General features: G+C 35.5%; 2 protein-coding genes across 3 annotated transcripts; one reads left to right on the top strand and one right to left on the bottom strand.

Moving 5' to 3' along the window:
* Positions 1–14,788: 14,788 nt before the first annotated feature.
* LOC149133699 (uncharacterized) lies at positions 14,789–15,376 on the bottom strand. The gene has a single exon (XM_089358227.1). The coding sequence runs from the start codon at positions 15,374–15,376 to the stop codon at positions 14,789–14,791; it is 588 nt and encodes a 195-aa protein (XP_089214353.1).
* A 1,915-nt stretch (positions 15,377–17,291) lies between these two features.
* LOC106871114 (uncharacterized) lies at positions 17,292–111,433 on the top strand. 2 transcript variants are annotated; one of them, XM_089358599.1, is made up of 9 exons: positions 18,444–19,229; positions 48,744–48,899; positions 61,521–61,675; positions 63,988–64,100; positions 80,513–80,671; positions 87,178–87,286; positions 88,159–88,707; positions 95,420–95,509; positions 111,165–111,433. In XM_089358599.1, exons 1-8 carry the CDS (start codon positions 19,225–19,227, stop codon positions 95,497–95,499), a joined length of 1,326 nt encoding a protein of 441 aa, XP_089214725.1. In that variant the 5' UTR covers positions 18,444–19,224; the 3' UTR covers positions 95,500–95,509; positions 111,165–111,433. The 2 variants fall into 2 exon arrangements, with proteins under 2 accessions (XP_014772910.1, XP_089214725.1); XM_014917424.3 differs by lacking the exons at positions 95,420–95,509; positions 111,165–111,433 and having other exon boundaries at positions 17,292–19,229; positions 88,159–93,522.
* The last annotated feature ends 21,049 nt before the right edge of the window (positions 111,434–132,482 follow it).

The raw sequence follows: 132,482 nt of genomic DNA on the forward strand, positions 1-132,482 counted from the left end.
CTACTAAGGTCATGGTTGTCTAGGTAGTTACAGTCATAGCTTGGTTTAAGGAGGAGGTCCAGCTCCTTCGTGTTGACTTCACGAAGCTCTACTTCACTCTCACAGATAATCTCAATGCATTTTTCCACAGCAAAATCTACGTCTATAGATCGGTAGAACGAAACTACATCCATGCTAACCACTACACAACCTGTGAGGTCGTTGGAGTGGTTGCATCTACTGATTCTACTGAGGAAATCCTCCGTGATCACACTGACATCTGGGGACATTTCAACGAGTGGGCGTAACACTTGTGAGAGGAAGTGGGATAGCCTATAATTGCTGAAGATATTCGCTCCGCAAACTGGCCGGTTAGGGGACCTCATAACAGGGTTTACGTAGGGTTTATGGTCCTTACGTAACCAGTATAGCGTAGGAACATTGTTGTTGAATGCTTTGAAATTTTGTGCAATCCGTTTCTTTGGTTGGAGCATGTTGCACCACATTCCCATATGTGCATTGAGGAGTTCTCCCACTCTTTCATATTCCTGTTATGCAACTTCTTTCATGCTACTGATGTGTCGTTGCATGATCTGGACATAGTTCTGTGGGCTGTCTTTCGACAATCTGCCAGACATGTCCGTAGGGAAGGGTTTGTTCAAGGTAAAGTGACACAATTTCTTCGAAGAGATCCGGCAAATTCATGTATACGATATCGAAGAATAACTGAACGCCTCAAAAAATTGGTCATTGAATGTAGGCCAACAAGAAGAACTGATCTTTTGAAGAGTGTGGCATATAATTTGCATCAATTTTAAGTGATCGTAATAAATCATCAGTTATATTTTATTACTATTTTAAAATGACTATTTTTTAGATACATTTTTCCACAGTATTTTACTTGAATCCTATCAATAAAATTCTCAATGATTATTTGATTTTGATGTTCATCTTGTTTTCTAAAGAGTTTAAACTGGACAAAAAGTTGTTGGACAAAAAAAATCATCGAACAAAAAGACGTCGGACCAAAAGACGTGGACGAAGTAATGTTAGACAAAGTGATGTTGGACAAAGTGACATCGAACGAAAAGTCAGGTCACGGTATATGTATATATATATATATATATATATATATATATATATATGTATATATATATGTTTATGTATATATATATATGTATATATATACATATATATATATATATACACACACACATATACATATATATATACACACACACATAAGCATATATATATATATATATATATATATATATATATATATATCATATCATGTGTATGTGTAAATGTATGTATCTATGTGTGTATGTACATATCTGTATATATTTGTCTATGCATACACACACATATATATGCAGATACGCACATATTCACACAGACGCACACGCACACAGGCAAACACGCATACACAAACACACACGTTCACGCATACAAATAGATATATGCGTATAATATATATGGATATGTATGTAAGAATGTTTCGATACGTATACGCGCGCGCACACGCACGCACACAAATACATATCTATATACACACACACGTGCATATATATATATATAATCTGAGATAAGTATTAATCTGAGATAAACATTAATCCAGTAAAGAATCCAACAAGGATGGTATTAACATACATTTAACTAGTTCAGGAAACAAGAAATAAACTGATTAAAGCAAGCTACAAACTATGTGACTCGAGTAATAATTACACTAACCTTCACTAATGAGTTATTATAAGAGCGAATCATGTCATAATTTTCAGCTTAATGCCCAAAGTGTGAGCTTTCTTTTCACTAGATTTAAATTTTGACTACATTTTAAAACAATGAAATTTGAAGGTTATCTTGTCTGTCACTCTAAGACAGAAGTGGACATTTATAAAATGATCAACGCTAATCACAATAGCCGCAATATTAATTACTGTGATTCTTGAGTTACTGTATGGAGCGCGTTAGTACCTCCTTTATTACGCATATACGTTTGTGTCTACATGTATATCTATCTATCTATCTATCTATCTATCTATCTATCTATCTCTCTCTCTCTCTCTCTCTCTCTCTCTATATATATATATATATATATATATATATATATATATATATATATATATATATATATATATATATATATATATATATATATATATACATATATATATATATATATATATATATATATATATATATATACATATATATATATATAGAAAAGAAGATATAAGATTGCCAGGTTTTTGTCTCTCTCACCAAGGTCAGCAGCTATCGGGCGCCGACGAAGGGAAATAACCCTGAAATCCGGATACGTTCGTGCTGCAGATCGAGGTGAGAGGGATAACTTCCCTTGGCAAACAGGACACAGTCGTGTGTCGATAAGCCAGCTGGAGGAGATGTCCTCCTGGGGCTAAAAGCAACAGTAACATCCACCCCTAGGGGTCAGCCACACTTAAGTGGCAATATACTACACTTTATCGTGCAGTTACTGTTAATACTTCATTTAGAGAATTAACATTGCTTATATATATATATATATATATATATATATATATATATATATATATATATATATATATATATATATATACCAGGTCATTAGTATGCATGTGTGTATGTAGGTATGAAGATGTGAAAATATGGGGATGGGAATTGGTCAGTGCTAGTGTGCGCGTGGTGGTGTGTTGTGAAGTGATGTGTTGTGTGATATGGTGTAGCGTGGTGTAATGTGAGGGTGTTGGGAGGTGGGGAGGTGAGAGTAGAGAAAGCATGGGTGGAGTGTGGGTTAGGCTGAGGGTGGGGGTAGAGGGAGGGTTGACGATGAAGGGAGAAGGGGAAGGTGGATATAAGAGAAGGGGAAGGTGGGTATGGGAGGAGGGAGAAAGAGAGGAGAGAGAAACAGAGTAAGAGAGAGAAATAGAGTAAGAGAGAGAGAGTACCAGGTCATTACCTCTCCAAAACCACCCTCCTCACCGGCACCCATCATCGACCTATCGCATCACCGGCTCCTTCACCTGCACTTCTACCGACATCATCTATTGCATCTCCTGCTCTCTCTGCCATTCTCTGTACATCGGACAAACGGGGCGCCGCCTGGCCGACCGATTCGCGGAACACCTCCGAGACATCAACGTTTGCAATGACACCCCGGTGTCACGCCATTTCCGCTCTACCGGTCACTCCTTGCAGCAACACCTGTCCGTGTTTGGGTTGTCCTTGCACAGGGGCCAACCGGACTCTCGTTTGCGCCGTGAACAGGGATTAATCTTCTCTCTTCGCGCCATATGGGCTCAACTCCCCTCCCCTTGTCATCTAACCCACTCCCCTTGCCTCTCTCCCCCTCCGCCTTCCCTCCTACATCCTGCCACCCACCTCTCCTCTCCTGCTCCGACTCCTACTTCTCTTTACTTCTCTTCACCCCTACTCTTTCTCTCCTCTCTCTTACTCTCTCTCTCTCTCTCTTACTCTGTTTCTCTCTCTTATTCTGTTTCTCTCTCCTCTCTTTCTCCCTCCTCCCATACCCACCTTCCCCTTCTGTTATATCCACCTTCCCCTACTCCCTTCATCGTCAACCCTCCCTCATAAGCCCATCCCACCCCTACACACTCCTAGCCCACCTTCCCATCCCTTACACCCACCTCCAACCTCTGCCTACCCACATAATCCTACCTCTACCCCCCCACCCTCAGCCTAACCCACACTCCACCCATGCTTTCTCTACTCTCACCTCCCCCACCTCCCAACACCCTCACATCACACCACGCTACACCATATCACACAACACATCACTTCACAACACACCACCACGCGCACACTAGCACTGACCAATTCCCATCCCCATATTTTCACACCTTCACACCTACATACACACATGCATATGTTAAGATCACCAGCATTCTCTCACATACACTCAGTTGAAGAGCGTAGGCTCGAAACGTTAAAGACTTTCTCTATTCCCGAGCGTTATACTAACACATCCATTTGTTGTTTACACCACCTGTCTTCGTCTGTTGATTTTTTCGTAAATTCTCCTATGTATATATATATATATCACTTCAGCATAGTGATACTAATGACTTGGTGTCAGAACTCTATATACATATGTTTCAGAGAAAGTGTTAGTCGAGTACAGAGCGAAATAACAGATAATAGAAATGTCAAGAGAACAAAGGAATAAGAGACATGACAAGTCGTAAGCTAATGCAGTTAATTTCATAATAATTTCTTGCTCCTTTGTTATTTATATTAATGTGTGTATATCATATGTATGTGTGAGTGTGTGTGTGTATGTGTGTGTGTGGTTGTGTGTGTGTGTGTGTGTGTGTGTGTGTGTGTGTGTGTGTGTGTGTGTGTGTGTGTATACTGACATCTTGACATCTTGAAAGGTCACCATCTCTGTGAGAAAATGTGTTTATTTACAAATATGTTGATAGGTATACAATTGGAAAGAAAAGAAATTAGAAAAGAAGAAAAAAGAAAGAAAAGAAAAATGCTTTGTAATGAAATTTCACTGGCTTGACCACATCAAATTGAAAAGAAGTTTATCTCTCTCTCCTTTCTCTCTCTCTCTCTCCCTCTCTCTTACTCTTTCTCTCTTCTCTCTCTCTCACTCTCACTCTCTCTCCCTCTCTTTCTTCTCTCTCTTTCTCTACATCTATCTATCTATCCTTTCCTTATTATTTTTCCTCTTTCTACTGAAACCTCCCTCTTTGTCTATTTCCCCCCACCCTCTGCTTTTCTTTCGCTTTTTCCCATTTTCACCATAAACAAAAATATTTTTCTCCACTTCTAAACAAAGCAAAAAAAAATCCGATTCATATAAATGAACAATGAAACGTTCTGCTTTTACCAATTTTATTTTGTTGATAAACGAACGAAATCGCAAATAAAGAATTATCCGAAATTCTGACTGCCTCTTTTTCTCAATATACAGTATCTGTACACCATTTCGAATACTCTATACGTACATGCATACATACATACATACATACATACATGCATACATACATACATACATACATATATATATATATATATATATATATATATATATATATATATATATATATATATATATATATATATATATATATATATATATATATATACATATATATATATATATATATATATACACACACAGTTCTCACTAAAGTGACAAGACAGACAGGCTCCCTCCCTACGACTAGCGAGATGGAGTCATACAAGCGCTGATTTCAGATTTAACCAATCTTCATAAGTGACTCATTACTCCGTCGCCAAGTGTTAGAGAACCTAAGTCACCCTGCCACCCTTAGAGAGAACACCATAGGAAACATCGGCTGATTTCAAAAAGTGAAGTGAGAATTATAAATTATTTGCAATTTAGAACCGATAAGCAACAATTACAGTTGTCAGTATTACTGCCAAGGACTAAAAGTACTCGCGTCATCATTTGAATGTAGCGGCAAATTCAAAATGATCTAAGTGAATAAAATTTTTAAAATATATAAAGATATTAATAGTAAAAAATGATAGTATAAGTGGCTAACAAACATAAAATAACCATAAAGGTAAAATTATCAATTTATAGTCAGGGTACAAGATAGCATTACTAGAAATAAGAGTCGAACCGGCTCAAAAACCACAATTATCACTAATACACACTGGTGAATTAATATTCTTTTATTCTTTTATTTGTTTCAGTCATTTGACTGCGACCATGCTTGAGTACCATCTTCAGTCGAACAAATCGACCCCAGGACTTATTCTTTGTAAGCCTAGTACTTATCCTATCGGTCTTTTTGCCGAATCGCTAAGTTACGGAAATGTGAACACACCAAATCGGTTTTCAAGCGATGGTGGGGGAACAAGCACAGACACACAAATACATTCATGCATACATACATGCATACATACATAAAAACATATATATATATATATATATATATATATATATATACACACACAACAGACTGTTTTAATATAAAGTTTATATATATATATATATATATATTAATATAAAGTTTTTATATATATATATATATATATATATATATATATATATACTAAAACTTTTATTCACTTCGATCATTTTGAATTTGTAGCTGCATTCAAGTGTTCAATACATACATGGTGACGCGAGTATTTTTAGCCTTCGGCAGTAATACTCACTGATAAAGACTAAGTATTTACCACAGGGTCCGAAATCACGTGATATGGGTACGTCTGCATATTCATTGCGATTTTTAATCACTATGTAGTAAGTTGGTTTTATATTTACTAGTTTCCCCGAATTCACCAGTATGTATTAGAGATAACTGGTTTTTGAGCCGTATTGACTCTTATTTCTAGCAATGCTGTGTACTATCTTTTAATCTGATAATAAGTTAATAATTTTACCTTTATGGTTATTTTACGCTTGCTAGCCACATATTATTTTTTATTAATAATGATATATTTATATATTTTTAAAATTTCATATATATGTGTGTATATATATATACATATATTATTTTATTTAAAAGAGTTCCAACTCCGTCTGTTTTTTATGTTTTTTTTATTTATATTCTTGTAAAATTAATGTGGGATATAGAATATGGAATATATAAGATATAATATAAATAAAGATGGATGGTACAATGAAATGAAGTATTGAATGTCTTATTGAATATATGGAATATGTCTTATTGAATATATGAAATATTGAGTGTTCAATATAAAGGATTAAATATATAAATATATAAAGGCGAATACGTATTTTCTATACCTTGTGGTATTTCATCATGGCCGAGTCTGTCATACCGGCCATGATGAAATACCACAAGGTAAAGAAAATACGTATTCGCCTTTATATATTTATATATTTAATCCTTTATATTGAACACTCAGTATTTCATATATTCAATAAGACATATTCCATATATTCAATAAGACATTCAATATTTCATTTCATTGTACCATCCATCTTTTTTTATATTATATATTATATATTCCATATTCTATATCCCACATTAATTTTACAAGAATATAAATAAAAAAAACATAAAAAACAGACAGAGTTGGAACTCTTTTAAATAAAATAATATATTCCTCTATACACGATCATACAAAACCCTTTTTTTGTATTTATTTTTACTCACATATATATATACATATATATATACTTCAAATTAATAATAAAAGGGTAAAATTAATAACAGTCACCATAACGAAACGTTTGGTGAGCTGACCACTCACTGGTCAGCTCGAAAATGGTTCAAAAGATTTCGCAGTGGAGACCTGAAGTTCGTGAGCGTAGCGGACGCCCATCTGTCATCGATGACGGTCAATTAAAGACCATCATTGAGAAAGATCCACATAAAACCACTCGAGAACTGGCAAAAGAACTTCAAGTTAGCCAGAAAACTGCCTGCAACCATCTGCATGCGATCGGAAAATCAAAAATACTCGGTAAATGGGTACTACATGATTTGAATGAAAATCAGAAAATGCCCAGATATGAAATTTGCTCGTCGCTTCTCCATAACCAGACCAATCCATTCCTCGATCGTATTGTAACTTTCGAGGAAAAGTGGATTCTGTACAATAATAAATGTTCTTCACAGTGATTGGACCAAAATAAAACACCGAAAACCTTCCCAAAACCCGAGCTCTTCACAAAGAAGGTTATGGTAACTGTTTTGGTGGTGTACTGCTGGACTCATCCACTATAACTTCTTAAAACCCGGAAAAACCATTACTGCAGAAACATTGCCTTGAAATTGCCAAAATGAACGACAAACTGCTACTCCTCCGTCCCAGACTGGTCAATAGAAGAGAGCCAATCATTCTTCATGACAATGCTCGACCACACGTTTCACTAATGACGCTCCAGGAGTTGAGAGAACTTGGCTACGAAGTTGTCCCCCACCCAGCTTATTCCCCAGACCTTTCTCCTACCGACTACCACTTTTTTAAGCACCTTGATAGTTTCCTGCGAGAGAAGGGGTTAAAAAATCAAACTGATGCTGAAAGTGCGTTATAAACAAACTTGTAACTCGTTGGTAAAAATGTGCTGATTGTAATGATACTTCGATGAATAAAATATCCGCGTTGTTGAAATATATAGTGATGAATTTCATGTTTCAAAACGTTGCTTACTTTTTACTTAGCCTGATATCAACCTGCACGTGGTGCTGTTTACAAACTCCTCTGAAATTTTCGTTAAGAGTAAGTTACCTGAGGTTGTTGACTCTTTCATCTACCTCGGAAACTCTGTACAAAATGATGGAAATCTGGACGCAGAACTACATCTGCAAATTGAAAGGGTAACACAAGCTTTTGTTGGTTTGGAGCCACATGTTTGGCGCCAGCGACATATAAATAGCAACACAAAATTGGCGCTTTACAAATCGTTTGTCTTACTATCCCTGTTGTATTCTTCTGAAACATGGACGTATTATGAAGGACATTTCAAATTGTTAGAATGATTCCACCAAAATTGCCTTCGCCGCATTTTGAACATTAAATGAAGCTTTTTTACTCCAAACATAGACGTCTTTGCGTCTGCAGGCATCACTTCAATCAAATGAATGATTCTGAAAAATCAAATGAGATAGTCTGGCCATATTGATCGAATGGCGGATATACGTACACCCAAACAGCTGTTTTATGGCGAGCTTGTAGAGGAGAAACGCAATCGCTGTAAACCTAAAAAGAGGTTTAAGGACGGCGTAAGGACTACCATGAAGTCACTTGGAATGGATCCAAAGGCCATAGAAACCCTCGATTTAGATCGAGCTGGATGGCGAACAAAAGTGTGGAGTGGAATGAAAGCGTTTGAGGAGGCTAGAATAAAACATGCATGACTCAAGAGAGATTTAAAGAAGAACTAGACTTACTACCCAGTTTGTAGAATGGGAATTCACGGTACTTATGCATGTATATATATTTAACCTAACTTCTGGACTAATTTAATTGGGACTATCCAAACAATAGTAATCAATTTACATCAGTAGAACCTTTTTTCTAACAAATTTTATCCTCAAAATCACCTGTTACGTTTGTTTTTAAGTGAAAGAGAGGAGAAAGTGAAAGATGTATGAACGTGTATATAAATAGACGTGTGTGAGTGTGTGTGTGTGTGTGTGTGTGTGTGTGTGTGTGTGTGTGTGTGTGTGTGTGTGTGTGTGTGCGTGTGTGTGTGTGTGTATGAGAGAGTGTGTGTGTGTGCCACTTACACATACATGAGAACACACACGTTCGCTCACTCACACTCTCTCTCTCTCTCTCTCTCTCACACACACACACACACACACACTCACACACACACACACGCATGTACACGTACATACAAAAAAGATGTACGCATATGTACTGATGTATATACGTATACATGACAACACACCCTTTCACTCACTCTCTCTCTCTCTCTTCCTCTCTCCCCTCACTCTTCTCTCTCTTTCTTCTCTCTCTCTCTCTCTCTTTCCTCTCTCTCTCTCTCTCTCTCTCTTTCACACACACAAGTCCATTTGATTTACACGTACATACATCTTTTACTTTCTCCTCTCTTTCATTTTCAAACAAAAGTAAATAAATAAAAAAGTTTTACAGAAATTAACGAAGTCCAGATGATGAAATCACATTCAGTTAAAAATATTTCTAAATGATTAAAATATTGTGTACGTCAAAAAGTCAATTATATTCATAAAAATGTATAGAACTATATTATCACCCTCAAATTTGAGAAACAACACTCATAACTTTTTTTTTTTAAAGTTAATTGGATGAGATTGATACCATGAAATTTCTCGAATTAAGCTCTATCATTAAAACTTAATCAATTGAGCTCTATCATTAAAGCTTAATTAAAAATTAATTATACTTAAATCCAATTTTTGGGCCTTATATTTTTTTCATGATATTTTACCTCACAGCATTTCTTATACACATTTTTGTTGCAAGGGAACAAAACAATGGAATTCTTCATGGTTTCTTCTGTCATTGAAGCTAAGAAATATATACTTTGCTTTTAAAATAAAAAGTTATTTAGATCTAAACTTGATTGGTGGCGTTATTTACTCTCCTATAATCTTGCTACAAATTTTGACGAAAACTTTTTTCTACTGAATCAAATCTCAATTTTGCATGCCAACCTGTAGCTAAGGGCCATTCCTCTTCAAAAATGTTAATAGTTTTCAATATGGTTAAGAACTAAATTAGCGACAAGCTCTGAAAGATGTTGCTTGTGAGTAAATTGAGGCCTTAAGGAATATTATTCAACTACTAGCGTAGTTGAATTATGTATGTATATATATATATAAATATCTTTTGTAGAAAACGTAAATCTGAAAGAAGAAGCACACTCTAAGATGTAGAGCAGAATATATTAAAAATGGGTAAGGATGGTTTATGGGATTACCTAAGGTTTCCCGTCCATAAAGGATTTAGCTTATCGTCAGACGGGAAACCTAAAGTATATCCCATAAACCGGCCTTCCCCATTATATATATATGTGTGTGTGTGTGTGTGTGTGTGTGTGTGTGTGTGTGTGTGTGTGTGTGTGTGTGAGGTTGTGTACGTTTGTGTGTGTAAACCCGCATAACTTCTGAAGATCACAACTGATTTTCTCCAAACTGGGAACATACATTATTTATGTTCCAGAGATGGTTTTAGACTCTTCACAGTTTTCACATAACGAGTAACGGGCCTTCTGGGAGCAGAAAACACCCTTTCCTGGGTTACGTGGGAAAGGAAGTAACTCTTTGCGAAGTAACTTTCAGAAATTGATTGCCTCCCTTACATCTAGCGCGATTAATGCGCTGAACGTTTTTCTTCATCTTTTTAAAATATTGATATCAATTAATGTTTTTGACAATAAATATAACAGTGTCATCTCAGTCCCCTGTAGGTATTTCTTGACATTTGCTAAGATATTGATATTATTTGCCTTTTTTATTGACATTTCATTATTAACGTACAATTGTCATCTTATTTTATTACATAATATTTATTGACATAATGTTTCCAAAGAGGAGATCCTCCATTACTCGAAAAATTATTACAATCTCAATTGGCTGTATGAAAGAGGAATATTGGCTCCAAAAGACAGCACTGTAAGTAAAATTAATGTGCAGCTGCTGCAGTACCTTCCTGGAAGTCCTCACATTTCTAAGACAGTTGATACAATCCCAGATCCAGAAGAGGTGGTAAATTATCCAACAAAATTTCTCAATTCATTGGAGCCTCCAGGACTACCTCCCCATAGACTGGAACTTAAAGTGGGAACTCCAATAATGCTATTGAGGAATTTGGATCTACCAACACTCTGCAATGGGACACACCTGGTGGTAAAAAAGATGATGCCACGTGTTATTGAAGCCACCATTCTCTCTGGATGTGGAAAAGGAGAAGATTTTTTCATACCCAGGATTCCTCTCGTTCCATTGGGAGCAGAAATTCCTTTTCCATTCAGAAGAGTGCAATTTCCTATACGTAGCAGCTTCGCAATGTCTATCAATAAATCCCAGTGTTAAACACTGTCTGTGGTAGAACTTCACTCGGGAGAGTCATGCTTCTTACATGTACAATTACATGTTAGCTGCTCTAGAGTTGGAAGCATAAAAAAATCTATTTGCATTTTTTCCACAAGGGAAAGCAAAGAATATTGTTTACCAAGAGGTTTTGCAGGAATTACTACATCCTACGATACGCTCCATTGACCACAGTTCTTTGTGAATGGTGAAGATGGATACCATTTTGGCATAATACCAACAAACCCGAAGACTACACCAACAGTTTCCTGCATGGACTTCAGTATCAAAGCATATTTTCAATTGCTCCCACCAAACACGCGGTAAGCAATTATGCCATATATTTTCAACTAATTCATTACTACATATTCTCATGTGACTACAAAGGCTCGGTTTATGTTTTTTATTCTACAGCCACACCAGCAATCCAATGTCAACCCTTCGCCTTCTGCAACATTTCAACAGTTCACTTCCTTGTTGCCGTCTCCCATTGCAGCCCTTTTCCGGAACGTACCCATTTCCGTACAATATCTCCATTACACCTACATTCATTCGACTGTCAACTATACAATGGGTCGTATTAGACACAACGCTGACCGCTGCAAAAGGGAGTATATTCACAGTTTTCAGTGCATTCAAAAATCACATACCCCACCACCACCAATTTTTCATGATAGGTTAGGGCCTGAAATACTCCAAACGGACGTATTACATGTTACTTAGTTGAATTAGCCGATCATGTACGCCACAAATATTTTGTCGTAAATGCTACACCTTCCCGTATCACATGTCTGAACATAACAGTATTATATCTACAAACTATGCCATTTTAATCCCGAGCAATGCCGGGTATTTCTGCTAGTATACATATACATATATATATATATATATATATATATATATATATATATATATATATATATATATATATATATATATATATATATATATATATATATATAATATTTATATAATACTAGTAGTGGCACTCGGCATCACCCGGGAATGAAATTGTTCCTTATATTTTGGAAGGAAAAGGGAAAATATGTTGTATAGAAATTTGTTATTCTAAATTCAGTTTATTCTTCTATTGGGATACAATTTATCTTTCAGTTGCGAAATCAATTCTGAATTCATAATGCAAAAATGATAGCAATAATTAATTCTTTTATTGGCTACAAGGGCTAATATTGAGATACATTAAAGAACATGACAGGACGATACAAAGCCAGAGCAAGAGCCCTTTTCCTTTAATTTCCTTTTTTTACATTGTATGCTCAGAATTGTTTCTTTCACACTGGCCATTCTTTCGACACTCACCACCTTTCAGCAAAATTGCTAGAAGACAACACTTCCCTTCCACCCTCACTTTCCTTTTCATGTGATACTTGAAACAGTCATGCGGGTTTGGCCAAAGAGGAATGTGTCTGACTTTAGCCCTTTCAGTCGAGTCCACCATACTACCCCTTTTACTACAGCCACCAGACAAATGAAAATTGCCTTCCCCTCACGGTTAAAGGAGGCTGGTGGGGCAATCTTCACTATGGATTCAGCTGATAGCCGGATCTGTCCTACACGCGACGGCAGTTGTTTGACGTAAACCCACAGGTCAGCAATGCTCGGGCACTGGACGAGTGCGTGCAGAACGGTTTCGTCGCTCTGAGCGCACCTCGGGCAGGTCCGGTTGACGGCACTTCCGTGCCTGTAAAATTTATCTCGAACAGGCAGCGCTCCTCGGTAGCACTGCCTGGCGAGGGATTTCTGGAAGTTATCCATAGGCTCCGGCCCGAAAGTTCTGCGAATCAGACCAGTAAGTTGATCCTCGTCGACACCTAGAGTTTCCCCAAGAACGTCGTGGCACTTTTCCTCTACTAACCTTCTACAGAACGCTAGAGTGGAACTACTACCGATCGTATTGCCCGCCTGGCGGAGGGCTGTGAGTGCTTGACGGCACTCGATGTACCAAGCGCCCTTCCTCGGTCTGTGCTTTATCCAGGATTGCAGCTCAGTCAAAGAGACGAGCTGTGGAAGAGCGAGTCCGACAAACGGCGACCACACCTGCTCACCTTCTAGGAAACACTGGAGATGTTGTTGTCTGAGTGCATGTCTGCGCATCAGCAACCACGGCATGCCCAGCCCTCCATTCAGCGGTTTTTGACAGCAGATGCAGCGCCTAACCAGTGGAACGCGCCCCTTCCACAGAAAGCGGAAGAGTAAGCGCACATGCTTGGTCAACCAGCAAATGAGATTGGCCACCCTGCTCGTTACCTCGTCCCAGTTTTTCTCCACTTGGAGGTCCGAACCGAACCAGACCCCGAGAAATTTAACCAGACCGTGTGTCCAATGCCCCACGACATTATTGGACGGCGTGGACTTTCCTCTCTAGGTGCCGAGTTGCAAGCCACTGACTTTTTTCCGCGTTAATTTTTGGTCCTGTCACCGTTTTATATTCTTGTAGTGTGTCGCCAATCAGGTCTACATGCCTTTGGCTCGACACTATCACGGTGACATCATCGGTGTAAGCAGACACGCTTCTCCGACACCCTAGATCACGATGGACAATCCATAAAGCCTCCAACTTCCGCAGCAGTGGCTCAAGAGTCAATACATACAGAACGGAGCAGAGAGGGCACCCTTGCCGAACTGAATGGTTCTGAAAGGTGACCATTCACTCGAGCAACCTAGAAGATGCCGTTGTACAAAACAGCGATCCAACTACGGAAGACTGGACCGAAACCGACTGCCCTGAGAACAGCTGCCAAGTATCGATAATAATGATAAAAAACGAAAACGTTTATCGTATGCACAGCGTTGTTCTGGAAGAAGTTTAATTCATATTCATTTACAAATGCAGCCAAGTCTGTGATGTCATAATTTTGTCTCTCTTGCTATGTCTCTTGAAGTTAAATCAATAATTTGACGGTTTGCTTTTGGCAATCCAGAGCCAGACTCTTGCAAATTCTTGCCTTCCATGGCCAAAACCTGATCCTCAATTTCAGTCAGTGCTTGGTTAAAATTTGTTTCAGAGAATTGAATATTGATATCTGGATTTTCCTGTTGAACTGCATACTTTAAGTTTTCAGTCATGGCCTCACGATATTTCATTCAAAGCTGTAGGGGGACTGTCAAGTTGACGCATATTCAGTATAATTGCAAAAAGGTTACGGAGTTTCCTTGGAGAATCTGATACTGATGATTCAGTCAATGCAAGGTCCTAATGCTCATCATTTTCTAAAAAAAAACCTTGCTGATAGCATACTTCCCTATAAGTTTCACACGAATTTTGGAATGATTTGAGACCACATACTTCATGCAAAAGGAGCCGTAAGTAGTCGCATCCTGCTTGACTTGGGAGGCAGGTGACACTGTAAACTCTTGTGCCATTTATTGTTTCTCAAGGTGTAATACTTGGGTAATTGTGGATAAGGGAGTTTTCTTGCATCTTCATTTACTTGACACAACTTTAAAAAGGCAATAAGGGTAGTTTCTTTTGGAGAACGTGCTTGTTGCAAGGTTGTTTGTTTTGCAAAGATAACCCTAAGGCCATTCTCTAGATGGACAATCAAATGAATGGTGGCTGGGTGTCTCTCGTGAATGGGAAAATTGAAGATGCGCCAAAGAGCCTCATTGGTACTGATGTATCTTCCTCTGTCATACTGTACATCGTCGTCATTTTTATTTATCTGTTGGCTGTCATTCTGCATAAGAGTGCATGTTGCAACATCCAAAACTTTGTTTATACATTTGCAAACATACTTAATAGAGTTAACAGAGTTGCAGGATTCAACATTGACTCTGGCTACCTGTACTCGTCTTTGCTTCACTGTAGAATACTGATCATCTACAGCTACCCCGACTCCTTTTGTAGAGAGTGAGAATATTGTTCTCGGAAACATTTTCGAAAATTAAAATGGGGATTAAATGCAAAAATGAGTTACGTGAATATCTTCACAAGAGTGATTGAAATATATGGCGATTGTGGAATGCCCCACGTACACACACACGCACGCACACACACATATACATACAGTATCTAACATCAGATGAAATGGACGTGTATGAGAGAGAATGGGTCTATTGTCATGTATACTTACATACATAAATAAATATGCATACATCTTTTTCTGTATGTATGTGTGCGTGTGTGTGTGTGTGTGAGAGAGAGTGTGTGTGTGCTACTTAGACATCACTCTCTCGGTCGGTCGGTCTCTCTCTCTCTCTCTCTCTCTCTCTCTCTCTTATACACACACACACATGCACACATACATACAAAAAAGATGTATGCATATGTATTTATGTATGTACGTATACATGACAACACACCCCTTGACTGACTCATTCTCTCTCTCTCTCTCTCACACACACACACACACAAACACACACACACAAACAAACCCCCATACATACATAAATGTATACAAACGTACATACAAAAACAACATGGGTGCGTGTGCGACTGAATTATGTGTGTGTGTGAGAGAGAGAGAGAGAGAGAGAGAGAGTGGGAGAGAGATCATTGCAAACAATGAAAGAAATAAACATGAAATGAAAAAATCGTATGAATAAAAGCTCTTGTACCGAATATTTTAATTTGTGAACTTTGTAAATATTTCTTTCAGTAATTTATTGTAGTTGTTTGCAAATAGCGAATTAAAGCTTCAAATGAAAACATTAAAATAGAGAATGAGAGGTTTTGCAAATGAAAACGGAAAATTTCGCCGTTGCTACGTCAATAGCGGAAGTTGACATTGAGAAACCTTTTTAAAGAAGTGAGAAATGAATCATATATATAAAGCAATATTATCTATTTTTAATAAAAAAGAGAAAAGAAAGAAACTGAAAACACTATTATGTATCCGAGGTCAAATTATTCATGCATCCCAAGTCTGGAAGCAATTCGCGCAGCCGTTTTCGCGTGAAAAGCGAATACACACACAGAGGTCTATTTTATATAAGAATATATATATATATATATATATATATATATATATATATATATATATATATATATATATATATATATATATGTATGTATGTATATATATACATATATAATAGAAACATGTTGAAAAAACAAAATAGAAACTACCCGTGGAAATGTAAGGGGAAATATATATATATATATATATATATATATATATATATATATATATATATATATATATATAATACGCGCGCGTGTGTGTATTTGTTTGGCAATATTCTTGTTGTGAAATCGTGTGCTGAACAGATATTGTTATATTTGGGGACGGTCATTTTGTTAATAAATACGCGCACTATTTATTTGATTTTTCACTTTAGCTTTAAACTAATAATAATAATACTAAAGTGAAGATCAAATATATAGTGCGTGTGTTAATTGGCAAAATGACCATTCCGAGATATATATATATATATATATATATATATATATATATATATATATATATATATATTGTCTTTAGTGATCCCACTGATATTGAAGTAAGGGATGTGAACGAAGTCGATTCCCAACATATAATCTCGGACATAACCTTTACTGCTTCAGTCATTACAGCAGCAATAAATGAGATCAAACACTATTATGCTGTAGGCCCTAATAGATTCCCCGCTAGTCTCCTGAAAGAATGTAGACACCAGTTCTTTAGACTCGAGTTATATACTGAAACAGCTCTTGTTGTAGTCTGTTATCCTGGTTTTCAAACAGGGAAACAGTTCCCTCGCAGTCAACTATCGCCTAATCTCACTCACCTGCCATATCATTAAAGTGTTTGAAAAGGTGGTGAGATCAAGGATAGCCGGCTTCCTGGAGAGCCACAATCTCCTAAATTCAAATCAGCATGGCTTTCGCTGCGGCAGGGACTGTTTAACACAGCTCTTACACCACATCGATGATATCTTTACAGCCTTGGAATCAGGTTCGAACTCTGTCAACAGAGTCGACCACAATATCCTACTGTCAAAATTGTCAAATGTTGGAATCCGTGGAAAACTACTGTACTGGATTGAGCATTTCCTGGAGAACAGAGTACAATATGCTGTGATCGGTGGAATCCACTCAAGCCCTGCAAAAGTCACTAGTGGTGTCCCTCAGGGGACTGTCTCGGGCCCGCTTCTCTATATAGTCTATATAAACGATCTTTCCAGCGTCATAAAACACAGCAAAATTAAAATATTCGCTGATGACGCTAAGCTCCAGAAAACTATCAATGAAGAAGAAGAAGACCAAACTGAACTCCAATCTGATCTACATGCTGTGAGTCAATGGGCAGACAAAAACAAAATACAACTAAACAAGGGAAATTTTGAGCTGATGCATTTTGGAAGAAAGACTATGCTAAAACAACCATACTCTCTTCCTTTAGGAGAACCACTCAAAGTATCTAATAATATTAGAGACCTATGAGTAATTGTTGACAACAATTTCAACTGGAGTGCCCACATCAACAATAAGATCGGTATAGCTCGTAGGATGAGCCCCTGGATCCTAAGAACCTTCCGGTCCAGAGAACAATGTGTCATCATTCCTCTTTTCTCCTCCTTTGTACGACCACACCTCGAATACTACTGCCCCTTGTGACCTCCCCATACAAAAGAAAACATTTCTTTAAAAAAAAACGTCATCTTTCTACAACATGCAAGTAAATCAGTAATTACATCAATTTATTTTCCATTTTATTCTACTTGTTTTCCCCCTCTATATTAATAATTTCAATAATCCTAAATATATACAAATGACTTTACCATTATATGATACGGGTTGAACCTTTGAATACCTTGGATTATACAATACCTAATGAGGACTTAACTTCCTCGAACTATAGATATATTTAAATGGTTTTACTATGCACTGTCCGTGAATACTTAAAACCATATATTGTGTTAAGCATGTATTGACTGAGCTCTATTAATCGTTCTTAGCATACATACATACATACATACATACATACATACATGCACACACACACACGCACGCACACATACATACATACATACATACATACATACATACATACATACATACATATATGGGTTCTTTGGGAAAGAACGCAACTCCTTAATTCACACACTACAAATTATCACGATATCTAGGACTATAAAAATTTGCAAGACCTTCCTAAAATTTAAAGAAATGAAGAAAGCAAGATGATTTCCTTCATGACCATGCTACCAAGCGGGTGACCGTTCAAAATTCACTCTTTAAATTAAAAAGTGGAAGAGATCGTATATACATATGTACGTACATGCAAGCATAAGTAGCTGTGCACACGCAACTCGACAGCAAATAAATAATTGTGCTGTTTCACCTTTGTCCCGAAAACTTTTAATTCAGAAGCCTTGGTGTTTCTCTACGGCATATGATAATTAATGTCATTTGTTGCATGTCAGGTTTACTAACGTGTCCCAGTCTGCTTCAAAGACCGAACGAAAATATCAGAAAACAATGGCTATTTTGTTTGAAAAAGCATAGATTGATATATGTATTATAGAATGTTTAATTTCAAAGCAACGATTGTCTACTGCGTCGAGAATATATATATCCGGGTGTTGTCCGTTCTAATTACAGGTGACACCTACTTCCCATTCACCGGAACCCATGCTAAAAGAATTTATTAATACAGGTGGGATGGTAGCCTGACTTTATTTATTTACATATCTTTTCTATTTCATGTTTCTTTCTAAACATTACTTGGCTACCTGAGGTGTTTTTTTCGTCTCCCTAACACTCTGTCCATATTTTAACGCTTCGGACATTATTTTCAATATGAGGTAAGTGTAATTTTTAAGTATTTGTACAATTTGCAGTACCTTAAGAAGTGAGAAAAGAAAAGTGAGAGAGTGTATGTTATGTTTATGTTTTCTTCCTTTCTTTTCTTTAGCTTTTTATAACTAGGTCACCGTGTGAATTTGTATTTGCTATGGCGGACTCTTCTGTGAATTGCTATTGTGGACGACACCTGACTTTTCGGCCGAATATTAAACAGTGTTTTCACACCTTAACTTTTGTTAATCAGCTTATATTTAGTTCTTTAGTTTCTTTAAAACTACAGCTGTGAGTCCGTGCTCTATACAGTTTCATTGTAACAAAGTTTCACAGAATATCTGACAAAATACGGCATACACACGTACCATACTAAAAACGCCTTATTATTGCTACTAATTTACAGTTTGCTTTTTCTTAATGTAAATAACACGTATTTTTATTTCGTTATTTTTTAAATCATATACTAAGTGATTTCCTCGTTACCATCTATAAATATCTTCAGTTTACAACAGGTATTTCCTTGTTTAAAACTCTTGGGTGTGGTTTGAGGGAAATTTGGCTGCTTTCTGCTAGCAAGTCGAGTAACCGCTTTGGATATAAGATTGCTGAGTTGGCTCCTCAGAAATGACCCAACTGTTGATGTGACTCAGTTGCACCTTTGACCAGTCCCTTTTCTAATCATCATTATTTTTATTTTATACACACACTCATTATATATATATATATATATATATATATAGACATGCATATAGCTGTTGTTTAATCCGAAGTCAGCCCCGATTGTGCTACCCTTATCACCAAACCCATTCCTCCCAGTCTTTTGCTATGGCAATGTGCACGCCGGACCACATTCAATAATATAGTCCTGCATGCAATATAGGAGTAATACGAGACAGATTTGACTGTTGTTTCTAACAGGTGGAGCCTCGCTCCTTCGCTATAACACATACACACACACATACGCGCGTGTGTGTGTGTGTGTATGATGTTGTGCACCTGGAAGTGAGGTATATAAAACATATTAAAATGAATAGTACATATAAATGTATGGGAAATTTAGGCAACTGTATCGGATGTATACAAGTTTCGATTAATTTTTTTTATTTTATATATATAAATATTCACGGTATACAGTAATGAAATAGTGTAATAAAGAACTCAATACGAAATGCGAAGTCAAATATATTTCGTATCATAAATGACGGTTGTTATTATCACCAACTATTATGTGTGTTTGTGTGTGTATCTGATGAACGGTAATAGAGTGGTCCGTTAGCTTTTGTGAAATTAGAACAAATGTAAATAAATTAATTGCTTTGTTTTCTCATACCCCAAGTGCGAGTTTGAATACACACACACACACACACACATATATCATATATATATATATATATATATATATATATATATATATATATATATATATATCGAGCCTTGAACTAGGTGCGCAATGATAGTCTTACGATCAAAGGTATTCAAGTCATAATCGTCATTTCATTTCACATTCAGAGTACTCTGGCCTACATTGTCTAATGCCTATGTCTTTTTAAACCAGCAGAATGTGATTTGAGTGTGGAATTTAGTCGAGGCTTTCTCTTCACTGTGGCTTTTGTTGTTCTGATACGGAAACAAGTGCCTAATGTTATTTACTAAAGGATCTGCTTTCCTATCTTAAACACCTGTGAAAGAAATTACTGGAACATTGGTGTGGCTTAATTTCAGTTTCGTCCCGACACTGAATTAGGTATACTGCTTCGCTTACGTTACTATTTTCCTAAGGAAAATGTTATGAATCTCACAACTCCCTCCTCTTTTTTTTATTTATTTTTTTTTTAACTTCAAACTTGTTCTACGTAAGGAATAAATCTTATCTATCCAACATCATAGACTTCTGAGCTTGCTGTTCTTTTGCTCGTCTAAAGTTCTTGGATGTTTGTCACATTATCTGCACAGAGTGCCATCAGCATACTACTAAGAAACCACACCTCTGCAGTACTAATTAGCACTAGTTTGTTGATATTCCTGTAAGGATGGGTTCTATGTATGCCCCTAAGACTCTTTTCCTCACTTTTATAGATAGCCATTTGTGACACTATTTACACTATATGTTTTATTAATAAGGCTTTTGGTTAAGACATACCACATCACTTTTAGAACATATTTATCAAATGTTTTTGTTGCAGTGGAACTGTGTTTGTAGCCAGGTCATAGTCTTATGATGGAAATTTTGACACTTCAAAAAATAAATTTCACTTACTAGGCACTGGTCAGCCCAGGGCTTTTTGTAGAAGACATTTGTCCAAAGTACTATACAATGAAACTGAACCCAAAACCATATAGTTTCAAAGCAAGCTTCTTAACCACACAGTTATGCCTTGTTGATAAAATCTTTTATGATACCATACCATATAATCCCAGTACATGTTTTACTGATAAAGTCTTTTTGTGGATGTTATTAATTTTCCCAAAGCTTTCATTGTCTATCTTTCTGCATTTCTGTATTTCATTCAATATAGTCTTTCACCAAGTTTAACACCACCATCTGATCCATCTGCTTTTAGTGGAGCCCTCTTTATTGTAAGCATTCTCACCAGGTCTAGGTCTCTGCAGAACTTCCTGTTTTCTTCTTACCAGTCTCAGAGGCCCTGAAAAGAGTATACTTGTAATTCTTATTTGTGAATGATGCTAGCATATACCATGCTATCATTAATTTCTTAAGTACCTATGTAGTCACAATCAGACACAAATACTCTTACAAGCCTCCTAACCTTTGACCTGCCAATTCATCAAGATTGTAACTGCTAGAGGGAAACTGCTGCATCAGCACTCAGTTAGTTGGTACTCATTTTCAGTTGAATAAACGAGAGCAACATGAAGTAATCAAACCATGAGTCCACTACCCAGACACCAGGCCACATACCTTCAAGAACTCACACACACATGCTGATACTATATTTCTGTGACATTCATCTTACTGCTCATAAGAATGTATGATGAATTGTTTACTAAATTTCTTTTTATACCTAACTTGTAACAATCAATATTTTATTTCTTTGGATGTTCTTTTGAAGAATTGGAAACAGCTTATTTGCACAAGTGCATTCAGTCAAAAATTCCTCATACCAGATACCAGTAGGTTTCAGGGGTCATCAGAATAGAATATTCACCATTTGGGGGCCTTCCTTTCAACAACTTTATAATGCACTGGGCCCCTGACTCTTGTGAGACCCCATCTACTGGATTGACTGATTAGTATCAATCTCAAGTTCTTCATCAGCACCATTCAAACTGTGGAGTTGTGCAGATCTAACTTATCATGTAGGCAAACAGTTACATGCCTCACACCCACACATCACCTCTCCAGCCAGGTTTCATCATCCTTTTTCAGTTTAACCTTTTTAATACAAACACACATTAGGCCACTCCCACTTCTTGTGATTCTTGTGACAAACTTCCTATTTTAAAGTGATTTAAATCACAGCTTCCATCAAAATTCCGTCTTAATTTATGTTCCAAACACCAGCTTAATAATGACAAAGTTGATTTACAAAATTCTTTTGTTATATTCAAAATTAATTGAAACAAGAAAATGGTTAAAGTATGAAATGATAGATCCCAAGTTGCTGTTATATAGACAGCTTTTCAACTGATTCAGGAATTTTCTATAGAGTTGCTCTAACAGCTAGAAATAACAGCAAAATCTCTTTTAATCACACTTTGCTGCTTTAATAAAGGACATATTGGATAATGTAGTCATTATAAATAGAAAATAGGAAAAAATATCATTGTAACTAGAAAAAGGAAAATAGAAAAATCATGTTATGGCTTGAATGCTTTAGATCTACTTAGTCAGGGCAAACTTGGAGTTAAACAACAACTTCAGTTTTTCTGATTAATCATTCACAGGTCAATGCTTTTTATATCACAGTTGAATTAATCTATTCTGTTAGAGGATTTCCCATGAAGTGGTTTATTTCCTCATTGGTATTTCTTAATATTCCTTTCTACAATATATTTTTTCCTACTATTTTCTTCATTATAGAGTGACCTTTCTATAACTTCTTTATCTTCAGCTTCACTTCACCTCTTTTAACCTTGTTCTTGAAAAATTAATATATACTTGTATTTTGTGTCTTCAAGATTGCACATAATTCACACAAACTTCTGTTTGTCTTCTCTCTCTCTCTCTCATATATATATATATATATATATATATATATATACACACACACACACAGGCATAGCTGTGTAGTAAGAAGCTTGCTTGCCAACTACATGGTTCCAGGTTCAGTCCCACTGCATGGCACCTTGGGTAAGTGTCTTCTACTGTAGCCTTGGGCCAACCAAATCCCTGTGAGTGAATTTGATAGATGGAAACTGAAAGAAACCCGTCGTATATATATGCATATATATATGTATATATCTGTGTGTGTGTCTTTGTGCCTGTGCTTGTCTTCCCATCATGCTTGATAACCAGTGTTGATGTGTTTACATCCCTGTAACTTAGTAGTTCAGCAAAAGAGACTGATAGAATAAGTACTGGGCTTAAAAAAATAAGGTGATGCTCCAGCATGGCCACAGTCATATGACTGAAACAGGTAAAAGAATATATGTATGTATAAAAGTTCAAATAAAGGTTACAAACCTCATTAAGAGATTATAAAATCCAATGAAAATACTGGTTAGTTACCTATTTAAAAAGTGTTGAATATTACAATTGATAATCAACTGTAAGGAAACTAGATAAACTGTGGTTTATATATATATTTTAAGAAGATCAGAAAATAGAGAGATTCTATACTGCTACTGTTTACTTCTTGCTCAGAGATTTAATATTGCTTATTTCTCCTTTTTTGAAATCAGCAACAGTTTGTCACTGGAAAAAGCATATGGTACTTTGCATGTGAAATGAGTTTTCATCACTAGCTCATGATTATCACATACTGATGACCGGTTACTACCCAGAAACCTGGGTCTGTGCATATCACATAAGGCTAGAGATGGAAACAATGAGTTTCCCCTCGCGAATACTAATTGGACACAGATGGTGTGTCATTAACCAGCTGGACAAAATGTCCTCTTGGGGCTAAAAACAATAGCATAGTCTTCAATGGGACCACCACATTTAGTTGGCAATTATATTTTACAATGATAATTAATTTATTAATTAAGAAATTAAACATCATCTCTGACAGCTGTTTCGATTCCAGACCTTTAGAAATTAATTACCATAAAACCATTTAAAAGTTGAATCTCATCAGAGTTGACTAAAGATATACAATTAGGTGTTCATATTCCTGCTTGTTGAATATATGGTTCCAAACCATTAACTGTTAAAATTTATATATAAAGAACATGGCATAAACTTTACAAAGGGGAGGAAGGTAGTATATTTATTGGAGTTATAATAAAAGTAAGAATAGAACAATATATCCTTCTAGGATATTAAATAAAAGAAAATGTGAAAGTAGGTATATAAGTATAATTGCAATATATTACAATGTATTATGCACCAATACTAATGCTATAGATAAGCAGTGTGTAAATTAATATTAGTAATTTACACACTGCTTATAACAATAAAAATGAAATGAAACTTAGATATAATTCTCATCTGTCAAGCTTCAGGAATAGAAATAAAGCTAACTCTACAGGGTTAAGCAGTTACATCTGGGAATTTAAGGATAATAACATTAATCATAGATTAGAATGGCACATCCTAGCCAAAACATCTTCATACAACCTTAAATATAAATGCTGCAATTTATGCATCAATGAAAAATACTTCATTTTAATGGCCAAATCAGAATTGTTTAATAAATGAGACGAGAAAAAGATAGCATGCTTACATAAAGATAAATATATATATATATATATATATATATATATATATACACACATATATGTATATATATACATATGTATATCATCATCATCATCGTTTAACGTCCGCTTTCCATGCTAGCATGGGTTGGACGATTTGACTGAGGATGTGAAACCAGATGGCTACACCAGGCTCCAATCTGATTTGGCAGAGTTTCTACAACTGGATGCCCTTCCTAACGCCAACCACTCAGAGAGTGTAGTGGGTGTTTTTACGTGCCACCAGCACGAAGGCCGGTCAGGCGGTACTGGCAACGGCCATGCTCAAAATGGTGTATTTTATGTGCCACCCGCACAAGAGCCAGTCCAGGGGCACTGGCAACGATCTCGCTCGAAAATCCTTACACATGTCACGGGCACAAGTGCCAGAAAGGCGATGCTGGGCACAGGTGCCATCCCGATTTCACTTTCACTTGCCCCAATAAGTCTTCGTAAGCTGAGTTTTGTGTCCAATGAAGGAGACGACGTTGGCATGGGTGCCAGTCTTTGAATTTAGTTCGATTTCACTTGCCTCAACAAGTCTTCGCAAGCTGAGTTTAGTGTCCAATGAAGGAAAGGTACATATAAGTGGGCTGGCTACACCCCTGGCAGAGGCCTTGGATTTAGGTCTTACTTGGCTTGCCGGGTTTTCTCACGCACAGCATATTTCCAAAGGTCTCAGTCAGAAGTCATCGCCTAGGTGAGGCCCAATGTTCGAAGGTCTTCCCTCACCACCTCAGCCCAGGTCTTCCTAGGCCTACCTCTTCCATGGGTTCCCTCAACTGTTAGGGTGTGGCACTTTTACACGCAGCTATCCTCGTCCATTCTCGCCACATGTCCATACCAGCGCAATCGTCTCTCTTGCACACCACAACTGATGCTTCTTATGTTCACCTTTTCTCTCAAGATACACTCTGTCGGGTATGCACACTGACATTACTCATCCATCAGAGCATACTAGCTTCATTCCTTGTGAGCTTACGCATGTCCTCAACAGTCACGACCCATGTTTCACTGCCATGTAGCATGGCTGTTCGTACACATGTGTCATACAGTCTGCCTTTTACTCTGAGTGAGAGTCCCTTTGTCGCCAGCAGAGGTAAGAGCTCTCTGAACTTTGCCCAGGCTATTCTTATTCTATCAGCTACACTTTCAGCGCATGCACCCCCACTATTAACTTGGTCACCCAGATAGCGGAAGCTATCCACTACCTCTAGTTTTTCTCCCTGGAATGAGACAGAAGTTGTTTCCTGTTTGTTTACAGTGTTTATTGCACCTGAACATCTACCACATACAAAAACTAACTTCCTAGTTAACCTGCCTTTGATATTGCTGCACCTCTTATGTGTCCCTAGCTTGCACTGGGTACATCTTATAGAGTTACTACCTACACCTTTTCTACATATTGAGCAGGGCCATCTACCTGAAGGGGTTTATGTTTTATCTACCTTCCTACTTATTAGGACTTTGGTTTTAGCTAGGTTGACTCTAAGGCCTTTCGACTCTAGTCCCTGCTTCCACACCTGAAACTTCTCTTCTAGTTCTGATAGTGACTCAGCAATTAGTGCAAGGACATCAGCATAGAGGAGCTCCCAGGGGCATCCTGACTTGAATTCCTCTGTGATCGCCTGGAGGACTATGATAAATAGGAGGGGGCTGAGGACAGAACCTTGGTGGACCCCTACCTCTACCCGGAATTCTTTACTGTACTCATTTCCAACCCTCACCTTACTGACAGCATCTCTGTACATGGCTCGCACAGCTCTCACTAACCATTCTTCTATCCCAAGTTTCGTCATTGACCACCAGATAAGGGATCGGGGGACCCTGTCAAAGGCTTTCTCCATGTCAACGAAAGCCAGGTACAGAGGTTTATCCTTGGCTAGGTATTTCTCCTGCAGCTGTCTTACCAGAAATATGTCATCAGTGGTGCTTTTACCTGGCACGAACCCAAACTGCATCTCATCTAAATTGATTCGCCCCCTAATTAGTTGGGCTATGACTCTCTCCGTGACTTTCATTACCTGATCTAACAGCGTGTGCATGTATATATATACATATGTATATATGTGTATGTATATATATACGTATGTATATATGTGTATATATATATATATATATATATATATATATATATATATATATATATATATATATATATATATGTACATATATATATATATATATATATATATATTTATTTATATATGTAGGTATGGAGGCGTATGGTTTAGTGGTTAGGGTCTCAGCATCATTATCGTAAAATTGTGGTTTCGACTCCTGGACCGGGCGACGCATTGTGTTCTTGAGCAAAACACTTCATTTCACGTTGCTCCAGTCCACTCAGCTGGCAAAAATGAGTAACACTGTGATGGACCGGCGTCCCGTGCAGCTGGGGAACACATACGCCATTGAAACTGGGAAATCAGGCCCATGAGCCTGGCTAGGCTTTAAAAGGGCACATTTATTTATTTTATTTATATACGTAGGTATATATGTATGTATGTATGTATATATACACAGAGGTATATTTGTATGCATATATCTGTATATATATATATATATATATATATATATAGATATGTATGTATATATGTGTGTGTATATATATATATATATATATATATATATATATATATATATACATACACACACACATATATATATATAAATATTTTTTATGCACCCTTTTAAAGCCTAGCCAGGCTCATGGGCCCAGTTTCCCGGTTTCTATGGTGTATGTGTTCCCCCCGCCCCCAGCTGGACAGGATGCCAATCCATCGCAGCTTTACTCAAGAAACAGGAAGAAAGAGTGAGAGGAAGTTGGGGTGAAACAGTACAACTGCGTTTTCCACAACCCCGTGCCAGAGCCTCGTGGAGCTTAATTTGTTTTCGCTCAATAAACACGCACAACACCTGGTCTGGGAATCAACGTGATCCTCCGACTGCAAGTCCGCTGCCCTAACCACAGGGCCATTGCGCCTCCACATATAAATAATTTGAGAAAACAAATTTCCAAATCAATCAGGTGTAATTCTACAGCATTATATGCATCTACATATCGTACTTTGGGGTCTTATTTATCGTGTATTTATATATTTATCTATAAATATACAAAGTATCAGATAAAAGTCAATACTCAATTTTTGGGATTAATCGATATGCGGGTATTCTATTTCAGATAATACAAAAATAACCTAACGAGTATATCTGACAGTAAATTCATAGTATCAGTTTGCACATCACAAAATAATACTTAAAGGATATAACCAAAATTACCAGCTGGGTATATAATATACTTCATTAATTATATCATACTTTAGTTAATATATTTATTAAATAAAAAGGAACTACATGTTTTTCAGTATTGGTAGATTACAATATACATATACACACCTATATACCTGCATATACACATATATAAATACATACATGCAATCATCAGATTTACAATTATTCCAACACATCTTCAGGTTCTATTTCAAAATATTGTATATCTAATTTTACATCCTTTTAAAAATAAGCAATACAATTAAGCATTAAAGATTAAAACTTACGAATTAAGAATTAAGAATAAAATTATACTTTGTAATATTAAGAATTAAAATTTATAAATTATACATTATAAATATGTATTAGTATATATATCAATCATGTAAAATCAAGTACATGTCAAATAAAGAATGTGAGATATAAGATTAAACATCAGAATAAAAATGTCTGTGTTTAAATGTGATATATAACAAGAAAAATTCAAATACATATTTTTAATTGTTAATTCGTAATTTTTAATCTTTAATGCTTAATTGTATTGCTTATTTTTAAAGGGATGTAAAATTAGCTATATAATATTTTGACATAGAAGTTGAAGAGATGTTGGAATAATTGTAAATCTGATGATTGCATGTATGTATTTATATATGTGTATATGTAGGTATATTGTTGTGTATATGTATATATATTGTAATCTTCGAATACTGAAAGACGTGTAGTTCCTTCTTATTTAATAAATATAAGTATTAACTAAAGTATGATATAATTAATGAAGTATATTATATACCCAGATGTATGCATATATCTGTATGTATATATATATATATATATATATATATATATATATATATTGTTATGTCTCAACACTACTGCTATCTAGCACCTTCGGATGATCTCTACTCAACCGCTACACAACTGCTACTCAACTGCTACTCAACACACCTACCACGCCCAGACTACCTCTATTTATATGTCTTGGGAGACCTACTTCTTCACCTGGCGGTGTCGACACAACATATATATATATATATATATATAATTGTATATAAATATATATATATATATATATATATATATATATATATACATATGTACATATGTATGCATATATATGTATATATATATATGTATGTATGTATATATGTATATATCTATAATGTAAATCACGTTTTGTGTGTGTGTGTGTAAAAGAATCTAATAGCCGTATTTTTCAACTGATTTTCTCCACACTGGGAACATACATTCCTTATGTTCCAGAGATGGTTTTAGACTCTTAAAACGTCACACATAAGTACTAGGCCCTCTGGGGCCAGAAAATCCCCATTCCTTTGTTATGTGTATTTGCTCTTCACGCCTATCTCTCTATATATACATCTCTTTATCCATATCTATCTGTATCTATCTGTCTATATCTTCTCTATCGATCCAATTTGTCTAACTAGCTCTCTCTCTCTCTCTCTCTCTCTCTCCCTCTCTCTCTCTCTCTCTCTCTCTCTCTCTCTCTCTCTCCCTCTCTCTCTCTCTCACTTTATGGCTTTCACTGTAAGTTTTCAATTGCTATTTACAAACAACAACAAATTACTGACAGAAGTTCACAATTACTGATGAAATTAATTTCATACATAACTTACTGACATATGTAACTTCATAAATTTCACTTCAATTTGTACACTTTGTTAAATTTGCCTACAAATTTTTTATTTACTTTTGCAACGTTTTGTGTTTTTTTGTTTTTTTTTTGTTGATGGAATTAATGATAAATGTAAGTTCATAATTTACTGACAGAAGTAACTTTAAAAATTTCACTTAAATCCATACACTTAGTTAATTTCCCTAGAAATTTCTTATTTACTTTTGCAACGGTTTTGCGTTTTTCTGTTGTTAGCGGCTTTTTTTTCTTGTTCCTTTGATATTGGCTCTCTTTGGTTCACTAAGTGACAAATTTCTCATGAACCCATACAGTTTTTTATTTTCCATAAAAATTTCTTATTTACTTTCTGCTCGTCATATTAAGAAATATAATTTCTGTTACCCAGTTATTTAAATTTTTTACCATCTTCTGCACCCATGTATTCCTGTATACGTATATACCTATGCCTAGAAGGAAAGTGTCAAATTTGGCTACAATGTCAAGGTCAACCAAAAGAATTTCTCTATCCAGGGAAAGAGAGACAGCTGCAGAAAGGAAATCATACCAAGAAACGAACAGACTGTGCATTACAAAAGCCAGAACATCTCAAAGTGATGAACAGAGGTATGCACAGCTGACAAGGAATAGGATTTCTACTGCAGAACAAAGCAATTGCAACAGCTCAGGGAAGCAACTTCTATGAGGTTGCTTTCAATTATGATCCAGCAGTTCATTATACAGACGACACTAGAGTTTCTATTGGTGAAATGACAACTGAGTACATACATTGTAAAGCAAGGAAGTGGCCTGGAGAGACACCTGCACTGTATTGCATTGGTGGAAAGGTTAAACTCCCTGCAATCCCCCAACCTCCAGAACCATTGAAGAAACTGTTGTCAGCAACTGACCAAGATTTCAAGCACTTCCAAAACAAAATTAGGCAATGCAATGCTGCACTACAGATGACATCATTTCGAGCCACATGAGATTTAACTGAGTCAGGATTCATGCAAACTTTCAAGATCTGAGGTCAGATTTATCATTGGATTGGCTCTTTACTACCTCTGTCAAATGAGTCACCAAAATCGGCCTTTCATTATATATAATCTATACCTGTTTTTTTGGTTATGAAATAAGCTACACAAAACGTGTTTTTGAATTACGTGTATTTACTTCATATGAGTTGAAAACTTTCTTTTAACATTTCACTTAATGTCTGTTCCAAGCTGTCATGGGTTGGAGAGTTGTTAATGTAGAAAGTTGGTATCTCAGCTACTAACAGTTGAGACCTCCATAATCTAGACAGTGTTTTGAAATTTCATTATTCTCTTTAACCTGGGCAATGCTGGGTATATCTGCTAGTGTATATGTATGTATATGTATAAGTGTATATGTATATATATCTATGTGTGTGTGTCTTTTTGTTTGTCTCCCACCAATACTTGACAATGAATGTTGTGTTTACATCCCTGTAACTTAGCAGTTCAGTTGAAGAGACTAGTAATATAAGTATCAGGCTTTAAAAACATATGTCACAGGGTTGATTTGTTGATCTAAAACATAATCCCTCAAGGCAATGCCCCAGCATGGCTGCAGTCAAATGACTGAAACAAATAAAAGATAATAGATATACTCGACAAGCATGAAAATGCCACCCACTAGGACTCTTTGAGATTAATCAAACAATACTGCATGCATTCCTGCATTGTTTGCACATTGTTTAGTTCTAGAGAATGTCACTGTTGTTGCATTTTGGACAAATCCAGTTACCAGCAGTCCTTCATGAAGATTACTCCTCTACTCTCCCTCTAATAATGTTGGGCAGCCAGGTTTTCTGTTTTGTGTCTATAGCAAAAGAGGTGTGATGGACAATACTAACAGATTTGAAAACAAGCACTTTGTCTTTGGTCCAGCCTTTATTGACTTTCTTATTTTTACTTGGAAGGGAAAGTTGCTTTCCTTGCCAAGCAGATCTTGAGAAATGCTCTCCTCCTGTAAATTGTTAAAAGCTGGGTGCCTGGAAAAAATGATTAGGGTGAATTCTAAGCATGCACCTGTATATTGGAAAACATTTGGGTGAGGGCCTGGAATTTTTGTGATCAAGATGGTCATGGAACTGTGCGGTTCCTTGATTGTTTCTAGTTGAAAGCTCTCCTGTATCTGGAGGACTGTATCATCCATATATATATATATATATATATATATATATATATACATACACACACACATATATATATACACACATATTTAATACACTATTTATACTTTTCATCTCACTTCTCTGCCTTTTTTCCTCACCCAGTTTTTGATAAATCCCATGCAAATTGTAATGTGTCTTTATATCCCTCTCATGTGATGCCCTTGTGGCAAATTATTTTTATTACAAGTTTCATATACTGGAAGTATAAGTCATAACCATAACATGGTTTTCAGTTTCGGTCTGCTCTGTTGCATTTATAACAGTTATGACCTTGAGAAATACATGCTCATCATGATTTACAATTCAAAATCATTCTTGGCTTCGTATATACATAAAAAAATCATCAGCATCATTATTGTTTTTGTTTTTTTTTTCCAAACACATCGTTCACACTTAGTAAAAACAATATTCGGCTTCCTTAAACCGGTTTATTTTGTAGGCTGTTACAATGCTTAATTGTAAGTAAATATTGCCAATCCTAGCTGACTTTGAATTTTCTTCTCTCACCTCAATGTGTGCTAAGCCAATCAGTAAGTGTGGACCATTCAGTTCTTCTTGTGTTAAGACTATTTGAGTGTTCTTTAACCATTCTTAAATATGATTAAGCAGATCTGTAGGTTTTTGTCCTGGATTTATCCATTACCAAACAATATATTCATTAAGAATGTTTTACTGTGAACTGATAACAAATTGCTCTACAGTAAAGTAATTGATATCACAATTGTATGTTTAATGAAGGCGTTGGGAAGACGGTGAGCTTCTGGTATGACAAGTTTGTGACCTGATTTCAGTTATGAACTACTTTTATTTCTGTCTTCATTGCCATTGCTAATGTCCTTTTGTAAAATATCAATACGACTATGCTTGTTTTTCTCTTGTTTAAACATTTTTGTTTTCATATCTACATAGAAGTAGTAATACAGAAACTTGTAGGTTATTCTGCCTGAGACATCATGACACCTGCTATGTTAAGAAATGAAAGTAGTTTATAAGTATGAATGTATAGTATATATAGGTATAGATGAGAAGTTCAAAACTACTCGATGCCAAGAGGCAAAAGTTATTTATGATTATTACAACTGACATTTCACATCTAGTTATTTGAATTCCACATTGCCTCTCATCATCATCATCATCATTTTGACATCCACTTTTTCATGGATCAGATGATAACTTTATTGAGGCAGGTTTTTCTATAATCAGGTTATTTTTTTGTCACCAACTTCCCCTTGTTTCGAAACAAGGTAATATTTCCCCTAGTCTAGTGATGAGCCCACCCATGCTTTAATGGAATATTGGTTTAAAAATTACATTGTTTGCAGTCAGCATGAATATGTCAAGACAAGGGGAATATATACCCACACATCCATGAAAAAAATAAAACACTTTCAGAAACATCTGAAGAAAAAGAAAGCTCAATTGAATTAACCATTTCTCCAAATAGAAGAATTCAACAACTTCATAATTAACATAGACACTGCAGTTCATGCATTCATTAAATATTTAGAGGCACATTTAAAAAAAAACATAACCTACAAAACAGCATCTGATAAAAGCTAGAGATAACCTCAAGCACTACATATCAAGACCTTGTATGCAACAGAAATAAAACACAGCATCAAGAAACAAAGAAAATGTAGAAAAACAGAAAACTGGCAAACATTTGTATCCAACATAAACCAAACAGTCAAACATCCATATAAGGTAATTAGCACCATCAACACTTCTAACAATAATTATGTTGTTCTATATTTAAGAGATGAGGAGTTATATACATTATTTACATTTTTTACAATTGACGGACATTTGTCCTCATTTTGTTTGTTGTTAACACAACGTTTCAGCTGATATACCCTCCAGCCTTCATCAGGTGTCTTGGGGAAATTTCGAACCTGGGTTCTCATTCCTAAGGTATTTTTCGATGTTATTATTATTATTATTATTATTATTCAGGTCACTGCCTGGAATCTAACTCAGATTCTTGGGGTTAGTAGCCCGCATTCTTAACCACTACGCCATATACCCACGGGCATATGGCATAGTGGTTAAGAGCACTGGCTGCTAACCCCAATATTCTGAATTCGATTCTAGGTAGTGACCTGAATAATAATAATAACATCAAAAAATACCTTAGGAATGAGAACCCAGGTTCGTAATTTCCCCAAGACACCTGATGAAGGCTGGAAGGTATATCAGCCAAAACGTTGTGTTAACAACAAACAAGATGGCAAATATTTGTCAATTGTAAATAATGTAAATAATTATGCTGTATCACACAGTACAATAACAACCTCATCAAAAGTTTATCAAAAAATTAACCATAAAAATACTCACAAAAAATGCATTTTCTACTCAGAGGAGTGGTTTTGAAATGTTGTGTAAGGGTGTAGAGATGTTCCATGGGTTTTTAAAAATAATAATTTAAAGCTTTAAAAAATTCATTCTAATGCTTCAACATCTTGGAAAATATGTTATTCATAATTTTATTATCTACAAGTATAATTAATAATCAAAACATAGCAAGCCATAGTTTTCTAAATTCTTGATTTGAAAATTTAATCAACACTTGGTGCCTGACAGAATGAAGTTGTCAGAAATCTAGGATTAGGTCAACAGTTCTCAATAATTTTTGATTTCACAACACACAAGAGATTGAATAAAATATTTCTGGTGCACTTTGGATGAGAAATTTTTTTTTAAATAGTTGGGTTTTTTTTGCTATACTTTCTGTACAAAAGTGGTAAATTGGTAGAGTAGATAGAGCATTTGATTGAATAAATACTTTGTGGTATTCAGTCTGATTTTATTTGTTCTATGTTCAAATACCACTGGAATCTACTTTGCCTTTCATGCTTTTGTGGGTAGATGAAAAAAAAGCACCAGTCTGGGGCTGTAGATTGGCAAAACTATAAGAAAATGGGGTTGGCTGCTTTGTGGTATTTGTTCTTGTTCTTTGCATTGTGAGTTCAAATCCTGCTCTGGCCTACATATGTGGGAGACTTAATCTATCACTTAGTTTAGCACTACTACCTTGCATCTTAGGTGCCTTTAGTGGACTCATCTCTTGCAAACATTCAAACCAGGTTTATTGTTTGAGGTTAACTTCCCTCCTCCACCAGTCTTTGAAGCCATATAAAGCTTTATGGGCAATCTTTCCTCTTGTCTAAAGCATAAAATATAAATGTACCAGTATTTTTTTTTTTTACCTGATCTCTCATATGACACATAAAAATTGAAAACCACTGACTTAGACCATTATTTTGAACCCCCTATTCTGTCTAACACCAAAAACACAGGACAGGGAATCAAAAATATGCATCTAAAATATCTACTGCCTAAAGGAATCAATTAATGCAACAGCATCTACAACCACTTGTACCAACTCTACCAAAATCCACAGAGTCTGTAATAGGAATAAATTCATTATAGTTTTAATGCCCAACTGATGTAGTATCACATAGACTTATGTCCCTGAAGCTGTTGTTGTGGAATGTATCTGATTCTAAAACTTGGTTTGCATACCTTTGAACATTTTACAAAGACCCTTTCTTGACATCACTAATTCACATATTCCCATCTCTTAATTTCTACATTCACACCACTACACTCAACTGTCATGCATAATGGTTTCAATAATAAAAGCCCATATTCTTATTGTAATTATCATTCACGTCAGTAAAGCTTTTCTCTCCATCTTCTGCAAAGTAATTATCACTTCCTTGCAAAACAATATGAAATGTTGACAAGTAAACTACTTCTCAATCTGACAAGTTTATACAGCATGTATCAGCATCTGTTTGCAATTTCCCAAATGAAATAACCATGTAGTGGTTCTGTCCTTTCATTTGCTCTTAATTTAACCTGCCCCAACATGACCTTTCACACCTCAAAATATATGCACTGCTTCATATGTAGTTGACATCTCAATCACATCTTTCCACCTCCCAAAAGCATAGCTGCACAACTTTCCTAACCCTATATTAAACCTAACAACCTAGTTGCAAAATAACAGACTTAATATAACACCTTCCAAACCCAACCTCTCCCTTCTTATCAACAATACATGAGAACATTAATTATAACCAATCATCACACTCAACAACATAAACATTGAATCAACAAGGGAAGCTCAGCACGATAACTTGACTATCTAGAAATAGCAACCAACTCTCTTTCACATCACATCTTTTTATCCTAAGAAAGTACATGACTTCAATATCTATGCTGACACTGCACAATGTAATCCTAAATATACAAATATATGGGATGACTTCAGCCATAAGTCTGCTTAATTAGAGTTGATCTAGAGCTAAGCAACTATATAAACATGTATGAAAGATAAAATACTAGGAAATACAACACTGCCACAGTACTCACATTACATTGACAATAATGTAAAGAAAACAAGAGCACTCAGAGAGTGAAAACATCCACCAAGGCAACACCAACGTCCTCTCAACAATTACCCAGAGATGATTTTTAAAATGAGGATATCTGAAATAAACTTGACTTCTCTCACAAACAAGAATACTAAAAATTAACCCAACCACTCTCAAAAATTAAGTAAAAGAAAACGGGTAAATAATCCAGAATCCTTGTCCGGTACCGGATCGATCCCAAAATCTAATCAGTTCATGCTAGTCATGAGGCCAAACGTCCCTGAAAGTTTCATCTGAATCCATCCAGCAGTTCTTGAGATATCTTGTCCATGGATAAACAAACAAACAACCAAACACAACTGAAAACAAGACCTCCACCTTAGCGAAGGTGGAGGTAATAAAATGATATACACAAACGTACTTAGAACAATCACAGGTTCCACATTTGATCAGCACAAAGGAACAACTCCTGTTTACATAAAATTAAATTTGTCACTGATGCTACCAGTTTTGCCTGTCCTGAATCTCTCCATAACAGATCATAACAAACTATAAATAACACCAAACTGCAGACTATGTATTATCACATGCTGCATATGGACCATACCCATCGACCACCTGAATATGTGAAGGATACAGTTTGTTGTTCCAGTAATTAAATTTCAGCTTTCACAGTTTCTGGGTACTCCATGCATAATCCATAGATTACAGTATATTTTCAAACTGCAACACATGCAATTAATCATTGCATGTCAGACTGTGGAAATGTTGTGCAACAAAACAAAGGCATGGCATATACAGGGGCATAGATATTGTGAATCACACCTAACCATTCAGCAAACTACTTGCCTACTGGAGGTCAACTCAATGAGAATTGATCTGACTGTACTTGATGATGAGTTTTTCACAGTTAAATAAACTATAGCTAGTAACCACGCATCTATGACCAATAAATCACCTCTATTAGCATAATACACACAACTTTATATATCTGTAATATACATAGTTTTCTCACTGTTAAATAAAGCTAGCAATCACTTATCTATTGCCATAGTTAACATCATCTTTATATACCATATGATATACAAAGGTGAAGGCATGTGGCCTAGCAATTATGCTATTACACTTTATATCATAAGGTCATGAGTTCAATTCTTGGTTTGGATAGAGTGGTGTGTCCTTGGGCAAGGCACTTCATTTCATGTTTGCGCCAGTCAATCGATTGAAAACAAGTTGCATCTACTGCAGAGTAGCAGCTCACCAATTATAAGCTTCAGCACTTGGAAATGTAATATAACAACAGTTTTTGGTGGCTTCAGCACAGCAGAGGGTGATGAATATACAAGAGTTTGTTCATTGTTGACTAAACTAAAGTTAGTAAGCCCCTCATCTATCACTAATGAATCAACTCATTTACCATAACCAATGCACACACCATTTTTATACATCTGTAATGTACTGTGGTGCTGCAACTTTGTTTCTCAGTTGTTGATGAAGAAAAATCTTGCTTCTTCGTTAACATCTCAATATGAAATCAGGTTTCTGAACTTGAAGGATGGAGACTAATGAGCCACACCACTTTGTGCTAGCAGGCTGGCTTAGGTTTTATTATTGCTTCTGTTTTATATTTTGAAATACTCTTCTCTTTGTATTCCAAGAATATATCCTGGTGAGATTAGTAAATATTATTGCACATTCAGTTTGTTCTGTTGTTTGTGTGTATGTATTAGTTTGTATATGAATGTATAATGTGCCTGTGGGTATTAGAAGGTATGAGTGTGTTTAGTTCACTGTGTCTGTAGAAGAATGTGAGTGATGCAGCTTTTAGCTGTATATGTATCTGAATGTGTGCATTTGTATATAGATATACAAGGGTTAGACAAAATAATGGAAACACCTTAAAAATTCAAACAAATCTATTTTAATATGGGGTAGGACCGCCTTTGGCAGTAATTACAGCTTGAATTCTATGAAGTATAGACTTGTACAAAGTTTGAATTGTTTCCAAAGGAATTTTTGTCTGTTCTTCAGCTAAGACAGTCTCCAGTTCTTGTAGTGATGATGGTGGAGGATATTGACTCCTTACTTGTTTTTCTAAAATGCACCATAAATGTTCAATAATATTGAGATCTGGTAACTGTGGTGACCAGATAAGATGTTCAACTTCACTAGAATATTCCTCATGTTATTCAGTAACAACTTTAGCTGCGTGAATTGGTGCACTATCATCCTGAAAGATTGCATTTCCTTCCGGAAACAGTTCCACAACCATAGGATGATTTTGATCAGATAAAAGGCTTAAATAGTCTTGACTATTATTTGAAGGGAAACTACTGAGCCGGTGAATTTCCAAGATATACCCCCCTCTACTCACCCAGATCATCCTCCATGTTTAACAGTTGGAAGAAGGCAGTCTGGGTCAAATGCTTCTTTTGGCTGTCTCCACACATATACTCGGCCGGTGGTCGGAAATAAGGTAAAGGATGACTCGTCCGAGAAAATAACATTCTTCCACTGCTCTAGGGACCAATTCTGTAGGTTTTTACTCCACTCTAAATGCTTTGCAACGTTTATTTTTGAAAGTAGCAATTTCCTGATTGCAGCCCTCTCATGAAATCCGGCTTTGTGCAACTCCCAGCAAACAGTTTTTGTGGAAACTGGGTTCTCGAGGTGATCATTAAGCTCTGCAGTAATTTTGGGAGCTGTACTTTTGTGATCCTTTCTAACAATTCGCATAAGAGTCCAGTGGTCACTATCTGAAAATTTGGGTTTTCTTCCAGAGTTTTGTTTCAACGGGAAAGTTTTTCCCTTTTATCAAAGGCTGTCATTACTTTTGAGACAGTACTTCTTGATACACCAAACATTTCAGCTGTTTTCATTATGTTAGCACCTGCCATACAAGCACCAACAATTTGACCTTTTTGAAAGTCTGATAGATCTGTCATTTTAATGAATTTTAATTACCTTTTTCTGATGATATCTGAAAAGAAACAGCAATTTTAGAAAAACATATTAAGCAACACTAATAATAAATCAAAAAATATAAAAATAAACAAGCTTTTGACGGTTTTATAGATATTTCAAATGTATGATGCTATGATGCTAGGTATTTCCATTATTTTTTCCAACCCCTGTATATATTTCAGTGTGTTCTGCACACACAAATACACCCCCACCCTTGTGTACATGAATGCTAAGCAAACTATATTATGCCAAATATTTGCTACTTCTTTGGTGGAGCAATAAAGTGTAATTTGTGTAAATTTACATTGGGAACAATATCTGTGTGTGTGGTTTATGAATAGTACGACATGTATAAATGATCACTGTATTTGTTAAAGGTGAAACAATATTTTCTATCAGTAAATGTGTGTGTGCTGTATCTTGTATGTGCATATGTATGTTCATGCCTGTATGGATATGTGTGTATGTGTGATAAACACCACGTGTGTGTCTACAAATATATAGATGTGTGTGTGTGTGTGCATGTGCACATTGTTGTTTAGCTCTAGATCAAGCAAATTCATGATCAAAGGCATCTGGGACTAGATTGTCTAGTATGCTAATACTATTTTAAGACTGTAGGGTGTGATTTTAGGGTATTTGCCTGTCATTTCTAGCCATTTCTAGCAACTGAAGTTCTCTTGTATCCTTGTTGCTTATCTCTAGGTCAACTCTGACTGAAGAAATTTACAATCAAGAGTATTCCAGGCATGTCCATCTTGTCTTTTTACTTTCTGCAATGAACCTGGGTCCACAGTATCCAACATGTACTTCTGGAAGGATTTAAGGAAGATACATTTCGCTGCTATTTTTAGTGGTTCAAGTAATCATATGACTCTCTCTTATGACTGTGTATGCATATATGCATGTGTGTAGATGCATAAGTGTGTCTGATAGTATAGCTTAGCTGTTACTTGCAAATGTATATAAACTAGTGGCATATACCATACTTTCGCTAAATGCTTTAGATGCTTATGTAATCACAAGCAGACATAGGTACAGACTTGACCCTCCTATTCTTGACCCAGTGGAACATCAAAGATACGACAGCTGTAGGGAAAAAGGGCTGCACCAGCAGTTGGCTGGTGGTCACATGTAGCTGAGTAGTCTGAAGTACTGTGATATGATGTTCTTTGCTCACGGACACAAGGGCTTGGAATTGAATTGCCAACCTTATGATTGCAAGCCCAAAACCTTAAACACTAGGTGATAGTGGTTTGTGTCATCGTCATCATCATCATCATCATTTAACTTGTGTGTATGTATATATTTGTGTATGTGCATGCATTTATATGAGATCCTTGCATGGCCACAGTCCAGTGACTAGTAAAGGAGAAAAGATTGGCTTGCTTGATCACCTGACCTGGGGTTAAATACCACTAACACCACCACCACCAACAACAATCTACCAACCCACTATCCATCCAGTCTTTATCATTGTGAGTCCACTTGTTTTAATTGCCTACTGACCATTGTTATCTGACACAGTGTGCTGGTCACTGTCACCTAGTCTTCATTACTAATTACTATATTATACTCCTCCTCGCCCGCTAAGTAATTACTACTAATTGCTTACCTGCCAGTCTAGTTTCAGTCCCCCTGCACACTTTGCCCTCTACTCCCTCATACAGTCAATATACATGTAAACACAGTCTGATATTCAGTTTGTCCTTCCTACAGTCAACATAATGAGTAAACAACCAAAGCATTAGCTAATTGCAATGGACAGTAAATGATGTTATTGTCACACACCAAACACCACCACCACAATAACAACAACAACAGTTTCTATGTAGTTGCCTGGACTGCTAGAAATAGCAACAGAATATTCCATAACTCACAGTTCACTTTATCTTTAAAAAAAAAAATAATGAGGCACGTTTGTTTTGGAATGTTTTTTTGTTGTTTTTTGTTTTCTTTGGCTTTTGGTGGGGTAGGGTTAGGGTTTTGAAAAAGATGAATGTGCCCATAGCTTTTGCAGGCCATCCAAGACCAATGAAATCAACATAGTTAAAGTTCATTTTCAGTAATTGCAGGTTAACAGCTGCAGGTAAAACATGCAGAGAGGAAATTTCAGAAGGAGAGTTTGAGAAAGAACTAGGTGTAGCAGTTAGTGCAAGGTGTGCATAAACACAGTATGGGTGAATAAAAAAGGCGAGATGAGTGAGGTGAGAGTATGTTTGTGAAGGTGGTGCAAGGCCAGCTAGCCAACCAACTCCAAAGAGCGGAGGCTGCTGTAGAAGCAGTAGAAAAAGAAGAAAGAGAGGATATGTTATATCTGGAAAAAAAAGTAACGAGGTGCAGGCATACGCATGGCTGTGTGATTGAGAAGCTTGCTTCCCAAACATGTGGCTCCAGACTTAGCACCATAACACAGCATCTTGGACAAATGTCTTCTACTATAGCCCTGGGTCTTATGAGTGAAATTGGCAGCTGGAAACTGAATGAAACCCATCATATATGGATGTATATGTGTGTTCATGTCTTAGCACAACATGATGGTTGTAAATGAGTGTTGCTATCATTGCGACAAGCAATGTTGTTTGTTTCCAGTCTTCCATAGACTGGCCTTGGTAAATATTACCTCTTTGGAAACAGGTGAAGGTTAATTAGAGGAAGATAACTTTGCCATAGAAAATTTGCCTCAACAAATTTGGTAGACAGAAACTGAAAGGATCCCGTCATATATGTGTGTATGTCTTCTTGCCTTGGCATCACATGATGTTTGTAAATGAATGTCAGCACCATGCAAGCAGTCTCTTTCATTCCTAGTCTTCCATGAAAACATGTTAGGTCATGAGGAAATATTCCCTTACTTGGAAACAGGTGATGATTGGCAACAGGAAGGGCATCTGGCCATAGAGAGACATGTTTTAACAAACTTTTATCCAATCCATGCCAACATGGAAAAGTGGATGTAAAATCAATAATGATAATGAATGTTGTTTCATTGTATGTCACTCCTAATTGAATAAAACTTTGGGCATAGGCTTTCTAACCATGACCAACTCAACTTTTTTTCAGGCATGATGTATCTCTAGGGCCTCTGTCAGTCTGGTTTAATTATGCTTTTGCTTCTGGAAAGGATTTTATATTTTTATATAAGACCAGTAGTTACCATGCAACAAGTTTACTCTCTCCTCACCAGTGATATCATCCAATCCAGCTTCATGTCACTGTCCTTGCAGGCAAACTCACAACATAACAGGGCCAGGACAAATACCACAAGGCATTTAGTCCTGTACTCTAACAATTCTTTCAGTCCTCAGCCTTAAACTGGTACTTATTCTATTAACCCCAAAAGAATGGAAAAGAGAATTAGGCTTGGTGAGATTTAAACTCCAAATGTAAAGGGCCTGAACAACTATTGCAAGACATTTTGTCATATGCTCTTGCATTTCTGCCAATCTACTATCCTGGAATGGTAATATATTTCATCAACTCCAAAAGGATGAAAGGCAAGGTTCACTTAAGTAAGATTTGAACAAATGCCACAGAGTATTTTGTCAGACACATAACAGTTCTGCCATACAACACCTTCATGGATCTAGAACTAATTTATCTAATGTCTCTTTTTTTATGACAATGTGGCATGATTTGTGGAATATTAAAATATAAGCATTTCGTATTTCATAAAGGAACTACATTTCCTGATATAAAATTACTCCCTGAACAAACATATTAAAACTACATTTCCTGTCATAAATTATTTCTTCAGTCAAACATGCTAAAACTGGTCTTAAGCTGCAAAGATTTTCCCCACCTTTTATTAAGAAAATCCCAATAATGTAATATAAGTTTATTAATTTTTTTAGATTATGATTATAATTTGAAATTAATATTATGATTATTGCTGGAAAAAGCATAGATAAAGGTGAGGCAAATGCTCACAGCCCTCTGCCTGTTAAGCAATGCATTCAGTGGATGTTCCATTGTGATGTTCTACAGAAGATTAGTTGTAGATAAGAGTGATGACATTGTCAGGGAAGCCTTAGACGTCAATGGAAATCAACTGGCTGGTCCCTTCCAGAAGACATTTGGGTCAGGACCCAGGGAAAACTTCTAGAAATCCCTGGCTTAGCAGTACTATTGAGGGGGCATTGCTGGTTCGAGATAAGCTCTTCTGGCATGGAAGTGCCATCTAACACACCTGCCTGAGATGCATGCAGAGCTACAAAACCATTCTGCATGCACTCATGCAGTGCTTCGATATTGCTGACTTGTGGAGTTATGCCAAACACCTGCTGCTGCATGTAGGATGTATCCAGCTATCAACTGATTCTATTATGAAGCTCAACTTGCTGCCTTACTTTGGCCAGGGAGGGCAGGCAACTTTTCTCTGCCTGGTGACTACAGTGAAAGAGTTTGTGTGATGGACACATCTGAAAGAACTGAAGACATACAGTTTCCTCTTCTTCCAAGTCCTTATCAAATTTTTCAGTTTCTACTTGGAAAGGAAAGTGAGGGTGGAGAGGAAGGTGCTGTCTCCCAGTAAATTTGTTGAAAGGTGGGTGAGTGTAGCAAGAATGGATCAAGTAAATGGGCCTAAACTAAGCATGTGCCTGTAGCCCAGAATTTACAGAGGAGAGAGGAGCACTTACCATGGTGCACCTGATAAGCAGGGTAACTCAGAATCTGTGGGGTTCTTTAGTCATCCAGGGGTGGCATTATTTAGGATTTTCATGGTTTATAATGTAGTTGTTAATTGTTAGTGTTGATTGTTTGCATCTTTTATAATAAACCCTTGTTTTGTGTGTGGCCCTTGTAACCCGTAAAAAATATTATTATTGAGTGAGAGAGCAGCACCTGCCATCAAAGTGTCACTGGGATATAAATATACAAAGCCCAGTATACTCATCATGACTATCCATTTGATAAGGGTACACCAGATACATGCATCATAACCATATGTGCATGACATGCTGATCTCAAATCAAGATAAATACCACATGACCCTATAGGTGGGGCTCAGTTAGAATTTTCTTCAGGTTGAGTAGCCTATCCCACCCAAAAGGTCCCTGAATAAGGCTTATTTAAGGATGTTGAACAAAACACACATTTCCAAAGATGAATTATTCAAACCCCAAAGAATTCCTCTCACCACATGGATATGCTGCTCCCCCACTACTTTTGCTTATGATCAGAGATGCATATATTGATTGTTTGCCACTGAGAGACATGCTCAACTGATTAAGGTCAAACAAATGACAAGCAAATTTGTGGTATTGAGCAGAATATTTGCTGTATGTGATATTAAGCAGAATGTTATTATTATTATTAAGGTGGCAGAATCATTAGCATGCTGGACAAAATACTTAGTGGTATTTCGCCCATTGCTACATTCTGAGTTCAAATTCTGCTGAGGCCGACTTTGCTTTCATCCCTTCGAGGGTCAATAAATCGAGTACCAGTTGAACATTGGGGGCTATGTAATTGACTCATCCTCTCCTCCAAAATGTCTGCCCTTGTGGCAAAATTTGAAACCATTATTGGCATCTAGAATGTCATCAGGCACTCACAGCCCTCTACCAGTTGGGCTGTGGGATCGATGGATGTTCAGCTTTAGAAATTTATGGAGGATTAGTGGTGGAGAAGTGCAATGATGTTCTCAGGGAGACTCTGAGTGCCAACGAGAATGAACTGGTTAGTCTGTTCCAGAGGACTTTCCAGTCACGAACTATCGTAGGTAATTTCCAGATGTCCTTGGCCTGGCAGTTCTAATGGTGGTGAGGGTGCACTACCAGTTCAAGAAAAACACTACAGGCATATATGTGCTGTCAGATGGGCTTGTCCAATGTGTGCGCAGAGTGACAAAGCCATTCTGCACGCCCTCGTTCAGTGTCTGGGCATTACTGGCTTGTGGGGTTATGTAGAACAGCTGCTGTCACATGTTTGACAGATCCGTCTGTCAGCCAAGTCTACAATGATGATCGCCCTGCCACCCTCCTTCAATCAGGCAGGCAAAGCAGCTTTCCTTTGCCTGGTGGCTGTGGCAAAAGAGGTTGTTTGGTGGACAAGGCTGAAAGGTATGAAGACAGAGCTCTTTGGTAGAGCTCTCATGGACTTCTTTAAGTTTCGCTTGAAAATTGAGAGTGGAGAACAAAGTGCTGTCCTTGAGTGAGTTTATTGAAAGGTGGGTGAAAGTTGCAAGAATGGCAAGAGTGGATGGTACCTCTCTAAGTATAGATCTGTGAGTCAGAGAGAAGGAATTGGAGAGGGTACTTGCTCTTGGGGATTTCAGGAAATCTCAGAGAGTGGGGTTACTTGATTATCACTAGAAGCCTTCCTGTATCAGGAGGGCCTCATCTCTATCATTCTCTCTTTTTTATTTAACCTTTATATGCTATGCATACATCCTTTCTTTTTCAGTGTATACCGTGTAAACTTTCTTTTTTTTTTATCATTTCATTATATGTAAACCTCCATGCTTTATGTCTGCTTTTGTATTGTCCCCCTCTTCCTTTGCCCTTGTGGCAAACAAATCAAATCATCATTATTGTCATTATTATTATTACTAGGCACGTGGCCTAGTGGTTTGGGTGTTGCACTCATGGTCCCTAGATCATGGGTTCAATTCCCGCACAGAGTGGCACATTATGTTCTTGAACAAAGCCGTTCATTTCACACTGCTCTGCAATCATTTTGACACCTGTCATTTGGCACACTTGTGCACCAGTACAGGCAATGTCAATTTGATAGAGGGAGCTAGCTAATGTATGGCACATACATTTGATCACTATAAAGAAAGTATTTGTGCAGGTCATTCAGCAAACACTGAACACTCATACATCATCTTTGACAGGAGAGGCTGCTGCTGCTGTTGTTGTCGTTGTCGTCGTCGTCGTCGTCATCATCATTATTAAGGCAGTGAGCTGCCAGAATTGTTAGTCCACCAGACACAATGCCTAACAGCGTTTCATTCAGCTTTACATTCGGTGTTTAAATTCTGTTGAGGCAAACTTTACCTTTTGTCCTTTCAGGGTCATGAAATAATTACCAGGCCTTGTGCCTATAATAGAAAGTATTATCCTCATTATTATTGTCATCATCATCCTTCTTATTGATAAAAGCTGGTTGGCAGAACTGTTAGAGCTTCAGAAAAAAATTACTATCATAATTCAAATTCTGCCAAAGTCATCTTTACCTTTCATCAATGCAGAGGTTAAAAAAATAGTTTTAACCAAGTTCTGGGGTCACCATAACTGACTAACCCCATCCCCTCAAAATTGATGGTTTTGTGCCATCAATCAATATACTATAATGTTATAATATTATATTATATATTAGGCATGGCTGTGTGATAAGAAGCTTGCTTCCCAACCACATGGTTCCAGGTTCAGTCACATTACATGGTACCTTGGGCAAGTGTCTTCTATTATAGCTTCAGGCCAACCAAAGCCTTGTGAGTGGATTTGGTAGAAAGAAACCAAAAGAAGCCTGTCATATTTATATGATCTGCAACACTAACTTCAGGAAGCCAGCCAATCACTTAATAACCTATAAATCCAGTGGCCATGCAAGCCAAATTGACTACATTCTCATTAGAAAGCAGCTCTCATGGTTGCTCATAAATGCAAAGGCCTTTCTTGGAAAAGAATGTACCCCACAGAATAGGTTACTCATTGGATACTTCAAGCTACTGGCTCATAAAATTCCAAGAAGCAATCTAGTTTGGAAAAGAAGAGTACGGAAGCTTAAGGATCCTTTGATTAGTCAGAGATTTAGAGACATCTAAAATGAAGCATATGATGAGGAGGAGTTACAGACTTGTAGCATACAGAATGAGTGGAAGTTCCTATAGGACAACTTGCTGAGTGCCGCAAACCTAATTTGTGGTTGGTGCAAAGTCCCAGCCAAAATGGGACCTATGAATCATAAGGGTCACTGTTGGTGCCATGTAAATGACACTCACCTGTGAATCATAGTTGTGGTCATTGCCAGTGTCATGTAAATGGCACCCATGCTGCTGGCATGTGAAAGCACCCACTACAGTCCTAGAGTGATTGGCATTAGGAAGGGCATCAGACTAGAAACCATGCCAGATCAAACTGGAACCTGGTGTAGCTCTCCGACTCATCAGCTCCAGTCAAACCGTCTAAACCATGCCAGCATGGAGAGTGGACGTTAAATGATGATGTTGATGATATTTGTGCATGTGTCTGTGTTTGTCCCCCACCACCATCACTTGACAACTGATGTTGATGTATTCATGTTCCCATAGCTTAGTGGATTGGCAAAAGAGACTGATAGAATATGTACTAGGCTTACAATAAGTCCTGGGGTCAATTTCTTCAACTAAAAAAAACTCTTTAAGGTGGTGGCATGGCCACAGTCAAATGACTGAAACAAGTAAAAGAAATATATATATGTGTGCGTGTGTATAGATTATTATTATTATTATTATTATTATTATCAAGGCGGTGAGCTGACAGAAACGTTAGCATGCCAGGCGAAATGCCTAGCGGTATTTTGTCTACCACTCTGAGTTCAAATTCTGCCAAGGTTGACTTTACCTTTCACCGTTTCAGGTTTGATAAATTAAGTACCAGTGTAACACTGGAGTCGATGTGATCGACTAGTCCCCTCCCAACAAATTTCAGGCCTTATGCCTTTGATAGAAAAGATAATTATTATTATATCATAAATATATTAATATATTTTACATAAAATGAAATACTGGTTTCAACTTATGGCACAAGGCCAGCAATTTCGGGGGAGGGGATAAGTCCATTACATTGACTCCAGTGCACAACTGGTAGTCATTTTCTCAACCCCAAAAGGATGAAAAGTAAAGTTGGCTGTGGCGGAATTTGAACTTTTGACATAAAGATGAATGACATACCACTAAGCATTTTGCTCACAATTCTGCCATCTTACTACCTTAAATATAAAATGAAATATTAAAAACTAATATATTGGATTATAGTAGATTAACTACTCTTATAACAGCAGTGAAAAGTGCAAGTTATTATAGGATTTTAAGACAATTTTGGTCCCAAAATCAAGATGTGTGTGCTATATATGATTGGATATTATATATGGGCTTTTATGGAGATATATATATTTTTTTTTTTTTATTAATCATTACATTAATTATGGTTGCAACAATTTAAAAATGTTTAAACAAGCCCACTAATACCTGTAACATTTTGATTTTTTGTTTCCTTGCCAGTTACCACAGTGGCAGCTCTATAGGCTTTGTAGTGGCTAAAGTGGCTGAACTTCAGAGGAATCAGAACATTCTCTATAATTTGGTGAAACCCAAGAAAGATGAACCAGACTTAGTAGAATCAAACCTCAAGCTGGCTAATGTATTGCCAAAGAAACGGTAAGTAGTATTTCAGTTGTTGTTGTATAGCCCCAGACCAATCACTGATTAAGCAGATCTGTAATCAAAGATATTATAGTTATGGCTATCATCATCATTTTCATCATTATTGCTGTCTTCATTTTTACTTTCACTTTTTCCATACTGGTATATATATTGGACATGATTTATTGAGGTAATATTCTACAACTAGTTGCTCTTGTGGTCACCAACCCTTAACTGTTTTTCACATCATCATTATCATCATTTAACATCCATATTCCATCCATGCATGGGTTAGATGGTTGACAGGAGCCGGCCATGTAGAAAAACTACCCTAGGCTACTGTGTCTGTTTTAGCAGATATGGTATATTTTTTTTATTTTCCACTGGTCCTCTCATCTTGAAAATAATGAAATCACTGAGTTAGAAGATATGTTGTTTACAGTAGATATAAACAAATGTTACCAGAAAAATTAGACTTTTGAGACTCAGGAGAGACTGGGATAGGTTTCAGCAGTCCTTCTGTAAATGCCCAAGTATTTCAGTTTAACATTTCTCTGCCAGTCAACTTCTGGCAGGAGAGATTGTGAAGGGACTTCAAAACTTCAAATCTTGTGCACTCAAGATATATTATAATGGAGAAAGCTACTTATTAACTATGTAACAGTTACTAAAAATACTAAAAGAAAGCAATTATTTAAGGGCTTGACTGGAAATCTTTTTATAAATTCATGTTCTGATAAATTTCCTATAATTTTGATTTCTGAACTTTGGGGAATTTTTGAACACCAATTTTTCACAAATTTAAATATTTGTTGCATTCACTGCAGAGTATTCCATTTTCAGTTGCAAAGTCTCTCACTCTCTATTTCAATGTTTTCCTTTCAAGTTTTAATTCACTATTTGGAAAACCCACAGTTTATTCTATATACATAATGTAAAAACATTATTTATTGAATGAAAATTTTTTAATATCCCAGTATAACTTTTGTAAAAAAAAATTAAGAAGTGATTTTGTTGTTATAGCTGTTTGGAATGCTATAACTTTGATAGGTTTCAGCCAGTATAGGCCGAGGCCATGTCTAACTTAATAGCACCACCTTACAATAATATCTGGACCAATGTTTTAGCTTAAAAACCATGGGAAGAGCCTTTTTGGTAAAAAAAAAAAAAAAAAAATTTTTAACTGTAAATATTTTCAGAGGAAAAGGTGAACAATGCAAAGGAGGTTTGGCTGTTGTTTCTAGTAGAACCCAAACCACCCTCCATTTTCACTCTCACATGTATTGATATTTTTTTCAATATTTTTCTCCCATTAAACACATTTTATGGAATGATGATGCCAAAGTAAGACATGCATGGTCCATTGAGGGGAATATAAGCAACAACAAAAATTGTAATCTAAACTTTTACCCCCACCTCAATCAAGTGAAGCTGTATGTGAAAGAAAAAACATTTTCTAACCGAAAAATATGCTATTAAAATGAATTATTGTTTATGTAACTCTTATTTTAAATCAGTGTGGATAAATGCCAGCCATGACCTCCTCAGGCTCTCCAGTATTTCAATTTATAAACAATCAGAGGCAGGGAGTGGAGTTGCAAAAAATTCATAATTTTTCAAATGTTCTTTTTTATAGCATATAAATATTTTCATGGGGAGAAATATATTGAAAAACATCAATACATGCGAGAGTGATAAAGAAATAAGGAGGGTTGTCTTGAGATGTGCTAGAAAAAACAGCTAAATCTCCCTTAAATCACTCACTTTCCCTCTGAAAATATTAATTTTTTTTTTTTTACTATAAAGGCTTCTCCCATGGTTTTAAAGTGCAAAACATTGGCCAAAATAGGTCCAGATTGGGATAATGAGGGAGGCGGGGATTGTAAAAAGAAAATTTTCAAAACTTTTTTCATACGAAAATATCCCCCAGCCCCCCATCATTTCAAAGGATGTGGTTTAAAAAAATGGGGAAAATCCCCATCAAAATAGAGTAGTTCTAATTTATTTGGTCTTCCTGATCCGAAACTCTTCTCCCTACCCCCTCGAAAAAAATTCTCCCCACAAATTTGTTTATAGCTGTTATCTATGCCATTTGAAAGGAATTTGTATAAGCTTTCATTAAAAAATACCCATTTTCTTGAAAGTTATGAGGAAAAACTGTCAGATCGTGTGAATTTTCCAAAACACTCCCTCGTAAAAATTCTTTCCCATAAATCCCTATATACTCTGAAGACACAACATCTAAGCAGAATTTGTAGAAATTTTCGTTAAAAAGTATCCATTTTTCTGAATGTTATGAGGCAACAAAGTCGGGCGTGTATACATCTGTAGTTGTGTCCTTTTATTTATATGATTTTTTTCATTTCATGTTTCATTCATTGTTTGCAATGTTCTCTCCCTGCTTCTCTCTCTCACACATACACACATGGCAAAGCTTACAGATAGGCTGCTGATTTGAAATCTCTATGTTGCTTTGAGGGGAAGGTAATACTTGATGAACTGCTCCCTCCTCTGTAGTTGGGCTACCTTGATGTTTGTTTAAAAAAGGGAGATTATGACTGATAAAATAATGAAAGCAATATTTACTAAGCCAGTGAGTACAAAGAAAGAATTAGACATAAAATATAAAACTTATTTGAATTGGGAATCAAATGTGAAAATATTATTAAGTGGCTAACAGAAAACTGCCTAGTGGGCAGTCTTTCTGCTAGTATATATATATATGTCTTCAGTTTCATTTCCTAGTTAAGGTTGTCTAAAGCATAATGCACTTTATCTTTTTTTTTTTTCAATCTCTATTTGTTTCAACAATGGCCATGTTAGAGCACTTCCTTGAAGTGTTTAGACTAATCATAGACTCTTTACTCAGGCCTACAAACTGATGGAAGGGAGGGAAGAAGGTATCTTCAAGTGTTTTGTGTAAACGCTTGCGACATACTGGGCTTCACTAAAAGCACCTAAGGACCAGGTGATGGTGTTAACCCAGGCAACAGATCAAGTTTATTACTAAAGAATTTATTTGACAATGTTAAACATTTCCAATTTTTCTTCAGTTTCTTTCCCTAGTTAAGCATGACATTCAAACACATCTTATGACCAGCAGAATATTACTATCTATTACTTTATAATATCTAACACTTATAACTATTCTTGATATAAACATCTCATTAGCAATGGATTTAAGTTCCTAGTTCACATTTATTAGCAACAATCAAAGATTACTACCTAAAATTGTATTTACAACACTACAGTTGCTGATGGCACTGTATAATGGGATTTGTGTTGTACTATTCTCTCTGTCAAGTATGTTGTAAATGAATTAACCCATTCAACACACCACATAGCTATCCACAGCACATTTAATGGTTATTAGACTTAAGTGTTTAAGATAGGCGTGCTGAAGCAAAGTTCAAACTCTGTGAGTAAATGTCTAATGAAAATTATATAATCATGTTACTTGAATGATTTATTTAATGACATTTAAGAAAAAAATTCCACTATAAGCATTACTTTCCTTTATTATGAAAATATTAATAAGTACATTTATCAAGTACACCACATTTCTGCATGTCATTAGAGGTGACTAAAAATGTTGATGGCAGGAAAAGTATCTGCCTGTAAAATAAAATATTCCCTTAGAAAACTCATGAGTGATGGACTACATCTATCATTCAGTTTAACACCACCACCTTGCACCTTGGGTCCCTTTAGCAGAGTAAATTCATCATGACATTTTGGGTCCTTTTAGCAGAGTCATCTCATCCTGGTACTTTGGGTCCCTTCATCAGAGTCAACTCATCCTGACACCTTGGACTATATTATCCATTGAGGTCTCTTTTAAACAAAAAAAAAATTTGATTGTTGTTGCCAACAGACCAAACAACTGCTGAGAGACCTTATTTTCTCAGCAACTCATAATGTTATGGTAGGATACTAAATTCAACTTCCACCTCTACAATACCACTCATTTTATATTTGAGATCCTATGTTCTTACTCCCAACCATTTTCACTCTAAATCCTGTTGAGCTTAAAGTGAAAAGAAAAGACAAAAAATATAAAGGAAGTTTCAGGGAGGGTGTAAAACAAAAATAGGTTTTGATGATGTAATAACTGTTTGGACTATTAACCTCATTTTTACTGTTTTGTATAACACTAAATATTGAATGTTTTGATCTCCATAGTGTTTTACAGAATAAAAATGATGAGGATAACAGACTGCATTCCTATGGTACTAATAATATCTCAGCTAAAACAATCATTTTAAAATATTTTCGCCTTAACATTTTTTATATATCTTTTTTTTGTTCTTGGAACAGTGGATCTCAAAGTATATAAAACTGTAAATAATAGTGGGTAAGTATCAGGTTAAAAAACTATTTTGGATAGAAAAGGTTGAAGGCTGCCCATGGGACATGTACTCACATTTCCTGTAGACATGATGGGCAGCCTTCAACTTTTTCTATCCAAAAGGGTTTTTCAACCAAATATTTACATGCTATTATGGATAGCTTTATTTGAGATTCACTGCTCCAAAAAACAAGAATTATTTCATATTCTCTCTCTCTCTCTCTCTCTCTCTCTCTCTCTTCTCTCTCTCCTCTTTCTCTCTCCTCTCTCTTTCTCTCTCTCTCTTTCTCTCTCTCTCTCTTTCTCTCTCTCTCTCTTTCTCTCTCTCTCTCTCTCTCTCTCTTTCTCTCTCTCTCTCTCTCTTTCTCTCTCTCTCTCTTTCTCTCTCTCTCTCTCTCTCTCTCTCTCTCTCTATTAATGTTTGTTTTCATGTTCAGTTATCATAAAAAACAATTTTATATTAATCTGGTGGGTTACTCTGTACTTTTGTAGAGTATAGATTTATTATTCTTATACAAGGATGTTGTTGACACTGACTTATATCATCACCATACGTCTGGTCTCCATGCTGGCATGGGTTAGATGGCTTAACTGGAACTGATGAGCTGGAGAGCTGCACCAGGTTCCAGTCTGATTTAGCATGGTTTATACAGCTGGATGCCCTTCCTAATGCAACCATTCTAGGTGTGTAATGTACGCTTTTACTTGCCACCAACATGAGTGCCATTTACATGACACTGGCAACATCCATGACTATGATTCACGGCTGCCATCTACATGGCATCAGCAGCAACCATGGCTACGACTGACAGGTGCTGTTTACCTGGCACTGCTAATGACCATTATTCTTGGGTGCCATTTACATGGCACTGGCAATGACCACGACTACAATTCACAGGTGCCAATTTACATAGCACCATCAGTGACCACAACTGTGATGCATGGGTGCCATTTACATAGCACCGGTAATGACCATGATGATTCACAAGAGCCATTTACATGACACCAGCATGGCCACAACTATGATTTCACTTGACCAGATGAGTCTTCTCACACACAGCATAAAACCAGAGTTCTCAGTCAATTGTCATCACTTCCATGAGGCCCAATGTTCAAAGACTATGCTTCACCATCTCATCTCATGTCTTCCTGGGTCTGCCTCTTCCACAGAGGTTCCCTCCACAGTTAGATATTGGCACTTCTTTACACAACTGTCTTCATCCATACACATCACATGACCATACCAACACAGTCATCTCTCTAGCACACCACATTTGATACCTCTTATGCCCAACTTTTCTCTCAAGACACACTCTGTTGTACATGCACACTGACATTGCACATCTAGCGAAGCATACTAGCTTCATTTCTTTCAAGCCTACACATGTCCTCATTGATCACAACCCATGTTTTACTACCATGTACCATAGCTGTTCACACAGAAGTATCATTCTGAGGGAGAGTCCCTTTGTTACCAACAGAGGTAGCTCTCTGAACTTTGTTCATCCTATTCTTCTTATTCTTGCAGCTACACTCTCAGAGCATCCACCTCCACTACTGACTTGGTGACCTAGATAATGGAACCTATCAACTACCTCTAGCTTACCCCACTGGCATTTGATGGAGTCTATTTTCTGTTTATTGTACTTGTGCACCTTCCACACACAAAAACTATTTTCCCTGTTAACCTTCATCTGATATTGCTGCACCTCTTTTGTGTCCATAACTTACACTGGGTACATTTTACCAAGTTTCTACCTATGCCTTTTCTACAGATCAAGCAGGGCTGTCTACCTGAGAGTATTTGTGATTTATCCACTTTCCTACTTATTAAGATTTTGTTTTTTGCTACATTAACTGTAAGGCCCTTTGATTTTAGACCTTGCTTCCACACCTGAAATTTCTTCTCTAGTTCTGGAAGTAATTCGGCTCTGAGAACAAGATCATCAGCGTAGAGGATCTCCCAAGGGCAACCCATCTTAAATTCCTCTGTTATTGTCTGGAGGACTATGATGAACTGGAAGGGGCTGAGGACTGATCCTTTGTAAACCCCTATCTATCTATCTATCTATTTATACATACATACATACATACATACATACAATGGGTAAATTGTCACTATTTCATATTTTAATTTCATGCATGCACATCGTTTGTTTTTGATTTTGTCAGCTACACAGTATAGTAGGGTTGGTTGGGCACTGTTTGTGAGAAAAATAGTACCATGACACAATTCACTCTGCCAGAAATTTGGAAACAATATGTTGTACTGCTTGGTATTCGCGCTGCAAGCTCCAATATGAACATTTCAGTGTTTGGATGTCAATCTAAGAACAGTGCAATCTGAGGACATGTACCAAGAGTGATAAAAATCAAACATCCAGTCAACATCATGGTGTTTAGAGTGATCACTAGTGATGGTGATACTTTATGCCTCCATTCATCTTCCCACATGACCTCAGACTCAACATGAAAGCCTACATCAAGTGCCTCGAGGAAGTAGCACTGCCCTGGGTCAAGAGGGTGACTACTGGAAGACCCTATGTTTGGCAACAGGACTCCGCACCATCCACACAAGCAAGAGAACCCAGTCATGGCCGTCAGACAATTTCTGCGACGACATCACCCCCAACGTCTGGCCACCTAACTCCCCAGACTGCATCCCCCTTGATTCTTATGTATGGGGTGCAGTTAAACGAGAGACAACTAAAACTCCTTGTAAAGAAGGGGCTGAAGACAAGGATTATGGTAGCAATCACCAACCTAAACAAGGAGACCGCCCAGGAGAGTTGCAGGAGATTCTGGAGGCTGTGTTTGAAGCTAATGGCAATTTTATTGAACAAATTTACTCTTGTATTTCAAGATACTTTTGTGTAATTTTGGTAAATATATCTGTTAAAATGAGATATTAGTGTTATTTTCATTTTTGCACAATTTAGACGACAGTTAATTCACTGCACCCTATATATATATATATATATATATATATATATATACACACATACACACACACACAAGCACCTTCTATTTGTTTCTCACTTAATGGCATATCTTTTCTTCGAGTCTATTCTAACTTCTGTTTTATTCAGTATCTGAAAACCCTTTGACATTTTGAATTGAGATTCTTCTAACAAAACTGTCACTTTAGGGTTTTCAACCATTACAAACCTCATAGTATGTCAATAGTATGCAGCTCTCAGAATATTAAATTGACTATACTTTCACTACATCAAAAAAAACAAAAATCTTGCTTGCTCCCACCTCCACTTCACACTTTCTCACGTACACAGTACATTTTGCACACCACCTTTAATCATTTATTGTTTGCCAGACATCATTCTTAACTTTTTCTCAACCTTCCTCCATAAAACTATATCTGGCATTTTTTCTCTTCGTCCATATTTTCCCAATGGGATAATATTAATCAGTTTTATTATTCATTTGTTTCTTTTTATGAGTGTCTTTCCATGCTAATCTGGAATAGACAAATATTGTTGAAGCATTGTTTTGCAGACAGATGCTCTTCTCACTAATCCTTACTTGCTTTTCAAGCAAGATTTTGGGTTTTTCTTTCCACATATCTTTGAAAACATATAGCTACTAGATGAATTGTTCACAGGAAAGTGACAACAGACCACAGCTTACGCAGTTTCAGAATGTAAACATTTTCTCTCTCTCTCTCTCTCTTTCTCACATACACGCACACACAGCCATAGAAAGATCCATGCTAAATGTATCAACAAGAGAGCACATTCAAAATGAGATAATTCAAGAACAGAACAAAGTGGATGATGTGATCACAGAGGACTGGGAGCACAAGTTCCATAGAACCAGATTCATGTCACAAGATTCACAGACAACACCTGGACCTTGACAGCTGCCAAGTAGTATCTAAGAGATCAGAAAAGGCCACTTGGAAAGCCTCACTGATGATGGGAAGATGATTTGGTCAAGCAATTTGGGTCGAGATGGAAAAGAATGGCACAATCAAGACAAAATTGGAAGTGCATTGCGACCAGTGGTGTGTAATAGCAACTTGTAAATTGAACGATACTGTGATATGTATACATATATATATATATATATATATGTGTGTGTGTGTGTGTGTGTGTGTGTGTGTGTGTGTGTGTGTATAACAGGCTTTATACAGTTCCTATCAACCAAATTCACCCAAAAGGCTTAATTCAGTCTGGCGCATTTGCCCAAAGTGCCATGCATTGGGACTGAACTCAGAATTGTGTGGTCACAAAGCAAACTTCTTAACGACACACACATATGTGTACATACATATAAATGGGGTACTATTATTGTTATTATGTGGGGGCGCAATGGCCCAGTGGTTAGGGTAGCGAACTCGCAATAATAGGTTAGCAGTTTCAAATCCCAGACTGGGTGTTGTGAGTGTTTATTGAGTGAAAACACCTAAAGCTGCATGAGGCTCTGGCAGGGGGTGGTGGCAAATCCTGCTGTACTCTTTCACCACAACTTTCTCTCACTCTTTCTTCTTGTTTGTGTTGTACTGGTATTTCAAAGGGCCAGCCTTGACACACTCTGTCATGCTGAATCTCCCTGAGAACTACATTAAGGGTACATGTGTCTGTGGAGTGCTCAGCCACTTGCACATTAATTTCATGAGCAGGCTGTTCCATTGGTTGGATCAACTGGAACCCTCGTCATCGTAACCGACAGAGTGCCACGATGATTGGTATTATAGCAATTCATGTGCTTGTAGTAGAGTGGATTATTTTTATTACTATTATTGTATTTGTTGACTGTACCTGTCTTGTCACAGGTTTCAAGTCATGTGCATGTACCCAAGGTTTTCAAGAGGTTGTTGCAAGAGGTTGTTTCAAGAGGTTGTTGCAGGTGTGTTTGTATATCAGCCTTTGTGTGTACAGTTATATGGATTTAAATGTGTGTGTGTGTGAATGGCAATACCACACTGTTCTGTCTTTATCAATATTTTAAAACTTTTTTGAAATGAACAACCCAGGCTTCATCTGCTAAGCTGTGTCTTTTAGTTGAATGCCATAGCTATTTCATTAGTCATTTCCTCTACTCCTCTGTTCTGTTCTTTTATGTTCTCTCTCTCTCTCTCTCTCTTCATAATACTGACCACTGACTGACTGTACATTTCTTCTTGCAGGGTGTGGTTCTACTGTAATTTTATATTTTCAACGTTTCTATTTATTATGTTTCTTGTTACTATTAATAATGGTGTACTGTTATTCTTCTTTTTATAGCTATTATTATTGAGCTGGTAGAATCATTAGCACGCCAAGCAATATGCTTAGTGGCATTTTGTCTGTCCTTACATTCTGAGTTCAAATTCCACCAAGTTTGACTTTGCCTTTCATATTTTCTGGGTTGATAAGTTAAGTACCAGTGAAACAATGGGGTTGATGTAGTCGACTCATCCCCTCCCTTAAAATGGCTTCCCTTGGGGCAAAATTTGAAATTATTATTATTATTATTATTATTATTATTAAAGTAGGGAGCTGGCAGAATTATTAGCACACTGGGTGGAATGCTGAGAGCATTTCATCCACCTTTATGTTCTGAATTCAAATTCTGCTGAGGTTGACCTTGCCTGGGGGTCAATGTAATCAACTAATCCCCTCTCCCAAAATTTCAGACCTTATGCCTTTAGTAGAGAGGATTATGATTATTATTAAAACCAGACACTGGCAGAATCATTAGGACAATGGGCAAAATGCTGAGTGGTATTTCGTCCATCTTTACGTTCTGTGTTCAGATTTCACTGAGATCAACTCTGCCTTTCATCCTTTTCAGATTGATAAAATAAGTACCAGTTGAACACAGGGGTCAATGTAATTGGCTTATTCCCTCCCCTGAAATTGCTGGCCTTGTGTCAAAATTTGAAATCATTATTATGTTATATTTTATTATTTTATTGATATTATTATTAGTCTTGTTCTTACTATTGACACTTCATTACTCGGAATCTTTCTCTTCTCTCTCCCTTTCTCATACCATATTTGTATATGAGTGCTTATGCAAGAGTGTGTATGGGTCAACTGGAACACATTGGGTGAGGTGTGACCTTCATGGGTTTCCTACTCTCTCTCTATACTTTTATTCTATTGTAATAATCCAATAAAACTTATTTGCATACTAGTGTATATAAGGGCTTGTATCTTTCTTTGTATTGTATTTTTGCTAATGATGCTGATGAAGTGAGCCAGATGCATTGTTTTGTAATAGGGCCTATAGGCTTATGTAATTAAGTGACCAGTTTTCTGAAACATATGTACACATGTTTTATATATCTATATATATAAAAATGAGAATGTGTGTCTGTCTGTCTGTCTGTGTGTGTGTGTGTGAATCCCTAAAACTTGAGAACTACGCAACCAATTTCATTCAAATTTTACAGATGCCTTACTTAGGGATCCAGTTGTGTTTTAGTCAAAAAAATTTTTTAACTTCTTGCAGAGTTCGAGCCCACGGCAACATAATATCTCCTCCACTATTTAAGTATTACGTGTCAAAAGTGAAACAAAAACACTCATGTCAAATACTTTCACTTTAAAAATGAAACTATTCCACTAACTGAAACAATCACATTTCGATACTGTAATGACAGATACTTTCAGACAGAGAGAAAGAGAGAGAGAGAGATGTATATGTATACATATAGATGTATATGTACACGTATATGTATAGATATATATAGAGATATAGATCTATATGCATACATGTATATGTATACATATGTGTAGATATATATATATATAGATAGATGTACATGTAATATGTACACATATATACATATATATATATATACATGCATACAGATATCTATACATATATACACCCATCACACACATACACATGCACACAAACACACACAGTCATTTGTTTTCTTATCCAAAACTACGTCAAAAGTACTGAATGGATCTTTTTGAAATTTGGAAATTATATTCTATGCATAACGGCCATAACTGCCATGAAAATTCATATATTTTTGATGTTGATGAAATTTTAACCCGAACATAACAGATGAGCATTATTTGTAATTCAACGGTACAACAGTGTAAGACTACCCTTTCAGATATACTTACATTGTGATTTCTGCAATGTGGTGCATAAATTGTCAAGTAAATGAGACGCATCTTTGCGTCCACTGATTCACTTGCAAAGTGTTGAGTAAAATTATTTCGTTGCAGACCTCCTTTGAGTCTTTTTATTATCACTGCGACACACATAGTCACCAGTTGATAACATTGATTTCAAGGCCTTCCCAGATGAGAGACTGGTTGTTCTAAGACATTTATCGATTGTAAATTTTGTCTGCACAGTTACCTATCGGTATAGTGGTCATTTGCAAACTCCAGAGGTGACACTTTCATTTCCCTTTACTCCAAACGTCACACGTTGTTATTTCAATTGGGTCATGTCCTTCCAATTGCTACAGATCCGTAATGCATCTTACAGCTGTGCCTGTCACCTGTATGGTGAGGAATCCTACATGTATTGAGAATGTGTGTGTGTGTGTGTCTGTCTGCCTTTGTGAATCCCTAACCCGGGCAACGCCGGGTATTTCTGCTAGTAAAGCATAAACACTAGTTACATTTTCTGTGTTCTCTTTCTATATGGCACACAAACTGCACATTAGCTTATCCAGAGTTATAGTCAAATCATATAGAGCGTATGAAGGGAGTGTGGAACTTATCTTCTTTATCCAAGCCTTTTGCTAACATGATTCACTTTCCAGGGCACTTTTTGGAATACAAATATATATATATGTGTGTATGCATGAAATATATGTAAAGTTTGGATTTGCAAATGAGAGAAATAGCTCTCAATATATAACACAGAGTATTCATGTTAATGATGTTAGCTAAAATGCTTTAATGATTAAACAACTTTGGCATGAAACTTTGTGGCCTTGATTCACTGTAGTTCCTTGAGAGACAAAAATAGTTACATGCAAAACACACACAATTGATTTCTGCATAGTCTCCAGCCATCAAACTTCAAACACAAGACATTGGGCTAAAGAAGGTTATGATACCCCCAGGCACCAAGTCAGATTGAACTCGGAACCATGGAGTTGGAAAGACATAACTGTTGGGTTATGATTTTCTCTACACAAACATGTAATTGTCCATTCTATACCTTATCTAAGAGATCTCCAAAATAGCCATGTGCACCACTTTATCTCCTCCTTAAACTAACAAAATAAATATTTGAGTTGTTCATTTGCATTTTATTGTTTTAGATTTTATTCTTATTTAAGTCTTTTCTTTTCTTTTTCCAAACAGAATTTATCGAATGGACTCCACTGAAGAACTTGTTCTATTCAGAAAGGAACTGTTGACACGCCCTCTCCTCTTGCAATGTACTATTGAGAGTGGGCCAGGTGTTGGGTGTTTCAAACATTTATCAAATTTTGATTGTAGATTTGTGCAAAATTCAGGTAATGCAACAAAATTCCTTTGTCTGTATGTATGTTTATGAAGGCATGTAGCGTAGTAGTTAGGATGTTGGGCTCATAATCTTAAGGTCGTGGGTTCAATTCCTGGACCAAGCAATCTGGTGTGTCCTTGACTATGGCATTTCTTTTTTTTTTTTAATGTTACTCTAATTTATTCAAGTGGAATGAGTACCAGTCAAGCACTGATACAGCCCTTCCTCTTTCAGCTGTCACATCCATGATGTTCCACTGAGAGAATCAAGAGGGTTTCTATGTTTGCTCACAACTACATAAATACATAACTATTTATAATACATACTCCTAGGTCATACTCTCTTTCCAGTGATGAGCATGTGTATGTTTGTTGCTGCTGCTCAGCCCAGGTGAGATTCAAACAGACTAATTAACCAGAGCTTTCAAATCTTAATTATCCCGTATTTTTTTAAGACACAGTATATCTAGGACTACATTATATACATCGGACAACATAGTATACGGAAAATAATGCTACAGTGAGGGCCAAAAGAACTTGGACTATCATTGGTCAGATCAATACTGTTGAGAATAACTAGAGGAAGTGGTAATTATGGGAAATACCCAGGTTATTGTTATCCAATATAAACAACCAATGAGGGAGAGTGCACTACAGTGCAAGCTGTATGTAATATATGTATATGCATGGAAGTATGTGCATATCCATGCATACCCATGTAACATGGGAGTCAATAAGCCATAAGAAATGTTTTCCATTATGGAATTCGATTTTACTAGTTTTCAGACACATAATAGTTTGGTAATACAAGGAATGTCTGCATTCATAATCTAGAGTGTGTGTGTGTGTGTGTTTGCTTGTTCATTTAAAATCTGTTTTTATGTATTAGTATGGGTTGGAGGAAGGCATACTATTGAGTCATTGTTTTACAGTTAGTTGCCCTTTTTGTCACTAACCCATAGCTGTTTCTCAAGTAAGGAATTTATTATATTGCACATCTTAGAAAATACAGCAAATTTTTGTCAATAAAATAACCATCAATAGTTCGACTTTTTTCATGCAAAATAAGGACTGGAAACATACATACACTCAAATATATATATATACATATGTACAACAAGTTTCTTATAAAAGGTTCTGTTCCAATCTTATTTGTAAAGCATTGGTTGGTTTGAAATTACAGTAGAAGACACTCTACCAAGGTACTGCACAGTGACATAGAACTCAAGATCATATGGTAACAAAGCAAACATTGTGTCCATACTTGCATCATCCACACACACATACATGTAAATACATGTGTAGGTATGAATGTGCATACGAGTGACATGCTGATGATAAAAGAGGAATGAAGGGTATTGTCATCTGCTTAGGACATAGTTTGAAGCTTGCTTCTCAACCACATAGTTCTGGGTTCAATCCCACTGCATTGCACCTTGGGCAAGTGTCTGAAAGAAGCCTGTCATATATATATATATATATATATATATATATATATATGTATATTTATATAAAGGCATTACTATACAGTAACGCCTCACACAATGAGGGACTCTAAGGTCAGACTACTATAAAAAGCACATTTTTACCGAATGCGAGGAAATACAACTCTCAAAGCCAACCCCTTAAAAACGGACTAAATTATAAATCATGATTTCGTAGTTATTGTAGTATTATACAACTTCTACTTGTCAGTATAATATGGTCCAGAAAAATAGAAATAAACAGTGAATCAACATACCAAACAAACACCATGTATCCAGCATAGCATATGGACGACTGTTCATCGCTATTTCCCTATGTAAGTGGCGGGAATTTCGAATTGCATCTCGGTAAATATGCCTCTTACTCAGAATAAATTCAGCACTGAATATATTCTGGTAATATATTTAAATTCAATAATAGGACGAATTCTTTTACAAGAATTTATCAAGTAGCTAGCGTGAAAAAACCTATATATATGTATATATCTATGTGTGTGAGTCTTTGTGTCTGTGTTTGTTCTCCCTACCACCACTCCTTGATAACCAGTGTTGGTGTGATTATGTCCCCATAACTTATTGGTTCACCAAAAGTGACCAATAGAATAAGTACTAGGCTTAAAAAAAGATAAGCCCTGGGTTCAGTTTGCTTGATTAAAACCCTTCAAGGTGATGCTCCAGCATGGCTGCAGTCAAATGACTGAAACAAGTAAAAGTATATATATAATGTGTGTGTGTGTGTGTGTGTGTGTAAGGATGGAGAGAAATAGTTGGTTTATGTATGTATTTATGTTGATATATGTTTTGGAGGTTTTCTACATCTGAAATTTTCTCTTTTTCAGAGTGCTTTGTCGTTTTGTTGAACCAAATCCATCCTAAAATTTCCAGCCGTCTTTCCATGGGACTTGATCTAGCAGTGAAATATATGCGTGGCTCACAACCATTTATCCTGACAGTAAGTTTTCTATTGTGTTTTAATATTACTTGCTGCCATCTAATGTAGTTTACTTTAGTTCTGTGATTATTTTTTTGTTTGTTTTTTTAAAGACGAAACGTAATTTGAGGGTTATGTAACTGCTATATAATAGATCAAGCAACTGTATAGCAGCTCTCTTATTGACTCATTATTATTATTATTGGCAGAATCGTTAGCGTGCCAGCCAAAATGCTTAGTGGCATTTTGTCCATCTTTATGCTCTGAGTTCAAATTCTGCCGAGGTCAACTTTGCCTTTCATCTTTTTAGGGTCGATGAAATAAGTACTAGTTATGCACTGGGATCGACATAATTGACTATCCCCCTCCCACAAAATTTCAGGCCTTTTACCCATAGTAGAAAGGATTATTATTATTATAAGATGGTGAACTGGCAGAGTTGTGTGTTGGACAAAATGCTTAGTTGTATTTCTTCTGACTCTTTGTGTTTTGAATTCAAATTCTGTCAAAGATATCTTTGAACTGAAGGAACATCATTATCATCCTCAATCATTTGACATCCATGTTTCATGCTGGCATGGGTCGGATGGTTTGACAGGATTCGATGGGCCTAAGTACTACCTCATGATCTTGTGTTTTTTTGGCATGGTTTTTATGGTTGGATGTCCTTTTTAATGCCAACCATTTTACAGCATGTACTGGGTGCTTTTCTCATGACACCAGCACTAGTGAGGTCACTTGCAAGATTATGGACAGGTTTCTTGATGTCGAGGGTCAACTGTCACTAGTAGAGGAACATTACTAATGCAAAATGCCTTGCAGTATTTAGTAATATTTTTCTTTCTGATTCTGGTTTTAAGTCTCTACTCTAAGAAATTAGTCAACCTTTTATACTAAGGCTGATAAAGTATCAGTTAAATTCTTGGACAAAATGCTAAGAGGCATTTATTCCAACTCTTTGCACATGAGTTCAAATTCTGCCAAAGTCAGTTTTGCCTTTCAAGGTTGATAAAATAAGTTGAGCACCTAAGCCAATATAATCAATTAACCCTCTCCTACTAAAATTGCAGGTCTTGTGCCAAAATTTGAAACCATTATTATTATTAGAAACAATATTAGCAGCTGCAGTAGTTAAGATGGCAAGCTGGCAGAATTGTTACAGCATCAAGAAAAAATGCAGAATTCATTCCATCGTTTTATGGTCAAAATTCAAATCCCACTGAGACATTCAAGCAGTGTTCTCCATTTCCAATCTTCCATGTCTGGTCATAGGGAAATACTATCTTACTTGGAAGCAGGTAAGGGTTAGTGACAAGAAGGGCATCCAGCTATAGAAAAATCTAACTCAACAAATTCCATCCAACTCATGCAAGTATGAAAAAGAAAAGTGAACATTAAAATGATGATGATGATGATGATGGTGTGTGTGTATTGATATGATATATATATTCTTTTACTTGTTTTAGTCATTTGACTGCAGCCATGCTGGAGCAGTACCTTGAAGGGTTTTAGTTGAACAAATCAACCCTAGGGCTTATTTTTTCAGCCTACTATTTATTCTATTGGTCTCTTTTTACCAAACTGCTAAGTTACAGGGATGTAAATACACCAACACAGTTGTCAAATGGTGATGGGAGGACAGACACAATGACACACACTTCGATATATATATACATATATATATATATATATATATAGATATAGATAGATAGATATTTTGTTTTTGATAGCCCGATAACTGAAGAGATGCCGGCGTGGGTTTCTGCCCCGACATCCGAAACTCGGAGTTTTATCATGGCTACCGAATAATTGTCACATATTATATTTACAGATAAATTCCTCTATTTACATAATATCGAGGTCTCTTTCATTCTTTTGTTGTCTTGCCATTTCTATCAAAATATATATATATATATATATATATATATTGAGTAAAAGTAAGCAACATTTTGAACCATGAAGAATTTGTACTACATTTTTGTAAAGTTTTGAATTTTTTTACTCATATTTTTTGCAATTGTCTGATAATACAGACATAGACTTGCCCAAATGCATCAATTAATTAACATTGATATTATTTCACCGTTGTTACAATCATCTGAAATGGAACTGTCGAAGTGCAATCATCATCATCATCGTCATCATCGTTTAACATCCGCTTTCCATGCTAGCATGGGTTGGACAATTTGCCTGAGGACTGGTGAAACCAGATGGCTACACCAGGCTCCAATCTGATTTGGAAGAGTTTCTACAGCTGGATGCCCTTCCTAACGCCAACCACTATTCAGCTTCAATAAAGGATGTAAAGCAGCTGAAACTGCTCGTGATATCACTGAAACTTTTGGTGAGGAAATGACCAGTGGGTGGTCAGCTCTAAAAAGGGTTTCAATGGTTTTGCAGTGGTGATGTGAGTCTTGAAGATCATGGGTATAGTGGATGCTCATCTGTCATCGATGACAGTCAATTAAAGACTATCATTGAAAAAGATCCATGTAAAACCACTCGAGAACAGACAAAAGAACTTCAAAGTTAGCCAGAAAACTGCCTGCATGCGATCAGAAAATCAAAAGAGCTCAACAAATGGTTACCACACAATTTGAATGAAAATCAGAAAATCACAGATATGAAATTTGCTCATTGCTTCTTTTCTGTAACCAGATTGATCCATTTCTCGATCATATTGTAACTTTTGATGGAAAGTGGATTCTGTACAATAATAAATGTTCCTCACGGTGATTGGACCAAAATGAAGCACTGAAAACCTTCCCTAAACCTGAGCTCTTCAAAAAGAAAGTTATGGTGACAGTTGGTGGTGTACTGCTGGACTCATCCCCTATAAATTCTTAAAACCCAGAAAAACCATTACTGCAGAAACATGTTGTCATGAAATTGCAAAAATGAACAAAAAACTGCTACTCCTCCATTCCAGACTGGTCAACAAAAGAGGGCCAATCATTCTTCATGACAATGCTTGACCACACGTTTCACTAATAATGCTCCAGAATTGAGGGAACTTGGCTATGAAGTTCTTCCTTGCCCAGCTTATTCCCCAGACCTTTCTCCTACTGACTACCACTTTTTCAAGCACTTTGATGGTTTCCTGCGAGAGAAGGAGTTAAAAAATCAACCAATGCTGAAAGTGCATTCAAAGGGTTCAGCTCCAGAACTCCAGATTTTTATGTTACAGGAATAAACAAACTTGTAACTCGTTGGCAAAAATGTGTTGATTGTAATGGTACTTACTTTGATGAATAAAATTTCTACGTTGTTGAAATATATTGTGATTTTCATGTTTCTAAACGTTGCTTACTTTTTACTCAGCCTGATATGTGTATCTACTTTTTTATTTGCTTCAGGCATTTGATTGCAGCCATGCTGGAGCACTGTCTTTAGTTGAACAAATTGACTCCAGGTCTTATTCTTAGTAAGCCTAGTACTTATTCTATCGGTCTCTTTTGCCAAACCACTAAGTTACAGGGACATAAACACACCGACATCAGTTGTCAAGTGATGAGTGAAGACAAACACAGACATACACATATGACAGGCTTCTTTCAGTTTCTCTCTACCAAATCCACTTACAAGGCTTTGATCAGCTCAAGGATATAGTAGAAGACACTTGCCCAAGGTGCCATGCAGTGGGACTAAACCCAAAACTATGTGGTAGGGGAACAAGCTTCTTATCACACAGTCACACCTGTGCCTATAATGGTGGATTTCCATTCAGTTTCTGTCTACTATTTTCACTCACATGGCATTGATCAGTCTGAGGTTATAGCAGGAATGAACCCGAAGCCATGTGGTTGCAAAGTGAACTTCTTAACCACACTAGCATTCTTGCTAATTTATGCGTGTGTTTCTTACATTATTATCAATACACGATCTGTTGGTGGTTTTCTTGTTTCTTATCTGTTAATTTGCATCTGAGACTTTCAGTAATCATTGACTAGCTCACAAGCTGAAAGCAAAAACCATCTTGTTCTTTAAAAGTATTTTACAGCAGTCATTGAATGCTTGAATTTGATTGATCAAAAATACAAGGCACAATGCTAGCATGAAAATTTAAATTAATATTTGGGCTTTGACCTGGGTCACCTAGCATTAATGTAATCTATTAAATAATGCAGCCATCAAGTTCACCTGCTGTTTATTAAAAATTACATTCGTACTTCAAAGCTGGTTATTCAGTGGTGAGTTTGATCTGGTTATCTAACTAAATTATATTTGCTAACAGAATCGTATTCGTTTTGAAATTCCAGTGAAATCTCCTTTCATTTTCTTCTATTCAGTTTTCAATCTAAAATGTTAATAACAATCTTGTCAGCAAACAAATATTGTATCCCCCACAACATGAATTTTATAAAATTCATGCTGTCTTGCAAATTATGGGTTCAGGTATCATTTAAATGTTTGTATTTTATATATAGGTGCAGGTATGGCTGTGTAATTAAGAAGCTTCCTTCGCAACAAGATGGTTTCAGGTTCAGTCCCACTACACAGCATCTTAGCCAGATGTCTTCTATATATCCCCAAGCCAACCAATGCTTTGTGAGGGAATTTGATAGACAGAAACTGTGTAGAACACTTCGTGTGTGTGTGTGTGTGTGTGTCCCACCTGACAATTGGTATTGGTATGTTTAAGTCTCCATAACTTAACAGTTCTGCAAAAGAGACTGATAGAATGAGTACCAGACTTTAAAAATAAGTATTGGGATTGACTTGTTCATTTAAAAAGCCATTCAGAGTAGTGCTCCAACATGGCCAAAGTCCAATGACTGAAACAAGAGAAAGATATATTGTATTTATATTTAGATATTTTCTGTTTCTTCAAAACTGAATAAAGTGCTGAAAGTTTTAAGAAGGGCTGATAATTTTAGTAGCAAGTTACATACAAAGTTTTCATGAGTTGTTATTATTATAAGCAACATATGGAGCTGGTGTTTTGGCAGAATCTGTTGAGCATCAGGCAAAATCCCTTGCAGTATTTATTCCAGGTTTTCACATTCTGAGTTCAAGTCAAACAGGGGTTAATTTTTTGCCTTTTGCCCTTTCAGGGTTGATAAAATAATGTAGCAGTCATATACTAGGGTTGATATATTTGACTAACTCCTTCCCCAACTTCTCAACCTTGTACCTGTGTTAGAAATTATTATTACTATTATTACCTCTGCCTTAGTGAAGGCAGAAGTATTGTTTTCAGTTGTATTTGTTTGTCCATGGACAAGATATCTCAAGAACTACTGGATGGATCTGGATGAAACTTTCAGAGATGTTTGTCCTCATGACTGGCACAAACTGATTAGATTTTGGGATCAATCCAGTACTGGGCAAGGATTCTGGATTATTTTTCCTGTATTTTTACTTAATTTTTGAGTTTGGTTAGGTTCATTTTTAATATTCTCACTTGTGAGAGCAGTTGAGTTTATTTCAGATATTCTCATTTTAAAAATCATCTCTGGCTAATCATTGAGAGGACCTTGATGTTGCTTTGGCTGTGGGTTGTGCTTTCTGAGTGCTCTTGTTTTTATTATTATCATGCTTTTAACTCTGGTTTTGTAGGAAATCCTGCAGTCTTGCATGAGTAGCAGGTTTCCTACCTGCCACCTACAGCACCATGCTATCTGTTCTTTTAGTGACATTTCGCTTGTCTTTACATTCTGGGTTAAAATTCTACCAGGGTTGACATTACCTTTCATCCTTTCGGGGTTGATAAATTAAGTACCAACCAAGTACTGGGGTCAGTGTGATCAACTATCCCCCCACACACACAAATTCCATACCTTGAGCCTGTAGTAAAAAGGATTATTATTATTATTATTATTATTATTATTATTATTATTATTATGGTAGCAGGCTAGCAGAATCATTAGAACACTGGGCAAAATACTTAGTGATATTTCACCTGTCTTTACGTTCTGAGTTCAAATTCCGCTGAGGTCATCTTTGCTTTTCATCCTTTTGTACCCGTCAAGTACTGGAATCAATGTGATCGACTTATCCCCTGCCCATAAATTTCAGGCTTTGTGCCTATAGTAGAAAGGAGGATTATTATCATTAAGGCTGCGAGTTGGCGGAATCGTTAGCATGCTGGACAAAATGCTTAGTGGTATTTCGCATGTCTTTACATTCTGAGTTCAATTCCGCTGTGTTTGACATTGCCTTTCATCCATTTGGGATTGATAAATTAAGTACCAGTGAAACACTGAGGCTAATGTAATTGACTAGTCTCCTCCCCTAAAATGTCAGGCCTTGTGCCTTTAGTAGAAAGGATTATTATTATAATATTAGGTAGTGAGGTGGAAGAATTATTAGCATGCCAGACAAAATGCTTAGTAGCATTTCCTCCAACTTTACATTTTGAGTTCAAATTCCACCTAAGTTAACTTTGCCTTTCATCTTTTCAGAGTTGATAAAATAAGTACCCATTGAGCACAGGAGTCGATGTAATTAACTGGCACCCTTCCACAAAATTTCAGGCTTTGTGCTTAAAGTAGAAAGGTGGCAAGCTAGCAGAATCATCAGCATGCTGGGAAAATGTTTAGTAGAATTTCTTCTGGCTTTATGTTATGAGTTCAAATGGCATTTAGGTCAACTTTACCTTTCATCCTTTCGGGATTGATAAAATAAATACCAATTGAGCACCTGAGTCAACATAATTGACTGCCTCCTCTCCTACAATTTCAGCCCTTGTGCCTATAGAAAGAATTATCATTATTCTTATTTCTGTGTCTCTTCATTTTAGATTTTGAACTTGAAAACGACAGATGGGCTGTCAAAATATCATTCAAACCAATAAACAATCTATTACAATTACATCATGCTCTTATTGTCTATTATCATTATTGTTGTTGTTAATGCAGCAAACTGGCAGAATTGTTAGCATGCTGGGCAAAATGCTTAGCGGTTTTTTGTCTGCCGCTACATTCTAAGTTCAAATTCCACCAAGTTCGACTTTGCTTTTCATCCTTTCAGGGTCAATAAATTAAGTACCAGTTGCATACTGAGGTTGATCTAATTGACTGCCCCCCCCCCACAAAAATTTTTTTAGGCCTTATGCCTATAACAGAAAGGATTATTATTGTTATTAAGGCAGTGAGCTGGAAGAATTGTTAGCACACCAGGCGAAATGCTTAGTGCCCTTTCACCTGTCTTTACATTCTAAGTTCAAATTCTGTCAAGGTCGACTTTGCCTTTCCTCCTTTCGGGGTCAATGAAATAAATACCAGTTAAGTATTGGTGTCAATGTATTGACTTACCCTCTCCCACAAAATTTCAGGTCTTGTACTTATAGTAGAAAAGATTATTATTATTATTCAGTAATTTTATTTTTATAGCGTGCTTTCACTTCACCACCGAGCGCAGCTCTGTGTGCCTTGGGTATGTGCTGTGGTTTGCTGTGATGCTCTTATGGTTACTGTATTGAAAGTGTTTTGCATAGGATGTGTGCAGTGCCCAGTAGTGCAATTTTCTGTATGTTGTATATATTTGTAAGTCCTGGTGTTTTTGTTATGTATTTGTCTGAATATTTTTTTATCATACCTAAGGCACCTACTATGATAGGAATTGTTTCTGTTTTTAGATTCCACATTCGAGTTACCTCTATTTCCAGGTCTTTGTATTTTGAATATTTAGGGAACGTTGTCATCTGTTGGTATTGATACATCAATTAGAAAGCTTTTTTTCTTCATGATCTCTGACAACTATATCTGGCCTATTGTCCTTAATTTCTCTATCTGTGTGTATTGTCATATCCCAGAGTATGGTTGCTTTCTCACTTTCTATGACCTTTTCTGGCGTGTACCTATACCATCTTTTTTCCTTTGTTATTCCATAGTGTTGGCATAGCTTCCAGTGTATGTATGTATGTATTATTATTATTATTACTACTACTACATATCACACAATGGATGACAGAAAAATCAGTAAAGTATCAGACAAAGCATTTGTCAAATCTGTCAATTGTTCAGAGATCAATTTAAATGAATATTTATCTGCTTCAATAAATATGAAACCTTGTACCTCTATTAAACATATTTGTTATAGAAAACACAGAAGAACAATACTCTCTTTAATTTCTTCTTAGAGCAAGTCATCTCTGAAATTTCCTGAATTATTACTATAGGTGAAGATATAGCTGTGTGGTCAGAAATCTCTCTTTGCAACTATGTAGTTTTGAGTCATTTATTAGGTTGTCTGGAAAGTTCTGAGCGTTTTTTAATATGCTAAAAGGGAAATAAATAATGGACCAACAAATAAATTTTATTCAATGAAATAATTTCCATTATTATTAATGACCTTTGTCCATCTATCAGGCAATTTAAATATTCCATCAGCATAAAATTTGACTGATTTTGAAGAATAAAAGTTATTGAGATGCATTTTGATTCCATCTAAATCGTTAAATGTTTTCCCTTGTTCTGTAGCAACAAACACAAATAGTAGTCAGATGGTGCAATATCAGGAGAATATAATGGATGGGATAAGAGATCCCAACCAAGTTCATGTAACTTTGTTCGGATAACCAAAGACACATGTGGTCAGGCATTATCTTGTTGGAAGAGTGCCCAGTTTCTCCAGCCTCAATTCTTTGATTTTTAGGAAGTATATTTAATAGTGTGCATGTAAGAAGGCTTCCAGTGTTTACAGGAATGTAAAAACAAATATCAGAAGGCAATATTCTTTCATTAATAAACATAACAATTTATTCCCTGATCGCACATGTGGTAGTAGAAAGCACATCACAAGGTAATTAAGCATTCAAGTCAAATAGGGTGTAGTGTGAGATATGAGTTAATTTCTTAAAAACATCTGAGGTATTTAGATTCAGTAGCTGAGAGCTACAAGATGTAACTGGTGCAAAATATCCAATGAGTTGCATAGCTTAGTTGTGAAGTAAGGTAGCAATCCCATGGCAGTAAAAATAACGTTTACTAATCAGCGTTAATTCAGGAAGATGTGTCCAGTGAGTCCAGAGGAGGTTAATCTGAGGACAAAACACTCAGGTCAATCTCTGGAGTGAATGCCAATGAATTGATCGGCAGACGGGACAAAGTATCTACAGCAGTGTTTTGAGCACTGGAGATGTGTTGAATGTCAGTGGTGAACTGCAATATTAGTCCAGTTGCCAAGTCTCTCTTGGAGAGTATTTTTCTGGCTTGGAAAGCAGGGCAAAAGTAAGAGGCTTATGGTCACTATAAATGGTGAAGTTTTCCCCTCCGAGGATATGATGAAAATGCTTCACAGACAGGAATATTGCTAACAATTCACAACCAAATGTGCTGCACTGCATCTCAGCAGGTTTCAGCTGCCAGAGAAGAATATAAGAGGTTGCTGATGTCCTCAATGGAATTGTAAAACAGCGCCAACTGCTGTGTCAGCCACAAGCAAAAGCTTTGCATCAGAGACAAGGTGCACAAGGAGAGACGCTTTAACAAGTGGGTCTTTCGCAGAATTAAAAGCTTCCAACTGGGCTGGAGTCAACACTCTAGCTTCATTCTTCTTATGACAATTCTTTAAGAGTTCTGTAAAAGGAGAAAGGAGTCCAGCACAGTGAGGAATGAAACATCTATGAAAATTTAGCAATCCAAGGAAATGGCATAGCTGTCGAAGAGAAGGAGGTGGAGGAAGGTTTTCAATAGCTCGCACTTTTTCAGGAAGAAGTCACATAACCTTGTTGTCGATAATATGTCCAAGAAACACAAAAGAAGATGAGCCAAAAACGCATTTAGCAGGGTTAATCTGTACTTGAAAGTTTTGAAGGCATTGGGAGAGCAGCTTTAAATGTTGAATATGTTCTTCAGCAGAACTGGCAATTAAGAGATCATTGATGTAAGCATAGACAAAGTCCAGTCCATGTATGAATTTGTCTATGAACTGCTGAAATGTGCTGGCAGCATTGTGAAGACCAAATGGCATAGTCAAGAATTTGAAAGAGCTGAATGGAGTTGTTGTTGCAGTTTTCAGAATGTCCTCGAGGTTAACAGGAATCTGGTGATAAGCTTGAACAAGATCGAGCTTAGAAAACACAGTAGTCCATGCAGAGAGGAAGCAAAATCCTGGAGATGAAAGATAGGATATCTATTGAGAACCATCAAAGAATTAAAACATCTAAAATCTCCTATAGGACTCCAATTGCCAGAGCCCTTAAGGACCATGTGCTGGGGTGAAGCCAATGGTCTTGTGGAAGGATGAATAATTCCAAGTTGAAGCTTGTGGTCAAACTCAGCCTTTGCTGCCTTTAGTTTGTCTGGAGGCAGACAACGAGGACGTAAAAAAACACAGGAGCACCAGTTGTAGAAATGAAACGTTTTGTAGAGTGAGTAGGATTGCTCACTTGAAAATTCAGGTTGGTGAGCTCTGGGAAAGAGTCCAAAAGTGACTGATATAAGTCTCCAGATGCCACTATAAAAAATGTTGTGCTAACTGATGGAGTATTCAAATTCCTGCAAAGAATAGAAAGCTTTGTAGAGCTATCCAAAAGATGCTGCTTTCGAACAACCACTAAAAGCAAGTAATAATGGAGAAAATCCACACCTAAAATTGAGCAAGGCAGGTCATCTACGATGAAAGCCCATTTAAAATCATGACATAAATCCAAATCCAAAGAAAGCAAGATTTGACCCATTCAAGAGTAAGGTTTATCCTTAATGAATTTTACTGGCCAAGTGCTGCAGGCAGCACCAGAATCCACAAGGAAAAGTTTGTGTGATGAGAGATCCCCTACAAAAAATGCACGATTATGGGGATGTGCACTAGGAGCAGCTGTCATGCTTGGTGTCCCACGGTGGAGTTTTCCTGACTCACATAAGCACAAGGTTTTATGCATTTATGGGCAGCTTCAGCAAAGTGTTTGTGATACCAGCATAACTTTGACGCAAAGACAGGAGATAAAGAATGTCGCCTAGAAGAGGATGAATGACTAATTGATCTTCGTCGATGTTGGTAAGAATTTTGAGTAGCACATAATTTCTTCACTTCTTTGGTTAAATCCAGAATGGCCTGTAAAGTCGTCAAATTGGAATCTGAAGTAGTTGCTACTGTTGCAGGAGAAGAAGAAACAGCAGCAACTTTGTCATCAGTAACTTTGTCACCAGTGTATTCCCCTATCTTGTCAGATGAAGAAGCTAACTAATCAAATGTAGCTCTCTCCATCATAGGGACAAGAATGGCCTCTACATTGGCAGGCAAATGGGTGAAGAAAAGCTGTTTAAGCATAGAACTGTCTTCTGAAGAGCTTTCAGTAAGCTCTCCCATTCTACAAAGTAGTTGGGTCAGCATCCTATTGCCCAAATATTCATCATGCTCCAAAGTTCAGAAATGCTTCTCAGCTAAAAGAAATGCTCTGCAAATTCTTGATTGATAAATACAAGGCATCATTTGGTGTGTCAGTTATAAGATCCTTTAGAGGAGCTGACAAAGATGAAGGAATGGCACTCAGTAAAATGTGCAACTGTTGCTGCTCCACTGTAATATCATTCACTGTAAAATATGATTCCATTTGTGCAAACTAAACACTTACATCACCATTAAACACTGGTAACGAAAAGTGATTCATAATTGCAAAGAAATACAGTCTGTATGAAATAATGAAAATAGGTGAGCACAGTCTGCCAGGAAAAGAATTCACCAGTATGGCAATAAAAAGAATATGAATCCTCAGTGATATGTTTTATTTTCCTTTCAAATTTTTCTAAAACAAATCAAAAACAAAGCAGGATCAAAAATTTTTTTACCAATGGTGGCAAGCGGGAAAATTCAGAACAAAGTGAAGAGAGACATGTGCTTATTGTACCAGTACACATGTGTGAAACACCAAATGGTTGCGCATTGAAGAAGGTCAACAAAATGGGAATCCATATTGGAAAACAGGTATGTTCACAAATCGAACACTATAAGAGTTTATGTGCTGCATTCTAGGCCTAGCATGACTGTGCCACCACAGCAAAATAGTGCTAATATGTCTCACTAGAGTTTTTTTGGTTCAAATTAGCCAGCTGACGACAGTACACATCAGAATTAATGGTCTGGTTTTGTGGGAGAAGTTTATAATTAATAATGCCTTTATGATCCCACCAAACACAAAGCATAGCTTTTTTGGCATGGATATTCATCTTTGGTTGCTGTTTTTGGGGATCCTTACGCAAACTCCAGGATCTTTTTTACACTACATTCTCGTACACAATCCATTTTTCATTTCCAGTCAAAAGTAGTTTAAAAAAAAAGGCATGCTTTCATTCCGTTTCAAAAGCAGATCACAAACAGAATACCAGTCCAAGCAATTCTTTTCTGAGAGTTTGTGAGGGACCCATACATTACAGTGAGAAATGTATCCTAGCTTCACCCGGTGTTCATGAGTCATACTTTCAGAAACTTCCAACTCCTCTGCAAGTTCTTTAGTCGTGATATTAAAGGTCTTCCACTGTGACTGTCATCTTCTAAACTAAACTCTCCAGCTTTAAATTTTGCAAACCACCTTCAAACAGTTGATTCACCTCAGCATCATCACCATAAACTTCACAAACGTTTTTCCAAGTCTTTGCAGCATTTTCTCTTTTTTCAAAAAAAGAAAAGAATTACAATGCAAGGATGAAATTTTTAGTTATCCATTTCAAATGTCAATAAAAGGTAACCAGAATGAAAGATAAATCTATTTTTAGTCAGGAACAAAGAAGAGATGCACTACCACTTCAAGCAACGCCAAAATCTTACCTGTATTACGTTTCAGGGGTGTTCAATGAAGCGTTAAAAAATTGAGCTTAAAAATGCTCAGAACTTTCCGGACAATCTAATATTATAGCCCCAGGTGACTAATTCCTTGTGAGTGGATTTGGTCGTTTGGTAGATGGAAACTGTGCAGAAGCCTGTTATATAGATATATGTATGTTTGTGTTGTGTTTGTCCCCACACCACCACTTGACAATCAGTATTGGTTTATGTCTGTAACTTAGCAGTTTGGCAAAAGAAACCAATAGAATAAGTACTGCAATCAATTTGTTCAACTAAACCCTTCAAGGCAGTGCTCCAGAATGGTTACAGTCTAATAACTGGAACAAATAAAAGATAAGATAAATCATCACTTCTGTGAACTCTCCTAAATTCTCAGTCACTCTTTCCTGAACATTTTTAACTGACTCCTTACAATAATTCTTCTGTGAAATCTTCCTAAAATTAATTACTTTTTTATCTGAATTCAATCTCTTCAAGAATATTGGCTTTTAGTTACTTATGCAATTATTTTTATGTAATTTATTGAGGTCTATTCAATTGACTTTACATTTCTGCTGCAAATGTGTAGTTTTGATTCAATGAAGGAGCTTCTATCTAATCACTCAGTTTGCTAACAGAAGCAACCAAATCTCCTTTGAATCATAACTCTTGAACCATAACTTTCTTTTGGTGTATGTGCAAAAACAATGGCACACTAGGTCAGTGTAGTCCTAGATATACTATGTCTGAAAATAAGACAAGATGCGATATCAACAGTGGAAACATTTCTGACCAACCAATCTATCTTATTTCAGGTTTGGTTGTTAAGGGGTGACTTGAGTCAGTGTGAGAAGTTTAAATTAGAAACTTGTGTGTGTGTGTGTGTGTGTGTGCGAGTGTATTATTTTGTGTCACTTTGCCTTGATATCACATGAGTGTTGCTAATGAATGTCATTCATTTCCAATATTTTGTGCAAACATGCCTGGCCATAGGGAAATATTACCTTACTTGGAAACAGGTGGAAGTTACCAACAGGAGGGGCATCTAACCATAGAAAATCTGCCTCAATATACTCCTTCTGACCCATACGAGCATGGAAAAGTGAATATTTCCAAATTTAATGTATTTATGGAACATTGATGATTTTTTTTTAGATAGTCTTTTCTGCCACATTTTCTTTAATATTTTTATTTACCTAAGTATCTCCAATGATGGAAATGGTAGGTAGAGAGGTATGTGGGGATATTTTTATTATATAAGATATGATAATCTCTTATAATGTAAGATATGATAATAAATAACATACATGTGGACCATGGGCAAATGTAAAAAAATTCAAAAGTAGGCCAAAGACAAATGATGATGAGAAGGAGATTTGGCTGCTATTTCTAGCATGTCAAGCAACCATAACAGGGCTTCTGAGTGACACCAATCTGACAAGTTTATAGGATTAGAGATTGCTGTACTTGCAGTGGTAGAAGTACTGAGAGGACATTATATCAGAGAGCCTCAAGTTTTAGAACAGAAAAGGTTTCCCTTTTATGTTTTTATGAAGCTGACCTTAGACAAGGTTATCCATCAGTGGATGTTCGATAATACTTGTGTGTATATACAAGTACATAATTTTTATTTTTATAACCATGAGGTCCTGAGTTCAATCCATGCATTCAGAAATTCTATGGTATACAGACATCTTATCATTACTTCTTACAAACAGAAACTGTATTAGAAATCAATATTTTATTGACTAAAAAACATAGACTCAACCAGTTTGAAGCTATCTTAAATAGTGATATTAAGAAAATCAAAGGAAACACACTGTAGTGGTCAGAGATCAGAGATAAATCTATTAAAGAACAGAGCTTCTATACGACATGTAATGGGGTGTATGCATGTGTGCATTTAACCATTTTGATCCCGACTTGAATGTTATGATACAAACCCATCTGTTTTATAGCTTTTATATTTAAATTTATTGTAATTTTATGTAAGAACTCTTTGTGAAGTTATGTTTGAAACATCATTATAATATTGAAGAAATTTGGTTATTTTACTAAACTCCTCCAAATTTTCAATTATTTTCAAAATTAATTGAAATACTTGGACAGTGTATTATTACATTAGAAATACATTAGAACCATGTTTGTTATTTGTTATTAGAAATATGTTTGCCAAAGATTCCCATAAATGAAAACGAGGAAAAAATAAGTAATCCAACCTCCAAACACATCCACTTATTCTGAAGATGGCAAATCAGTATTGTCAAAAGGCTTCTCTTAACCCTTATTTTATGGGAACTGAATATTTTCAGCTCTATGCATGTGCACTTGTGACACTAGAACTAAATTAAGTCATTTTTGACAGTGGAGTACTTTCTATGCTTCTTCACATTTTATATGATATAGTACACACATTTTATTTTACTGATCAAATTGATACAGTATCTGCATGTTAGTAATCAGCACAGTGAGGGTGAAGTATATAATACTAATGCTGCTATTGAAAATATTGATATTTATGTCTTTCTTTCATTTTATCTAGTGACATACATGTGCACAATTATGTACATACTTCTTCTTCACAGCTTTGCTTCACAAATGAAGATTCATGAAGGGAGTTATTCACATTAAATGTTGGTTTGCTGATAGCTGATAGGACCGATATGGGGCAGTCGACTTGGCTGCAGTAGTTACTAGGGAAATTCTCCTCTTGTTTTTTGGGTTTTGGTGCTACTGTGTTGATTCAACTACAATCTTCACTTGTTCTCAAAGATAGTCCTGGGTGCATTCTTGAAAGAAGGGACAGGCTGGTGAATTGCATGTCACAAACCTTTCAAGCAGATGCTGTTGTAAACCACTGGTGATGGTCAGTATGACAACATGAAAGGATTTATTCAGAGTGACCTTGTACTTTTGTTTTGGTGCTTTTCTGTCACAGTGGCCAGTGGAGAGTTTATGTGCAGATATACATGTATATATGTACACACATGCACACACACACAGTTATGTGCATTTGCATGTTGTGGAAAGGGGGCTTTTAATGAAAATATCAATTTATTTGATTCCAAAATCTGTTACTGGTTATAAGAGGATCCTTTTTACACTTTTTAATACTTTAAACTTAATTCTATCTAGACATCTTGTACTCTTTGTGTGTGTATATACATATATATATAGAGAGAGAGAGAGATAATGATACAGACAAGCACAATCAGGCTTAACACACATATACACACAACACACATCATCATCATCATTTAATGTCCACTTTCCTTGCTGGCATGGGTTGGGGAGTCTGACATTGCTATGTATTAAATGAAGGTTAGTAGTAAGCAACTACATATGTACATTTTAAAGAATATCATTTGTAAGAAGTGAAACCAATTTCTAATTATGTAATTTGACATATTTAATTATGCATTTTTGTAATTATAAACTAATCATCTACTTTCTAGTGTTTAATAATGTATTTTGAAATGATTTAAATGTTAAAATGTGCCTTTGGAATACATAATCTTGAAATGATTTTATTGTAATAATGTATTTTAGAATAATTTGATTGTGATAACTTCTTATTCAATCTATTTATTGTATTTCAAAATGATTTTTCTGTAAAAGTATAGCATGGACTTAATTAACCACAGTAGAAAAGGAATAGTACTTTTCTTCTTTTTATTATTTTTGCATATATATTTAGTTTTGTCTGTCTAATATTTTGTTATTTCCAGTTCACATTTAACAAGGTTATAGAAAAGCTCTATGATGCTATTCTTAGAGCTTATGATCTACAAAGGAGCGCTCGGGAAAAAATCTCCTGCAACTATGCTGAACTGACTGTTCGGTACCTGGGTAATAGTTCACATATTCCACTTACAGGTGGCATAAAGGTAAGTTGTTAATTTATCCCAGTATATATATTTTTTTTGGCACTAAATCCAATCTGTTTGTCACATGCATTGCACCACACTTTAGTCTGACATATAAGGTACATTACTTTTTATGTTGTGGATGCAGGCATGATTGTGTAGTTAAGAAGCTTGTTATACAGTTATATGGTTTTAGTTTCAATTCTACTGTCTATGCAATACCTTTGGTACATGTCTTCTTCCATAGCCTCAAGTTTACCAATAACTAACGGAATTAGGTGATTTGGTGTAGATGATTTGGCTCAGCTGATCGGATATTCAGTCTGTTTTGGCAACAATACTTTCTGGTAGTGGAGGAAAATTTACACACACACACACACACACACACACACAGAGTAATATACATATACATATAGAAAAAATGTATGAGAGAGAGAATAAAATTTATTAAATGAACATGATATGACATGAACACTTTCCTTCTCCTCATTCAAGTAAAGAGAACATGGAGGGAAAGAACGAAGAGAAACATTAAAATGTTTGATGTCAAATAAGTCAGCATCAAATCAGCAATGCCAAATAAGCAGCACCAAAACAGCTGTGCCAAAACATCTCATAAACCAATAACTTGCGAGTAGAATTTGATGTACAGAAAGTATACATGCCCATTGTAATAATACAAGGTCTATTAAAAAAGAAACCATTTTTGAATAAAATAAAAATAATTTATTGTTTTAATTAGACATTTTTTCTTCAAAATAGTTCCCTCTACAACTAATACACTGTTCCCAACATTTTTTCCCAGTTTTTGGGAAGCATTTTTAGGGCCCAAATCATCATCATCATCATCACAGTTTAACGTCCACTTTCCATGCTAGCATGGGTTGGACGATTTGACTGAGGACTGGTGCAACCGGATGGCTACACCAGGCTCCAATCTAATTTGGCAGAGTTTCTACAGCTGGATGCCCTTCCTAACACCAACCACTCAGAGAGTGTAGTGGGTGCTTTTACGTGTCACCCGCACGAAAACGGCCACGCTCAAAATGGTGTATTTTATGTGCCACCCGCACAAGAGCCAGTCCAGGGGCACTGGCAACGATCTCGCTCGAAAACCCTACAAGGCCAGTCAGGCGGTACTGGCAATGGTCACGCTCAGGATGGTACATCTTATGTGCCACCCGCACAAGAGCCAGTCCAGGGGCACTGGCAACGATCTCACTTGGCTTGCCGGGTCTTCTCATGCACAGCACATTTCCAAAGGTCTCGGTCAGTAGTCATCGCCTCGGTGAGGCCCAATGTTTGAAGGTCTTGCCTCACCACCTCAGCCCAGGTCTTCCTAGGCCTACCTCTTCCACGGGTTCCCTCAACTGTTAGGGAGTGGCACTTTTTCACGCAGCTATCCTCATTCATTCTCACCACATGTCCAAACCAGCGCAATCGTCTCTCTTGCACACCACTACTGACGCTTCTTATGTTCAGCTTTTCTCTCAAGATACTTACACTCTGACGGGTATGCACATTTACATTACACATCCAGCGGAGCATACTGGCTTCATTCCTTGCGAGCTTACGCATGTCCTCAGCAGTCACAGCCCATGTTTCACTGCCATGTAGCATTTTACCCTGAGTGAGAGTCCCTTTGTCGCCAGCAGAGGTAAGAGCTCTCTAAACTTGGCCCAGGCTATTCTTATTCTAGCAGTTACACTTTCAGCGCACCCACCCCCACTACTAACTTGGTCACCCAGATAGCGGAAGCTATCAACTACTTCTAGTTTTTCTCCCTGGAATGAGATAGAAGTTGTTTCCTGTTTGTTTACAGTCTTTATTGCACCTGAACATCTGCCACATACAAAAACTAACTTTGTAGTTAATCTGCCTTTGATATTGCTGCACCTCTTATGTGTCCATAGCTTGCACCGGGTACATCTTATAGAGTTACTACCTACTCCTTTACTGCATACTGAGCAGGGCCATCTACCTGAAGGGGTTTGTGTTTTATCTACCTTCCTACTTATTAGGATTTTGGTTTTTGCTAGGTTGACTCTAAGGCCCTTCGATTCTAGTCCTTGCTTCCACACCTTAAACTTCTCCTCTAGTTCTGATAGTGACTGCGCAATTAGTGCAAGGTCATCAGCATAGAGGAGCTCCCAGGGGCAACCTGTCTTGAATTCCTCTGTGATCGCCTGGAGGACTATGATAAATAGGAGGGGGCTGAGGACGGAACCTTGGTGGACCCCTACCTCTACCCGGAATTCATTACTGTACTCATTTCCAACCTTCACCTTACTGACAGCATCTCTGTACATGGCTTACACAGCTCTCACTAACCATTCTTCTATCCCAAGTTTCCTCATTGACCACCAGATAAGGGATCGGGGGACCCTGTCAAAGGCTTTCTCTATGTCAACGAAGGCCAGGTACAGAGGTTTATCCTTGGCTAGATATTTCTCCTGCAGCTGTCTCACTAGAAATATGTCATCAGTGGTGCTTTTACCTGGCACGAACCCAAACTGCATCTCATCTAAATTGATTTGCTCCCTAATTAGTTGGGCTATGACCCTCTCCGTAACTTTCATAACCTGATCTAACAGCTTGATGCCTCTGTAATTATTAGTATCTAAAGCGTCACCTTTACCTTTGTAGCAGTTTATTATGGTGCTGCTACACCAGTCATTGGGTATGACTCCTTCATGTATCACCTGGTTCGTAATACGGGTGACTAGGCTGTAGCCAACACTGCCAGATATTTTGAGCATCTCTGCAGTGATTCCTGATGGGCCGGGGGCTTTATCTACCCTGGTACTGTCAACTCAGATAGCTGGTCCCTCTGTTGGGTCGACATACGGCAGACTCTCTTTCTCCCATTCATTCTCTTTATTAAGCAATCTATCGTAGTGGCATCTCCAGACCTCTTTCTTTGCAGCCTCATTTAGTGCAAGCGTACCATCATCCATGCGAACACATTTCTCTCCTACAACATCACTATTCTCTCTCCTACACTGTCTTGCAACACGAAATACCTCGAGTCTTTGGTCCTCTGGCTAAATAAACCCCTCTGGCTAAATAAACCCCTCTGGCTAAATAAACCTGTCGCCTAGCTTCCCTTCTGGCAGATTGGTACAATTCCCGGCTACCACCATTCTTCCAGTCCTTCCAAGCCTGTTTCTTTTGTCTAATAGCCCCGTCTACATCCTTGTTCCACCACCACATTACTCTGGGTCGAGAGGGGACTTTACACCAGCCACAGATCTGGTCTGTGGCTCTCAACAGGTTGTCCCGCAGAAATCTCCAATTGTCTTCCTCGTTGTATGATGCTATATCCCCTTCTATTTCGTCAAATGTTTCAAGTAACTTGTCTCTAAATCTCTGTCCATTTGCAGGGTCTTTAAGTTTCCATACCCTTCTCCCCCAGGCCGGTCTACTTCTGGGCACCCATATTGCCTTGATCTCGAAGTCGCTAACTACTAATCTGTGTTGGGGTGTACATTCTTCGCCAGGGAGGGTTTTGGCATTTATAAGCCTCCCTCTTTCTCTAGTTCTGGCGAGGATGTAGTCGATTTGGCTAGAGTGTCTGCCGGATTGGTAGGTGACTAGGTGACAGGCAGGTTTCCTGAAGTTGGTATTGCAAACCATAAGATCGGTTGCATCACAGAACTCCAGCAGTCTGGTTCCCTCCTCGTTGCGGGAACCGAAGCCATAGCCTCCATGTATGCCATGGAAGCCTCCAGCACGACGTCCGACATGACCATTGAAGTCACCAGCCACAAAGAGAAGGTCTCTGTCTCTTGTCGACGAGGTAGTTTGCAAGAGGGTGTCATAGAATTGGTCTTTCAGCCCATCCAGGAGCCCCGGTTGAGGGGCATAGGCTGAGATGACAGTAGCTAGCCTATGATGAAGCACTAGTCTAATCTTAAGTACTCTGTCACATACTCTAACTACCTCGATTACCTTATCAACCCATTTCTCTGCTAGGAGTATTCCTACGCCCCCGACTCCGTCAGTGTTCCCTGCCCAGAAAAACTTGTACCTGTGTTCTTTGCCTGTGAGGAACCTCGCAGAACCTCCTCTCCATCTTACTTCTTGGATGCAGCACAGATCTACGCGTCGCCGTTCAAGCATCTCAACAATCTCACCAGACCTACCTTTCAGCGTGCCGACGTTGAGAGTGCCAATCCTGACAGTGTGGGAGGAGTGGGCCCATATGACCCTTGGATGGGGGTAAGCAGTGTCGTGAACCTGAAAAGAAAGCTTGCATTTGGCAGAGTTCATAAACAAAAACAATACCTACAACCTTCATATACTACCCAATCTTTATGCGCTATAAGGTCGATAAGAGGGGGGGTATAAGGTCACAGGCAGTGTTCGCGGAAGATGATCTAAAAAGACTTCCGGTACTGGTGGAGGGGGTGGGAGGGCGGGCGTACCGCGGGCTAATGGAGCTTCAGCGTGGGTTCTATTAGCATAGAGATTCCAATACGAAATGGTGGTGGAGTTGGAAAGCGAGCTGGTTATATGTTTGGGTTCGCGTGCGAGTCAAAGAGGAAATGGTGGAAGAAGTGGTGATTCAGAGAGAGAGATAGAATACAATAGGGAGGGAGAGGGAGAACCGGCAGCAGTACATCATGCTGGTCAAATTCGTTAGGTTTTTAGGAAAAAGTTGAAAGAAACACAGCAGTGTTTAAACGTGAGATTAAATGTTTAAATCGGAAACAGAAATGAGAGTTAAAAATCGTAATTTTTAAAGGGAGTTAGAGACAAATTTCAGTCAGGTTTGGGCTAAGGAGCAAAAACTTCAGCAAGTAGATGCAAAGACGATAGATCACGTGAGGTAGAGAAAAAATACATAAATAATCATGAATTCAAGACATAAATGTATAGTTAGAGAGAACGAAGTGGGGTGGTAGATGGGGAGTGCATCAGAAGGGATAATATATGAAAAATAGGAATGACTTAGCTATTGTTCATGTCTTGGTGAGCTTCGTCGTGGGTTCTATTAGCTAATGGAGCTTCGTCGTGGGTTCTATTAGCATAGAGATTCCAGGAAATGGCTTGTCGGAATATAGATTTATGAGTTTATATCATATTTTTAGATTAAACACTGAAATCATATGACCTCAGATCTTATAATATTCTCACTTTAGTTGCACTTTTAATTATTTTAATGTTAAAGTATTTCAGGTAATTAGCATAACAAGCCTAATCAAAAATAATTATGTGATGAGGAAAAGATAATATTGGCTCAATGACTAAATAATTTAATCATTTTGGCAAGTATGGGTAACATGTGGATACGTTTCCTCAGTGAAATAGTAATGGGAGAATGACTAAGCAGGTGTGCAATATTGTACACATGAACAATTAGTATGCATTTTAGAGAATAAATTACTTTGGATATGCCATCCATAGAAAAAAAAATTGTTAAGTTAATGCAACCATGCTTAATACAGTAAGCATAAAAAATCTGATTATAAATATTTATGAAGTGTGGAAAAGGCAATATTAGGTCAGTATCTAATATTATGTTAATAATCTTAGTAAGTATGAGAAACAACATTGTCTAATGTTTTGGTTCTATTAGACCTTCACAACAAAGCATATCAGCTTTTTAGCCAAAAATAGCAATAAAGGAATGACTAAGGAAATGTGTACAATATCAAACCTAAATAGATGTGACAAGAAGACTCTTAGTACGTTTCTACTGCATTTTGTTCAATCAAAAAAAGAGAGATAATTAAAAAATCAAACTGCTGAACTAACCAGAAACTGATAGGTAAATTAAATTCATTGCACATAATGTAAGGCTTCCATAGTTTTAGATTTTAGTGAAATTTTGATTATTTAAAAGTAACCCTTATTAGATCTCAAGTTATGTGTTTGAAAGACTACTTTTCCCCTAGCACTGTGCATTATCACGCACACCACTGCCATCATTTTACTACCACCTCTTATCTCTTTGAGCCATACCTACTTCTTCCAGCTTCTTCAAAAGATATTCATGATTGACCTTGCCTCCACCTGTATTCACCACTCACTGCATCTCCTTCTATCCATCTGTTACTTGCTTCTCATATTCTCACTAATTTAATTACCCACCCATGCCACTTCTCATGCACCTTCCTGTAATGTGAGGGTTTGTTCTGACACATTTTCATCACCATCCTCTTCTCTTCCAACTGTCTTACTGTATCTCCCCTACAGCAAGACACCTCTTCTTGTCCCTCAATTATACTTTAAAATTTTATCATCTGGTATAAAGCTAACTCTCTTAATGCCTCTTCCCACCCTCTGTAGAGAGGTCTTGTCTAGTCTTATGAGTTATTCTGTAATCTCAGTAGTGCCAGTACTACATAAAAGACACTTTGTACCTTTTTTAAAGTGGTTTGCATTAGAAAGGGCATCCAACCATGGAAGCCATGTTAAAGCAGACATTGGTCCTTGAGCCCCCATCAAACCATCCAACCCATGCCAGCATAGAAAACTGATGTTAAATGATGATGATAATGATGATGATTCTTTTATTATAGGTGAAAGAATTGAAGTTTGCCTTTGATGATCTTGACAAAGAGGATCTTTTAGTTGACACACTGGCTGCTGCTCATGCCAGGCAGCGCCGGAGTTTACCAATTGACCAAGGTATTTAAAAGAAATCTTATGTCTCTGTTTCTTAAATTTATGAATTTAATTGTTATTACCAAGAATGCTTCTGATAGAAATGGTTGTTGGTCATTGTTCAGCCTCAGATCAGCCCAAATTGGACAAACTTGTGATCAGAGACATTCACTATTCAATCTTTCTCTGAGGCATTGTCTATGTGACACTACAGTAGTCAATGTTTTTTTTTATACAGTAATTTGAGGGAGATTTTGGTTGTTATTTCTAGCATGTAGAGCAACTATGTAAAGATTCTCTTGTTAGCTTAGGAAGGAAGTATACACTTCCTTGAATATGATGGACATTTGGACTTGTTTTTGTAACACTTTTAGTTTAGTACCTCGTTGTTTGATATCAATATTGCTGAAATATAGTTTACGCCTTGGATCAACCTATACTTTCTGAGCAAAGTTGGGTAGATGGAAACTGTATAGAACCTTATTCACTTGTAATTCAAAGGTTCAGCCTTGTCACACAGTGTCATGCTGATTCTGCCTGACAATTATATTAATGGAACAAGTATCTTTGGAATACTCTGCCACTTACATGCTAATTCAATGGTCGTGGTAGTTCACTTGATCAAACAACTGAACTCCTATGATCAGAAATTTTGTCCAAGATCTAGTTTATATATATATATGATGAGAGTGAATAATACATGGGTTTAAAAAACTGGAAATTAATGAGTAATTTTTTGATTTCTAGTTGCAAAATGGAATAAGTTTAGATAAAAATTGATCAAAATGTATGATACATACCAGATCTTTTAAAACTTTAATAGGAACATTGATTTATTATATATATAATATATATATATTTTAATTAATTGATATATTTATTTATTGTTCTATCAGGAGAATTGGTTAGTGTTTTAAAAGGATGGAAGTTTGGAGATTTTGAACTCTCTGATGGACTTTGGAATGCCTATGCAGAAATAACAGGTGCACCACTCCAAAGGAACAATTACACACCACCACCACCCTATGAAACGGCTATGAAAAATACCACTACTACAGCAAATGATTCCAGAAGACCTGATGATGATTATCACCATCACCAAAACGGAGAGTATGGCTATATGGAATATTCAGAAGTACCAAATACAACTATTGCTGTTGTTCATCCAAGCCACTCTGTTGACGTTAATGAACAGAATATGTATGAGAGAACACTCCCCAGCTACAATAATATGACAATCCAAACAAAGAAAGTGATAAAACCATTGGAGGACTTAGATCAATATAAAGAGTATGCTAACGTACAACCAAATGATGATGAGGGAACGTACAACTATGGTTATTCTTACACGCCTCAAAAATATTCTCCTGAATCACAGCATGAAGTTGCTGCCCAGGAACTTGGTTTAAATTTAACCAGACACGATAAGAGAAACTCCACTCCAGGTCAGGGCGATCAATATGGCTACATTTCAAACCACAATGAAGTTGCCTTTCAAAACAATTCACGACCTTCCAGTCAATATATTTCTGAGAGTTTCATTTAGAAATTTATTGTTTCTTATGAATGTTGTAACAAATATAGCTTCAATTAGTATTGAAAATACAAATTAACAGTCACTTAGGCATTGACTGATGTACACTACTAATTGGTTTTACAACATTTAGGTTTATGACAGCTATATACAACTTGATTTACTGTAGTATGTGTGAATGTATGAATGAAGAAGTGTAAGATTTATTGTAATATGTGAACATATGAATGACTACAAGATTTACCATAGTATGTGAATGTATAAATGTGTGAGTGTAAGATTTATCCTTTGTGAATCTATGAATAAGTGAATGTGAGACAGGACCTGATTTTGCTATTATTATGATTATTGTAAGGCGGCAAGCTGGTAGAAACGTTAGCATGCCAGGAGAAATGCTTTGTGGTATTTCATGTCTTTACGTTCTGAGTTCAAATTCTGCCGAGGTCGACTTTGCCTTTCATCCTTTCGGAGTTGATAAATTAAGTACCAGTTGCATACTGGGGTTGATCTAATCGACTGCCCCCCCCCCCCAAAAAAAAAATTCAGCCCTTGTGCCTAGAGTAGAAAAGATTATGATTATAGTTGTTTTTTACTTTTAATTTTCGAAATGTATCTTAAAGACGAATATTTTTCAACAGAATTTAATACAAAAAGAGAAACAAACACTATTATTACTGCTGTAGCCTATCACTACTGCAATAACACATTAAGACATCACTTATCACTATGTATCTAAATGTACTAAAATACCACATGTTTGTGCACACTTCTAAGCATACTATTGTCCCCTTTCACCACATTCTAGTTTGTAAATTTGGCAGTAAAACTTCTGCATTTATTTCATTCAGCTGTTAAGTTTTGTCACATCCATTTAATAATGACTCACCTTTTATCAGTTTTAATTTTTTTAAATATTATATACCAAGTCTTCTATGGCTTTTGGTTTTGTTTCCTTTGGTGTTGAAATTCAGATTGTCTACAGATTTCAGGTGATGTTGGTAGTTTGGCATATAAAGGACATGTCACTTCCATCATTTTGTTCTGCAATTAAATCTGAAAGTGATATCAATTTACACCAATTTAGAGTGTTACCATTTTTATACACTCCTTGTATATGTGTATGTACATGTGCTAATGAATGAAAAGAGAACAGGAGTCATGTAATCACCTTCATTAGCTTACAACTGTTTCTGCTATGAGATGTTGCACAAGCACTCAGTAGTGCACTCAGAGCTGAGTGCTTGTGCAATATCTTAGCAGAAACAACTGTAAGCTAATGAGGGTAATTACGTGACTCCTGATCCTTTGTCATTTGTTAATTAATGTTATGCCCTGTACTCGCCTAATACTTTATTCTAAAACATTAGCTCCCAAACATTTTCAGGCTACCACCCTCTTGGTACCCATGCCACATTCCTAATTCTCCCCCCATCACCACCACTTTCTGCAGCAAATTCAAAAATAAAACTTAATTGAACCATTATCTTGTTGTTTTTACATCCATGGCACCCCCCCCCCTTTGGCTACCCTATTATCACCCCACTTCTCCAAGGCCTCCTGGATCTTTTTGCTGCTCCCAGATGAGGGCAGCACCACCCACTTTGGGAACCACTGCTCTAAAGTATATGCATACTGAGTTCTAACTACCAGTTATTAGTATTGCTTTGCCGAAGCAAAACCATAAGGATATATTTACAACTATCTTAAGTATAGTGTTAATCAATGTTCATTCCACTTCTGTGACAACTTGTTATTACATTCATATTTGACTGACAGTTGTTGCAAACAAACAAATAATGTTTGTAAGAAGACCTGGTTACTCAAATTCCACATTTGGAATATATTTTCTAGAATTACCTGTTAGGTAGATATTAGGTACTTATGTATTTTCTAGAATTATGTTCTGCAATTAACAGCAACTTCTAAATGTTTAAATTACTAAGCCTTAATGTCTAGGCCTCTACCCTAGTAGCTAAGATACACTACTTTGGTAGCTGAGTTAAACTGCCAAAGGAGTAAACTAACATTTCTCTAATACCTAGGTTTCATTACTCTGGTCATTTATATTGCCTTGATAACTAAGTTACACTGCTGTGGTGGTTAAATTACACTGCATAGGCAGTTAAGCTACTTCTCCTGAAGCACATAAGCATATTTGTAGCCTCTGGTTCTGTTATTTCACTGCTGAACACATGCATGTTTAACACAAGATAGCAAAGTAAGCTTTTATGTGGTTGTTCAATCTGCTTCAGATAGCAGATAAATACCCCTCATATCACATATTACTGTCTTTATAAAAGGAATGACACATTGGAGGGGGTCGTTGTAAATATATTATGCCTGAAAAAATAAAAGAGGGAATGGTCATAGATGGTAAATCCTGATAATGTAGATCTACCATCAAAATGATGGTAGATCTACATTATCAGGACTTACCTAGGGAGAGACAACATTAATTACATGTTTAAAATCTTTTTAATTTTAAAATAATCTATTGTAAAATTATCTCCTACAACAAAGCATTACTTAGACTTATAAACCATTAAAACACTCCTTTTAGATTTACAAACCATTAAAATACTTTTGATACTTAAAAACCATTCAAATATTTCATTACTGTGAAAGTCTCTCAACTAATTGATAAGTATTTTAAATATAGACATGAAATAAGACTAACTGTAGTCATGAAATAAGACTAACTGTAGTCATGAAATAAGACTAACTGTAGTCATGAAATAAGATTAGCTTTAACAATACGTGTTCTCTTTCAGGATTAATAAGAGCCTCCTCATCTATCATTTGTTTGTACTCTAGGAAAATAAGCATGTATAGATATATCTGCTCACTTACACATATACTGTGATACTTTCACATAAGCATTGATGTACAGAATAATTTATGTACATAATTTAGTTGAGCTTCTTAGTTACAAGCAACTTTCTATCTCCTCCCACTCTCCCCCATCACTCATTGTATTTCTTAAGCAGACATAGACACATGTATTCTCACAAATATATCTCCTACCCTTTCTCCCTCACACCTGCTTTTCATTTGCACACACACACACACACTGACATATTCGCACATAAATGTACAGTGTATCCTCAAATTTATCTTCTTCAGAAATATTCATTTTCTCTTCTGCTTTATGTATTACCTTTCTTCTACTGTTCTGTTACACACACATACATACACACCACTATACAACATGCTTACATTTGCATCTTTCCTCACATCCACAAAGGCTTCCATTCACTCTTTTATATTTTATGTATCTTCTTAGTGGAGCCAGATTCCAAACAGAAAGACCAGCAGATTACCCAATGAAAGAGAGTATGTGTGTTGGGGGAAAGAAAAGCCTTCATAAAAGCCAATTATACCTCATAAAAAACCAAGCTGCCCTAAATATATCCGTAATCCTATAAAAGTGCCCTCACACTTTGACCCTTAACTCTCTGCCTTAAATCATGCTGCTAACCAGGTGCCTTTTGAGCTAGAAATTGCTTTATGGGTCGTGAATGTTTGCAAAGCAAACTGCTAATACAATTTTCAGGTGAAATGTGTATGTGTATATACGTATACATACATACACACATACATATTCACATACATGCATTTTCACATACCTGCAAATGCACATAAATAGTCACTCCGAACAGACAGATAGTTAGACAGACAATAAGAAGAAAATAAACAGAAACACATGTACACACATTCTAGCAGTTGCGGGTATAGGGTATGACACGTCGATCAGCAAAGGGTGTTACTGATAGAGTGATCAATTCATAGATAGTTGCATGCATGGAGGAATGGACACAGAGAAAGTAGAACAGATTGCTAGTTTGACTAAGTGACATAATATACACATAAATTTGAATACATTCTTGAAACTCACTCATGCACATACATTGTTTAAAAAAACCCATTCATTCACATGTATTTCTAACAAAACTGACACTTCAAACATATACACACCTACACCCTCACTTACCTGCCTATATCTATACATACATACATACATACATACATACTTGCTGTGTAGGGTCACCTTTTCAATCACTGAGCCAACATTATTTTCATTTACTTTCTCGATATCAAGTTTTGAATTTCTTTAATATATTATTACTAACATTAAAATGAAATTAGAAGGACATATCATAAAAACATTAACTAGCAAGACTGACATTAATATTGTTATACTTTTTTTATGTTGTTCACAGTGATATGTTGACTGCTCTTTCCAGTTTTTCATGATACAGCATGTGTATGTTATTTACTCAATATATCTGTATCTCAGTAATAGTGATAACACTTCCCTATACATGCACACACACACACATACACACACTCTCTTCCTCTCCCCCTCTCTCTCAGCTATCTTTCTCCTCTCTTCAATGTCTCCACATGCTCCCTCTTGCTCCTTTCACTCTTGTTTATTGGTTTCTGAACATATGCATAAATACATATATTCCATATAAACACATCCAATTATATATATATATAATGTATGTATAATATTCTGATACAATACAATTCTTGCATATTACATATTTTATACAGTTATTCAGCTATATAATATATTATAGTTATTTAACTATAAAATATTCAAGAGAAATTTTTAAATTGTTTTTTTAAATGTAAACTTTTTCGATAATGTCTTTTTTTCATTTGTAATTTTTTATATTTCAATATTTTTATGAAATAACTATATTTTTCTGAATACCTATTCCTTGTTACTTTCTTTATCAAATAATGATTTCAATAACATTCCATTCTCTTAGATTATTTACCAAAGTTGTGGTTGTCTTTGCAATATTTTCATCTTTTCTCCTTCCTCTCTATTTTTCTTCTACTTTCTTTGATTTCTTCCTCCTTCTTCAACTTCTTTTACTGCTTCTTTCTCATCTTTCATTTCTTTCTCCACTACTTCTTTCACTTCTTCTTTCTACTTTGTCTTCTTCCTTTGCTTTTTCTTCTTTCATTTCTTTTCTTCTTCATCTCTTTCCTTCACTTCTTCCAGTAAAACTGACAAACTATCACCAGACTGAATGCTTCACAGTGTTTAATTAAAATCTTTCTACATCCAGGGTTCATAGTTCTGCCATAGTTAACACTGTTTTTATCCATTACAGATTGATAATTACTGTACCAGTAATATACTGGATTTGAATCACTTATACATGCATCCTTAATAATATCCAACCTTCATCATCATTTTCATTTAATGTCCACATTTAATGTCCATGTTTGCATGTATCAGATAGCAACTGTTGAGACAGATTTTCTATGGTTGGATGCCCTTCCTGTCATCAACCTTCACCTGTTTCCAAGCAAGTTAATATTTTCCCAGACATGTTTTTCACTGAAAATAGTAAAAGACCAACCTCACTTGTTGATAATGATACTCGTTTTCAGCCAGCATGTGATGTCCTAGACAAAGGCATACACAAATGTATAAACACAGATGCATACACATACATATGCATATCATCATCATCATCATCGTCGTCGTTTAATGTCTGCTTTCCATGCTAGCATGGGTTGGACGATTTGACTGAGGACTGGTGAAACCAGATGGCTACACTAGGCTCCAATCTGATTTGGCAGAGTTTCTACAGCTGGATGCCCTTCCTAACGCCAACCACTCAGAGAGTGTAGTGGGTGCTTTTACGTGCCACCGGCACAAAGGCCAGTCAGGCGGTACTGGCAACGGCCATGCTCAAAATGGTGTATTTTATGTGCCACGCTCAAAATGGTGTATTTTATGTGCCACCCGCACAAGAGCCAGTCCAGGGGCACTGGCAACAATCTCGCTCGAAAGTCCTTACACATGCCGCAGGCACAAGTGCCAATATTTATATATGATGGACTTTTTTTGGTTTCCATCTGCCAAATCCATTCACAAGGCATAGGTTGGCCCTAAACTATTAGAAGATACTTGCCCAAGTATCAATGGGATTGAACCCAAAAGAACATGATTAGAAAGCAAGCTTCTTAACCATACGGCCACAAGTTAATGTCTATTGCAAGACTACATGCCTATGAGACCAGAGCTTGTCTCAGTTTCTGTGGTATTTAAGTGACTGAAAGTACACTAGCCCATCACAAGGTTAACCCAACCAGCTGTCACTTGTTCTCATTTTCAGTAAAAACTGAAATGCCTTGCTCAACGTTTATCGTGCTAACTGGTTCAAGAATCGAACCCATAACCCAACTGCTGTGAACCCAAGATGCAAACCACTGTGCAACATGTCATCACAGTCAAAAAAATAAATCATTTCTCTCAAGTTAGTAGAAATTTAAGCCAATATTTCCTGCTATTTGAATTATTTGCAGATAAAATGCTGTCATGCCAAAACTCTTTGTGATAATGCAAATTATTTTGTTGTCTATTTCATTCCTTCCCTCCCTCTCTCTATTCACCCCTCTCTATCTGTATTTATCTCTTTATCTATCTATTGTTTTCAGGCTCTCTATGTATATTTTTCTCTCTCTCCTCACCATTCTAATAGGCATCACCTCATAGAAGGAGCTACATGTTTTTACCATATATGATGCACTACAGAAACATTTTCTCAGAATGTTTCCTGAAGTAATGTACTTTTCCACATATCTTTTTATAGGCTTCGATCTCAAGCGGAGGTGTATCAGTATGAGTCCCACAAAGTTTCTATCAGATCCCAGTTATACTAAATTAGAGTGATGCTCCACAGGTGAGCAAGTTGTACTCTCACTTCAGCTGGACCCTTGATTCACTATTCCTAATCTAGACACCTTTGCAAAAAGCCTTTTTACATGTCTTTTGAAATAACAGATAGTTTGCACTGAGCATTAGTGGTAAAGATATTACCTGTGGCACTGAATTGAACCTAGTGATTGAGATTCTTGCTTTGGTACTTTGAGTTTCTGAGTTCAGCAGCATCAATACAGCCCATCTTCCCTAAGGGTTTAAGAAATGTCAGTAATTAAAAGGGTATTTTACTGGTTAATTAAGACAATCTTGTATTTATTAATTAAAACTTTAAGATAATTTACTTTTATTAATAAGTAATTAAACGGTCATTGTAGTTATTACATTGTAGTAAAGGGTATTGAATTTATAAATTAAAAATTAACCCATTAGCATTTATTCTACTTATTTTATGCTCAAACCAGCCAGATCTGGCATCTCACACCTACTCTACAACATCATTCTAAAACTGATAATAATCATCAAAATCTTGAAGCTATGAGATTATGCATGATTAATTCAAAACAATGAATAAATTAGCATGACATTTGATGAATAATCTGAATGCTAAAGGGTTAAAGAAGTTATTAACCTTATAGTTAAAGAGTTGCTGTATTTATTAATTGAAAGGGGGTTTTGTATGTATTTTTTTTATAAAAATGTAAGTTTGAAACATTTATCTAGTAATAAAAAACCCATTGTACATATTAATTAAGAAGTAGTATTATTTTATTAACCTAATAATTAAAAGGTTATTGTACTTATTAATTTAAAGGAATATTTACTAATTAAAAATTACTGTATTTATTTGTGTATAAGCCACACTATTTTATACTTGATATTTTAACTAGGGTCAAAGCTAAAACTATGAAGAGAAAAATTATTAGTGTGACTTATATACAAGTAAAAACAGTAATTAAAAATAAAGATTACTTTATTAATCTAGTAATTAAGAGATAAATTATTTTATTAACCCTGGAGAAACAGAAATCAAACTGAACTCAGAAGAGCAACTGACCAAATTTATGCACTAAATCCACTAATCCATGTAATTATAGTTAATAATAGAAATTAGGAAATGATAAATTGCATTTAAAAGATACTTCACTAATGTTTGGACACATTAACCTGAAAGTTCAAGGAGCCACTTGAGTAAATAATAGTAGAATACAATATGCAATTGTTTACCTTGATCTATGTTTACTCTCACAGTTTAAGTTTTCAAGTTCATGGAGAGCTTTGCTTTTGGTTGATATATAAAACTAATTTTTCTCTTTTTATAAACCTTGGAAATAATAAGGATCTGCATTCAAGTTACATCAACTTAATGGCTTAGATGAAGCCTAAGACACATTGCAATCAGGTTTTGGTGAGGTGCACAGTAAATAGGATAAGCAATTAAAGGCTAGTGGTTACAGAAATTACAGTAAAATCTTGGTGACAAAAACAATATATCTATGAAGAAAAAAGCCAACCTTAGAGAAACACTATTAGTCTGAAGTCTAAATTGAACCTAACTTGATGTCTATTAAAAAAGCCTAATGATTACAGATTGTTGCAGCAACAATATAAGCAGCAAACTATGATGATTACACTAAAAGAGAAGACACCAGAACCCTTGGCTTAAGTCAATGAACTGCACAACATGAATTTTTTTTTTAAGTCTGTTGAACTTTATGACCCTTGATAATAATACTTTCTCTTCAATATCTTGATCATTTTTTTCCATCCTCTCTTTCATGCTGGCAGATTTTCCATGGCAATGTTTCATGACTGAATGCTCTCCTTGTAGCCAACTTATTTACTCACTATCTTACCATGAGAAATATTACCTTGCTTCAAAACAAGTGTTGGTGGCAGGAAGGATGACATCTGGCCAGAGAAAATTTGCTTCAACAAGTTCCATCTCACTCATGCAAGCATGGAAAAGTGGATAGTAAATGATGATGGTATCTTCTGTTGGTATATAGAGGAGAGGATGCACACCATTCCATAGAAAGTTGATTGTCTTTCCTAAAATCACTGAATTCTATCTATAATGAGACACAGAAGTCAATACTGTGTGTTTTCTAAATACATCTTTTACTTTGCTTGTCTTTTATTTGTTTCAGTCTTTAGACTGTAGCCATGCTGGGGCACCACTTTTAAGAATTTTCAGTTGAATGAATCAACCTTAGTACTTGTCTTTTTTTAAGCCTGGTACTTTATTCTATCAGTCTTTTTTGCTGAACTGCCAAGTTACAGGAATGTATACACACCAACACCAGTTGTCAAGTGGTAGTGGGGGACAAGCACAGCTACAAAGACACACACACACACATATATAGAATGGGCTTCTTTCAGTTTCTGTCTACCAAATCCACTCTAGGCTTTGGTTGTCCAAAAGCTATAGCAGAAGACACTTGCCCAACATGTCACACAGTGGGACTGAGCCTGAAACCATCTGGTTGGAAACCAAACTTCTCACCACACAGCCACGACAATCATGAGACTGTAGGTTTGGTCCCATTGCATTGCATCATGAGCATATGTCTTTTACCGTATCCTCAATGTAACCAAAGTATTGTGAGTGAAATTGGTTAAACAGAAACTGTACTGCAGCTCATCAGATGGACTGTACTTGTAATTCAAAAAGCCAACTTTATCAGAGACTGGTTCTACCTGAGGATCACATTAAGAATAGACATGTGTGTGAGATACTCAGCCATTTATATGCTAATGCAAAAATTAGGTAGAACATTGAATCTGTCAGAGGATGAGATAAACATTTACTTTTAAATCAACAGTCAGAAATCAATATAAGAACAAATGGGATAGCCATGTGATTGAGAAGTATGCTTCTCAACCATGTGGTTTCAGCTTCAGTCCCACTGCACAGCAACTTGGGTAGCTATCTCCTTCTATGACTTTGGGCCTTGTGAGTGGATTCAGGTGTAGTATTGAGAGAGATAGGTTTAATAATACACCTACACCATTCAGTTGAAGGGTTTTATCTTGTGAGTTACTTGGTAACTTCATTAGTGCTGGTACCACAAAAAGAAAAGCACCCAGTACACTCTGTGAAGTGGTTGGCATTAGGAAGGAGATCCAGCAGTAGAAACTTTGACAAAACAGACATTGGAGTTTAGTGCAATCCTGTGACTTATCTGTTCTTGTTGAACCATCCAACCCACAAGAGCATAAAAAATGGAAATTAAACAATGATGATGATGGTGTGTGTGTATACACACAGTATACACATACATCACAGAGGTGTATGTTTTTGACAACACATGATAGTTGTAAATTAGTGTCACTGTATTATAATCTGTGTCGGTCATTTCCAATCTCCTGTGTCCAGTCATGGGAAAATACTGCTTGGAAACAGGTAAGGGTTAGTGACAAAAAGGGCATTCAGCTATAGAAATTCTGCCTCAGCTAATTCTGTCTGACCCATGCAAGCATGAAAAAGTAGACATTAAAGGGATGATGATGTAAATAAGATTATAATAAAGTTTAGATGAATCTGTGTTTGCTTTGTAACATCGGTCTTAATATGAAAAGAAAAAGACCTGCTATTTCCATCAAATTTCCTATATTAGAACCTACAACTTTATTCATTTGCTTCATGTCTGTTCCTCCATACCAGTATGGGTTTGGATAATGATTGTTTGAAACAGGATTTTACAGCCAGATGCTCTTCTAGTTGTCAACCCTTACCTGTTTTTCAAGTATGAGATTTCTTTATTCAACAGGTCTTTGAATGCTCAAAGTTTATTTTTTACTTGTTTTACTCTTTGGAGTGTGACCATGTGGAGTACCAACTTGAAGTGGTTTTAGTTGAAGAGTACCCCAGTACTATTTTTTAAAGTCTGGTATATATTCTATCAGTCTTGTTTGCTAAACTGCTGAGTTATGGAGATGCAAGCAGACCAACACCTGTTGTTAAGCAGTGCAGAGGACAAAGACACACACACAACAGACTTTCTACTCAGTTTTTATGTACCAAATTCACTCACAGAGTATTGGTCAAAGAATATCAATATCCATGAGGAATATAAGCATGCACACTCATTCATGTATACATATATGATAAATATATATGTATGTGTGTATGTGCACACACATACACACACACAAAGCTTTCTGCAGTTTTCGTCTGCCAAATTCTCTTGTGGATATATGCCAAAATTATGATGTTGCTATGATTTCATTACTACTAGATTTATAGAAGTAGAGAGCCATTAAAATATATATGCTAACTAATAAACACACACAGGGCCAACAGTAAAGACTAAAATTCCTCCCCTCAAAATTGGTGGCCTTGTGCCTAAATCAAAAACTATTATTATTACCATTATTATTTTCCAACTTCGAGAAAATGCAAATGACTGGGCGTTTTTCTCATGCATGACAGTTTTAAAACCAGTTAATCTCCAATCTACCTAAAAAATTAATACATTTATGTTGCACCTTAACAAGACTGGACACAACTGCATCAATGAAGTGTATTATGGATCCCACTCGTATTCAATATGTTTTATATATTTCAACAACAGATAACAAGTCAACCATGACATCCTTCCTGTGTACAAGTTGGTTTGATTTTTAAAAGAAAGATTTTATGGATTTATTCTATCATACATGTATGTACAGACATGACAGAAGTAAATCGATACACTTATAATCATTAAAATTTATTGAATTCTGAAATTATACATTCCAATTATTTATTAATTATTATAATGTGAATATCTAATATCTAGTAGACATGCCCATTGCATTATTCAATGCAAGGACCCTATCAGGCATGCTGCTGATCAGATGACAAATATGCTCTTGAGGAATTTCTTGCCAAGTGTCATGCAGTAATCTTGAAAGATCTGGTTTTGAGGATGTTTTCTTGTTCTTTTTACAAAGTGTCCTGTACATTATGTCCCAGATGTGTTCAATAGGGTTCATATCTGGTGACTGGCTTAGCCTTGAAAACTTTTTAATGTCATTCTTTTCCCACCAATCTTGGGTCTTTTTAGCTGTGTGACAAGGAGCCCTATCTTCCATAAATAAAGTCTTCTTTAATCATTTCACCACTGGAGAAGACTGGAAAGAGTCCTTTCTGAAATATGGAAACATATCTGAGTTTATGTTTCCCTCACACTCCACCAGCTCTGATCGACCATTACTCCAAATTGCTCCCCAGATCATCACAGAATAACCACTGTGTTTCATTGTTGGCTGCAATCTTTTCAAATCAAATTCTTGATCACAAAGTCTCCAGACCCACACTTGACCACTGTCAAAAAATACAGCAAATCTGGACTCATCGGAAAATATGACAGTGTCCCAAAATGCTAGTGGCCTCTCTACCATTTCATTGGCCTAATCTTTTCTCCACTTGATATTAGCTAGCCGAAGTGGCTCCCTTCTTGCTGCTCTGCCATATTAGCCTCAGGTCATATACATATGTATGTGTTTGTCTATATATGCAGGCATAGCTGTGTGGTAAGAAGTTTGCTTCCCAACCATATGGCTCCGGGTTCAGCTCCACTGCATGGCATGTTGGGTGAATGCCTTCTACTGTAACCTCAGGTCAACCAAAGCTTTGTGAGTGCTTTTGGTAGATGGGAACTGTGGAGAAACCTGACAGCTGTCCTGGGCCTGATATCAACTTGTTCTGCTATATCAGAGGCCTTGCAATGAGGATTATCCTCCACACTTCTCTTAACAAAGCAAAGGGTGCAGTCAGAGGGCCCTGGTTGACCTGGGTGAGGTGATGTGGACACCTTCCCCTCTCTGGTGAACTGACAGTCACTATTAACTGTAGAAAGAGGGATACTGAGGCTTTCTGCAATTTTACACTAGGTCCACCTTCAGATTGACCCACATTACGCCCTCTTTGAAATTTGGACAGTTCCAAGGCTTCTTTTGTTTGTGGCATGATTAAACAGTCACATAGAGGACCTAAAACATAAGAATGTCAATTAATATAAAATATAAAACTTATCAAGTTAAAATAAACACAAACCGATGTTTCATGGGGTATCTATTTACTTCTGTCATGTCTGTGTATATATATATATATATATATATATACATATATAAATATATATACACATACACGTGTGTGCATGTGTACATATACATATGCATGTGTTTGTTTATATATGCAGGCATAGCTGTGTACTTAGAAGTTTGCTTCCAAATCATATGGCTCCAGGTTCAGCTCCATTGCATGGCATGTTGGGTGAATGCCTTCTACTCTAACCTCAGGTCAACCAAAGCTATGTGAGTGGTTTTGGTAGATGGAAACTGAAAGAAGCTCATCATATACATACATATATATATATATATATATATATATATATATATATATATATATATATATATATTGCCAGATAATACTGGAGCGTGGTGCAGCCCATTGGCTAGCAAGACCTCTGTCAAACCATCCACCCTATGCGAGCATGGAAGGCAGAAATTAAATGATTATATATATATATATATATATATATGCTTGTGTCTGTGTTTGTCCCCCAATATTGCCTGAAAACCAGTATTAGTGTGTTTATGTCCCCATAACATAGTGGTTCAGCAAAAGGGTCCCATATACTAAGTACCTGGTTCGAAATAAGAGTAAGTACTCGTGTTGATTCATTTGACTAAAAATTCTTTAAGATGATGCTCCAGCATAGCCAAAGTCAAAATGACTGAAACAAGTAAAAGATAAAAGATATATGCAGTAACACCTCAACTTATCACTGGTGTTATGTTCTAAGAAACCCATGCAATGGGTGAAAATCAATGAAATAGAAACAGTAATGTACTGTATTTTTTCTTTGTGCATATTTATTTTATTATAAATGCAAAACAACACCATGGAGGAATTGACGTAAGCTTAAATAATAAACCATGTTAGGTGAACAGCGATATGGCAAGGGATTACTGTATGTGTGTATATATACGTGTGTGCGTGTGCTGGCATATATATATATATATATATATATATATATGGGCATGTATCTGTGTGTGTGTATATATATATATATATATATATATATATATGTATACATACATATATATATGTGTGTGTGTGTGTACATATATGTATGTATATGTGTATATATATGTATGTATATGTGTATATGTATGTATGTATATGTGCATATGTATGTGTATATATATATGTGTGTATATGTGTATACGTATATGTGTATATATATATGTATATATATGTGTGTATATATATGTATATATATGTAAGTATATATATATATATGTATATATATGTAAGTATATATATATATATATATATATATATATATATATATATATATATGTGTGTATGAATATATATGTATTTATATGTATGAATATATATGTATTTGTATGTATGAATATATATGTATTTATATATAATAATAATAATAATAATAATAATAATATTAGGTATAAAAATCCAAATTTACAGGTAAAATCTTAATTAAATTCAATTTATTAAAAATTAAGATTAAATTAAGTTTCACAGTATAAAATATATACATATAGTTTTAGGGAAAAGAACCAAGGTTCATGAACTCATCGATGAAAATCCACTGTCACATACAGAAAAATTAATAAGTAAAAGCACAGTAAATAAGTATAATGTAATACAAAGTAAATATCATAAGATAATGATAATAAAACGACTACACGTGTTTCATAACCAATTTTCAAATAGAAAGAATATTTAAATCGATTAAAACTATCGAAAATCAATTCTATTCAAAAATATAGCTAATCTTCAGGTCAAAATACAACAATAATAATAAAAGAATGTATATATCAACCAACAATAAATAACAAATGAATGTATATAAAATACTTATTATATTAAGATAGAAAAATATTAAAAATATCAAAATTATAAACGTTCCATAATCAATCCTACGTCCATTATAATACAAGCTAACAGGAATATTATATGCAAAAACCAACTTTAACGAATCTTTCGTTTAAAATACAATTTGAACGAAGTTTTAGGTTAAAATGATAAAGATAGAAGTAGCACATATCTAAACGATGCAATAGTTTAAACTAGAAGATTTTAGACTAAAACGTTTATTTAAAAGAAGTCTCGTGAAAAGATTGCGTAAAGAAAAAGAATAGAATAAATAGATATAAAAACAGGAATGAAAATTTTATTATGAATGAAAGATTAAACTTTATATAACTTAAGTTATAATAAAACAATTATAATCAAAGAAATTAAATAAAAAGACTTGTTATTTATCCCATAAAATAAAAAGAAATATTAAACAGTATTAATGGAAAAAATTCAACCCTAATCTAATCGAAGTCTTAGTTTAGGCTGAGATGATAAACTTACTACTAATTAATTTAGTGTTAAAAAAGGTATTGACTAAAATTATCATTAAAAATCAATTGAATAATATAAAAATACATATTTTTTTCAAACAATGATATAAAGTCATTTAACAAAGGTAAAAACGATAGTTATCGCTACGCTGCTGCAGTTTAAACTAAAATTTAGACGTTAAACTCAGAACTAAAGCGTTTATTAGAAAGAGGTCGCGTGAAGATATTACGTTAAGATAACGAATAGAATAAATAGATATAAAAACATGAATGAAAGAATTATTTATAAAATCATGGATGAAAGATTTAAACTTTATATAACCTACATCGTAATAAAACAATTAGCTATATTGTAAAACATTTTAATGAACTTTAAATTCTAAGTAATTATAAATTTTAAATAAGACTAAGAAACATAACTTAAATAATATATATGAAATAAGCTAAAATACTATTATTAATTTAATTAATTAAAATATTTATATTATTAACACACACTCATACACGCCCACATACACACACACATATATATACATACTAACACATACAGACTAAAAAACACACTCACATATATACATATACCCATACATATACATATATGTATATATATATAAACATACATATACACACATACACTCATATATATATATATATATATATATATATATATACACTTAAACACTCACACATACAAATATATATATATATATATATATATATATATATATATATATATATATATATATATATATATATATATATATTAAAAAATCACAATTAGCTAAAAAAAGTTTATATAAATAAAGTAATTTATGTCTACATTTTATTTCTCGTTCATCAAAAGAATTAAGTAAAGTATTTTATAATTATGAAATAATATCTCTTTAAATTCATTATTACATAAATTACAAAAATGATTACCTATACGATAGGATTTCGCCTTACAAACTATCTCCCATTTTAAAATGTAGTTAATATTTTTAGATTTAAGTTCCCAAATATATTTACTAAGGCCAGTAGAATTAATCAAATTTCTATTCTTAAATGAGTGCATATGTTGAGCCGCTCGTAATTTAATTTTATTAGAAGTTGATCCTATATAAATTTTATTTAGATTATAACCATTATGTTTATTCCCATTCATTAAAGTCACTATGCATTTATACACGACATCCTTCAAATTGCATTTATTATTAAATTTACATTTAATCCTATCTCTACATGTACAATTAATTATATTCTGGTTCACATTATTATTATTATTAGAATAAGTATTAAATTTAAATTTATAATACTTGTTTAACTTAAATCTATTAAAAGAAGAGATAATATTAGCAACATTATTAGTAGTAGAATAACCTACACCAAAATTATTAGTAGAAAATATATTATAATATTTTTTATTATCTCTAAGGAATATATCAATAGCTTTTAAAATTTCTTTAATAATGTTAGTTTTAACTTGAATGCCGTATGGAATGATTAGCCAGAGTTTGTTCTTATTATAGATATTGTATTTATTATTAAATTTATTATCATTAAAAAAATTAAAATTAAATCTTTTATTGTTTCCATTACAATTATGTTTAGAAGACATTATCATGAGTATAAAGGTTATGTTTATCAAAAAGATAATTACTACTATAATCATTACTAATAAAATTATAATTATACTTCAGATTATTAAAAAAATTAATATCATTAGTATATCCCGCCTATTTAAACTATTGCATCATTTAGATATGTGCTACTTCTATCTTTATTATCTTAACATAAAACTTCGTTCAAATTGTATTTTAAACGAAAGATTCGTTAAAGTTGGTTTTTGCATAAAATATTCCTGTTAGCTTGTATTATAATTTTTCTATATGTGACAGTGGATTTTCATCGATGAGTTCATGAACCTTGGTTCTCTTCCCTAAAACTATATATATATATATATATATATATATATATATATATATATATATATATATATATATATATATATATTAAACTGTGAAACTTAATTTTGATTTTTAATAATTTGAATTTAATTGAGTTTTTACCTGTAAATTTGGATTTTTATCCCTAATATTATTACTAATATATATACATATATATATGCATATATACATATGTGTATATATATATATATGGGAGAATATTCGAAAAAACAACAACAGACGAGGACAGGTGGTGTAAATAACAAAAGGATGTATTAGTATGACGCTCGGGAATACGGAAAGTCTTTGACGTTTCAAGCTACCCTCTTCAACAGAAAGAATACGGAGACAAGGAGAAAAACACGGAGAAAAAAAATTGAATAGTGTTCAGTCAACGGTCCAGAAGGAAAGAAGGTAGAATCCAAAAGTTCGTGTGTGATGAGAGGAGACAGGATTAGCTGGTGCGACCACGTGAGCGTGTATTATATGTGGGAGAATATACGAAAAGACAACAACAGACGAGGACAGGTGGTGTAAATAACAAAAGGATGTATTAGTATGACGCTCGGGAATACGGAAAGTCTTTGACGTTTCGAGCTACGCTCTTCAACAGAAAGAATACGGAGACAAGGAGAAAAAAAATTGAATAGTGTTCAGTCAACGGTCCAGAAGAAAAGAAGGTAGAATCCAAAAGTTCGTGTGTGATGAGAGGAGACAGGATTAGCTGGTGCGACCACGTGAGCGTGTATTATATGTGGGAGAATATACGAAAAACAACAACAGACGAGGACAGGTGGTGTAAATAACAAAAGGATATATATATATATGTATATATGTAGATATATATATATATGTATGTATATGTATATATATATATGTGTGTGTGTATATGTATATGCATATATATGTATATGTATATATATATATCTATGCATATATATATATGTATATGTACATATATATATGTATATATATATATGTATACGTATATATGTATATATATATATGTATATGTATATATATGTATATGCATATATATGTATATGTATATATATGTATATGTACATATATATATATATATATATATATATATATATATATATATATATATATATATATATATATATATGTATATAGATGTATATGTATATATATATATGAGTGTGTGTGTGTATATATATATATATATGTGTGTATATATATATATGCATACATATATATAGACATATGTATATGTATATATATATATGTATATATATTTGTATATATATATGTATATATATATATATATATATATATATATATATATATATATATATATATATATATATATATATATATGTATGTATACAAGATCTTGGTAAGATCATTCAATTGGTTGGTTGGCAGAAACCTAAAAATGCACCTGTAACTTATTCTAAAATGTCTGAAACAAATTCAATAAATGGCAAAAAAGGCTTGGGAACATCAGGGGAACAGGTCTGGCCCGGCAGGTGTCGCAGTGTATCACAGGCTGGACCCGGTCGTCATCCTGCCACTGTGGTCAAACAGTCTTCAAGAAAAAGTAAAAATAAACATCCTTTGAATTTCGGCTGTTGGAATGTGCGCACACTTCTTGATGATAATTTCAACAAGAGGCCGGAAAGGCGTACTGCACTTGTTGCATGTGAGCTTAAGAAATATTCCCTTGATATGGTTGCACTCTCTGAAACTCGTCTCTCTGGTGAGGGTCAAGTAATTGAACCCACTTATGGATATACTAACTTCTGGAAAGGTCTATCTAAGGGTCAGCGTAGAGAATCTGGTGTTCGGTTTGCTCTCAAGAATACATTAGTGTCCTCCATTGCAGAGCTTCCAAGTGGTATATCTGACCGGATCATGTCATGCCGTATCAAACTGACAAAAGGTAGGTTTCTTACCGTTGTCAGTATTTATGCACCAACAATGTCCCATTCTGATGAAACTGTGGGACAGTTTTATGACAATCTAGCAAGATTATTGAAGAAAGTATCAATTTCTGACAAGCTGGTCATTTTGGGAGATTTCAATGCAAGAGTTGGAAAGGACTATGTTTCATGACCTGCTTTAGGTCGACATGGGATTGGAAAATGCAATAAAAATGGAGTAGCTCTTTTGACGTTTTGTACTGAGAATGATCTGGTTGTCACCAACACTCTGTTTAAGCAGAAAAATAAATATAAAGCCACCTGGATGCACCCAAGATCTAAGCAGTGGCAACTCATAGATTATATTCTGATTAGGAAACGTGATATGAAAGACGTTTCTAGCGCTCGGGTCATGAGAGGGGCAGAGAGTTGGACTGACCATCATCTACTGTGTGGCAAAATCGATTTTTCGATAATACCTAAAAATCGACAGTCTGGTCCTAAGGTACCCAAAAAGTTAAATGTTGCAAACTGTAAATTATCAAGCAACTTGCAAAGATTCCACGATGCTATAGAAAGTATTAATCTTGACCCAAACAATCTATGGGAAGATTTCAAAACAAAAGTATTTCAAGCTGCAAGTTCGTCAGTGGGATTTAAATCTCATAAATCCAGAGATTGGTTCTCAGATAGATCAGCAGAAATTCATGATCTGCTTTTAGAAAAACAAAACTTAGACAAAACACTGCTCTCTCAGTCCTTGAATCCCAACTCAAACGAAACTTACAGAAAGCTGAAGAGGAGAGTGCAAACTGCTCTAAGGAAAATTAAACAGGAATGGTGGAATGATAGGGCAAAAGGGGCACAAGAAGCAGCTGATAGAAATGATGCCAGGGGTTTGTATTCTTATGTTAGGGAGGTATAAGGTCCAAAATCTTCCTCAATAGCTCCAGTGAGAACAGAAGATGGATGTTTTTTTCTGACTGACACCGCTTCTATTCATAAGCGTTGGGTAGAATATTTTTCTGCACTTTTGAATAGACCATCATCCGTTAACATGAGGACGATAGAAAAAAAATTGAACAACTTCCAGTTATAGAAGAGATGGCATTTGAACCAACTCTAAATGACATTTATTTAGCTGTGAATAAGCTGAATAACAACAAGTCTCCAGGATCTGATGGAATTTGTGCAGAAGTCTTGAAATATGGGGGTGACAAAATGTTTGAACTCTTAGATATTTTAATTTGTCACTGTTGGAGAAGTGAGAAAGTGCCTCAAGACTGGATTGATGCCATTCTTGTCTCCTTATATAAATCGGGGCCAAAGGATCTGTGTGGCAATTTTCGTGGGATTTCCCTTTTGTCTGTGGTTGGAAAGGTGCTCGCCCGCATTTTGTTAGAACGTTTAAATACCCTTATAGTTCCAAATATAGTGTCTGAGTCTCAGTGTGGTTTTCGTTCCTCCAGGGGCACAGCTGATTGTATCTTTACTGTCAGACAATTACAAGAGAAGTGCATTGAACAGAATCTTGCTCTGTACCATTGCTTTGTTGATTTGAGCAAAGCATTCGATACTGTTAATCGAAGTGCTCTGTGGCTAATTCTGGGGAAAATAGGTTGCCCAGAAAAGTTTATAAACATGGTCAGGGCTTTGCATTAGGATATGAGAGCTAGGGTTAATTTTCTGAATCGTTTGCTGTGGAAAATGGAGTAAAGCAGGGAGACCTTGATGCACCCACCCTCTTTGCAATATACTTTGTCGTTGTGGTGTCACATTCCTTTCAAAACTCTGAGGAAGGTATCTACATAAAATATCGAACAACGGGGAATGTTTTTAATTTGACCCGACTGAAGTTTAAAACGGAGGGTTTTTTTTACTTCACTTATTAGGGAACTTTTGTATGCTGACGATCGCGGTCTTGTCAGTCATTCTGAAACGGGTCTGCATTTGACGCAGCTTGTGATGATTTTGGCCTGACCATCAATCTGAAAAAACTCTTGTAATGTATCAACCTGTGTATGGTGCTGTTTGTAACCCACCAAAAATTTTTGTTAAGGGAAAGTTACTTGAGGTTGTCAATTCATTTGTCTACCTGGGAAGCTCTGTTCAAGATGATGGAAATCTTGATACGGAAATACACCTGCGAATTCAATGCAGCAAAAGCATTTGGTAGCTTGGAGTCGCGCATCTGGCGCCAGCGAGATATAAATAACAATACAAAGCTGGCTCTTTACAAATCATTTGTCTTACTATCCCTATTGTATTCCTGTGAAACTTGGACTTGTTATGAAAGGCATTTTAAACTGTTAGAACAATTCCACCAAAAATGCCTTCGTCATATTTTAAAAATTAAATGGAACTCTTTTACTCCAAACACAGATATCCTTGCATCTGCAGGCATCCCCTCAATTAAAGCTATGATTTTGAGGAACCAATTGAGATGGTGTGGCCATATTGCTCGAATGGCAGTTGAACGCATGCCGAAACAGCTGTTTTATGGTGAGCTTGCAGAGGGGAAACGCTATCGGCATAAATCTAAGAAAAGGTTTAAGGATGGCATAAGAACTACTGTGAAGTCACTTGGAATGATTCCAGAAGATATAGAAACCCTTGCCTCAGATCGAGTTGGATGGCGAAAAAAAGTGTGGAATGGAATGAAAGCGTTTGAAGAGGCCAGGATAACGCAAGCAAGACTCAAAAGATATTTAAGGTGAATGACAAGGACCTTTGTTTGAAATATCAGTTGCTACTGAAAAGAACATACTATGAACTCTACAAGCTTTTTAACAAAATACAGAGCTAGAATATTATCTCATAAAGCTTTTACTGTTTTTTCCCCACATCTTACACTCTGCACTATCAACAGAGCACAGTTTATTTCTTTATAACTTTTACTTAACAACCAACACTTAAGTATGACTGATGATGTTTCACCAATGATGATATACCTTATTCCATCGGACCTGAAATAGTGTGCCATAACAAACATCTAGATGCACCACACATTTTTTTTAATGAAATTCAAAGCTTTAGAAATACTAATACTTGGGCACAGTGATTTTTCTTTTAACACATATGTATGATTAAAGGAATAAAGCAAGTTATAGTTGTCTATATTTTTCTCCAAATTTTAAATTTCAAAACATGTTTAACTTTCCACATGAAGTGCACCAGTAAATTTTTGTTTGGTCTTCAATATGTACAATGCAGTCAAAAATGACTGAAAACCATTGATTTATACAGTAGCCAAGATTTTGTCATTTTGACTTGATTGAGTTAAAGAGAAAAATGATGACAAAGAGGATGTAGTAACAAGTTTTAAATTTATACTGATAAGTATAATAGTATGCCATTCAGTTGCACTTTTTCCTTTACTGTTAATTTTCACAATACAATGGCATAGTGCAAAAAAATGATTTTAAGTTATCTTTTCAGCTTTTATTTGAGTGAGGACCAAATTCTATTGCCTGTTTATGGTCTTTCTTTACAGCTTTTCTTTAGGAGCTTCAAACAAGAACAAAAACAAATCAATGACTCTACACAGCAATGGGTGCAGTCTTCTTTCGTGTGTATGTCAACTATGTGATTTGTACACTGCAAGCAGACAGCAAGTTACCAGTTTGTTTTAAATTTTTTACACATCATATAACATACTATCATGTTTCAATTAAATTTTTATAAACATATATTTACCTTACTTTGGTTTTGTCATAAGGCTACAAAATTCTGATATTTGCATATTTAAAAGCTTCTCACTGATTTAAGTATATCTGAGTTATTTTTTATTTTATTTATTTATTTATTTATTTTTTGTCAGATGCCAAAAGGGAAGATAAATTAGTGTCACCAGTTAGAGAGCAGGGGGACTCAAAAACTGGACAGTCTGGCCTAAAGCTGTTATCTAACTCTGATCCTATATGAAGACAGTGGATTTGCAGAATTGGTAGAAAATCAGATAAAATGACTGTCATATTCAGTTATGTCTTTATGTTCTGATTTAGCATTCCTTTAAAGGTAACTCTGCCTTTCATTCCTATGGGTTTGGTAAAATAAGTACCGGTCACATACTGAGTCAGTCTTAACTATAATCTTCCCTAATATTTGAGACTTTGTGTCTTTGTTAATATTTAATATTATTCCTACAGTAAATGGATCACTGTTGGTTTCAGTGATGGTTCAGTCATTTGAGCTACCTGATAAGTGGCTGAGTATCTCACAGACACATTTACACTTAATGTCATTTTTTAGTAAAATGAGTATGACCAAGACTGGACCTTTGAATTATTGGTCTATTTGATGGGCTTCCACACAGTTTCTGGCCACCTTAATTTCATTCGCAAGACTTGGCTCATCCCAAGATTATGATATAAAAAAAAAAAGACACTTGCTCATGATGCCACACAATGGAATTGAAAATAGCACCTTGTAATTGCATATAGCCTATAGAAAAACATGCAAATCAAATAATTCTTTTTTGGAATAATGGATGACAAAGCTATAATAGCATGTAAATGCTGGATCAAAATCCCTTTTGGACAGGAAAAGTTGAAGGCTTCCTGTGGGACTCAAACCAACATCTCCTGTAAACATGATAATCTGATGTTCTATCATTTTAGAAATTTTATTCTTACCAGTAGGAATAATGTTAATGTCCTAAGAATTACTGCAAGAGAATTGAACTAAGTTTTTTCCTTTTTTTGTCTTTTTTTAACAATGGATCCTGAAACAAAAAAAAGCTATAAATAGTAGCATGTAAATATTTGATTAAAAACACTTTGGATACAAAAAGTTGAAGGCCACCTGTGTGACTTGAACCATACACAAAGCAGTACAGTAGTTTAGATTATTATCAAAAGTGGTGATCACTGAACAACTATGAGGTTCCTTCTAGATGGATTTGTAAGGTCATTGAAGTGACAGTCAGTGCATCTCAGGCATGTAAACGTGGCAAAACCCATCCTTCTCCAGGTCTGAACACAGCTGATTTCTTGAGGGACAAGAAGAAATCAACCTTAGTAATGTACTACTACTTATCGACCCAGAAATAATGAAAGGTAAAGTTGATCTCAGTGAGATTTGAACACAAGTATAGCAACCCAAATGAATACTGCAAAGCATTGTATCTAACATTCTAAAAACTCTGTCAACTCACTATCTAAATCTGATGTTAGCTTCTGCTAAACGAAGTTCTATTCATAACTGGATGCTTATTTCTGATTGAAAGCCATTCAACCATATTGGAATCAGTGTCCTTGAGCAAACTGTCCTTTCTATATAATTTTAGTTCCTATCTATTAAAACTATGAGACTATGTGCTAATGAAAGGGTAAAGATCTCCTTTGGTCATGAATGACCGTGAGATTGCACTTAGAAGGTTTCCCTCCGAGGCACAAGTCCAGGCAAGTTTGTTTGTGGAAAAGCAGCAGTCGTCCATGCATTCCAGCCTCCCCTCCATGCCACCAATATCATCCAAGGAAAAGGCAAAGGCTGATACAGCTAGGCACCAGTGACGTCGCAACTCATTTCTATGGCTGAGTGAACTGGAGCAACATGAAATAAAGTGTTTTGCTCAAGAACACAACACACAGCCCTGTCGGGGAATCGAACTCACTGCCTCACGTTACCCTAACCACTAAGCCATGCATCAATGAAAGACTGATATTAATATTAATTATTAGAGACTCTCTTTAATCCTTTCTACTCAAGGCACAAGGCCCGACATTTTGGGGGAGCGGGGCCAGTCGATGAGATCGCCTCCAGTACGCAACTGGTGCTTAATTTATCGTCCCCGAAAGGATAAGAACTCTCTTTAATAATTAAATGAAGGTGCCGTGCCTATCTATGCTAGCATTTAGCATCGCTTTCACCCACGTTTATTTATTTATTTTCCTTTACATTTATGTTCTCCACTCTCCCAACTTTTTACAGTAAATTTTCGTACTTGGATGAATAAAATCTATATATTATTCTCAATACGTCAGTAACCTCGGTGAGTAAAAACATTAAAATGATATTGTCAAGTCCAAAATTTTTGTATTAAATGGCACAATTTATCACAATTCTCCATGAGACAAGCATACATATAAAATATGTTACCTCTCTTTTTTAAAAAATTAAAATATTCTAAATAAAATTTTACGCTATTTGTCAATATATATTTCGCTTCTGTTCGAAATGTCGGAATCTGCTGTAGAAAATAATTTACTACTGGTCACAAATTGCTTTCAAGGGACGTAACTTCTAAAGCTTCGTATTTAAAGGGAGACAACTTATATTAAAACAAAATTATTTCTTTTATCTTCAGTAATGAAATTTTTGCTTCAGCAGAACAGACGAAGACTTTGTTGACTGTCACATACGAAATTATTCATACTGTAAATGTTACTTATTCTTGATTAGAAGTTGATAATTATAATTTAAAAATCTCTTACATTAAAGGATATTTCTCATGAACGCATTTACTACATGTACAGATATTTAATTCTGAATGCCATTGTCCAAGCTCTTAATTTCCCTACTACGTCACCCGTTTCAATAGCCGATGTAGTAAGTGATGGAACCACCAACTTAAAACTATTCAAAAGAGGGCTAAAAGACAAAGAAGACCCAGTGATTCTTTTGCCAACCACCAATCTAGTACTTTATCTTCCCCAACCATAAAAAAAAACTAATACTTTTTCAAAAGTCGGTGACAAAGTAACTTTAGTGGTAAAGTAACTGCTACAATCTGTCAGTCGATCCCAAGCAAGAGCTGCATATGCAACTCACTTATTCCGGACTTTCCTTCGGGAAATGCCGATAAGGGAGATTCCAAACTTCCTCAATGTTCGCATACTGAACCAATCGTCCTATTAACGTAGGGAGCTGTTTGTTGGCTTACGTGATGCACCACATAGAGTGATATAGAACAATAGGTGACACCAACTCTCCCTCAATTAATAAATAACTGAGACACCACAACCAGAACATATATCCCTAGCAGAGTCAAAGACAAACGCAACAGAAATCTAAAGGTCAAAGAGGACATTCTCGTTACACACCTACTACCTGACTTCAGAAAAATGATGTTAGTTGCACGATATTCACTGGTTATCTAACTTCGCCAGTCTTCCCATATCGCACTCCACCAGTCTGTCCATATCGCAACTCCTCCTTCACCCCCATCTACCTACACAAGCCTCGCCTTTTCGTTCTTATTAGCTCGTGACTGTGATCCCTTTGTGAGAGATTAAAAGAAATAAAAAGTTTGTAACTTTATTTCTAACAGCACAGCTCTGGCTTTCGCAGTCACTTTGAATTCAATTTCAGTAGGCTTCAAATAAATTGTACCGAGAGAGAGAGAGAGAGAGAGAGTGTGTGTGTGTGTGTGTGTGTGTGTGTGTGTGTGTGTGTATGTGTGTGCGTGTGTGTGTAGATCATTATCATCAAGATCCCTTAATTGATGCAGCCACTTGCTGGAGTGCCACTCTAGACACTTTCGTAGTCAGTCGTCGCTACTGGTCTCTATTTTCTATCATATATAGGTGTATCCGTATATATACACATATGTATATGTGTACCTATTTATATATCTGTGCGTACATGTATTTGCGTATGTATATATAAATCTATGTACGTCTGTGTAACTATAAACAAATAAGTTATTTATAGAATATCCAACTATTTCAATTGTTGTCTCCCCTACATTGCTCATAATTTCATACCATCTTTTATTTTTATTTAGATTTCCTCTCTATAAAAATAAAAAATAACTATTATTTTCGCCATACAATAAAACTTTTCTTATTTACAAAATATCTCAATATCTGATTATACATTATTATTTATTATTTATTATAATTTATTATATATTAAGACAATCATGTAACTAGTTCCCTTTTATACATCTTTACTCATATTGTACATATTTCGTAAAGTTCATATTAAATATAACAAGCTGTGTTTAGATAATTAATTACGACATATAACACCTATTTTTGTCTATGAATTATTGATCTATTATTTATTAAACAAATACTAAAAATTTAAAAAACTATATAACTCACATCCTAGTACCAACTACCTATTTACTTAAAAACTTAGTCGAAATGAGAGATGATAGTTAAGAAATATTAAATATGAATTTCAAATAATATATAGTCCCTTATTTGGTAATTCCGAACGTACATACAAATATAGCTTGACCAGTAAGAATGTTTTTTAAAGAGTTTTAAATAAATAAATATATATATATATATATATATATATATATATATATATATATATATATATATATATATATATATATATATATATATATATATATAAGCAATGTTAAATCTCTGAACAAGGTATTAACAGTAACTGCACGATAAAGTGTTAAGTGGCAAATATACTTCACTTTATATATATATATATATATATATATATATATATATATATATATATATATATATATATATATATATTGGATTTCATAGAGAGGGAATCAAATTAAATATTAGATACATTGGCACCCAAGTCCTATTTTTTAGTCTAGATTCTAATAAGCGTGACTGAAAGAATGAATCAATAAATCCCCTAAAAATAATAACTAAGAAAAAAATCCATGTATATTTTAAACTGCTTTGTTCATTTTTATTTTCCTTTAAATACCACACTACTGTAGAATACAAACTTAACCATTACGCTGTTCTATTTATGAATATCTTGGTCCATTTATAAGAAAACAATGGTATAGGAATATGACAATAAAAACTAAACTCTATTTTAACACCCAATCTCTTTGCTTTCATTAAGTTCCTCCAAAAAAAGCCAAAATAAAATTTGGGATTTATTCTTATCTATTTCTTCTTCTATCTTTTCTCTTGTCAAAGACAATATTTCTCCAGCGTTCGCTACTTCACCTCGTCTGGTCTAACGAGCCTCCATGTGTGTTTCCTTGTATGTCTCCACTGTCCTGTTTTTGTTACGAACTTTCACCCTATGCAAAATACCAAATTTTATTTTGGCTTTTGTGGGAGCAGCTGCCTTCGAAGTCTCACATTGTCGTTCAATGCTCGAAATGAGGAGTAGATGGACAGCCGACAACTGATGATGGATCCTTCTTTATGTTACTTGTCTTTTTTTCCATTTATTTCACTCGTTGTTTGTGTACCCAACTTTGTTTTCGCATTTCATGTTTACGTTTTCTGACGCCTTGTACCCATGTATGCATATGTAGTGAACACCACTTTCTCTCACTAGTATAAATATAAACAAGCGCGGGCGTAGCAGAGAGCAACCTGCTGTATCCATCACATGACTGACTATTCTTTGCGCGGGTAGATTATCTCCATTTGCCTCGTACCGTTCCCGCCAGAACGCAAATCGACCAACCACAGCCCCTAATAAGGTCACGTGATAGTGTTTTTCTAATGGTTCTTTGGAGCCTACCTTCAGCTATAAATAGCCTACTAGATACCCGGCAAATTCGTCGCGCCTCAGATCTTAGATCTGGCCGCCGGCCACACACGCGTAACACCAACCAGCCAGTTCCAGCGACGACATCGACACCATTGTCCAACTACGACTACCAGCATCGCCGCCAGCGTCAACACGACTCTGCGTACTACCAGCATCGCCGCCAGCGTCAACATGACTCTACACGTACACAAGCTACCAACAGCTAACTGCAGCACTTCTCTTCGATCCTGTTTGTGTGGTTTCTTCACCACGAAAATTAACAGCCAGAATATAACCTGCGAAGAACATCTGTATTCAAGAATCCGGCTTGGCATAGAAGCCCTAACATCACAACTAGTGATCGCTCTGCCCCACACGCCTTAACTTCTTATATACAGACACTTACAACTGTGTACTCTAATTAAGAACTGGTAAATTCCAGTACGTGTTACTGACTCTAATCTATACTCTGTATCTCATACATACACATACATGTATTACTCGCACACACTCTTTTGTTTACATGACGGCCAGTCTCATATTGTGTTTTATTATGTCGCATTCACACACACACAGACATATGATTTAATGCTACAATAAATCTTACTGTTATTCATCTCATACGGTTGTGTTCCTATCGTCTTCCTTACTGGCATTTCTAAGTTCTTTATGTTATCGAAGTATAACATATTTATCATTTCATATATTTTTGTGTTCGACCGTGTGACGCGTTAAGAAAGGAGCCTGTTTTCCATTCGTCACCATTTCTCCTTTTGGGGTTCGCACGGTCGTTCTTACACACTCACACACACACACACACACACACACACACACACACACATATATATATATATATATATATATATATATATATATATATATATATATATATATATATATATATACATACGCGCAGGAGTAGCTGTGTGGTAAGTAGTTTGCTTACCAACCACGTGGTTTCACGTTCAGTCCCACTACATGGCACCTTCAGCAAGTGTTTTCCACTATAGCCTCCGGCCGACCGACGTTTTGTGAGTGGATTTGGTAGACGGTCACTGAAGGAAGCCCGTTTATATATATATATATATATATATATATATATATATATATATATATATATATATATATATATATTATATATATATATAATATGCATATTTACATGTACATTATGCATGTATATACATATATATAATATGCATAAATATATATAATATGCGTATATATATATAATATGCATATATATATATATATATATATATATATATATATATATATATATATATATAATTAATGATTATATATATAATTATTCTGAGAAAGTTAAAACAAGACTTATCTCCTCGATACTGAATTAATGTCCAAGCATTATATATATATATATATATATATATATATATATATATATATATATATATGTATGTATGTATGTATATATATATATATATATATATATATATATATATATATATATATATATATATATATATAGTATGCATATATATATTATATATATAATATGCATAAAGATATATATATAAAATATGCATATATTTATAATATACATTTATATATATATATATATATAACATGCATAAATATACATGTAATATGCATATATATATATATGTATATATATATATATATATATATTCTATATATTATATATATTATATATATAATATGCATATATGTAATATGCATATATATATATACAATATGTAAATATGTATATATATATATATATATATATATATATATATATATATATATGTGTGTGTGTGTGTGTGTGTGTGTGTCTGTGTGTGTGTGTAAATATATATTTTTTATACTAAAAATTAGGCAAAAGAATATAGTATCAGTTAACAAACTTAGCAAAAACTCACAGTTGAGTTTTTGTATATAAATATATATATCGACTTTAAATAGAGCTCAAAACTGATCCATTGAAAATACTTAATAATAATAATAATAATAATAATAATAATAATAATAATAATGAAAATGACCTATGAATATTTCGATGCAATATCCAGAACGATTCATGCATATTATAAAATATTATAAAATATGGGATACCACATCTCGTCGGGGCCTTATTATTATTGTTATTATCATTATTATTATTAGTAATATGCAGACGATAAAAATAGAAAATATTCAAATCCAATTTTCATAGTTGACCCATGAAAATATGCAAAACAGGATGAAAAGGTATGAGATGATATACAACCGTTCATCCTAAAGGTGTAGAGATGTGGTATCCCATATTTTATAATATTTTATAATATGCATGAATCGTTCTGGATATTGCATCGAAATGTTCATAGGTCATTTTCATTATTATTATTATTATTATTATTATTATTATTATTATTATTATTATTATTATTATTATTATTATTATCATTATTATTATTAAGTATTTTCAATGGATCAGTTTTGAGCTCTATTTAAAGTCGCTATATATATATATATATATATATATATATATATATATATATATTCCTTTTCTTTTTCTTTCTCTCTTTTGGAGTTTCAGCTCAGAGCTGTGGCTATGCTGGGGCACCGCCGTTTTGCTACACTCTTATTACTGAGAGCCTCCTCTAATATGCGGCACTCCTCTAATATGTGAAGAATAGAGTTTGATGTCGCTACCTTCATTTGCACCTCTTGCCGTGAAGTATACATTCATATTGGACTCTCGAGAGGAAGCGATCAAGTTTTGATTTGAAAACACCTACATCCACTTTGTCTAGGTCCCTCAGGCTCTTTGGGAGAATATTAAAGAGCTGTGGGCCCCTGAAACCCAAACTGTTGCAGTAACTGGTCCTGAAGCGCGATGGCATTGCTGGGATCTTTGGCACTACGCAGTGTCGACCCGTTCTGGCATTGGTATGACTTTCAATGCCAAAATTTGGCACAATTCCTTCTAGGATCTTCCAGATGTATATTATTGCATACTTCACCCGCCTTTGCTCCAGGGAGTTGAGTCTTAGCTTTTTCAGCCTTTCCCAGTGGCTGAGCTGTTGCAATGAGACGATCTTCTTTGTGAAGCTTCGCTGGATTGCTTCAAGGTCCGCTGTTAATTTTACACTGTTGGGTGACCATAGCTGGGAGCAGTAATCTAGGTGACTGAGGACGAATGTCCTCCAGGTGACCATCATGGTTTCTTTTTCTCTGGTTCTGAACGTTTTCAGGATACATCCAGCCAGTCGTCTGCACTTTGTCGTCATCCTGGTAATGTGCACTTGAAAAGAGGTATCACCACTCATGTTGATACCCAGGTCCCTCACTGATTTAGGCTCTGGGATTGTAATCCCCTGTGGACCAGTGGACCCTGTAAGTTTTGTATTCAGTTTTGGACGCTGGTAGCGCAGGGCTTGGAATTTTTCAGCATTAAACTGTATATTATTATCCTACCGAAAAACTCCATAAATACATGCTATTGAAAGCGGGCTAGTGAGAGGATATTTAAAAAGATTCCACATTAATTGTAAATTAGCTAATTTCAAGATTGAAATCTTAAATAGATTTTCTTCTGTCTTTAGCTCAATATATGTAAATGTGATTTTTATCTTCTTTTTTATGTATATAAATAAATAAATAAATAAAATTTTAGAATAATATTTTTACTCTTCATCTAGAACCCGCATTATCTGCGGTCCTATTTTTGATATAAATACATGTGGTCATCGTGCTTGTGTATAGACGTGAAAACTCGCTTTGTTATGGGCACGTATAAACTTGGGACATACTCCTTTCTTTCCTCCTCAGAAGACATTTCCTCAGTCAAAGTCTTTTACTGTTCATTTTGAAGGTGTACGAGCACTTCGGTGGTAAGCTCAGTACAGTGGTCTTCAACCAGCTCTTCAATATCTTCACTGTCGACATCCAAGCCCATAGTTTTTCCCATAGAGACAATATCATCAACAATAGCAATTTCTTCGACAGCAGCAGTACTTGTAGCAGTCTCAAACCCATCAAAGCCTCGTTCTGGTACAGCCTAGCCAAAGTTTCTTTCATGCTGAATTCATGGTTCTGTAACTCACTTGGTTCCATGCATTATCAATAAGATTAACACAAGTCAGGATATTGAAATGTTTTTACCAAAATTCTCTGAGAATTAATTGAGTGTCATTAGTGATTTCAAAACACTTTCGAAACAGGGCAACGACCTGTTGGTTCATTGGTTGTATTAGAGTAGTTGTGTTAGGTGGCAGGTATTTGACCTGAATAAAATCAAACTCTTCAACTAACTCATCCTGTTTCATTCCCGTTAAACACCTGTTGTGGGAGATAACCTCCTTCCTCTATCAAGTCACTAAACTCAATCACAAATTTCTCAGCCGCTGCCTTGTTTGAACTCGCCGCCATGCCTAATTACACTATGTATTTCACTTCTCTTCTTGAATTTCTCGAACCAGCCTCTACTAGCTTTGAATTCAAAAGTATCACATTTAGCACTTGTACCTGGGTTTTTGTTTTACTTGATCATTATAAATTTCGAATGCTTTCTCACAAATAAATGCTTCACTGATACTGGAACCTGCTAACTGTTTCTCATTGATAAAAATAAGCAATAACTTTTCCACTTCGAGTATTTTTGGTCTTTGTTTCTTAATAACAGTCACTCATTTTTCAGCATCAGCTGCTTTTATCACATCCTTATTTTTTAGAATAGTAGATATTGTCGATTTAGGCATACCGTACTGCATAGCAAGATCTGAGACACGAACGCCATTTTCGTATTTTGCGATGATTTCTTTCTTCACTTCAATTGTTTATCTCTCAACTTTTCTTTTTCCTTTACCAATATCACTGTTAGCTTACTTTGGAGCCATGACTAAGGGTTAATGAAGAGAAAAAAGGCACAGTACAATAAAATTTGAAAAGAAAAGCACAGCACAACACACTAATGTATACAACACGGCGGTCGACTCAGAAATGATTCCTCTCGGGTTAACTCGGTTCCGCAAAGTTGTTCGAGAACCGAAATTTTGTTCGATAACCGAGGCATTTTCATCTCGCATGTTCTGTTCGAAAACCGATTTGTTCGACATGTGAGACGTTCGAGAACCGAGTTTGCTCTGTATATACATATATGTATATATGTATATACACACACATGCATACGTATATATATATATATGTATATATATATATATATATATATATATATATATATATATATATATATATATATATATATATATATATATATATATATATATATATAGGTTTAGATTTAGATTCAAAAATTGAATATGGTACTTATGTTTAGGCACCAGAATATAGTATGGTATGGTATTATATAAAAACCATTCCAAAAACTAGGTGATCAAAAAATCAAAATAAGCAACACGGATTTCAAAGATGGTTGTAGTACGCACGTTTCATGCTACTCCATTTATTTAAGTAATGCGAGCATTACATTAAATGCAATATGTAGAGCAATCTTCAGCTGCACGAAAATGCAGAAAATTACAGTAGAATAGACATATTATAATTGTGGCAACATTTCAAATCCAAGTGGGTGGAAGAATACATAAAAATCCATCTTGACATAGCCAAGTCTATCAGGCTAGTAATTGGTTCTAGGCAAAAATTCTAACTGTCTCTGATTTTATTGTCTCTTATCTAGTAGTAATAGTATAAGGGACAATCACTTCTAAGGAAAGGGAAGGTGTAAGCATTATGCATGGACATAGCTACAAAGGATATGGTTATAAAGGTTCCTCTAGTCAGAGTGGCAACACTCTTATAGGTTGGGTTTTTTTTACTACTATCAAAATGTTGAGGAATTAAACCCTAGGTATATAGGTCAAACAGGGCTTTTTCTTTAGTCTGAATAGAGCATCAGTATTGTTTTACAGACATCAATATTAGTTTAAACAATATTTTAACAATATTTTAACAATAAGAGGTATGTTAATAACAATAAAATGAAATGTCCTCGTTAAGAGATTTAACATTGAAATGTAGTTAGTTTATACAAAAATCATGAAGTAATGTCAGTATTGAATTCAGAGGCTATAAGGTGTAAGGTCTAAGGATATTAAGTATATTGGGTTCATGAAAAACTATTTTGAAGCCCTGGAAATTTTTCATAAGTTTTTACCTTATTTAATGCTTGATTTTAAAAGAATCATTATTATTTATTACATTATTCCAGGGCTTACAGCAATAGTGTCTTGTTTTTTTTAATTTTTTTTTATTTTTAACTTAAATAAATCTAATCTTTATGCCCAAAATTAATCTAATCCTTATTCAATTAATATTATTTAATTAGCCCATGTTAATCTTAAAACAAACTCATGACTAATGAAACTTTTAATCAATCATCATGTTCCTGTATTGAATGACCTTGTTAATTCCTAATATCATTTTTCTTTTTCTGTCCCTCAAACCTTAGTAAACCCATTATTTAAACTATATAAATCCTATACTAATTTTTTCTTCACATTATAAAAATATAGCTTACATTTATGTGTCTTCAAAATAGTATTATTATATTATATATATCAGCTAAAATTTTTAAATCATTTTAAAAATAATTCAAAATAGTTTTTCATGAACCCAATATACTTAATATCCTTAGACCTTACACCTTATAGCCTCTGAATTCAATACTGACATTACTTCATGATTTTTGTATAAACTAACTACATTTCAATGTTAAATCTCTTAACGAGGACATTTCATTTTATTGTTATTAACATACCTCTTATTGTTAAAATATTGTTAAAATATTGTTTAAACTAATATTGATGTCTGTAAAACAATACTGATGCTCTATTCAGACTAAAGAAAAAGCCCTGTTTGACCTATATACCTAGGGTTTAATTCCTCAACATTTTGATAGTAGTAAAAAAAACCCAACCTATAAGAGTGTTGCCACTCTGACTAGAGGAACCTTTATAACCATATCCTTTGTAGCTATGTCCATGCATAATGCTTACACCTTCCCTTTCCTTAGAAGTGATTGTCCCTTATACTATTACTACTAGATAAGAGACAATAAAATCAGAGACAGTTAGAATTTTTGCCTAGAACCAATTACTAGTCTGATAGACTTGGCTATGTCAAGATGGATTTTTATGTATTCTTCTACCCACTTGGATTTGAAATGTTGCCACAATTATAATATGTCTATTCTACTGTAATTTTCTGCATTTTCGTGCAGCTGAAGATTGCTCTACATATTGCATTTAATGTAATGCTCGCATTACTTAAATAAATGGAGTAGCATGAAACGTGCGTACTACAACCATCTTTGAAATCCGTGTTGCTTATTTTGATTATATATATATATATATTCCCTGCTTTTAGGTCACTTTAAACAGAACCCTTGATTCATTAAAACTGTGTATAAACTTTGTATTTGGAATGACCAATTTCAAAGACTGCTGGATTTTACTCATGGGGTATTGAAATCCTAATAATGGATTTACAAATGCAATGTTCAATCTTAAAGACTATTGGATTTTACTCACAAGATATTGGAATCTTATATGTATACCATTCTATCTAAACAATGGATTTACAAATACAATATCCCTACATTCACTCTCTATTTCCTATCTTATCTAAACTAACTATTGCTTAACCATCCTCTCACGCCGCCTTCGATGAAGGGATATAATAAATATCCTGGAAACAGCTGTAAGACCTTCTATTTATAAATGTTATAAAATATACACACACTTGGTTTTTTATCTCATTACGAAAATCAAATCCTTATATATATATATAACGGTGATTGGGTACCGCTTTTATAAGAGTGTTTTATCTTCTTTATATGGTTTCGACTTGGAATAGATAATAAATATATTTTATTTCTTGAGTCGGAATCTATATTGATAAACCCGTCATTTATAACTTAATTATAAATATTATCACTATACATAAATATTAACTCAAGCTACATAAACGCCGTGATAAATTATATACATCAAAACGCTGAAACGTACATGTTAAAACGTACATGTATGTTGAAGATAAAAAAGTTTGTGTTCTTTTTTTACCACTATAAAAAAAAAAACAGTTTCATAGTTGGTGAAATAAATTTCATTAACAGGTTGAAGAAAATGAAGAAAGAGAAATTATTTACTACATTAGTTTATTTATGTACATTTAATATTTACAGTAAATTTAGAAGTCAAAGAAATTCGTCGCAGAGAGTTACGACATAATATTTATACTAGTTAATTCTTTCATACTAAACTACCAGAGTTTACACAACAATTCAAATAAGTCTTGTTGGATTTAAGTAATCGATATGGCATAAAAATAGCCAATATCTCAAAGCAGTGAGTGTCATGGAAATGAGTGACAACCAACGAACACTAGTATGAGTGTCTTAAATCACTAGGATGAGTGTCGCGGAGTCTATTGACAACCAACGAACACTGATTAATATCCCAAAAATCAGGGTTTTTATAACTGCTCCTACCTGAATTCTAAGAACCGTATTTCGTGAAAGATTTCTCTTTGATGAAAGTTTAGAATTCAAATATGGGCAGTAATTTTAACCAATGGGAAACTAACAATTATACTTGTTCGGGCAACATGACCATTACGTCATATTACCGCCTTTTACGATTTGCTACATAAGACCTTAACCAGAAAAATTGTTACAATTTTTCAAAAAAAAATGTTAATAATACAAATATATTTCAATACAATGTTTAAATTAATATTTTTAGCAAGTCAAATATACAAATTTACAATGTTAAATAAATGAAAATAACCGATCATCACGGTTTCACAGCGTTCTTGTAAAGTTTATCAAATTGTTCAGTCTAATTTCTCTGGAAAAAAAATTACGAATCTTTTTTAAAAAAGTATTCCAGGAATATAAAAGTTATGAGGAATATATTCAAACAAACTGAGAAAGTCTTTTGGCAAAATGTACAATTCTACCACATCTAGTTTTCTTTTCGCTGGTAGGTGATCTTAAAATTTACTTGTGGATCTTTTCCTCAACCTTAAGTACGCTGTTTTGTGAATTGTTCTGTTTCAAGTTATTTTGAAATGTGTTGCTCAAATTTTTATTTTCATGACATGAAGACTAGTCGAAATAAACTTTTTTAACTCTGTCTAAACTGACAACTTCCTTTTTACCATGAATATCCAAGGTCATAGTTTTATCTTTAATTGACAAAACTTTAAAAGGTCCAGTGTATTTATAATTCAGTGAATGATGACTGGTATCATATCATTACGTACAAAAACGAGTCCAAGAATTAATATCGAAAGGGACGAAACTTTTAATATGTTGTAATTTATTTGTAAAAGAAGGAACATCAGAATTTGCAAAAGTACCTAATAGTGCTTTAATGTGATAATTCACTTTTGCTTCTTGGCACTGCATACACGATTCAACCCAAGAATGAATATCCTTTTTCATACCAAGCCAAACAAATCGACTCGATACTAATTTTAATGAAGCTCCAATACCAGGATGAGATAAATTATGCAAAGTAGAAAAAACAACTTTTCTATGCTTTTCAGGCACAAATGATCTAGAAAATCCTGTAGAAATATCACACCAGATTTGCAAGAATAAATCGGCAATAATTCAAATTTCAAAGTAGAACTGGAATCTTTATATAAAGAAAAATTCTTTATCAGTAGTTTGATCTTTAGACATTTCTTCTAAATTGATAGTGCTTAATGAACATAATGTATCAACATTCATTCGAGAAACTGCACCAGCTGCAGAATTTTCAACACTCTTGATATACCGTATATCCACAGTATACTGTGAAATATAATCAAAGTGTCTAATCTCTCTGGGAGTATATTTTTCAGAAGAATCTTTTAGTGCATGTGTCAATGGATTATGGTCAGAAGATATATGAAGTATTTAACTGACAAGTATGCTGCCAACAATTCTCTGCCGAAAACGCTGTATTTCATTTCTGGTGCCTTGAAGTTTTTTGAAAAGAATGATAATGGTTGCCAAGAACCACAATGAAACTGTTGTAAAACCCCACCGATTCCAACATGGGAAGCATCAACTACCAACTATAATTTTGCTTCAGGAACCAGATGGTTTAAGAGTGTTGCTTCACACAGTTTTTCTTTTATGCTTTGAAAAGCCTGTAATTCTTCATCATTTAAAATTATAGCTTCATTTTTCTTTTTCCTATTCTTTAATAATTCAGTTAAAGGAAATAGACTTTCTGTGCAATATGGAATGAAACGTCTATAGAAATTAATGAGTCCTAGATATTCCCGAAGCTTTCATAAAGAATTTGGTACTGGAAATTTATTAATAGCTTCATCTTTGTCCGGCAGTGGGCGAATTCCATCTTTATCAATGAGATGACCTAAAAAAGATATAGTGCGTTCACCGAAAATATACTTTCATTGATTTATCACTATACCATATTTTGTCAGTCTTTCGAAAATTTGTTTTAAGTGATTTTCATGAACTTCTGACGGACTAGCAATGAGAATATCGTCTATATAAGCAAACACAAAAGGTAAATCTCTTGTTACTTCGTCGATGAATCTCTGGAAAGTATTTGCTGCGTTCTTCAATCCGAAAGGCATATGAAGGAAATCATACAACCCAAATGGAGTTGTAATTGCTGTTTTTGGTATATCACTCTCTTCAACAGGAATTTGATTGTATGCTCTAACTAAATCTATCTTCGAAAAGATATTACAACCACTCAAAGGCAATGGAAAGTGCGGTCTTTGCATTATGGAAAGATGGCTCATCTGAAAAAGTTCTTTAGACCCCGCTACATGTCTAAACTCAAGAACTGAACGTTTGGGGGTTAGGTACACATAAGGCAAAACACTTATTACTTTTTTGGACCGCCCCAAGATCACAGACAGAATCTGCTTTTTATATTATGTCCACGTACAAGCCTTTCATATGTCTTAACATTTCTTATATATATTTTATTGCTTTATATATTTTTTCTGTATATTATTTTTCATCCTTTATAATTGTGTAACTATATTCGCGTGTGGTATATATCAAATGTGCATGTGCATGCATATATACATGTGTACGAATGATTGTATATATACGAATGTAAAACTCTACCGGTTGTAGTTGTCTCCTTCCTTCATATATATATGTGTAGATGTGGAGGGTGTATTTGTGTACATACATATATAACTCATATGTACATTCAAGTTTTGGGGCGAATGTGAATGTTTTACGGTTTATGTTTTTTGCGTATGTGTTTTTGTTTGCATATATGTCTATCCGCGTATGTATGTGCATGTGAGTATAGAGATGTGTATATGAATATAATGATGCGTACATGGGTATATATACGTGTGTATGTGCGTGTATGCGTGTATTGTATGTATGTATGTATGTATGTTTACCTATGTATAGACATATACATATATATATGTTTGTATGTATATGTACACACGCGTGTGAGTGTGTGTACGTGTATGTATATGTGTACATGTGTGCATATGCATATTCTATGAACGAAATTTTACTTTCCCCATACTTATTGGAGTAATTTCCCTTTATTCAACGGTTTTTTTTTCATATCGTTTTTGTTTCTCTTAATAACTGATGAGATGCCGGAGCAGACTTTAGCCCCGGCATCCGAAACTCTGAGTTTTATTGTGACAACCAACTCATTGCCACATATTATTATATATATATATATATATATATATATATATATACATACACACATGCGCACACACACACGCACACTCATGTTCATATTTCTGTTGATTATAAGTTAGCGTAGATTCTAATGTAAAACTATAACAGGTTTACTTGAATAATCGATACCAGAGATACGATTAAAACGATTAAAGTGTTAAAATCGCATTTTAGTCAACAGAGATCGTCGATGATGGCGTGGTCAAGCACTTGGATCTATCTTAAGGACTCTAATTACCCGCTGCACAAGTTTAAAGAAGAGGTGAGTGAGGTATGACGATATTTTCTTGATATGAGTTAGGATTGAGGTCTGTCTTGCATTTCTCTGCTGAAAGAGAGAAGTATGCTTTGTCCCTGTTACAGGATTCTTTCGAGGTTTCCGTTCATGGAATCGGCGCAAATTTTGTTTGTGTTATCTTGTTTATTTATATGTTGTGTCTTGCGTAGTATTTTGCAGTTAAACCTTTAGTATTTAATCCGGCCATATGAGGCCCAGATATTGTACTTGTGTTATGCTCAACCCGGCCGGGGGCGGCTTCTCAGACCTATTCTACAATGCCATTTTAAAAATAAGCAATAACATCACCGAAACCTCGAAGTTACGAGCATAATTAATATCCTGTGTGTGCATGTAGGTGCACGCGCGCGTAAGTAATTTGTACAGCAGTAACGAACAAGGGAACACAGTTTAAAGAACAAGGGAACACAGTTTAAAGAACAAGGGAACACAGTTAATAATTTGCAAGTATATCTCTTTAATGAACAAAGCAGTGTTGATAGTAATTTTCACGTCCCATGCAGTCTAAAATAAAGCTTACAAGAATTATCGAACTTGCCTAGCTTAGTTGTGGTTTTATTGTAATGGAAAACAGGAAAAATAAATCTTTCACGAATATACAACATGCGCAAACACTCTCTAGCAAACACACGTATACCCACATGTGCTCTCTCTCTCTCTCTCTCTCTCTCTCTCTCTCTCTCTCTCTCTCTCTCTCTCTCTCTCTCTCTCTCTCACACACACACACACACTCACACACACACACACACACACACACACACACACACACACACTCACACGCACGCGCGCGCGCGCGCACACACACACACACACACACACACACACACACACACACACATCATTCGTTTTAAGAAAAAAAAGATAATTTTGTTTTTAAAAACAACGATAATTTCTTTTCTGAACATGAAGCTTTAGATTTAGATAGGAAAAAGAGGTGGAAGAGAAATTGGGATATTTTGGTGATATTCATGCCTTTCCCAAGACCATGACTTGGGAAATGGTTCCAACAATGATTCGAAACTGGTTCAGTTATTCTATCAATTCGCCACATAATCGTTGCACCTCGCTACGCGGGTCACATGCATAACAATAAGGATTTCTAACTTAGGCACAATGCTCACGAATAGTTGAGATAGGAGGAGGAATAGACGATCACATCAAGCTTTCATTTTATTTTACTTTCAGGGCGGTGGGATTTGAACTCTCAGAACGTTAACCTTGTAACTGATTACCTACGCTCTAACGCTTCTGCAAGAACATTACATAATTACAACTATAGCGACCTTTTAATTAAGTAATTAGCTCACATTGTATTAAAGATAATTAGCGGGGATAAAAACTGACAAACTAGTGTTTTTGATATTATATTTTGTCACGCTATAATGGTGCCAGAAATACAAAATTAACACACTAAAGATAAATGGATATAACAGTTCTTTGTTGACAATATTAGTTGCTTGTTTAATTAAAAGTAAAATGAGCTCATTTTAAATTAAATGCAATTAGAAATTTTTTTTATATATTACAGTGAGCAATGCAAATGTTTGATCGTCCAAACAAGCAAATTTTCGAATATGTTACCCCGAATAAGGGCAAGGGACACGCGCCAAAAGAGCCATTGTATCTCGTGTGGCTCATTCTATTGTACGAGCATCTCTAACTCGATTACACTTAATAGGAGAATAGTTCTGAGCAGTGGCGTAGCTAGTGTGTGGGTCGACCGGAGCTGCACTTGCATTTGCGACTCAATCCTCGTGGACACCGAGCTTATGCAAGCTTAAACAACAGACCCAAAAGTTCCGCCCTATAAAATCTTCGCTTGAGGTGAACTACTCCCCTCACCCTCCCACCACCACCACCATCTACTCGACTGGTTCAGGGGGCGCAGAAGGTTGGACGTTTCCATGTTAGAGGTTTGGAAAGAAAACTATTAGAGAGCAGCCGGTAATTAGATATCTTGTGATACTTCGAGCGTTGAAAGCTCGATCTGAATCAAATTTCACTGATTTTCACTGATTGAACAGCAGCTCGTATCCCGTATGAGGGTCTTGCCACCTCTGAACGAGAAAATTCTTAAGCCGTTCACCTGTTAACTACTCACCCAGTTGCGGTGGAAAACCAGCTGCGTCAAAACCACGTTTGATTTTAAAGGTAGATTGGAGCGGGAAGCGACTGGCACTTGGGCAACATGATAGTTGGTGGAGTTTGAAAGCGTCTACTGTCGACCCGTAACAAAACTGGTGTCGTCTGCAGACCCGAACTCGCAAACCTAAGTGAAACACCAAACTAGAGACAGTTGGTATCCAGCTAAAGAAGTAATTTAGGCCAATGGCAAGAATTTTTAGAACTAGTTTTATTTAAATTAATTCAGTACTTCACTTATGTAACTTATTTGTTTGTATTAGAACACATGAACGCACGCGCATACACACACTCGCGCGCACACACACATTTACGAGGTCTGGAAGAAGTTACAGCACTTATAGCCATTGCATGCTTTGCTAGACCAGTGAGATTAATGCCATTAAAGTTCCTCTTGAATGTCTGGTAGTCAATACTTGCGAGAAAAGCATAAGTAGGGAGGGTATAGCAGTAGGCCGATGTTTTGGAAGGAAGGACTGGAGGTTTGGACACAACGAGGCTGATAAGAGGAGGATAGGCGAGGAGGGATTCAATGAACTTTTATTACACGAATTTACCGGCCGTTACAACACTTGCTAGGTACTGACCAATACTCGAGCATCAACTATATTTGTCAAAAATCTATTGACAGCGTTTTTCCTAGACGGACTGGTTAGCCAGCAGTTTTAGCTAACACAAACAAAATTCGTGTAAGAAAATTCTAGAAAACAAAAATGTTCAATACTCCATAAAATTACAGACACACAAGACAGGAATGTCGTGGAAAGCGTTTATTTAAATGAAGGCTAATATACTTGCACTGACAACACACACCACCACCACCACCACCACTACTTTCCAAAAGAAAAATCCATTTAATCAACTAAAATTACACCCGTGATGAGGAAGAAAAAAATGATTACTGGTACGATATCGATTTTCAGGAACCAAAGGTTTCAAGGCCTTTTCGGATTGCTGATTTTTCCGACCCAGGGAATCTAAATTAAACAAATATTAAATTTACTTCAATAATTAAATGAAATTCTAATATCTGTACATTAGTATAATATAATATCTGTACATTAGTATAAATGATACAAGTTTATTAATACTGTACTAGCAATCACGTGAATTTGAAATTCCTGCTCGTAAATTAGTGCGGATTATAAGAGGTTCTGGACCATCAGTGTCAGGAAAGTCGATGTTGTATCTGCAGTTTTAATGCTAAATTCTGGTAAAAAAAAAATTTTTAAAACAGAAAGGAGACAAATCCGAAATTTATATATATATATATATATATATATATA

The sequence above is a fragment of the Octopus bimaculoides genome, chromosome 10 (genome assembly GCF_046866305.1).
Source record: "Octopus bimaculoides isolate indiv1 chromosome 10, ASM4686630v1, whole genome shotgun sequence".
In the NCBI taxonomy this organism is placed as follows: Eukaryota; Metazoa; Mollusca; class Cephalopoda; order Octopoda; family Octopodidae; genus Octopus; species Octopus bimaculoides.

Bases quoted from the DNA above. Each gene is read 5' to 3' on its own strand.
- LOC149133699 (XM_089358227.1), bottom strand. From the start codon at position 15,376: ATGTTTCCGAGAACAATATTCTCACTCTCTACAAAAGGAGTCGGGGTA.
- LOC106871114 (XM_014917424.3), top strand. The intron at 61,676-63,987 runs GTAATGCAACAA...TCTCTTTTTCAG, and splicing joins TAGATTTGTGCAAAATTCAG to AGTGCTTTGTCGTTTTGTTG. The intron at 80,672-87,177 runs GTAAGTTGTTAA...CTTTTATTATAG, and splicing joins CACTTACAGGTGGCATAAAG to GTGAAAGAATTGAAGTTTGC.